Raw genomic sequence first — 127349 nt, forward strand, 5'->3', positions numbered from 1 at the left:
GTGTGTGTGTGTGTGTGTGTGTATGTGTTCACATTGGGAGGTACAAAAAGGTTAAAAAATATTACAAGAGATTAAAACTAAGGCTTCTCTATGCAATTTGAAGGCTTAAATGACAAAATGAAACATTTCATTTCTACCATGATATTTTGTATGTTGTTACATCAATAAATGGTAAGAGCACTTAAAAGATAACTGTTGATGACTTTATGATCAACACATATTTTCTCTCATATACTGCAGATGAAATATCAGACATGAAACAAATAGTTTTAAAAATAGTTTTTGATTCAAGATTCACATTTTTTTTACCTAAATATATCCTAAAATCAGTCCAGGACACTGCCTAGTGTATGGTATAACATTCAATATTTTTATCCACTTTTAGCATCAACCCCTCTGCGTTTTGCAGTATCAGTACTTAAGATTTAATTCATGAACTTACCAGCTGAGAAGTGTAAAAAGCCCCAGAGCTATAGACAAGCTTCACAACACAGTAATTGTACAGACACAGGTACAAGTGTCAGAAAATTATCTGTCAGCACAGTTATTGTGGTTTAGAGCCCTGTTTGTGACATCACAACAACCTGCTTTTTCATGAAGAAAAAAAAAACAGACGTGAGACAGACCACATGGACGTGCCAAGAAACTTACCACAGTAATGCTTTTGGAGAGAGAGTTCTGCAGTCAGCATCTGTTACTGATGCTCAGAAAATCATTAGGTAGCTTCAGGAAAACTTGAAAGATCAAAAGTGTGTGTGTGTTGTGTGTGTGTGTGTGTGTTCAGGCTAGGAGGTACAAAAAGGTTAAAAAATATTATGAGAGATGAAAAATAAGGTTTCAATGCAAGTTGAAAGCTTGAGTGAAAAAATGAAAAATGTCTTTTCTAACATAATATTTTGTATTTTGTTACATCAGTAAATGGTAAGAGCACTCAAAAGATAACTGTTGACTTTAAGATCAACACATATTTTCTTCCATACAGTGCAGACATGAAACAAATAGTTAATTTGATTCACAAATTTTTTCTTTTTCTTTTTTTTACAAAAATATATACCAAGATTAGACAAGTACACTGCCTGGTGAATGGTATTTATAATGGTATTTATATAATATTTGATATTTTTATTCATTTTTAGCATCAACTCCTGTAGGATTCACAGTTAACTGATCTTTCAGACTGAAGTGGTCAAAAACCTCTGAGATATTAATGCTCTCGTAGGGTAGCCTGGCAGCTGTCAGGGCCAAGTGGAATAAATGTCCATTCAGCTATGAGACCAACATAGTAGGAGAACCATAAGAACTCTGGCTTCAACTAAATCTTAAAAAAATAGAGGGAAGAACATTTACAATGTATTTTAAATTAGGAGTACAACCAAAGATTTGACTCCTCAGTACCCAATGAGTAGTGAAGTACACCAACACAGCTGTCTTTCTGACAGCAGTAGCACCAGTGTGAAGCTCTCACAGGAACTTCCTTTGTGCTGCCCCCTTTAATGGCTCTGCTGCCCCAGTTATATCTTCAAAAACATAGAAAGAACCTGTCCCCACCACTTTCCTGCCTCTCCTAAATGCCACAGCCTTTAAAGCCCTCCACTTTACATGAGAAGAACATTTAACAAATTTTACCTTTTTTCTCTCTTCTCTCATTCGTCACGGGCTCTGTCCATGTTGAAAGGCGCAGTTTTAATCTGAGTTCCCGCTTCAATATAAACAGTCAGGGCCACGACACTGGTGTACATCAGCGCACTGTTATTGTTTTTTTCTCATTTGTTCTTTTTTTTTCATCATTAGCCATGCTTCAATGTCAAGTTCAACTGAGCCAGCATTAGAACTTCTGCTAAATTTTGCTTCCCGATTCACCGTGGCATAGCTCAGCTACAAGGAAAATGGAAAATCAAGCCAGCTATACTGGCATGGTTTCAGTTTGGATTGGTTCTTTTACATAATATATACATTTAAGTGCTTGACAAGAGGGAGGATCTAGCTGGGATCCTACTATATCGCTAGCATAAACCAAATCCTGGCTGAGCAGTTCTGGACCACTTTTCTGTGAAATAAGCTTAAAAAGCCTTCAACGATAACAACGCGGACATCTTGAACAACATGAATGTGAACAATGACAGGGGTGGTAGAGGAAAATCTTCAGGTCTCTCCCTAGAGCTGGTGTGTTGACAGGTCCAGAGATACCTGTGAGATCTATAGCCTGCAGTCTGTGTAATGCACACAAACCAAAACACAGATGTACATCCATGTTCTGATGAAGCAAAGCTGATGAAGGAAGCTAGCCGCAACCAGTACCTCAGCATGTGGAAATTCCCCTTTTGCTTCAAGAACAATGCTTTGCTTGGGAGAGCATAACTTGACAAGCTTTCTGTTTAGTTGAAAATTGCTTTTTAAATTTGAGGGTGGTTGCATAAAAAAAAAGTCCTCTAACAGATCTCAGTAATTCACCACCTCTATCATGTAAATGCATCTCCTTAAATGTTCTGCTTTTTGCTCTCTTTCTTTTGTCTTTGAGTGACTTCCAAAACGTGATTTCTGTTTTGTAAATCGCATTCATCTTACATGTATTTAAAACAGACCGAAAGAGAACATACACCAATCATCGCCCAGGGTACACAATGGATGACTCATTTCAAAACATCAGAAAAAAAAAATAAACTGAAGAGTGACAGTGAACCACTAAAGTGGAAAAAAAAAAACCCAGAAAGTTTTATAACTCCTTTTATAACTACTTAAAGCTGAAGTTGTGTCATTTTTCTTCCAATACAAATCAGGCTGAAACCTGAAAGTTACAAGTTGCTGAAAAACTCAGACTTACTCAAGATAGACCTCATGTGATAATTTGACATGATATAACTTAATAGGGCAAAAAGAAGACAAATGGGAAATGTGTCAACAAAGCTTCCTTCTTGATAAGTTGCAAGTGCATTCACAGGAGGTATGTTGTATTTAAAAAAAGGGAGAAAAAAAGCATAAATAAATGCAGCACATCTGTCATGATTTTACAGTACATTTCAACACCCCTCTCTAAACTGGGGAGCATTTGGCAAAGTCAGTTTTTCTAGTTCACAAGACCAAAGACCAAATGAACATCTACAGACAAGTAATAACCTCAACTTCCCTTCACAGCTTCATTGTTTTTTTTTTTTAACATTTTTTGTGTCTTTCATATCTGCGGTTTCCTTCTTCCTGCTGTACCTCTATTCATACATCACAGCTGTCCTCAAGAAAGCAAGAGGGGCTTCAGACTTAAGACAATAAAGACACATCTTCTCTGAAACACGGGTGGAATTGCTTCAGTTTCTTGTAAGAATCAGAATCAGAATTTGCTTTATTGCCAAGTAGGTTGCCCCTACCAGGAATTTTTTTTTGGTATGTTGGTGCTCCATACAATACAACATTAAAGTGCAATGAGTAGTATAAGCAACACGTACTGTAAAACGGACAAGGAACATAAATCAGTGCAAAAGCATTTCAGTGTACAGTAATACTATAAAGGCTATAATGTAACACATTATAAGAGGCAGAAAAAAAGAGGGGCAGAGTCTCTGTCAGTGGAAGTCAGGGGGCTTGTTGGTGAGTTCAACTGCTGAGGGGAAGCTGTTTTTGTAACATGTGGTTCTGGTCTTGATAGACCTCAGTGTGAGCAATCATATAGAATTTAGTCCAGTTCTGTGTTAAAGTCTCTCTCTTCTCTAGAAAAGATTCTGCGTGGAGGGAACTCACACCAACTGCACAACAAAGTCGCCCCCTTGTTGCTGTTTTGCTCATTGTTCAGACGGGTGAGTTGACATTACCAAAACTTTGGTTTTGGTTTTTAAACTGGAAGTTGTGTAATACCTTGCTGCCCAGTCTCCACAAAAAAAGGATTTAGCAGGATTTAGAGGTAAACTGCATTTTGAGATTCTTTGTCTGAAAAACAGTTTTACCCAGGCATATTGGTAATCCTGGTCTGGAAATCTAGCTTTGCATGCAAACACTCTTTAGATAATACCTGTTTTCTTAACCACAAGTAAAGGACTGTTTTGTTGTTGTTGTTGTTGTTGTTGTCGTTGTTGTTGTTTTGTTTTGTTTTAGAAACGTTTTCATCATACTGAATCAAAATCAAAAGAGCAAGGGCCAGATATACTTTAAATATTTTCTTGGTGAAGCTTAAAGCCCTCCTGAACCCTAATTTATGAATTAACATTATTTCTGCTCTTCTTACATGGACAGAACTAAAAACATGAAAATGAATGCAAAAAAAACCCCAAACAAACAAAAATAAAACTTTCTTACAGTGAAGAATGGGACATGGGGTGCCAGAAGTTGTATTAACGGTTGGTGATCAGAAGATGGCGTCATAAGTAAGGCTTGAAAGAATGCACTTTGTTACTGGTACTTCAGAGCATTAAACTGAATGTTTTGCATCTCAGCAGTTCAGTACTGATGTAGTCTTTGTCATAATACGCTTTTTAAGATTAATGTTTTTAATGCATCTTCTACAGAGTTTACATTTAAATTAAGGACACATTTATTAAATAAACCTTCACAGTAACGCTAAAGATGTCTGTCAAATTATGCAATAATTTCCTTTAACACTGTACTGTGATCATTCACTGTTTTTGAGGTCTACACATTCAATCAGAGCTTCTAAGTCTCTCTACTTGACATTTTAGGCAAAACTAACTTACTGGTTTACTGGTTACAACTGCTGATGATTAGACAATCCACTGTCCATTGACCTAAGAAGTATTTTAACTGCAGGTGCTTTAACCATTTTGAGGTCATTTAAGGACAAATGAAGTGTTGAAGCATAGTCAGTACTGGACAGCCAGGCAATTGGCTGTAGACTGCATAATCCCAGCCAGATTAGAGATTTATGTTCTGTGGAAGGAATGGGAAGCGGGATTAACAATTGTGGCTGTAATGAGATCTCTGAAAATACCAGGCTCTGATATCTGTAAGTGAAGAGAATGTTGCTTTAATTTAAGTCCTCTGACTAACCAGTGCAGCAGACTCATTTTTTAAATGCAGCACAGACTGTGCACCAAGAGCTCACGGAAGGACACGGAGGACAGAGAAGCCAACAACATTTTCCTTAATTACTTTAACATCACAGTATAATGATGTCCCTAGACAGATTAATGTCAATATGTGGTGCTGTAAGACATCTACGCTGAAATTTCCTCACCGTTTTTTTTTTAAAGAACAAAATCACTTGAAATCCAGACACAAACAATCATAAATGTCCAGAAGGACCCAGAAATGAGAAATTATAAATATTTATGTAGGAACAGAGGGTGGTTTGTGTGTGGATAATTTGATAGGCAGAATAAATAGGAAATGATCTTTAATGCACAAAGCACTTAAAGTAGTGATGACCTGAACAAAAATAATACTGATTAACGATTACACCCACTAGAACACTAAAATTTACTCAAGTCCGATGGAGACCGATGTGGGACTGTGTTGGTATAAAACCTCATTTAGAGATTTTGAAGAAACAGTATTTCGTTTCTTTTACAGGGGTTGAAAATTTAGGATATTTTTCAGATGTCTGTTTGTCTGAGCGGATTTTCTGTGCAGCTGGGCACTTCAGGGTGAAACTGGGCAACATCAGAGCGGTATCGATCGGTCTGACCTACTCAGTCAACCCATCACTTGCGGTTTCATCCCAATTGACAGCCCTGCACCGCCTCTGGTAAAAACTGTGCGACTTTCCACTCGCATTACCCAATAGAGCTATTGTAAATGCCACACCCTTTTAACATTAGGTGGTCTCTTAATACCACCCTGAAGGTTACAGAAAGAATTTTTGCACCTGACAACAGAAGACAAGTACGATCTTGAAACGTGACACATACACACGAGGAGTTTATGACTTAGCCTCATTAAATCCGCTTTTTTTTATAGCTCTCATGAATGTGAAACTAATATGCCTATTGTTTTATGTGTTCGACCTGAATGTGCCTCTTTGATTAAAAAATATATCAAAACTAAAGTACGCATTTTAACGCAAGATAACATTAAAAGTTAAAACTGAAAATTTGAAACCCACTCAGACAACATCAATGCATCCGAATGGTGGACTAGTTAAGAGTTGTCTTTCTGCGCATATCGTGTCTCAATTTTGCCATCTTTGCTTCAGTGTTTAAGGTTAGGTACTTGTATGTAGCATACTGTTCTTAGATTAGCGTAAAAAGCAACATCCTACAAAAAGAATCTGTCTTCGTTTCTCACTTACTTTCTTCACTATTGCTGACGCTTCGGGACAAATACGGCAACGTGTTTTGGGTACCTGTCATGGTTAAAGTGCTATAGAGGAGTCGGACGGATATGAACCTACCATGTGCCTCGTTGTGGTATTGGTTGCCATGTGAATGAATGAGCGAATTGTCCCTTTAAGAAATGGGGGAAGGGTGGGTTAGTCTCCGGCGCAGCCCAGCCTATTCTCTCTCCTGACGTCCTTCCTTGTTGCGAGTGTCATATGCTTTTGAGTAAGAAGACTCGCTCTCGCCCACCCTGTTTATTTTGTATTAAATTGATTCTGGAGAGGGCATATTTTATTGATTTGCTTTCTTTTTTGTTTGTTTCTTCGTTAGTTTGTTTTCCGTGTCTTTTAGTATAGCAGAGTGGTTGTTTATTCTGTATCCTACATCTGTGTGGGTTCAGTGTTCGGGAGCAGGATGGAAGGGATCCGTCAGTGCTCCACAGTTCACATGTAGCTGCTGTTTCTCGCGTTTATTTATTTGTTAATTTATTTTCCTGGAGATTTATACAGACGACTTTTTAGAGGAGACTCAGTTAACGCAGGACTGGTTTGCTTCATTAGGACTACTTCAGATCCTATTTAGGGACATTAATATTTTAGGCTTCTAAAGTGAAGCAGTCTTTTATCTTTTGTAACCGTTGTTTTCCTGCCAGTCTCACTGCCTTAATTTTTCGCGTCGAAGGAGACGGACTAGAAGGGTGCAAAAGAGAGGAAGGGGGAGATTTGCGAAAACGTAATCATATTGAGTGGAATGACATGATAACAAAGGCGTTTGTTTTTACTTTTGTATTTGAGTTTTTTTTCACCTTTGGAAATGAAGCACTGTTCTACAAACGCAGAATCGAGGCAAACATGAACGCTCTTTAGTCCATTCCCATAGATGCTCACCTCTGTTCCGGTACATGAATCGTAAACTTTCACTGTACCGTACTTCACGAAAATGCGGATTGTTTGAGGATTTCGGTCCTCGCTGGTGCTGGCAGAGGATTTCGACTCTCCAGCCCGGGTTGGCCGAGAGTTGGAGAGCATTGATCGCCTTGGAAAGCTGCCTGTGCTGCGGAGCGGCAAATGTCGACTGTTATTTTGAGTTCAAATCTGTAAATATAGAGGTAGTGTAAAAAAGAAAGAAACAAAGAAAGAAGCCCTAATACGTCCACTATAGCTGTACCGACAGGAAACTCAGGGACAATGTCTTCAAGACCAGCCCTCCAGCCAGGGAACGAACGGAATTCAGACCACGTAAGTACGCTACAAACTTCTGGTTATCCTGTTGTCATAACCATGGAGTCTTTATTGATCTTTTTTCTTACAATAACTTCTCATTAAAATACAGTGATTTTCTATATGGTCTCTTGAACTCATCGCTCCAACCTACAAGATGTATCAAACACAACTCGGTTTTGACAGACCCTGTGGTGTGTCTGTTCGCTATTAGATCCCATGAAGCTAGACTAGTATCGACTTTGTTGTGGTAGAGCTGGAATGTGAGAAAAATGCCACACCATATCGATATAATATGTTGTCTTTAGTGGAGTATTACTGAAGAAAGATTGTTTAGAACCAAATATATGACTGAGGTGTATCCTCTCTTGTGTGTAACCGGAAGAGAATATATGTTGAAGCGAAGTGTCAGTGCCTTAGGGGACCTGTTAATTTTCAGTATTTTTTTAATTACCCAGAATGTTCAGAAATAGTTTTAAACATTACGGCTATCTCGAGGTATTAATCCTTGTAGACGCAAATGTTTAGTTTTGTGTTAATTAAACGCAGGAGGCCTGGACATTAGCCTTGGTTAGATGTTCTTGTACGTATTCACTTAATTAAGAAGCAAACAAACACAAAACCTTTTCAGAGCAAGTAATCCCGCTAAAATGGTCCAGGCCACTACATACAAGTTAGATCTGTAATGCATCTGTTTTTTTGCGAACCACTCCCATTTTCCTCATTATGATGGATCAACGCTAAGAGAAAGTGATTAGCCAGTTGTGGGGCGTCATCGGAAGGCCTATTGCATCCCCTGTCCTTGTTGCTCAGGCCTCGGAGAAAATGGTGTAAAAATACATCTTACTTTTCCCTGTCTTGATTGAAATACGTAATTTAACGAACTGGAATTAGAGGTTGATGGTTATCCCTTGTTCCTCATTAATAGAAAAGTTAGGGGGATTCGTGAGTGGGTGTGGGCTTTGCTTTGAGGAAACCGGACCCAGGAATCTCTAGTGATGAGAACGATGCGCTGCAATACCATGATGTTTTACATTTAATCATTTTGGCACCTGCAGAATTTACGCTTTGCTATATCAACATTTTTGTACATTTTGCCCTTGCAGAAATACGTACTTCCGCCTTATCTACACGATAACCAGAGCATGAATACTAATATAAAACGTACTCCCATATTTCGTATCTGATTTTGTCGTAATTAAGATACTATGTTTACTGAGCTTGTAATGAACAACTCTCTTTTCGTCTGACGTTACCCAAACACATTGCTTTCCCTCACTGCAGTGTCCTGAAACACAATTGGTGCTTCCCTCATCACGTATGAAATACTGAACCTGGTCTAGTCTATCTATACAGGTCAGCCTTTGCTTGAGGGCTGTAGCTTATAGAGTGAAGTCAAGTGCTGGTCTCTACCATAATGCATTTTCTCATCTACAGCCCAAGGGACTTGCTCGACGACATATGTTGGATGCAGTCCAGCACCGAGAACTCTGAGGCAGGAGTGATGCTGTTGGATTAGATTGCTCAATATGTAGTTGGTGTATATCATCTCATAGTCCATGGAAATTGCAGATTGTACTTATGCTGTTGAGTTAACTGCATGATGTGTAAATTTTGTACAGTAAAACTGAATTGTAATTCCTGTAAAATTTTGTCAGTCTAAAGAGCAGTCTAAGAATAGGATGCAATTGATTTGAAGCGTAGTTGGGGGGGGGGGGCTTTTTTCCTGTTTTTCTCATCATCATCATGTTTAGAATTTATTTTTAGGGTTATTCATATTGCATATTACATAGCCAAATCGTCATTATTGTCTCTGGTTCTGTTCTGTTGAATATCATCTATGGTTTATTATTGGAGACTGCTGGTCTTTCTGAAAAGAGCTCTTTTCTAACATGGGAAAACAATTAACAGCCAAGAGCACTTGACCCCATGTACAGTAAATCAACAAAAGACAACCCAGGTACACAGAGCCACAAAACAGCATTCCATTTTCAGTAACTTTTCAAAGGGGAGAAAAGGTTCCACTTGGAGGACTTGTGACGTTTCTTTTGATGGCTGCAAACTTCTCTCTCATCGGACCATAACTCATGACTAACCTGAGCACCTACTCTGTCTGGTTACGAAACTCAACTCACAGGTGTCACTTTACTCATTTCTGCAGTGTATTGTGCATCACAGCTGATGTAGTAGACAGCTGTTTGACCTACTCTTGTGCCCTGTGAAAGGCAATCTACACGAACAGCAAAAGTGCAGGGTTTGGCACCTTCTCTGTATTTAATGCTCTGTATGCTCCCAAATTGAGTGCTACCTCAGACATTATAGCCTGAGACATTGTATTGCCTAAGACACTGTAGACTACTGAAGGCTGTGATTATTAGCAAATAACTGAAAATGTCAAACTGTTAAAAGTAAATAATTGAACTCATCAGTTTTGATGTTTATTGAAATGTTTAAATATCTTGTAGGGCGTTGGAGGGTAACCACACAGTAATCTTGTGTTTTAAGGGATACCAAATTTGGTTTGCAAAGCCTTCACTGCATTGGGGGGGGGGCTTTCCTGCAACTGCCTGTTGTGGAGTCTTTGCTAGTGCTGGAACGACAATATGAAATGTCACGGCCTAGCATGCCCTCAAAGCCAAATAGACAAGGCGAGAGACCAGCTGAGAACGTGAGTGCAGTGCAAACACAAGAAGAATTGTGTCCTCAAGTGAGAGGAACCAATCTGGCAGATTATGCAAACCTGTTGTCTGGTCAGAGAGCAAGAGTAGAGTGTTAATGCCCAAATAAGGAGAGTAAATATCTGCTATCAACTGCATTAAGCTCAAGTTGTCTTTCTTATGCAAGTAATCCAGATACATTTCAGAGAACAGGAATCGGTTGAACAGAATGATCAAAACAAACTCTTTTTTACCCTGTTCAAGCATACATGCATAGCCGTTTTATGAAAATTGGGTCTTTGCGTCAATGCAAATCGGGCAGGTTTGTCGCATTCACCATCGCCGCCTCAGTTGATGGTAGAACAGCTGATGATTTTCTCTGTGTGACCTTCTGTCAGACCATCTCTACTGATCTTGCAGATTTGTGGAGATTTAATGAACGTCTCTCACATCTGTTGTTGTGTTTGTGTTGTTTATCAGCTGTGGACTGGGGCGGCAGGGAGGGTATGAGGAGACGTTGTGGTGTAGTCACTTAGGCCACTTGGTATTTACCGCCCATGCAGCTTGGTGTACACAGTGCCCAGATGGTCGACTTGGGTGGGCAACACATGAGTTTTGCATCTGGCATACTTGTTGTTTTGGTCAAAAAGGTGTGGCTTTTTTCATCATGACTTGATGATTTGCACAAGAAAAGGGTTCTCCAGGGGTTTTTGTTGATGTTGTAAAGAATTCACATCAAATCCTCATTGGACAGCACCGCACAAGTAAAGCTCTCGCAGAAGTTCTACATCAAAAGCCTTCAAGGGAAGAAGCATGTCCTCTTTGTTGGAAAGCAATGCAGAAAGCATTGATTCTCTTTTTCTGCTGTTAGTGGATTGTGTTCATTCTGAGGATCCAAAGACGGAGTTAGGTTCACATGGGTCTCAGACATCTAGGGAACTGTATTATGTGAACTAAAGAAATAAACTTCATAGTCACTGTCTCTTTGAATTAGGTTTTAAAAGAAACTCTTTGAGCATTTTTGCTGATAAGTACTGGTGTCTGTAAACCAAATGAGACTATAAAGTAAGTTAGTGGAACAGACATATTGCCCCTGTCATAAGACGCCCTCAAAGTTCACCTTGCTCAAAGGTCTGTGTTTTGCTGTGTAGTAATCCATATGTGGCTAGCCAAAGTGTGCTCCTTGGGATAAAAGATCGACAGGAAGAAAAAAAAACGGAGCAACCTAAATAAGAAGTTGGGCTTGCTTAGTGCTTATCTGCCTTCAGCTTGTGTGTATGTGTGTTTGAGATTACTTAGACAGAACACACGGTGCAGTCTGAGAAAGTTGTGAATATATAGGTTGTTTATTAGAACCTATCAGAAAACCAATTCTCACATTTTAATATTTTGGGAATGTCATGTTTGGAACAGGCCAGATAAAGGGACTGTTCTTACCTATCCAGCCCTAGCATCATTTCCTTTATTGAAGCCAAAAAAAAAGAAAACAAATTTATGTTCCATCATCTCATTTTGGAGTACATTTAAATATCAATACATAGGAGCCCCTTTAACACCGTTTAAATAAAGGAATCCACAATCAAGCACCAGACATGACACTCATTTCATCAAGACGGGATTACATCACCTCTTTGGTTGCCATGCCAATTGTTGTGATTGACAGATGATGCCATTGGGGTCTCTCTGCGGATTTTGATAGGCTTGGTTGCCCTGGGGGGGATGGGCACTTTTGCTGGTGTCATGCACAGTGCGGGTTAGCAGATGGGGCTCAGCTGGAGGTTTTTGTTCAGTGCTCTCATCTGATGCCAAGGTGAGATGTGTGCTCCAAGGCTCTATGAATTCTCCAGATCCCATACTGTTGATCTGATCACAGCCCCCTTTAGTTTTCTACAGTATTTTCACTTCAGGCTGTAGTGCAAACTAAAGCTCTTTGCATACATTAAATGACTGGGGCCCCTCAGTCATGAGTCAGTACAGAGAGGGTAGCAAAGCCAGCTCCCTAGGTCATGAGAGAGAGCGAGAGAGAGAGAAAGAAAGAGAGAGAAAGAGAAAATATGCAGGTTCATTTAGATGGAGTTGGGTTGCTCAACAAACAGGATGTGAATTAACCAAAAACTCTAAATTATGCTGAAATCCATTTGCCAGAGCGTGCTATTAAATTAAGTGAACAGTTTTCATGAAGGTTGTTTGTGAATTCCGTGAAGCTTAGTAATCTGGTCACCGAAACATATGCTCCCCATTATGTAGAGCAAGGCAGATGCACTGCTCCATAAACTTTGTTGTCAGTTAATTGTGTTTTGGCAAATCTTTACAATCTGCAAGGTTCTCTGACTAAAGACCAGAACAGAGAGTTTGCAGTAATTAGTAGCACACAGAAGAAACTTCACATCAGCAGTATCCTCTAAAGAAATGAAAAGACAGAAGATAGAGAAATTGGTATTACTCTCAAGTAAAGCTATGCGGAGATGAGTCTGTTTGCTATGAGCTGGTATTTCAAAAGCATATGAAACCACCCCCACCCCCCCATAGACAGGATAGCATGTGACTGCGTTTCAAAACACGGAATGATATGGTGTCTTTTCACAGCCCTTCAAACACTTCCTTCTTTTTGACAGCACAACTTAATTTAGCAGGAGACTCTGTCACTACGCTCTGGTGGGCAGTGTCGGAGTATTTCGTATGCTCAAGGAAACGGAAATGGACAGAGCAGCAATGAGCAACCCGCAGCTCATCTGTGTGTAAAAATGTGAAGTAAGCAAAAGAGGGACATTAAACTCTAAATGAATTATGTGGACTTGAGTGTGGACATGTGTATACGTGTGTGTGTGTGTGCTAGGGGGTGACTGTGATGAAGCATTAAATAGACTTGTGGTTATATGACCTAACCCTGACCCATCCTCAACCATGTTATCTCACTTTCATTCCTGCCCTAGCCTGAGTGGGATGCTTCCCAAAGGAAAGGCCTATTGTTTTTGGGTTTGGGGTGGAGCTCCAATGCCTTATGAGTACGCTGAAACACTCTGGCCATACCGTGGTTTACCATACTGCATTGTACTGTTACTGTTCGTTACTGTGCACCATTCGTGTGACTGATGTGGTTGGTGGTTCCATTGGACCTACAAAAGCTACGATTGTTATGCATGACGTACTGAGGAAAGACATATTTTTTGAGGGTATTATTAGTGTGTGACAAAAATGTGTTAAAACCTGAAAGGAAATGGAAAGAGAGAGTGAGAGTGTGTGTGTGAGGGTGTGTCACAAGCTTAAGTTTTCACACTGACTGAGGCATAGCAGCACAAAGACAGCTGACCTGATTCGTTGACTTTAAGTAGGGAAGCAACATTTGTTACACTGACTCAGAAACCTTTTTGCTTTTTAAGCAGTCCAAACCAACCGTTCCCATCAGAAGACAAAGAGTTTTTTTTCTCCTTTGTGGAGGTTTTAAACTAGGGTGAGAGTTGTTGTAGCAACAGAGGAGATAAAACTGGGGGCTATATGCCGCTTGCTCTCAGGTTTACGGTTGGTGCTATTCGACCAAAAACATCGTGTCCTTGGGTTACTCTCTGTGCTGAGTTTTCGATTGACAGTGGTGTGGTATATTTTCAGACAAACACCAGTGAAAAAAGCCTTTTTATTTTTGCTATCTGTCATAGGCACTTTGTAAAGGTGTGGCTTTGGTTATGGTAATATCCTCCCCCATTCCATAATGCATTTCAGAAAGCTTCAGTCTGTCTGCACTAAAACAGACCCACACCCACCCTAACTGAATTAATCAGTGTGGCAATCAGTCAGTGAAAGAGAAACTGAGAGAGAATCGATTTGCTCTTCTTGAAAGAGTAAAATGGAATGGAGCGGAGGGGAGGAGAGGGAGAATGAGGGATAGCTCCCATCAAGTGATGAGGGAAAGTGCAAGAAGTTTGTGTGTGTTGGTGGTAGGGGTGATTTGTGAAAAGCGGCAGAAAAGGGTTGACTAAGGGTTTATTCAGTCTGTTGTGAGAACAGTGGAGAAAAGGAATGACACAGCTATAAACAGTGTTCTATTCTGTTACTTCCATCAGGAGCAGTCAGCCACCATTCAAACAGGAACTAGTGGTAGGGGTTTGGCACAGTCTAGTTGAGACTGGCATAGTTTGTGCCTGTGGCTTTTTCGCCAGTAATACTTGCAGCCCCAGGTCAGGTTTACGTTGGTGCCGTAAAGCATACACAAAACTGGTCAGCACCATGCCGTGGAATGTTTCCTTTCCCATTCCTCTCCATCTTCCTCACTCTCTCCTTTGTGAAGAATGCTATTATTAACAGTAGCAGGAAGGCTTTCCATGACAAAGAATTGTGAAGTCTCCCCCTGAAAAATATCGTCATGGCTATAATTGCTTCTTTTACTAAGTCCTGGAACATACAAGTCATTCGGAGAAGTCAGACATACTCTCAAGAGAAACTAATTGGCTGCTTGTACACATGTTGTGTACTTACACCTGTAATTAGGGCATGAATAAGTCTGCTCTGCCTGCACAGTTTGTGTTTGCTTTGGAGGCTTGGAGCAACGCCAGGTTGGGTAAAAGTCGTGAGATGAAATGCCTGGACGTCACCTCACGTCAGAGTGAGAAAGCCAGTATCGGCCGCACACATTCCGGAATAGATTAGATCTTTGTTGCCTTTCACGACAACACCCATCTTACTATTTTGGAGCATCAGAACAGCCAGCACCACAAGCACGACAGCAGTGTAGGCAATATGAGGAGATTAACCGTCCATCAGAGGCAAACGCTAGCTCCTGCTAAGACTCATGCTAATGTGTTACTCCTCTAGTACAGAACAGGAGCTGTCGCTAATCCTGTGGTCTGTGTTTTCCAACATGACGCTCTGTGCATCTCAAGACAAGACTAATCAATTAATCCATTAACCAAACACCTGTATAAGTATTCTTCTTGACAGTTTTACAAGCACATACGTGTGTGCTGCAATGTGTCAGTTGTGCCAACTAGATCCCATGCATTAATCGGGGCGGGGGGGGACTCTCAGAATCAAGTATGGCATACTTTAAGATATGACCGTGTTATTGTATGCATATTCAAAGCCCTTCACTTTCTGTTTTCAGCATGCCTTACTCTCATTCAGTCGCTCAGAGAAGGGCTCTGGTTGGTCCAGCCGCGCGCTCGGGGCGCGCTGCCGAAACTCCATCGCCTCTTGTTCTGACGAGCAGCCCCACATTGGTAACTACAGGCTCCTGAAGACTATCGGCAAGGGCAACTTCGCCAAAGTAAAGCTGGCGCGCCACATCCTGACTGGCAGGGAGGTAAGACATGCGCTCGGAGCAGTCAAACCTGATTTGAAAGTGAGACGGACTGAAGTTTGGTTTGACAGGAGAGAGGAAAAGATGGCTGTAATGGCTGGGGCTAAGGAGAAAATAGTATGAGGGCTGACCGGAGGGCAGATACATTTTGCTTATGGGTTTAAGTTAAGCAATAACATCAATGTGAGTTAACTAATCAGTGCAAGTCATAGACCATGATGGGTAGACTTTGTTGTTCACAGTATGTGTAAATATTCAGTCAGGTGTAGAATTGGGTCTTGTGGACTCACTCTGCGACTTTGAGTGCTGAGTTGATAGGACGAGGTGATTTTTCCAGAAAATAGCTTTTTTTGTGCCAAAGTCCACTCTTTATTCATCTACCGTCATCTCCACGGGAAAGATAGAACTCTCTTTGAAGAGATAGAGAAGTGATACTGAAGAAACCCATAATTGTGCTAAACCCTTGTCTCTTGACACACACTTTGATTGAGCTTAAGTTAGTCATTAAACCTTTGTAAAGCTTCCTGGATTGGGGTAACTTCTTTACAGCGCCATAGGAGATGATTATAAAGTCAGTAATTAAACGTGTATTATATAGTGTGGGGTAGCTTTTAAAACCATTCTAATCCTATTTTGTGCACTGTCTATTGTTTTACAGGTTGCAATTAAAATAATCGATAAAACCCAGCTGAATCCAACCAGCCTACAAAAGGTAAAGAGCCAATTTTTAACTCAGATCTTGTACAAGAATTGGGTTATAACCTTTAACATTTTGTTTACAGACAGATAAATGAATTAACACTCTTTAACCCGTTTGGTCTAATCAATAGAACATACACATACATTTTGTTTTGTTTTGTTTTGTTTTGTTTTGTTTTGTTTTGTTTTGTTTTGTTTTTTCACTGTTGGGCCGTCTAAGCATTGCTTTAAAGACTTTGAGTCCAATACCACTCAGTCTTATGTCCACAGCTTTGACTTTGTCAATATATGCAATGTATTCTGGGTAAATATCGGAGGGGGAGACGCTGTGTGTAAAGCTAAGTTTTGACAGGGTGAAGTTTGATAGTTGAGTGAGTAACTGAAGCTCTGTGATTTCAATGTGTAGAGTAGTTTTATTTTTTTTAAGTATATACTCACAGAGCTCTGAATTTGAATGCTAATTCAGAGGCTCAGTGCTAATTCTAGCTGTTAAAGTGTTTAAAGAGGGTTAATCTAAACCTTTTGTGTGAAATCCAGAGAACACCAGTTCTCTCTGGATAATACATTTACTGGCAGTAACAGGATTAATGCATTGAGGAATGTTGTTTCAGTTTCACTGAAGATAAGAGTTGCACATTGGTTCAAGGAAAATTAAAGTTAAATAGGAGTGCACAGGTATACAGTCATACCGCAGTGACTGCTGAAATTTGTTTGTAGCAAATCAGTCAATACCATTTTAAATCAGATGTACAGCACATGGGAAAAACTTCATATATTCAGGTTCTTTTTACCCCTTTAGAGTGTCATTGGAATGCTCTGTACCTTACCTCAGGCTCTCTGAGTGTGACGTGAACGCTGGCTGTCTGCTTTGTTTCAGTTTTTAGTGTGAAGGAGTTTTGAGTGTGGTTTAGTTGTGAAACAGAAACAGAAAATTAGGGGGGAAAAAAAAAGAGAACACTTGGTGGATTTTCTTCGTATGTTAACAGGACTCATACATTTATGAAGTGCCAGTTGTTGCACACCACTGACAAAAGACTAAGCTGCGTTCATCACTAATTTATCATGCCCTTTTTTTTGTTTTTTGTTTTTTAAATTAGCATTCCTGCAGCTGCTGTTTTGTTTTGGGTTTCTTTTTTCTTTGTTTGTCTTCCTTTTTCTGTTGTTTTTTTTTTTTTTGAGTAATCAGGCCATCGTTTGACATATTAATTTGGTAAGAGTGACACGATCACATCCGTGAGATTATAATTTTGAAATATTAATTTGGTAAGAGTGACACAATCACATCAGTGAGATTATAGTTTTGAAATGTTCATTTGGTAAGAGTGACAAAATCACATACGTGAGATGATCATTTTCTGTAATTGGGAGCCTGTTGTTTTACTGTAAGGAGGAAGACTTTCGCTCTGGTACAAGCCCAAGGTTTGTGTGACTGTGTTTCAGAGAATGTTGCAAGGTGTTCATTCCTCCGATACGAGAACTGACTTGAATGACGTCTTTCAACTTTCCAGCCTTTTCTAGCTGTTAGGAGTGTTTTAAAAATCAAGATGCTATCAGTCACTCATAAGCTCTTGTTGGCAGTTTATCAACTATGATGCGATCAGGATAAAGAAATTGAGATTTGCTTTTAATTTCCTGTTATTCTCTACCAAGTTCCACCAGGGTTTGGGAGATATTTTTGTACTGTCTCACTGCTGGAAGCGCTTTGGTTTTTTTGCCAGGCAGAATCAGGAAAGCTGTAACAGCTGGCTGATGTGGAGTTGATGTTGCCAGAGGTTGTTAAGAATGTGTTTGAGTGTCGGAGAGAGTGGAAATCCAACTCGTTCGTTAAGGTTAGTTCAATGTGAAGTGGTGGATGTGCAGGGAGGGGTGATCTCTGCAGAGGTGTGTGTGTGTGTATGTGTGTGTGTGTGTGTGTGTTGGCTACTGCAGCAGAAAACAAACCATCACTGTTGTCATGTCAGCAGTATCTCTGCCATTCAGAACAAACCAGAAACACACACACCCCAGGTCCTGTCTCTCTGTGTGTGTGTGTCTCTCTCTCTCTCTCTCTCTCTCAATTCTCTCTCTTCCTCTCTCTTGCTACTCTCTCTCTTTCTCTATACGTCTCTCTAACTGCCTGTCCTTTCTCTCGCAGCCCATCTTTCTCCACTACAGGTACACTCACACACACACAAGCACACAAGCATGCACACTCCCTTTCAGTCACCTGACACTGTTGTGCAATTACAACTGCATGGCAGCTCCTCTTTTCAGCTGCTGTGTTTAGCACTTATATGTTGAACAAACCACAGTTGCAGATTCAGCAGTGAGTCTGGCTTTGTTAAGAGACTTTCTTTCTTTCTCCCACTTGCGCTGTCCGGTTTTCCACACGGCAGCTGTCCACGGCCGGCGGTCTGCCTTGGCAGGCTCATCTTTACTGTAGGCGTGATGGCAAGGTTCAGTTTTAATCTGAGACACACGATCCTAATCTGACAGGCCCTCTGTGCGCTACGGTAGCCTAGGGTTTCACTCTCCAGTATGTCTGTCTTGGCTCTCTCTCTCCCTCTCTCTCTCTCTCCTCTCTCTCCTCTCTCTCTCTCCTCCCTCTCTCTCCTCCCTCTCTGTAATCTCATTATGCTGCAGGGGAGCCTGGTCAGCTGACCAACAGCGCTCTCAGCAGCTCCGTCCCAGCACAACTTAAAGAGGGAGACACATTTACTTCAACTCAGTCAAAGTATTTGCGTGCGTGCGTGCGTGCGTGCGTGTGTCCACACCATTGTCGGGTATGTCTGTGTCATGTGTTTGTGTGTTTATAAAGTAGGGAGGGAGGAAGATGTCTGTATAGAGGAGGGTGTGAGGTGGGGGGGGGGGGGTAATCCTAGTTTTTGCTGGGCCCCATCAGAGGAGTTTGGTTTTACTTTAATAAAAGAAAAAGGCTTTGGGAGGCAGCCAGTGCAGCTCTCAGGGTGAGGAGGGGTAGGGGGATTGGGTATCCCTCATTCACATGCTTGTAGCCAGGAGCAGTGTTCCAGACAGGCAAACAATGGGAGCAGCCCAACCCGGAGGAGGTGGGGGCCTCCAGGGGGCCGTGGTACTGGAGTAGGGATCCTGAGAAAGCAATCACCCATGAGAACTGTCTGTGTGTGTCTGAGTCTATTTTTGTGTCTGTGTTTGTTTCTGTGTGTAAATGTGTAGTATGTTACTTCTAGGTATAAACTTGGCTTTACACATCATTGTATGTGTCTTTGACTATATGAAAGAGTTTTAGTGTATCAGTAGAGAGCTGTGTTTGATTTTTTTTTTCCCATGTCTTTGTAAATTCAGTTGTACTTTGCTCATACAATTATTCTTCTTGTAGATAGCTATAGAAAAGAGGCATAATGCAACACAGAATAGGTGGATAACAGAAGTGGGGGATTCTCTCTCTACCTCCTCCTTTCTTTTATTTATGGGGAAAGAAAAAAAGGAAAAAGTGTGACAGACAGTCTGATTCTGCTCTTAGATAACTGCATTTTGAAGGCCGGATAGCTCTGACGTCAGTACCCCTTCTCTCTGTCACTCAGAGTAGATGAAGTACTTTTTAAGTGTGATCATCCACATCTAAACAGTGTTTTATATGCACGTGTGTTTTGTTTGTTTTTCCAATTAAAAAATGCACATTCGATATTAGACATAGAGACTCAGTCAGGTGTGTCTAGAAACCCTTTCCAATGTAGCCCATATCTAAAAGGAATAAAAGTTGAGTCCCATAATATCCATAATTAGAATTATATCTTGTCGGGCATTGCTGAGAGATGCACCCAGATGACGTGTGAGCCAGTGTCATAATACAAGGGCGGAGCTCCTGACACGTGTGGGGGAGTTCTTGCTGTCTCTACTCCTCCAGGTCTGTGACCTTCCCACCCAACCCCGGCTCCCCAAAGATGCATCTGACCTGGGAGCTTACTGTGTCCTGCTGGTCCCATCTGTCTGTACAGAGATGAGATAGCACCAAATAGCACTCCGAGTTCCCTCTTACACTCATACTGATGTCATCCAGCTACCCCCCCCACTCTTGTGTACCTCTTGCACTTATCTGACCTCTGACCTGATCTGACTCGTATTAATCTCTCTCTCTCTCTCCCCCCTCTGTTACTCCTTTCTCTCCACTCACGCTCTTCTTCATCCGTCACCTTTCCATCACTGGCACACATCCTCTTTCACAGCTTCATTCTGTCTCCCACCGTGCTATCCTTCATTGTCTCTTATTCATCTCTCCTCATTTTTCCTCTTTCTCTCCCTCTCTCTCTCAGTCATCTCCTCTCCACTTCTCTCCCTCTCCTCTTCCTTTCCATTCACTCTCCTCTGTCTCGCTCTTTCCTTTTCCTCTTCCACTCTGAACTCCAAGCATAGACTTTCCTTCCTGTTTCTCCTTTCATACTGCAGACAGTCTTCTATCCACTCATCCCTTCAGAACTGAAATGAACTCTCTGTCAAGATGTATGAAATATGAAATATGAGCGACGCTGATGGAAATGTGGTTTTTTTAACCCCTGTACAGGGTTATTCATATTACATTCCAGTCATTCTAGGGTTTTTCAAATGTGTATGAGCTGCTCTCTCTCTCTCTCTCTCTCTCTCTCTCTTTGCCCCTTCTCTCTCGCTCTCCTCTCCCTCCCTCCCTCTTTCACTCTCTCTGTGTGCATGTCTTTGCACACTCTCATATGTGCTTGAATGCGATTTGAAGTAGAAAGAACATTTTCAAATGAGATTAAGCCATGAATGAGTGCCTGCCACAGTCATACAAGGGCAGCATAAGATCCTGAATTCCCTGTCAAAGAAAGAAAATCCCCTTTGACCAAATTTGGGAATCATACAATAGCGAGGATTACAGCATCTGGTTGTATTAAATGAAATGTGAAGTCACAGAGCTGAAAAGGCTTTGAAACCAAATGCTCTGATGACTGTCTCTCTCTCCTTCGGCAGTTTTTACTTTCTGTAAGCAGATGGGACGATGTAGTCTGTTTCTCTGTTGGAATAGCACCAGCGTTTACTCAGATGCTCATTTCCTGGTCGTCTGTCTCAGCAGAAGCAGGCTTTTTGTCATATTTTCTTCACACAGACAGTTTCCATTGTCTGCTCTCCAGCCTGGTTTTTCCTCTCTAAAAACAGCCTGTGCTTGGACAGAGAATATACTAAACCCTTACTTCAGTAATTCCTAAACATTACTGTTTGAAGCAAACATTCACTAAGTGTTTGATTCTCTTAGTATGTGCTCAGTCTGTCAGCCTATACACAGGGGTGTAGTTATAGAAGCTCCGAAGTCAAAATTACATGTCGAGTTCTTTGCACAGTTTTGGCCTTCAGTGGGGTCAGTGAATGGACATTTAAAAACATGGGTATAATTAACCCACAGTTTAAGGGATGCATGTTAGAAGCAAGGGCATTATTGGTTTTCCTTCCCATTTAAAACATGAGAGGTCACATCATTTGAATAGTCAGGCCTCTTTCCCTGAGGAACTGTAATATCAGTGGACGAGGGTGGAACAGGGGGAAGGGCCTGGAGGGACTGGGCACAGATCACATGACCCACCCATAGATCATGTCTGATTTGATTTTCAATGGCGTGTAGACAGAGTCAGAGCTGGACTGCTGGTTAGCATATGGCACTGGGGAGAGAGTAGATTAAGAGGTAGCCTTATGTTGATTACCAGAGAGAAAGTCTTAGTGTGAAGATACATTATTCTTTGTAAATAGAACATACAACGTATGATATGTGTAGAACAGTGTTCTTTCTATATGTACATAAAATCACCACAGTTCAATCGTTCTATATGTGTTTATGCCTTTGGTTAGCATTTAAGAGTGTTGATGTGTGTGTATTTATAGAACTCTTTGAGGCCAGACATCCAACATAAGATCTCAATTAATATTTTAAAACTCACCAGGGAAGGTCAGGATGAAAAAAAAAAAAGAAAGACCCAGGGTCTTTTTACCGTTCACCACACACTGTTGTCTAATGGTGCCCTCACACAGACCCCTGCCACCCACAACACCGACCAGAGGGAAAATAGAGACAGCTTTATAAGCTGCTTTAAGCAAATCCCCATGCAATAATAAGAATGAATACGAGGGGAAAAAAAGAAAGAAAACAGAAGATGAAGTGCTCGTTCCTTGATTTATAGTGACATGACTCTTAAAGGGGGAGGGGCTAAGAGGATGTTGGGGGGGGGGTGGGGGCACAGGGGTCTGTTCTTTCGCTCTACCAAGAGCAGGAGTTAAATGAGAGACAAGCCAGCAGTAGATTTCCCATCAGACCCTGAAGGGAGAGAAGAGTGCACAGGCCCACGACACGGGGGGAGCTGATGAAAGAGTGCCCAGTCTTAATACCAGGTCGACATGGCAACGGTGACGTGAGCACCATTGCCTGGGAAGTGAACCAGGAAGTCATGAGAGAGAGAGAAAGAGAGGGAGAAAGAGAGAGAGATGTGGGCGGGGGGGCAGGGGCAGGCAGAAGCTTATCTGATTATTATTGTATCTGATCACCATCAGGTGAGCAGTAGATGTACTTTCTTTTGCAGTTAAATTGAATACAGTCTCAAGGGGTGTTTGTGTGCGTTTGTGTGCGTTTGTGTGTGTGTGTGTGTGTGTGCGCGCGCCTTTTTTTTTAATCAGTTACCTGTCACAATCTATGCATGTCATGTGACAGGTTGATGCATGTGCAAAAAACAAAGGAATGTCAAATGTTTGTCAGACAGTGTTTTATTGTCTGTGTTTGTGTGTCTGTGTTTGTGTGTCTGTGTTTGTGTGTCTGTGTTTGTGTGTCTGTGTTTGCATGTATGCTCCTCAGTCTGCAGTGTCTGTGATGTGCTGGCATGCACTAATACAGCCAACATAAGCAAAGTCAATTACGTAACATGTCTGTATGTCTCACCTCACTGATTGTGTGTGTGTGTGTGTGTGTGTGTGTGTTGGCAGGCACATGCAAGGGCATATGACTGTCCCAGAGTTGGTGTATTACCCAAACAGATGGAGAAGTAAAAGCAGAGGCTTTTCGTGCGTGTGTGTGTGTGTGTGTGTGTGTGCGTGTGTGTGTGTGTGTGAATGTGTGTGCCCCAGAACAACCTTCTCCTGAAAAATTAATAACACACTGAAAAGGACTTCTCTGCAATCAATCTTTTTAACTCTTTCTCTTTTTCACTCTCTCTCCTTCCTTTTCTGTCTTGTTCTAGAATAGTGTTTTTCAGCTCCAGCCTGAAGACCCAACAGGCAGTACATTTTAGTAAAAACTAAACACAACTGCAACTATTTCAAGAAGCCAAACACTTAATCAGTAGATAAGCTGGATCAGGTGTTGAGAGTTGAGAACCAGACAGAAGGAGAGTTGCGTTGAGGTATACAGTGGAAAACTATGCCACATACCTGCTGTTTATGTATTTATCTAATAATTTGTTCAGCTTTGTTACATGAGAACATAGTAATGACCTCTGTCTTCCTAACCAGCTGTATGGCTTGAGGTCGAGGCTGTAAGCTGATAGTAATCTTTACCTACATGTAAATATGGAACAAACCTGTTCTGGCACCGGTTTAGTCACAACTATAGCGTCACAACACCTGTTAGAGGACTCTTACATTCTGAGGAGGGGTGGTGGGGGGGGGGGGGGGGGGGGGGGGGGGAGAATGTACTCAAGATGGAACATTTCGCAATTTCAGAGCTTTGGTGACTCTCTTAAAATGTTCTATTAAGTATGGCTATAAAATTTGAATTGAGAAGTTGTCAGACCTACAGTATTGAGAGAATTTCCTAATGTTAAATGAAGTCAGTTAGGCTAATAGAGAATGAACTTTCAAATCTCAGAAGAATCTCTTCCCCATTCTTCCCTCTAGTGCATGTTTGTGGTTGTGTTCTGTGTGCTTTAAAAGTGCCCTGATGGCACACGGCCCTCCTCACCGCAGTCTGTTCCAGAGTATGTTTCAGAAGTGTTAATTATACCAGAGTATGTTTCAGCAACATTAATTATACCAGAGCATGTTTCAGACGTGTTAATCATACCAGAGTATGTTTCAGTAGCGTTTATTATACCAGAGCATGTTTCAGAAGTGTTCATTATACCAGAGTATGGTTCAGTAGTATTAATTATACCAGAGTATGTTTCAATAGCATTAAACTATGTCAGAATATCTTTCAGTAGCATTCATTATTTCCTGGTGATTGCCTCCTGTTTGAGTTTTTTTTTTATTCAATCAGAGTTTTCTGTGAATAGATACATTTGAATCCCAGCTTTATTGTTCATGCGGGCAGTGACAGTAACACTGTTGGCCTTGTTCCTTTTGTTTGTGTGTGCCGGCCAAGGTCTCTCTCCATTAGGCCCATCAGCAGTGTGCTAAATGGTGGCAACCTGTGTTGTGTCAAGTGATTTTAAGCAAATAGAATTCACCTCTGTATCACCACATGATAGCGTGGGACAATGTGCTAGTGAGTTTCACACGGGTCTGGAGAAGCTTTGGGCTAGCTCTGTTCATGCTTACTGAGATGGCGGCCACGCCAGGTGACCCAGAGGAGTACGGATCAGTTGAACTTTCCAAAACAAGCAAAGAAGAAACTGGGAAAAGTTTATCTGTTATGAGACTCACACATGACTTGCAGTTATGTATTACTGTTTAGCTGCATTAATTTTAAGTTAATCAGTAATTCAGGGTATGTCCACATTCAAAGCTCAGTGGTCTGACAAAACTGCGTGACTCTTCAAAATAATTTATCATGATGGTAATATGATAAAGTTGTCCAGTGAAAATCGACAGTGTGGGCACAGAGGGGCTCTGAAGAGGTTTGTGGTAGGGCAGAGAGTGAAAATGGATGGATGGAGTGATCTTGTGGCCTCTCTCTCTCTCTTTCTCTCTCTCTCTCTCCCCTTCTCTCTCTCTCTTTTTTCCTGGGTAACCATCAGTGCTCAGGAAGAATGAACCCCAGTGATGCCACATACCCTCTCTGACATCAGCACATTCCTGTTTTTTTGTGTGTGTGTGTGTGTTTCTCTCTCTTTCTCTTTCTTTCTTTCTTTCTTTCTCTACCTGCACTTTTTCACACTCTCACTTTGACACATTTTCTGTCTCTCTCTCTTTTTCTTTTTTTCCTCTATGTCAGAGGGTCATACCCAGGTCTTGCAACACCAGGTCGGCGCTTGTTTCCTCTTTCCGATGTACAAAACAGCTGTAGCAACATGTCCAAGGCTGTTAGGTTCTCAGAAACTGTGTTTCATAGTCATATGCACTCACACACATACACATACATATATACCTGCACATACACATAAACATAAACATACACGGAGTGTGAGGCTGTGCTGTGGCCACATGTGGCCAGTTTCATTGGTTACGATCAATGCTATAATGCTGTAATCAGGGTAGCTCTTGCCTTTCACTAACTAAGAGAAGTGTGTGTGTCTGTGTGTGTGTCTGTGTGTGTGTGTGTGTCTCTGTGTGCGTGTCTCTGTGTGCGTGTCTCTGTGTGCGTGTCTCTGTGTGCGTGTCTCTGCGTGTGTGACTCTGTGTGTGTGTGTCTCTGTGTGTCTCTGTGTGTGTGTCTCTGTGTGTTTGTCTCTGTGTGTGTCTCTTTGTGTGTGTCTGTGTGCGTGTCTCTGTGTGCGTGTCTCTGCGTGTGTGACTCTGTGTGTGTGTGTCTCTGTGTGTCTCTGTGTGTGTCTCTTTGTGTGTGTGTGTGTGTGTGTGTGTGTGTGTGTCTCTGTGTGTGTGTGTGTGTGTGGTAGCAGCACATGTGTGCATACACATTAGCCACGTCAGTACCTAAACTCACTGAATTGCCTCAGTAGTCATTCCTGTAACAGTAACATTTTTGTGTTTGCTAGAGACTCACTATTTGGAAAACCCATACATGTATTTCTTTAGCCTCAGTGATACACTAGCAGGTCACTCTGAAACAGTATTGGACTTTGTATTTCCAAACACCCTAAGAGAACTGGCAAAGACAAAGCTGTCTTTGACCTGTCTCTCCTACTCCAAACTGGCTCTCAGAGCCATAATGTCTTTTTCTGCTGGGAAGATTCATTTAGTAAAACCCCCCTCTGTACGTCAGACATTACACTCCCATGGAGCCAATAATAACATCATATAAATGAAGAATCCATGAATCCACATAGGAAAACCCTGCACAGGGCCACACAGTTACAGAATTGCCCCGGAGAGCTGGAACACGCAGCAGAGGAAAAGACTGAGCTGCACGCTGGCGACCAGGAAGATGAGCAGGAAGCTGTTAGTAAAATGAATGGCGAGGTTTAGTCTATTGGGACGCGTCCACCGCCAGTGGGTGAGCTTCTGTCAGGCTGCGTCTAGTGCCGGTCTCCCGCGGGACCTTGAGCCTTGTAATTGGAGAGCTGGAGGTTCTGAGGGGTGGTGGGAGGAGGGGGGGAAGGGGCAGGTCTGAGGGCTGACAGCCTATTAGTGTCAGCCATAGCGCGAGGGAGCAGAGCTTAGCCTGATGGACACCACTCACTCTAGTCTTACCACAGGCTTCAATCCCTGGGGTCCTCTGGACCACCTTTCCAAATGAGTTTTATAGACCTGGATCTGTGGTGCTGTCTTTTTTGTTGTTGTTTTGTTTTTGTTTTGCTTTGTTTTTTTGTTTTTGAGTGTTTTTATCAGTTGTGTAGCGGCTTCGATCTGGGTCTGGGGAAGCCGGTACAGTTAGCAGTGTTGTGTGTCTTAATTGACATTTTGTATAAAAACCACCGTTTTTGAAGCTCCTTTTTCCCTGCCCTTTATTTGTCTTTTCAGTCCAAGATTAATTTGCGACAGCAAGCACAAAGTCTTACTGTGTCTTTTGCTTTTTTTCAGTTTCACCTTAAAGCTCAGTTAAAAGCCTGCCTTGATGGAAATTCATTTCTTCAAATGTTATCTTGTAAATGACCGTTAAATGTTTTGAATAGTTTTAAGACTATGTTTTACGTTGGCACGCTATTCAAATACAGTTTGTGTCTGTGTAACGTCTGGTGACATTTGCATGAGTGGCGAAATGGAAAAGATATGAATATCTGGTCGTTTTCTTTCTTACAGCTCTTTCGAGAGGTACGCATCATGAAAGGCCTCAACCATCCAAACATCGGTAAGTCAACAAACATGTGCTTTTTGGAAAGGACATTGGCCACTAAGAACTGCATTTCAGATTCCACACTGCGCTGCTTTGTATCTCTCGCATGTGATTTACTGCCCCTGCAACAGCTGTGGGTGAGAAACGGAGAAACTCGATCTGAACGTGCTTCTGTTTAATGCTCGGCAACCTCTTTTTTTTCCTCCAAAATATATAGCCCATTCCAAGCTATAGAGTGCCAAGATAGAGTTTCACTGCAATTCACACAATTCCTGCCCTTCCATGTTCCTGGAGCACCTGCCATGTTGATCCCACGTAGCTTTCAGCAGATGGATAAACAAACCATTTCCAGTCTATATGCTTTAAATGGCTTTAAAGTGAATAACCATAGTAAAATAACTATGTTAACTAAGTCATATTTTTAGACAAAGAAGCTCAGAGATTAGTCAAATCAGATGCTGAATGGATTCTTTAAAATGTGTGCAAAAATGTATTCAATATATTTATGTATGTAGATTTCTCAGTCTGATGTTATATTGTATTGTATCGACAATACTATATGGCACATTTTCATAATTCGCCATTGTTGTATTTATAACCTTCACTTGATTATTATAAAGATAAAGCGGTGAATAAAATCAAAACCCAATGTCAGATTTGACTGTCAGTCATGCTGTTGTGAATCTGACCTTGAGTTGTCTGTGTCCGTGTCTGTGTCTATGTCTGTGTCTGTGTTTGTTCTCTCAGTTCGGCTCTTCGAGGTAATAGAGACAGAGAAGACAATGTATTTGATAATGGAGTACGCCAGCGGAGGTGAGTTCTCCCTGTTCCATCTCCAACACTTTTTTTTTTGTTTTGGAGAATTGCACCCTTACATTTATGAATTGTGTGTCACTACAACAGTGCAGCAGAACAAACAGGAGAGAGAGAGAGTTTAGTGCAGCTACCTCTTTGTGTTGATCAAATTAAAAAAAAAAAAAAAAAAAAAGAACAGCTTTATATCAAGTGGAGCTGATCATGAGAAACAGTCTTGCTGATGACTGGAGAAAAAATCAGATTTGTCGTCTGCCGTCAATTCTACCTTCTCTGTAAATATTTCAGTCCCGGGAATCCAGTGGACAACAACACGTTGGATCGTTAAACCTCAAGCTACATGAATGGTTCAAACTTAGCTAATTAGGGATGTGATTTTTTATAGATAAGCTGAATATGATATATTGGTGCCAAAAATCTCCCGCCTTTCCTTGGTGGTTCACCGCCTGTATTCTTTTTTTTTTTTTTTTAACTTTCTCTCCTCGTTGTCTTTAACTTACTCACCCTTCTCTTTTCTTCTCTCATCATTCCTTTCTTTCTCGTAGCCCCCCTGGCATCTTGTCACTGTAGAAAAGAAACAGGCTCGTGTGTGCATCCTACAGTTATTTATTTATATGTCTGTGTGCCTCACAGCTGTCTAATGTACATACATGACCAAGTTTGAATGCAGACTAACTGACACACGGACACACACACACACACAAACACTCACAAACACATGCATGCGTCTGTCACGTCAGTTAGGCATCCAGTGTCGAGTGACGTCCTGGTCATGCTCTACTTTTCTTTCCCTCTCTACCTCGATCATCTTTCTTTTCTTCCGTCTGTCCTCCAGTTCAATTCAAATGTGATAGCCCAGTATATATGTTCTCCAGTGCTGACTCTAGCTCTAACATGTTTTGTACCAGCAGCTCCTTCTATCAAAGCACAAATTAAGATTCATTACAGACTGCTCATTACTGTTCCTTACAGCCTCTCATTTTCACCCCAGGCTTTTGGCCCATCCGATCGCTTTGTACACTGCATCATCTCACGCTAATCCTTATCTGCTTTGGTGGCTATAAGAGTGAACACACACTTACAGATGTGCTGGCAGACTGCCCCCCTCTCTCTTATTACTGTAACACTTCCTGCACCCACCTGTGATGTCATTACTGTTCCCTCTCTCTCACTCTACATCTTTCTTTCTCTTTCTTTCTGTTTCCCCAAGTCTCTTTTTCTTTTTGCCTCTAAAGTCTTCTGACAGTGTTTTGTAGGGTATAGTCACAGTTGTATCTCTGTGTCAGTTTTGTGTGCCGTGCTTCTCTTTAACTACTCACATAAACGGCTTATATCAGCTATGGGAATCATGGGTATTTTGTACAAATATCAGTTATATATATGTACAATGTGTATGTAATATATATACATATACATACATACTTATATATATATATATATATATATATATATATATATATATATATGCACATTTGACTGCAGTCAGCTGATCTCCCCAACCCAAGATTATCAGAATCATATGCTGTTCTCTGTGGTTGATTATTCACATGTCTCTCTCTCTCCCTCTCTCTCCCTCTCTCTCTCTCTGTCTGACAGGTGAAGTATTTGACTACCTCGTGTCCCATGGGAGAATGAAGGAAAAGGAGGCACGTGCTAAGTTCCGTCAGGTGAGATGAATCATGATGTAGTTTCCTGGGGTGAGCTCAGGATTCATAAACATTTCTCAAGGAATAGGATGACATAAACAGGGAAGTATAGCAGAGATAGTGGAGATTACGATCTGTGCCGTCTTTGTGTGCTGCTCCCACACTGTGCATTGGGTTTGTTAATGCACTTCATGATGTTGAACTTGCCTTAGGGAAAAGCCATGCTGGTAGAAGAAGGCCTCTGTTTGCTCGTTTGTCTGTGGTTCCTTGACTTGGTCTCTGTGTGGCTTTCTGTTTGTCTCTCAGATTGTGTCTGCTGTTCACTACTGTCATCAAAAGAACATCGTTCACAGGGACCTCAAAGTAAGTATTGCCTGTCTCTGCTAGCCACTCTTCACGTCTTCTCACACTGCAACATTCGAAAAGCGTTTTTCGTAAACCTCAGTGAGACAGCAGTAATTTGAGAATTCAAAGGCCCATGTTGCCTTTAAGAACATTCTGAAGTATTGCTGTTGGCATGGTATACAGGGGAAAGTTCACCTCTAAGTAGCCCGAAATTTGTTTCATTACTAATTGTCAGGTAACCATCTCATCACGGTCGTGTTAAATCCTGTTTTCTGGAAACTTCTCTGTTCTTTCCTTTCTCATCTCTATTTCTCATTGGCTCTTGCTCAGGCTGAAAACCTCCTGCTTGACGCCGACTCCAACATTAAGATCGCCGACTTTGGCTTCAGTAACGAGTTCACGCTGGGAAACAAGCTGGACACGTTCTGTGGGAGCCCCCCGTACGCTGCGCCCGAGCTGTTTCAGGGGAAGAAGTACGATGGGCCAGAGGTAGACATCTGGAGCCTGGGAGTCATCCTCTACACGCTGGTCAGCGGCTCTCTGCCTTTCGATGGACAGAACCTCAAGGTAAACCAGATACCCCTCTGTTGTCCGTCGCCAGTTTGAGCTATCAGAGTCTGACCTGTACAGGTGCCTTGTTTTGTAAAGGTCGTAACATCACTTTCTGAAACTTTCATAAGCTTGACATAAACACATCCACTCTCTGCCTTTAATAAAACCACTCTATCGTCAAGCACTGTGTGTACTTGAAAGGACATCACAGTGTATGATCATATACCATAAGTGTACATCAAAGGCAAATGCCATGTGTAATTTGATCACATTGTAAAGAATTTCTGAAATGCGCTTAGTAGATACTTCCTACGGATCTCTGTTTTTGCAACACCTTACATGTGTCCATGTTAACGCATTGGTTCATATTTTTTCATTTGTGTTCATTGACGTGTTGTGGTTAGTTTTGAAAGGTCAAAGGGTACGTTTTGACCTGTCCTGCTCTTTGACGTTAGGAACTTCGAGAGCGGGTGCTAAGGGGAAAGTATCGTGTGCCCTTCTACATGTCCACAGATTGTGAGGGCATTTTGCGTAGGTTCTTGGTGCTGAACCCCAGCAAACGCTGCACCCTGGAGGTAAGGATGATCAGCTACAGCCCTTTCATCCAAACCCCCAAACCACTCACAGACTGTACGAATAGGCTACAAAGAGACTTACTGAAGTTTTTCTGGGGTTTTTGGTTTGTTTGCTTAATTTTGTGTTTTTTATTCTTTTTTTTATCTCGATTATATAACCACAAATCTCTCTCTTAGCAAATCATGAGGGACAAGTGGCTGAATGTCGGCTATGATGGTGATGAACTTAAGCCCCATGTAGAGCCTGTGGAAGACTTTAATGACGCTAGCCGGATCGGTAGGAGGACATATACCTTTCTGTCCATCTGTTCATCCTCTGTGACACAATGTTTCTTCCCTTTCCCGTGTTTCTTCATCTTTCTTAACCGGATCATCTGGATGTCTGAATGTCTCTCTTTCCTTTCCGCAGACGTGATGGTTAGTATGGGTTACTCCCGTGAAGAGATCAGAGAAGCATTGTCTGGCCATAAGTATAATGAGGTGACTGCTACCTACCTGCTGTTGGGTCGTAAGAACGAGGTGAGCTCGGCCATCATGCAGAGATTCATTGTGAGAGTCATTGTGTAATCTGTGTGCACACATGCACATGTTGTGATGTCTTATGTGTGTACGTTTTTAAATATGAATAGCTATATTTAGTAGTGAAAGGGTTATCTATTAGAGTATGTTATGTAAAAAGAGCTGGTATAATAAGCTAAAGCTTCAGCCTACACCTTTTCGGTCAGTATTTTCTCTGTTCTTTCCTTTTAGTTTAAGGCCTTATTGTTATTTATTTATTTATTTGTTTTGGAAAAATGTTAATAAGGACCGAAATAAATTTCTATTGCTACTGCTATATTTATGGCATAGCATTGGACATTGAAACTGATTTCTCCTGTGGACCAGTGCTGAAGTGGTTAGAGGAGTTCACACTGTTAAAAGTTAGGTTGTTTGATAACTAGTTTAGTTGAATATGAAATACTCTCATTACCAGCTGAAAAATACTGCCACACAGCAACCCAGAGTTCACACCTGTCAAAAGAATGTCTTTAATTTTGCTTCTTTATGTGCCACTGTTAACAAAGAATCATGTCCCTCAAAAATACATATTGTTTATTGAATGAAATGTTGAATGGATAATTAGATTTGGAGTAGTCAGTAGCACAGTGGACTATGTCATTGTGTAATTCATTAACACCGAGTGACAGTCTGTATGTAAATAGTGGTGGACAAAACAGGAACTCTCAGTTTTGGCCAGTGAAGTCTGTCTGAAATAGCCCTATGCTGTTATGTGAAGTGTACGGAAATCATTGATGCTGTAGTGAAATATGGAGATATTGTTGACATTGTACTGAAGCAGGGGTGCATAGGTGACACTGCACTGAAGTGTGGGGATGTATGTAATCATGTAGTGAAAGTTGGTGACATTAATGATGCTCTAATGAATTGTGGTTGCTACATTGCTGTTGCTGTAGTGAAGCATATGAACATTATCTACACTGTTGTGAGTGGGGAAATTGGTGATATTGTGGAGAGCCGTGGGGACATTAGTGATATTGTAGAGAACTGTGGGGACATTCGTGATATTGTAGAGAACTGTAGGGACATTAGTGATATTGTGGAGAACTGTGGGGACATTAGTGATATTGTGGAGAACTGTGAGGACATTAGTGATATTGTGAAGAACTGTGGGGACATTAGTGATATTGTGGAGAACTGTAGGGACATTAGTGACATTGTGGAGAACTGTGGGGACATTAATGATATTGCGGAGAACTGTGGAGAACATTAGTGAGTGATGAGTTTTGGTGAGTGACTTTTGTAGTTGGATCTGAGGACTTTACAGATGCGTTAGTGAAGTGTGTGGACACATACTGACGTGGTAGTTATATGCAGGGTCATTGCTGATGCTGAACTGAGGTGAGGGAGTCAATAACAGAGTTGTTAATGAACTGGAGCGTGAAGAGGAATCGCTACTGGAATCGATAAAATCATAACAGAACCCAGCCCTAATGTTGCAAGAGTTGTCTGTATGAGATATTATACCTGTTTAATGTATGCGTGTCTGTATGTATGTGTATTTGTGCCTTCATGTTTCAATTGATCCTTCCCCCTTCTCTTTCTGACAGTCGGAAGGCACTGAGTCAAGGTCTGGCAGCACCCTCTCTCTGGCACGGGTGCGGCCCGGCTCTGTCAGCAACGGAACCAGCAAACACTCATCCTCCAGCTCAGCCTCATCCTCCACCCAAAGCAAGCCTCAGCGTAGTGCCTCAACTTACCACCGCCAGAGGAGACACAGTGACTTCTGTGAGTCACCGCAGTCTCCTTCAGCTGCTGGCATGAGTCAGCAGATTGAAACTGTTGTAACCCACGTTCCTGTCTGAGTCTGAGTAGAGCACTTTGACTCCAGCACTCACTGACTTTTGACATGAATTACTTTTTATGGTGATGTTTTATAGATCGTGTTCCTTGTGTAGGCTGTCTGCTGGTGCTGGGATGAGTAGATATGGCCGAGTGAATTTGGTGTTCGGTGTGTTTTCTGACATTAAACTGATGAAGAGTGAGGACTCAGGGGGAGGTTTTAGCCACACGCTGAAGCTTTGAGCTCTGTGTGTGTGCGTGCGTGTGCGTGTGTGTGTGTGTGTTAAGCCCGTATCTATTTTGTTGGCAGGTTCACACTCACAATTCACGGTCATATTACATTTTCACTGTATCCTTTTACTCAAAATGAGTTTTGCTTTAGGAGAAAAGCATGGATATTCATAAGACTAATGGGCTGTAGTAATTGGTCATATATTATCAATGATCATCCTTCTCTCTCTCTCTCTCTCCCTCTCTCTCCCTCTCTCCCTCCCTCCCTCAGGCGGTCCGGCAGCACCAGTGACCCACCCTAAGCGTAGCCCAACCACTGCGGGTGAGGGGGACCTCAAGGAAGAGCGTCTACAGTCGCGAAAGGCCAGCTGTAGCGTGGTGGGCAGCCGAAACCTCCCCCCGTCCAGCCCCATGGTCAGCAGCGCCAACAACCCCAACAAGGCGGAGATCCCAGAGCGCCGCAAGGATGTCACATCCACCACGGTGAGTCCACACAACAACAGGGAGCTGATCCGGTGGAGTTCAGGATACAGAAGAGTGGAGGAGAAGTGTTTTTTTTTTTTCTTCTTAAGGAACCGCAGTGTAGACCTCAGAGACCAACATGCCTGTTCTTACAGGGCCAGTTTTCGGGGCCTGTTGGTCTTTGTTTCTTTGCTTTTCTCTTTGAATATAGTACATGTGACCTGTCAAGGCGTGTTACATACAGTGTGGACAAGGAGTAGCTGAGAGTAATGAAAAATCACCCGGACTTGGGTACTCAGCAGACTTGCGCTGATGTTTAGAGGAAACGTGGTATTGATGGTGTGAGATTACCACTATTACAGTAAAGCACTACAAGCATTTCTACCGGATGTATGAGGGAAACTGCTGTGTACTGACCTGGCTACAGAAGAGATATGATACAGAAATGATCTGCTGAGACTATTAGTACATGCAATCACATGTAACAGTACTGTTATATTTAAATATTACGTTAGATAATAAGAGTAGATGCTTCCAAAATGGTACATGATGAGATGACATGTGATATAGTTTGTGGTGTGGTGTATGAAGACTATTATTTAGTGTATGCAGAGAAACACAAGATGCTAGAAAAGTTTACTTCCTGTGCTTTCCAGAATAACATCCCTGGAAGTGCCATTACCAGAAGGAACACCTACGTATGTACAGACCGTTCCAGCACCGACAGACACACATTACTGCAGAACGGAAAGGAAAACAGGTGAGCCGTGTGTGTGAGTGAGCACTCTCGTGTGTGTGTGTGTGTGTGTGTGGGCAGCAGCACCTGTGAAATGTTGAGTCATTCAAGTCGTTTTTCAGCAGAGAGCGAGAGAGAGAGAGAGAGAGAGAGAGAGAGAGAGAGAGAGAGAGGACAAACAGGGAAACATTAACAGCGATAGTTTTAATATAGCTCCGTCTGCAGTCAGATAGCATTAAATCGGTTGCATCAAATAGAAATCGCACACAGTCTATTAGGTAACCAATATGATTATCAAGTAAGCTTCGTTTAGCCTCTGCTATTGTTCTCTGGATCACAGAGAGCTGAAGGGGTGTTCAGGCAGTCACACAGCTTTAAAAGAGGAAGTGGAGAGCTGTGCTTTAGCGTGACAAAGTTAGTCAAAGAGCTATGCTCTAGACCACTGCCAGTGATGACATGTTTACACGGCAGAACCAGGAAGGGAGTGTCTCTTCAGGGTACACGTTTACATATGAAAGCCTCCTAAAAATACATACCAGCAAATTAGCGGACTACATCTCAGATGTACGGTATCTGCAAAGCCGCGGCACGATTGTCAAACATATTTACACTTTGTGCTAATAAGATATTGAGCTTATATGAGCTTATAGTGCGTCTCTCCGGTTTGGCGTGTTTGTGTGGGGAGGGCTTTGCATCCTCTGCTCTGTGTAAGTGCCAGATGGCGTCTGCTCCATCCGTTTAGTGACCTGTACTAGCCTCTCCTCCTCCTCCCTTCCCTTGATTGCCCCCCCCCTCTCTCTGTCTCTGTCTCTTCCTGGGGAGGATCTGAGGGACACGGTCATGTGACCTGAGGGTTGTGGTGGGCGGCACGTGGACTGGCTGTGTTGTGGATGGGAGGGTGGCAAGGCTGGCACTGTGCCAGTGTTACCCACAGTGGCCTCAACACTTTTCCCCGTGGTCTGTGCAGTCTGCAGTGGTTAGGGGCTGATGGACAACACGTGTACACAAACACTTAGACACCGACATTCATTCAGTCACATATCATTTTATAGATGTTTACATGTCTGTGTACACATCAAGTTGCATTTGAAAATCCTGCCAAAGTAAGGAATTAAAATCATAGACCCTCATCCAATACATTATTTATTTGATTAAGGATGCATACACATAGATGCTCAACTGATGAAAAATGGAAACAGATATAGTGTCCTCATATCCTGCCTGGTTTTGAAGTGAGAGAGTGTATTGTCAGCCTCTAACAGAAGGTTGTATGTATGGTCCAGCCGGCTGGAGACGGGCTGTACATGCACGTATGTGTGTGTATGTGTGTGAGAGAGGATCTGTGCGTGTGTGTGTTAGTGTTTGGGTTATTTAGAGCATTAACTGAAGTGGCTGTGGGCCAGGGGAGAGTATGCTCCAGTGTGTGAGATCTGTTAGAGCAACGCAGGCAGGACAGGACAGGACAGGACAGGACAGACACCAAGCACTGCAGCTCAGAGATGGAAATCTCACACAGCCTGCCAGTGTTTCCCTAACTTTAACTAACTCTCTCTGTCTCTCTCTCTCTCTCCCTTTCTCTCTCTCCATCTTTTGCTCTGTTTTTTCTTTATATACTCTGTCGTTATGAGCGATAATCCTGACTTCTCACAGTTGTCCTCTGCTCCCTCTTCATCTCTCCTCACTTCTCCTTTCTCTCTTTCTCTCTTTCCCTTCTCTGTATGTCATGATCAGATGTGTTATTCTGCCCTGTGTTCTGCCCAAGTTATCTTTTGACTTAACAAGCTGTGTGTCTGATTTTTTTGAGTCGGTGAGCTGTATTCATGCATAAGTACAGGCAGTGAACACTAATCCAGTGTCTCGTCTCCTGCATCATATCATTTTGTGACAAAATGAAAGCTGAGATCTCTGAGCTCAGAAGCAACTGGGCTTATGTGTAAGCTGGAAACTTTGAGTGCCCTTTTCACTCAAGCACTTTTGACTTTTTTGATGATTGTTCGTGCTACTCATGAACTAACTTTTGAAGAGTTCAACCAAGACACAATATCCAAACCCAAACATTCTGCCATGGTTTGAAACATGGTCAGTCATCGCCATGGTAATAACTGCCTAGTTCTTTGTTAATAAGGCTGAGCCATTACCATGGTAATAACAGGCTGGTGGCAATAAGCATAGTCAGAACCACAGTAATATCAACACTGACACATTGTTACGCAGCAAGTTTATCGCCATGGTAACAATAGCTTTGAACTGCATTTTCAAACATTTTATTAAACAAATTTAGTGAGTTCAATTTATGTCAAAAATCTTTTTCACCCATTTTTTTTTTCCTCTTACAGTACGTTGTCGCACCGTCTGCCTCCGGTCTCCCCGTCCACCCACAGTATCACGGGGGCGAGTGCGTCCAGCTCCACCTCGTCTGAGCGCACAAGACTGACCCGCGGATCCACCGTACGCAGCACCTTCCACGGTGGCCAGCTCAGAGACCGCCGGACCCCTTCGCACGCCGCGCCCCCCGCCTCGCCCACCCTCTCTCACGACGCCACACCCCTGACGCACTCCCGCAGCCGAGCCACAACCAACCTCCTCAGCAAACTCACCTCCAAACTCACTCGCAGGTAAGAGGAGACAACAGACTGCGGACGCCTCTCGCTCCATCTGCATAACTTAGTCTGACATCGATTCAGTCACTTTCAGACAGTTAATGAAATTTTGAGATGAATAATCTGAAGCGGGGGAAAGGAATTATTCCGGCCAGGTTAGTGAAGTGGGAAAAATAGATTGCACAGATAAAATTACTCACGAGTTAAACAGCGTGGGCTGTTAAATCGTCTGCTTAGCTCTCGTTTGTTATGTTCTTACCACGGGAAATTTAGCAGTTCACAGTCAGCACGTGTTAAATCAGTTGCATCGTGCACGTTCTATTAGGTAACCAAGTGATTATTAAGTAAGCTTCGTTTAGCCTCTGCTATTGTTCTCTGGATCACAGAGAGCTGAAGGGGTGTTCAGGCAGTCACAGTTTTAAAAGAGAAAACGAGAGCTGTGTATTACTGTGGAAAAGTTTGTGAGGGAGCAATTTTCTAGACCAGGGCTTTTCAACCTTTTTTTTTTTACCAGCTGAACCCGTTTGACCCAAAATATTTTCTTCAAAACCCCCCTTGAGATTTTAACTAAACAAATTTAATTTGACATTGACTTTTTCATCACAATATCACAAAGCTCCTGTTTAAAAGCCCCTAATCTACATTATTCCCGGTGAATCCATGCATATTTGCCCATGCAGAAACAGGAAGGGACTGTCGTTTCAGGGCACACACGTACAGATGAAAGTCTCCATGGGAAGGTAGCTAGAGGCATCTGAGATGTCTGGTAAATTGTCACGAGTCCAGTGAAAGGAGACGATGTGGTTAAGCAGTTTGGCTAGTCAGAGAAGAGAGGGCAGACTGTCAGCCACACAAACAAACTCAACTTCAATGCACACGCAAGATTGTAAATGTGACCAGAGATCCATCCCCTGGCAGTGTTTTTTTTTTTTTTTTTTTTTACTAGTGTAGCCCTCAAGGTCAGATCAGAGGAACTCTGAAGGATGGTTTCCCATAATTCCTTAGATCTTGTTCCACCAGGTTGTCACTCTTTAAGTGGAGCTTGCTCAGGGAAGTCCCTGAGACTGCTGTAGTGACTGCTGTAGTGCTCTCGTCCTCTATGCTCCTCTCAGATTGGTGGGACGCCTGTCCAGTCAGTCAGGGGTGGGGAGGAGGGCTTATGAAGAGCGATTTGAATGCCAAATACAGGAAGAAAGAGTGTGTCTGCCAGAGGCAAAGACTGTATAGAGCAAGCCCAAGTGTTTCAGAAGATTCGTCCATCACAAAGACCCTATTCAGTATTCAGCATCTCCTCAGGCTTTGTCCTTTATTAACCAGAAAAGCTTTTTAATCTCCCCACTTCCCTAATTCACACATTCTTCCCCCTGTCCCCTGGCTGTGGTTTGGGTGTGTGCGTGTGATGTTTTGGGTTTGCTTTTGTTTCTCAGGGTTTTTTCTCCTTGCTAGAATCTTCTTTTTCTATCACTTTTCCAGCTCTCTTTTTGTCTTCCTATCTATCTATCTATCTATCTATCTATCGTGCTGTCTTCATTCTTTCTTATTTTCCTCTTCTTCCTCATCTCTGTCTTTATCTTCTAGGGTCAATCTTGACCCCTCTAAGCGTCAGAGCTCAAACAAGTCTATCTCGGGCTGCACTCTACCACAGGGATCAAAAACCGTTAGTAAGTCTTGTTCCTGTGTTTCTGACGTTTTTTTTTTTTATCTGTCGAATTATTTTTCTCTCTGTCTGTCTGGTGATCTGTCTGTGTGTGTGTCTGCTCTCAAGCGCCTCCCATACCTCTTTCCCCATTGGTGACCTTCACTGCTGTCTGTATTGCCCTTTTCCCTCATCAACTTTGGGGCATCAGAGCTCCCTCTAGAGGCTGTAGCTGTTACAGCATCCGCATGCAAACATGCATGAGGTTTTTCTTGAGCTCAGCCATGAAGCATGTAACATCTTGTATCTTTAATAGCATATTGGCTGTTTTTTTTTTTAATGTTGGCACTCAAAGGGCACTTTGTATCTCAATGCTGCCACGTTTTCCCCGACTGCATTCATTCAGTCTCTACTTGTCGCACTCTTTCCACGTGCTCTCTCATTCAGCAGCCATTCACAGAACCAATGCTTAACTAAGCTCAAGACATGTCTATAATCCACTGAGAGAGCCCTTGTGAAAACACTCACAGTGAGTGACAGATTGCGTATTCAGTTTTAATTCCTTCACTGAAGGAACGTGTTGGAACAGTCAGGCTGCAGGCTGAAGCGACTAAACATCGGTACCTGTGAGGTAGTGTCCAGGTTTGGAGTATCACCTCTAAGGTTTTAGACCTGGATTAGTTATGTAACAGGGTTTACATCCACGCATTAGCAATCCTCTTCAATGCCTGAGACTTACAGCAAAGTCTAGGCTTGTTGGTCCCCTCCCTTCCAACCTGATTAGTTTTTTTCCTTACAAAGTCGATAAGAAATGCCATCAGACTTATCGGGAAGACTGTTATGGAAAACTAGAAAGCTCCTCTTTTAGGAAACTGTTAGCATTTGGTGTGCCGTGTCAGTTGTAATTTCTTCATTGTTGGAAGTGAAGCCCCTTGTATTTTTTTTTAGCTGTAGCGCCCTCAGGTGGATCTATATGGAATTGCACTGTGGTATGGTGCTGAGGATGTGAGTGTAGGCCACAGTGCTGATGTTTCAGAGCATGTTAATTAATTAGTCGCACATCAGTCAAGACTTAGCTGACTAAAGGTTAGATTTGCACCGGTAATTAAGAAGCCTGTTAATGAGCCCACTGTAAAAAAAAAAAAAAAAACCCTGCGGAAGAATTTCTGTGCTTGTTTCATTTATCTGTAATTTCTTGTTTGCTTGTTTCTTATTTTTTTTGTTTCATGGTTTATTCTTGTGGACTGCCTTTGTGAGGTTGCTGTCACTGTGGCCCTCGAATGAGTAGATGTTGTGTTTTGGTGTGACCTTTGATATGATTGTTGGCTTGACAAGTTGTGTGGGATTAGCGATGTAGATCAGCATCCTTACTGGTTGACTGATTTCTAACACGCCCCTTTGTCTTCTTCTTGAGGGTCACAGACGAACCTGAGAGAGTCAGGAGATCTCCGGTCACAAGGTGAGTATCGCGGAATAGGAGGCCCTCTCCGGACATTAGAGACTTTTTACTCAAGAAGCTTTTAAAGCAGAATCCTGTCTTGATTCAGAGTTGTAAGAGGAATCATCCTGTTCGTTATAGTGGGTCTCATCATTAGAGAAAGGCATAAAAACCAGAGCAGAAACACAAAACAGCAAAATAACATAAAGCATAAATGCTTTGGGAATTGGTAGTGTATGTTTTAACATGTGCTTAAGTTCTTAGTAAGTGCAAATCGCATAATGTGCCCAGTGACTGGACTGTATTTGTACGATCAAGTCATTGGTCTAGTTCTTCCACCAACGCAAGGTAACAGTTTAAAGTATATGACTGTAAATGCAGTCCACTGTATTTAACTTGGCTCTAGACTCTTAGCTCTGCGACCCTTGTGTGAGAGAGTCATCAGTTAAGTGCATTAGTAGGTTTGGCAGGTCCCCTCTATTCTGTATACAGCTGGAGCTAACTGACATGTAGACAAAACAGTTAAAACAGTTAAGCTACTGTTACATCATAGTCCATGGACATACAGTAGATCTCTCTGTTTTTAACAAAAGCCCGTTTTTCTGGTTCTTTCCCTCCCTCCCCCTCTTAGCCCCAGACGCACAGATTCAGGGTAAAAACACCAGGTAAACTCAGGCATGGGCCGGATGCCGTGTTTGCTGAACGTTGCTGTGGATATGACATGACTCGTATACGTTGTATACAGTATCCAGTTGCTTGTCTATACTGTGTGCATTAACAGTCGTTTTCTGTGATGAAGTACAGTAGCTGTCTAGCCCATAGACTGCTCAGATCCCCAGAATTTGACTCCTTTCCCTAGGCTCCTCCCTCCCCTGCTCTGACAGTTAGCTGTGAACTGTTTCAGCTGCGCAACCACATGCACATGCGAGTCAATTTGGTTTGGCTTGAAATTGAAACCAGTTTGAAACTGGCTTTTTCAGTGCACAGGTTGTCCCATTCGTAGTCTTTGATTCACGTCGGTCTGCTGGTTTTCATTAGTCGAGACCTGCGAATGAAAACTAGCAAACCGGACACCAAGAAAAAAAAAAAGAAAAGTTGGTTTGATATCCACACGCGGAGACCATTTGTATTTGTGGTCACAATTCTCATTAAGTGCAACCACACAGTGTGTATAGTAATAGTGTATGACTGCTGCTTATGCTTTGAATAACACAAGCAGCTATGACAAATTATGACATGGAGGATGAGAAAGACGATTGTTGTTTGTTTTCAAGGTTAGATCAGACTTGAGAATGAAACATGTCATGAGGGCCTCTACACTATGGAGATTGCTTTATATATAGGCCTAAGCTACAACTGAAGATATCTGTAAGTGGTAGCATTTAATGTACAATGTGACGATGCCTGTTTCTCCATTCATGTCCTCCAAGTCAAATTTACTCAGTGACTCCAATATCTCTTGAGAGGATGAATTAGCTTAAGTGAGATAAAAATGTGTAACAAAATTAGAGCGAGTTGTAATATTTGTAATGTAAGAACATTAGAGTGAGATGTAATATTTAGATCAGTGATCATCAGTATGGTGTTGTTGGCCAGAGGAACTCCAAATGGACGGTAAAAAGATAAGTGTGTGTTCCTAACTGTATGTTCTCTGAGTCACTGAATCTGTCCTCTGTAGCTTCTGTCATATCTAACGGAATGTATATAGAACGAGATTTGTTAGTTGCATTTCAGAATCTTGATTTTTGCCTTTTGATCTCATTAAGTAGAATACTTTAAAAAGTACATTTTAATCTGTCTACAATATTTAAATGTGTCTGTTCTGTTGTAAGGGAGATGACAGTTTAGTGTACATTCAGGTTGTGTTATCATATTGTTTGTAAAGTGATCACTAACTAATTTTTCCCCCCTCCCCTCCCCTCCCCCCTCCCACTTCCCATCTGCCCACTCACCACCCTTCCACCCCACTCACAAACACCCATACATGTCCGCCACTTCACACATCTCTCTCCCTCTGTCCTTCATTATGCATATCTTCTTACTTTTGTTCTTCATCACACATCCATCTCGCTCCCTCCACCTCTGCCCATCTCTCCAGTCGCCATTTACCTGGGAATCAAAAAGCCACAGAGCCCCGGACCCCCCGATGCGGCTGGGATGTGAGGGTCCGGAGCCCGCGGGACCCGGTCGAGGTGGTGTCGGCGCTGCGGGAGGCAGCGCAGGGCTGCGGGTGCCAGGTTCACCAGGCCGGGCCTTTCCTCCTGTCCTGCACGCACGGCGCAGCTGGCTCACGCGTGGCCTTCGAAGCCGAGGTGTGCCAGCTGCCGGCCGGCCCCACCGAGACGAGCGGCGTGCGTTTCAAACGCCTGTGGGGGGCGCCGCTAGCCTTCCGCGACATCGCCACCAAAGTGTCCAAGGAGCTGGAACTCTGAGGGCAGATGCGGGGTGGAGGGTGAGAGCAGAGAGGTGGTGCATGGGAGGGAGTCAGGACTGTATTGGTCGACAGCTGTGACCAGAGAGGACACCACCCGCTCCACCTACCACCCCCACCTCCAATTCCAATTGGACAGACAGACATACACACAGACACAGATGGCAGCGATGCCTGCCAGCCCTGCTGAGAGACTTTACCCTTTACCGCTGATACACCAAGCATCTGGCTGAGTTTCCTTTTTTTTTTTCTTTTTCTTTTTTTTTTTCAAATTTCCAAATTTCTGAGCGTTTGTTGTCACAAAAATGTCTTGACATGTCGTCATTCCTTTGTAACAGCTGCTATTTAAAATAATTTTAGATTATTTTCTATTCTGTATCTGCATCTAGCAGGGAAAAAAGTCACTTTTTTATCCTTATTTGAGATTGCAAATGAATAGCATGTGTGAAAAAAAGAGTGTGTGACCTCACAAACCATAATGAACTCTGGACATCCTTGGGAGACGCTCTGAAATGGCAGAGAGATATGGTGAATCTTTTTGTTGTTGTTGTTGTTGTTGATCTCTGTATGTTTTTCTGCACATTTTGTATGGACATAACATTAGCTTTTGTTTGTCCATCTCTTGCAGTGGTCAGTGTAACAAGAAGCCGAGCTGTCAGACCTGCCAGTGTTTCAGAGCTGAGTTTGAGTTGACTGCTTTTTTCTGAGCCACTAACACTTAACCCCTTACTCCTCTGCGTTTTCAGCTGTCCTTCTCTGCGGATGTACTACATGGTCAGAACAGTAGCACTTTAGGTTTGAGTGAACAGCATCACCTCTGAGAAATAAATTTCCACTTTAAATGGTACAGCGTACTTCACGAGCCTCATTAAAACCTCCGAGTTCTGTTTGTTTGCTCTTTTAAGAAAAAAAAAAAAGTGTTTTGCTAGTGAGTGACCTCATGTAGCCAGATTCTGCTCCCCACTGGACTATTGCTACAAAGAGACTGTTTGGACAGTTTGGTTAGAACCACATTTATCTATGACATGACAACTTATTCTCTTCTCATGACTTGGCAGTGTATTTACAGAAAATGTAGCATGATGAAGTATGAGATGTCCTGAAAAATGCTTTTTTTTTTTTTTTTTTTGGAAGTCCACTTCCGTGAATTGCAAAGCCTTCATCCGAACACACACGCTAAAACCTTCCGAAGCTGTCACCCATTAGCCTACTCACTCACTTACTTGATCGTGATTTATGTTTTTTTGTTTGTTTTCCAACAGCTTAAAAGTATTGCTAACAGTAAAAAGTAAGACTTGTGGCATTTGAGTGCACAGTTTTTTCCCCTAAGTGTAAAGGATTGATTGGGAAACAAACAGACAAAGACATCTCAAAATTGGAGACTGATCACAGTTGTGATGAGTGAGTCTCACTGCATGTTCGTTCATCCTGTGAAAGGCCCCGAAAATCCCCATGTTGGTATGAGTACTCAATTGAACATCACAGTCAGGTTATGATCATTTAAAAAGGCAGAGCAAATCAGGTTCAAATAAAAAACAATCATAACATTTTCCTGTAAAAGAAATCGGTGCTCTGAAATTAACGATTGAGGAGAGCTACACAGCCAGTATGCAGTGAACCTTTAAGTCTACATGTGGAAGTCCAGAGACACAGCCTGTTTCCCTTCTCTCTTCAGCTGTGGTAAGGAGAGAGGATTCCGGTAGTCTCACTGTTTTCTTAGTATTCAGTGGAGCCCAAGTAGATATGTATTTATTCAGTCTGAACACAAGCCAAGTCATTCACAATAGTTTTCATTCAGACATGCAGCCAACGAATGTGAATAAATGCTGCCTCCAGCAATGAATTGGTGGAGTGAAATGACTCAAGTTTGTCCTTCTCTTTCGTGTTCATTGTAGCCCTATCTGTGACATTCACTGTATTTCCAGACTGGTCTCAGATCAGTGTTTGTCAGAGATGGCTCAGCATATGACAATTACGGCCGTTGTTTCAGCATATATAACATAATGTCACTTGAAAGCTCATGGTTATCTGATCTATCAGTTGATACATTAATAATAATTGTTAATAATTTTGTTAATAATATGGATATTGTTGTTATTATTAATAATATTATTAATAATTATTATGGTGATTTCACTCACCGTTAAAGTTTAAAGCGTGGTGTACTTCCTTTAAAATGAAATGAAAATCAGTCATGTTTCGGTCATGTACTTCAACTGTCTGATGGCTGTTTGTGTGTTTGAATGAGAGTTGAATTAGAGGCTGTTGTATGTGTGAGCACTTCCCACATTTTGAGGAATGTTTTGATCTACAAGAGGACGAACAAGAATGTCGGCTTCTGTTGATGACGTACAGACTATTTCATTTGTTCAGTGTGCTTGTGTGGTTGTCAGTTACCAATTGGCTTGTTTGTTGCCTTGAATTAGCTTTTCATTGAGGAAAAGAAGTCTGTTTCATTAAAGTGATCTATTACCTAATGCCTGAGTTGGCAGACATGATTTCTGTGATCTTACTGGTTGACTTATCAGCTTCATTTGCATACCAAGATATTCATTGACTCTCACAGTCACTCTGCTTCTCCTTCAAAGACAGCCGATTCCTTATATTTGTACAGTTGTGTAGAAAAGAAGGCAAATTATCGGTCAGTATAGTTTTCTTTATTTGAAAGTTTTAGATTCTTATTTTTGTCTGCCTATTAGATGTAAAGAAAGTTGGGGGGGGGAGGGGGGTTTGGAAATACCAAGAAATAAAAATTCAGTGGTATCAAAGCTTATCTGTGATTTTTACTCTTAGAGGGAGAAGTACTTTTACCTGTTTGAACGTGCTATGTCTTTGTATGAATCTTACACTGTTGTTTTCATTGTTTTTCTTAAAACATTACCGTGAAAAACCCACAGAGAAAATGTGAGAACTGCTTTGGTAGCATATAGTGCTAATATGCACAGAACGCAGGATTTGAACAAATGAATGTTGATTGTCACATGGGGCTTTTTATTAACTCAGTTACTTTGTACAACCAAAAAAAAGTTGTGAGTTAAGGTGAAAACAACATAGTCAGGATCTCCCAACTATGTGGATTTTTGATCCCAGGACGTCACTGACAGAGAAAGAGTAAAGATGGCACAGGTCAGAGTAAAAAGTGGGAAGAAGAAATTGAAGACGACAGGATAGAGAGAAAAGAAATAAAAAGGTAGAAAGGGAGCAGAGTCGAGTGTCTTTTAGAAAAAAAAATAAAAGAAGGTCAAACAAGGGTGTTGCTCCTGTTTGCGTGCTCATCATGTATGGTTTGAGAATAAAAAAGAAGCGTAGGTTCCACTTTACTTCTGGGCAGGGATCATGCCATCGATGGACTCGTTCTTCTCGAGTTTCTTCTCCATCTCGACCATGAGCTTGACGCCATCAACCACCAGCTGCACCTGCTGCACCTCAGAGGAGCCCAGACGGTCAGCGTTGGAGATGTCGAAGACACCACCGACGGAGGCAGTGTCCACTCCACCTGGATACAAGTTGGTTGATCAAGCAGTACCCCAACAAAACCCAAGCTTCAAACCGTCACACCATCAGAAACTGGAGTTTCAGTGGATTTTTAGTGCCATTTCAGTGCATACCTGTGCCACGCTTCTGCAGACGCAGTCTGGTCAGGATCTCCTCGAATTTGGGGTGCGTGCTCAGCTTGGGCAGTTTGACGTGCACACCACCGCGCAGGCCGGTTCCCAGGTTGGAGGGGCAGGTCAGGATGAAGCCAAGATGCTCGTTCCACATGAAGCCGTGGTTGTGCTTCTTGAAAACGTCCTCAATCTATCGGACATAGGAGATAAAATAAGACAGACTTGCATTTCACTCAGTATCCCTACAAAAGCAAGTATGACATGCCATTAAGGATAAAAATCAGGGACATATTTTTGCATTTGTAGCACACATCATCTGTGGTATGTTTTTCCTTTTGCACTCATTATATGCTGTGTTAATCAGGGGAAGAATGTGATAGATAGAATTTACATTGCAGGCGATGCTTTGTGCAGCAGACTGTCAAAGATACAGAACTTATTTATAAACTGGAACTGCTGTTTTACCTTCTGTAGACCAACGCAGAACCTCTTGAAGACCTCCTTCATGTTGCCACCCTTCTGCATGGAGATGACACGCAGGTGATCCTCCTCGTTCACCCAGACCAGGAAGGTCTTGTTGTCGTTGTGCCTTTAATTAGAAAAGGAAGATCAGAAAGAAGATAGAGGCTTGCATGTCTTCGTCACGTGCTTGATCGGTTCCAGCAGATACTGGAATCTGCAGCTCCTGTTACTCACCAGATGCCTCTTGCATCAGGCCAGTCACGGGCCATGCCAGCAGCCAACAGCAGGGGGGAGACGGGCTTGTCAAAGAGGAAGTGGTCAGCAATCAGCTGCTCCTGCTCCTTATCGGTCATGTCCTTCAGGGGGTAGTATTTGCCCTTGAACTCACCATCCAGGCTGCTCAGAGCTATGTGTAAAGGGGCAGGGGGTGGGCAACATAAAAATGACTGTAATGAACTCAGGAGTTTCACTTTTTTCTCTTCTTGTAATGTCTCCCCGCTTTCTCAGTTTTTATAATGAATCTGAGACTCACCCTCAATGGACAGCTTCTCAACTGCTCTGCGCTCACCACGGCTGTTGTGGGGGGGCAGGGTGAATCCCTTAATGCTACGCCCAGTACGTACACGGCTGCTCAGGACATAGTTGGGGTCAAGGTCATCACCACCCTGACAGAAGAGAAATACAATTACTTGGTTAGTGGGTTGGTTGATGTCATTTCAACATGCATCATCATGTTTTCTGATGGAACACACTCAATAGCAAAAGAAGTGTTAGCAAAGAAGAAGGCCATATGGAACTGTTTGCATACCTTCAGGTTCTCCCAGTTCAGGTCAGTCTTGTGCTTGTCGGTTGGTTTGTAGCCACCATGACGGTCTGAGATGACTGGGTCGAACAACTCCTTAAAGACCTCATAGGATTCCTCATCACCAGCAACACAGCCGACAGTCATGATGAAGGGGTGACCTACAGACAGAAACAATGGATGCATAGCCTGTGTGTGAGTCATAGCTCTGATAGAGAACTCATAATGCTTTTGTGGCACCAAAGATGCTATATGAAGGAACCTGTTGGAGAGGTTGGGCCTTATTTTAAACCCCTTGCAACTATCACATGCATGAAGGGATATGTAGAAGAAAACCTTTGAGTCAATACTATTTGTGTAGCACTGAGTGGTTTAGTTGGGGATAATCGATTAAAACCTCATATCATGTGGGATCATTTAAAAGATCTTCAGTGAAGATTTGCAACATAAAAATGCTGTGATTTTGCTCAGGTCAGATGCTAAAGATGGACAGATGCGGACTTCTTGGTTGTACTGACCAGGGTTGTCAACGCCAGTCTGGATGCAGTCATCCAGGGTGAAGCCACTGGGGGTGGACTTGCTCCTCAGCTTGGAATACACGTCCTTGCTCAGCACCTTGGCCATGTGGTTGTTGTGCTGGGAGAGGTCAGGATACTCCTCCTCCAAGGAGAACTTCATTTTGTAATCATTGTGGCAGTTCTTTGCCATTGTTACGTTTCTTACACGGTCTGCATCAAAGACAAAAAAAAAAAGACATTCAATTAAGAACAATAACATAATATATTTTGTTTCTCTCTGTATGAGGTAACTCCAACAATGCAACATCACCTTCTTTGATCTCAGATATTGAGAATAGTAATTAGAGCCCTCTGTTTTGACAGTGTGCCAAGCAGATTTCCTTTAACTGACTCAGCAAAACATTACGTACATAACAGTACATTTATTGTAAGAGGCCGTGGGCAACACATACCAATTTTTGTACTGTGTGTAAACCCCAGTCTCCTGATAACGACTTGTCTTACTATCTTCAACCAACGCCTCATATTTCCACATAGAGTGGCTGGGCGGTACACGTTGCATACTTATATGCACCGAACAGCAGAGGATATATTTAGCATGCAAGCTAACTTTACTCCTGTCACTTGTATCAGACAGCGAGGACACTTCTCTTGTTTCACTGGTGGGTGGTATGCCACTGTTAACGTTTGTCTATGGGTCTGTCGCAAGGATTGTACTATAACTGTTGAATCAAAGGGCATTATTCTAGCTCTGAAGACCTTGAGACCAGGGTATTATGCGGGACTATGTCTTCTGCAGGCAAATGCCTTTGAAAATGTTCTTCAGAAAACCCTAGCTTGCCAAAATGCTTTGCCCAAGGCGCTGTGGAACTGTAAGTTGTTCTCAAAGCAGATCTTTTCTCATCAATCTGCATCCTTCCTACTAACTTCTTCAGACAGCTGAGAATGTGCACAGGGTGTACAAAGCTCAAACAGCACAGCAGTTTTTAATCATCAAACTTGACAAGTGGTCACAAGACATGTGGTGTTCTCTAGCCAAAACAGCTGACCTCCCACAACAGGTGTCACAAACTTAGCTTACTCTCGCGTCACACACTTACCTAACCCAGCGTAACTCACTGCTCAAAGAGGAGCCCTGCTCTCCAATGAATGATTTCATTCACTTACACTAATCCAGCATCAAACGCCAACCTCTGCATATATCATAATTCTTAAACAGCCACTGACGGGCCTTAAGCAATTAGCTTAATCTGTTAAGACAAACCGGGCATTTTCAATGTTCCATTGAAGGACTCCAGCGAAAAAGCACAAAAACAAAATAAAACAGAGGATTCCACAAAATCAGATCTCATAGCTCCAGATCAAGTGGAAATGGATGAGATTTGATGAATCTATCTGGTGGGGGTAGGGAAATGGCTGGGCATTCTCATTGAAGTACATTTGAAAATGATGATGAAATCCTCCTTTTTGCACATTTTCAACACAAAACATCACCCATTTCCCACCCTCTTCCATCTGTAGAGCCAGAAGTGAGTTTTACCTGCACGAGAGAGAGGAAAGAGGTAACAGTCCTTGGGATCAGATCCTGTTCACCAAAGCCAATGTAGGGGTTGCCCAACTTTGTAACATGTTAGACCTCAGTATATATACCCAGACACTTTGCGCCCATTGGCCAGTCAGTGCGTGCATGCTCGCTTCTCACTGGAGGGCTCCCCTCCCTGATAGCCGATTTAGGTTCTAAAAGGAAAGAACCTACATCACAACACCCGAGACTGGGTGACAGCTGTGCCCGCCCCTTAACGTTGGCCTGTCCACTTCTGATCAGTGGGAAAGAGGCTGTAAGAGTCACTCCACAGAGTAGAGGCATAGGAAGCCATGCCTCAAACATGCATGTGCTGAAGATATGGAACTCTATCACTTAACAGTGGAAATACTGAGGAGAAACCATTCAGCATGAGATGGTTGATTGTCTTGGTTCATTTTACCTACAAATCCCCTCTTCTTCTCGAGTGCTCAAAAAATGAGAAATACTGATGTTTTGCACAAATCCTCCAGTGGTACTCAAATAAACATGGGAAGTAGGTTAAAATAATAGATGGACACTCCTTCCTTCTCAGAAAGTTATACCTCTCATTTCTGAGCACAGAAAATGAATTCTTACAGAGTGAAAGTGAACTGACACATATGCTGATATAAACATGCAGCATTTTACTAAGATGCTTTCAGAATGAGGAAGCTAATCCAAAGTTTTACATACTCTTAGAGAAACTGCATTTGTCCCCAGATCTAATCCCAATATGAAGATTGAATGTTGTCTGCAGTGAGGCTAATTGCTAATTTCAGTATTATCATATGGTTCTGTAGCTTAAATGCAGAATCTCTGTGTAAAGGTATGTAGTTGCTTTAGTATGTATGCTACTGCTTCAGTTAACAGTTTTGCAGCTACTGCTATTCCCAGCAGTGGTAGAAAATTCTACTCTTCACCTTTGTGTTAACCTCTGACCCACGTGGCTCAGTGCATCACCTTGGCAAAGGGCAATGCTATTTTTTTGTCTCTCCCTTCCAGAAACCCCAAAATAACATTCTCACAAATGGCTGCTTGCCTGTTCAATGTTTGTCCTTTCCCAACTTCTTTGTGAAATTACATGGAGTATTTTTAATTGAGACAGTTTCCAGTGTGTTTGTGTTAAATGAAGAGAGGAGGTTCTTAGCCGAAGACAGTCCACATAGGTCATTATAGATGAAACCGCAGGTCACATGCTAGCTATGTTTTGAAATGTCTTGCTTGGACTCCCTCACATAATAGTCACAGACAGTGTCAACATAGTGTGATTTTTAAAACTTCTTTGTCTCCTTTGCAGTATTATGACTGAAAGTGATTATAGAACTAAACACTAGAAGATCACAGTAACGTTTCAGCAATGTCCCCATCACTGTTCAAAACTGACAAATGAATCTTTGAGTCTTTACAAAATGTTTGAATAATTATTGCTAGAGGACATACAGAATTATTTTGAAACCTGCCTGAAAAACTGTTAAGCACCATGTGAAATCTAAGGTCTTTGAATGCAAATATGCTCTTTTTTTTATCTAAAAATCTCTATGTAACCCAGAGACCTCTGGGTTACATATAAAACTGAGGGGAATCAAAAACTCTCAAGTTTCAAGTTTATTTAGAGCCCAATATCACTGTTTAGAGTATCAAAGGGCTTTAAATGCCCACAACAAAAAAAAACAGGACGGCATAGAGATACACTCTTATAGCGTATCTTTATTGACCAAAATTAGGATTGATCACTAGGGAAAGAAAAACTGCTTTTGAATTACTAATGCAGTTCATGTCGCATTTGAGCATTTTCAGTTTTGTGCTGCAAATGGGGCAGCAGAGTAAAAGCACACATACACCAACATGACAATAAAGGAAAAATATGAGATGAGTGTGCAGGGGCGTAAGGCTAATGTGTTGATATCTCTCATTCTGAACTTTTGGATTGGTTCAGCCAGGACCTCTGCTTCATTAAAGACAATTTGGTTTAAATGCACTGAAAAAGGAGAGAACAGGTGGTGGCTGGAGGAAGTGGCACTGAGTTTAATGGGAGAGAGAGATGAGAAAGAGAGAACATAATATTGGGTAATGGAAGTGCCTGTGTGTCACAGTTGGGGCTGAGGGTAGGCGAAACTCTCTGTACTCTAAATCAATACCCAGGGTCCAGTTACACAGCTGCACTCTGCCTGACCAGCCCAACATGACTTAACCAAATTTGTCTCTGACAGTTTTCCTTCTCTCTCTCTCTCTCTCTCTCTCTCTCTCTCTCTCTCTCTCTGTCCTTCTCTGCTCCAACAAAAGGCTAACATAAAATTCATTTAATGTCCTTCAGCAAAAGATATGATCTTAGCAATGCTAATATAGTTACCACTAGCAGACTTTAATCAAAAGACAACAAGGTTAGCGTGAAGTCGGAGAGTGTGTCAGTCAGCGATGCATTAATGTCCTGAGGATAACCAGGTACCACTGGCTTCTGTGAAGTGTGGAAGAAGAATGGATCCCTGGGAGAGAAAAGAAAGGATAAGAGAGGGACAGTGGAAATTTTGGAAAGAGGATCACGCATGCAGGCTAGCACCATGGATCCAATTTTAGCCTGTCATGGCATCCCAAGTGCTCCTGCTGCTTGGCATGCAAAGGGGACAGTTATATAAGTGCTGTCCCGTTCAAATGGAAATGGGAGAGGACTGCTAGGTGGGTGTGTGCAGGGGACCCCCCTCAATCCAGTGGGGCTTTCTTGGGGCTCTGGGTGAATCAAACAAGGGGAAGTTGAGGAGGGTGATTGGCTGAAAGACAGTAGCACCTTCAAGGGCTTAGAGTTTGTATGATTTTGTGTGTCATTATATGTGGTTTGTTAGGCCTTGCACCACATGTTCTGTAGTATGCATGGGCCCTGTTTTGTAGGATTTGGCTAAACTGTATACAGTTACGCCTTATAAAGTATTTATGTTTCCAATACTCAATATTCAGTGAGGAAGATCATCTGGCTCTACCTGGTAAAAAAAAAAAAAAAAAGTTATTTCTTTGGCTGACATTTGTCTCTTGGTTCAGCAGTTCTTCAGGTCTCTCTCATTCTACTAAATCAGCAAAGCAGTTAAACATAATGACTTCTAATCCAGGCTGTGTAAGGCACCAAGAGACTGACAGAAAGTGAGAGCTCTCATAGTTTGTTTGGCTGTTTCTAAGAGGCAGTATGCTTTCCTAAACTCTGCAGAAAGAGCCAGTCATTCAAATATGATTCAGTGATTTTCCATAATTTGCAAGTCATAGTCCAGAATTGATATTGCCTGTCTAGAACACCCTCTGTTATGGAGACATTTACCATCATCTTTCTTTCCACCAAGACCTTAAAAAAAAAAGATTGCGAATTTGGAGTCACACTTCAGTGCCTTAGCCACAGAGCACTTCTATGGGGTGGACTTGTCCATTGCCTTGTTAAATAAAGGCTTTCACGGCTGTGAGACTTGAGAGAGGAAATAAGCACACCGCCATGATGGCACCTTCTTCGGAATCCATGCATGGGTCTTGACCCTCGGAAGCTCCTTGTCAAACTCCTCCACCCAAGTAAGAAAAAAAGCCTGTTAGCACTTCACAGTCACCACAAATAGCTACTGACTTTGAAGCACAACAGTCAACAAATGTGTCCTAGCACTGGTCAACAGAATGGTTGTGAGTAAAGTAATATGAAGGAGGTATAGTCTTTTTTTTCTAGAGAGCAATGGCATTATTTAGCAATGACATTAAATGATAAAGTTGTTTTCTTTTTTACATCAATACATAAATTAATGGAGGATATTGGGGATATATTTAGTCTTACGCTGCTGAAGATGAGCCTCACACTAAAAAAAAAAAAGGGAGGAACCATTGGATAACTTTTTTTAACAGGGATCACACTGTACATATGTACACTGTCATCTATACGTGCCATGGGCACATACAGTACATACTAAGCTTGAGCTTCGGAGCCCATTTGACAATGGGACCAGTCAGCCGTAGCCCCATATTAATAACAACTGAGAGGCTAGTGGAACCCAGGCAACTGTAATCAGATCCTTAAATGAGCTTCTTTCTGTTTTAACCTTGCAGCCATCTTTAAAACACTCTGCATTATATGATAGGGGAGATTTCCCTTAGCTACAGATAACACTTCTGGAGATGTAAACGATACAAAAGATACGCTTGCTTACATGTTGTATAACATGCTGAAAAAACTGTTATAACAAACATAACAATTGTGACATTGTAATGACGGAGTCTGACTCTCTATTATGTCCTGTATGTGCACTCATGCGTATGTGTGTGTGTCACTGTGCATGCATGTATGACTGAGCATAGATATTGATATGAGAGTCTTCTTCCATTAAAACAGGAGCTGGACCAGCAGGTTCTGGTATAGGGGCTATGTTTAGTGCTGGGTTGCAAGGTTGTCGCTTTCACCATGCCAGCTCGCTTGATTAAATTGCCTTGACTCAGCTATGTGTCAGTCTGTCCATCTATTCCTCTGTGCGTCCCTTAACCCTTTGCCTCAGGAATTTTAAAACACCATGACTAACATAACTGAATCATACACACAGTGAGGCACTCATGTTAGCCATTGCTGCATACACATATGAACATAGTTCTCTGACACCAGTTTTGCCGTACAGCTGTATGTTTGTCACAACCTGTGCACTGCTGTTAAACTGTATGACTGTAATTTTGAACATGACCAATCTGTGCAGTACATGACTGTGTCATGTGTCCACATGCTAAAGATATGTTCTATCTCACCTGTCTTTGTCATTGGAAAAGTCATCAAACCTCAGCTATAGTATATCAAACACTTTGACATATCACCTAAAGCTGGGCTTTGTATGCCACCCCCCCCCCCCAACACACGCACGCACACACTCACTCACTCACTCACACACACACACACACACACACACACACACACACACACACACACACACTCTATACCAGGATTCCTTCTCACTGGCCTGGCCAATACGAGCAGAAACAGCTGTCCATGTCACAGGAGTCAATATATGTGCAGGGTGGTGAGTGTTCAACAGAATGGCTTTGACACAGATGTATTGATTGCATAGTTTGTGTTTAACGCCACTCACTCTCTAACACCAGCCTTCTCGAGAAGCGTCAAAACGGCTGCAGAATATGCCCCTCTCCCCCAAGTCCTCCCACCTAATTTAATTACATTAGATGATTTAAATCAAACTGACCTGTAATGCAATTTTTAAGACTGCCTTATTCTAATATGTGGGCAGTAAAGGGATATGGAAGATTTCTGTGCAGACTAAGGTCAACAAACACATTCTTATGTTCAGTAGTGATATTTAGGTGATAATGAGTGAAGCTAGAGTGGCTTTAGCCTAAAGGAGTTTGTGTAATTGGTATTTTACCACAGGTGTCCATTTACTGCTTGAACAGCTGAGTGGGACAAGAGTTCTAGAAACATGTTAGGAAATTTCAAAGCCTTATCAGTAAGACTCGATTTTTTTTCCCCAATGAACATTGCACAACACTGGATGCTGTATAGCACAACAAACACACTGGAAAAGGTCTACCTATATCCTTGATGATAACTTTTCTGCAGCTCAAAGAAGATATTTGAAACATTTAATTTTAGTACGATGACCCAGCTTGGTCCTGGTTTTGGTTTGGTTTATTATTTCACAGTCATGCTACCAATTTTAAGGTGTGCAAACTAGTCATCCTGTGCTTTCTCATGTTCATTTCCAATGGTTGTGACCCTTGAGTTGATTCCGACAACGTGAACAATTATGCAGCTATCGTCAAGTGTAACTAACATGCCAACAAACATAACTCAAGCTTGACAGTATGGTTAAGTCTGGATTTTTATGCAGTGTTCCGCTTTACAATGCTCTGAAGGGTGAAACCGTACACTTGAGAATTAAGTGTGATCTACGCAAGAGGGTGACGTTGATTTTGTTTAATTTGATCGGGTCTCCTCCACTGATCAGCTGACCGACACCCGCTGAGGATGTGAAAACGAGGCACAACGCTGGCCATTCTCCCGAACAGACTGCCCTTACATGGCATGAGCTTCCATCTCCATACACCAGGACAGCTGAACCATTAATCACGCGCGGCTCCCGTAACTGCACCGGCGCAGTTGGTCCCCTGCCGTCACGCTCCCACCCTAGTTCATGGTTGTTATGATCACGCGTCTGCGCTATACCCTATTCTCGCCTGTTGTGTTTGAAGGTGTGTGTGTACTTGAAATACTATGACGTCCTGCTCCCAATAGTTTCCCGTTGTTTAAAAAAGGTGCTTTATCTAGACTACTCCTCTATGTCTCCTTCCTGTCTCATATTTATTGTCATTTGTTTCACGGATGCCGCAGTTAAACAGTATGACAATGTAACAGTACAGTATTTAATTTGCTCTTCTTCCTATCGCAAAAGTCAGGCTTTAGTCAGCTAACTGACGTCCCATCGCGTCAAGTTAAGCCAGTTAGACTGCCTTGGTCAGGTTGACAGTCTCCGTCTTATTCTCCCCACATCCAAACATGCCCCTCCCTCCTCGCGTTAAGCCGCTTTGTTGAGTCTTTGCAATCGGAACACCCCGCCATGTCCCGCCCCAACTACCACGTTATCTGTTCAGTCTAAATTTGTGACAAGCACGTGTAAAAGGGAGACAGTCTAAAGTTGGTTGGTTTCTTTCGATTTCATTCTTTTGACCCTGCTTTTAAATAGCATTTCACCTGGTGAGACATATGAATCCTTTCATATAAGCACACGCGTACAAAATATACATACATGCCTTGTGCCAAATTAAGAATCACCGAACTGATTTATTCCCCCCGTCCGTTTGTTTCCTTTTGATGCAATATAAAGCCACTTCTCGCTGTTACACGTTTAATAATATTATGGGATATAACCGGCCTTGAATGTTTTTCTACTTAAGTTAACAGCTAAAAGGCAAGGATTCTGATGGCTGCCAGTGCATAACAGATTTTGACGGTGCTGCTTCTGTTGATGGCGCCGACGTCAGAGCGCCACTAACTAAACCCCCTGCTAATGTACCTAACGTAAAATTCAGAATAGCGTGCAGTCCACAGACGAAAATTTCCTGGAAATATTCAAAAGAGTTTCTCACGTTAAAAATATAAGATAAGTAGGCTAGTTTATTCAGACAAGCGTATGGATTGGTTAAGCGCACCTTGTTAATTAAGCTGAAAAGACGTAGATAATAGCGTTCATAACATGTTGACAGTTTACAGTCTTTGTTGATGTCATTGTTTATTGTGGACTGGCAGTTCATTTGTATCACAGATAGGTGGCCTGTGGATGGCTTCGGTCACAGTCGCTATGCATGGTGGGAAGGACGAGATCAGGTAAACGCTATTCAGACTGTCTGAGCCGCGAGAACAGGTGAATAACTATCAGACCCATTTAAAAGACTTGTCTTAAGAACATTTGCGTCTCCTGGACATCCGTCGAAGATGAGGATATTTCGCCATGGGTAAAACTGTGAACTAAAAATTTCACAAATTAAGTAGTCACTTCAGTTTCCTTAAGCGTTATTGCCTTCTGGTTTGGACGCCTCCATCGTCATTCAGCGATATTTCGGCAGGTAAATAAGTAGAGAATGTTTCACAATCAATGATGAATGTTCTGCGAATGCATTTTGGCGGATTTAGACTTCTGAGCTCGATTCGCAAAACTGGGTTTTGCGAGTCGTCAACGCTTTACCGTAGATGTAGTCAGCATCCTAATGCAGGCTACACAATTTAAGTCGATTAATGACGGCTGTTTATATTACCTTAGTCAGTTTTAATTTCGATTTGATGGTTGAGAGGCCAGTTTGCTAATTTAGATTGGACATTTCAGTTTATGGTGTTACTTATCCTATTTGATAGTCATATAAAAAAATTTCCCCTTATATATAATATTTCTGCGCTGCCAAAGTCGTTACGCTCAATAAGCCTGTGTAGCCTTGTTTGTGAATGAGGTAATAGCCCGACTCGAACCGTCTCGTCTTTGCTCTTCTACCTTGTATGTGTAATAATTTAAGATGTAGAATATTAATATGTAATAAATCAAACCGTCTAATTGAAGGCTAGACTATAGAAACTTGATGTAGATGACCTTTCTTTCACAGTCTTTTAGCAATTGAAATTCATCTTTAGACCTAAATGGTTACGTCGTTTCAGACATAGCCCTAACTTTTTTTTCTGTTTGTAGCGTTTTGTTTGTTTGTTTGTTTGTTTTTGTTTTTCCCCCTAATGACCACTAAGCGCGTGTGTTGACTTGGCGTGGAGGAACATAAACCTGGATACAGACCTCGTAGTTCTTCACTTTACAGTGTTGTTGGAAGCACCACCTGTGTTTGTTTGGGGCCGTTAGCAGCCTGCTGCATCATTACAGTGCCATGTAATGTTCTCTGCAACATCCGTATAGTGATCTAAACTGGGTGACAGACTTTTTAATGTCAGTTACTGCTGATGTTTGTGTGTTTATTTCTGTCGTGTAAAGATTTTTTTTTAATTATAACTTGTGTTACTTAGTGTAAAGGATGCAAAATATTTGAGAACTAAATAAATGGGCATAAAAAAGACTGCTGAAATATTACACACACACAGTTGTACAGATTATAGAACAGAAAAAATGCATGATATTTTGCCGGAATTTCCCTAATTCTGTCCTAGCATATCACAACAAAACATTTTTTTCAATCAAAATTCAAAGCAAATATGCCTCTTCCTTATCAGTAGAGAGGGTTAATGACATTGTAAGTTACAGCTGATAGAGATGTCAGTTTGCACAAACTTTGTATGTGTCAGGCTTGACGCTTAACGCTGTCTGATTGCTCCTCTTTTTTCTTTCTTGTTACTGTGCTCAGCCAGCTCCTCACGTGTGTCTTAACGCAGGTGTATCCCTGTCTCCACCTGTAAACTGATAGCCTGTAACAGATCAGGTACTGCTTACCTTTTCATTGTTATACCTGCCCAATTGCTAGTGTTGTATAGGCCCCATACCTTTAATTCAGAGCCCTGAACCTAGGTATAAACATTATATTTAGACAAGCGCTTGGACAGCTTAAAGAAGATCCTTCCCTTTAGCTGTTATTTTTTCTGTGATGTGATCTGTGATATACTGTATATCTCTGATATTGATCTGTAACATACAATGCAAAAACACTGGTAATGACTTGGTAATTACTGCATTTTGCTCCTTCCATTTAGTCTCATGTCAGGTTTTCAGGCTGTCTGTAAATCTGTGATATTCAGTACAGTTTATTGTAAATGTGTGCAAACTGTTTTCAGCTTAAAGTTTAAAAGAAGGCCTTTGAGTTTTACTGTGTTCTAGTTTAATAAGGTCTTTTACTGAGCCTTTTTATATCTTGTAAATCATAACTTGAATCTTTATACCTAAATCTTTTCTTTTTGCAAAGGCAATGACTCAAGTAATGTGTATCTTAAATATAATGTTCTTAATTTGCGTCTTAATGTGCTGTAGCGTTTGTTTAACAACAATGATTCATCATCTTTTATATACACTTGAATCAAATAGTTCCTCTTTTGAAAAATATGAGTTTTTCTATAGCTGCTGTTGTGAGGGACTACACAGTGAGTAGTTATGAATATAAAGAATTTGTAGAGACTCAGAGAGCAAGTCCTTATCTTTTTGTTAAAGACACCCCCCACTGGTCTTAGCTGAGTCTTAGCTTACTCTGACCTGTTTCTTTTAAAGTGACCATCAGGAGAAAGAATAACAGGTCATTTATGTCCAAATCCAGCTTAGATAGTAGGTTGTCTTACTTTCACTTTTATCATTGCTGGCCCATGTCTTTACATAACCCCAACGAGTAATGCACCCACTCTCTGTCCAGGGTAGAGCTGATTGGACACCATGCTGTCTGGGGAGGAGATCCTGTGCAGCACGCGGCAGGTTATCGCGGGGCTGGAGGCCCTGCGCGGGGAGAACCGCACGCTGCTGGACACCCTGCAAGAGACGCTGCAGGGGCGCCCGACCGGAGAGTGTGGCAGCCTGGAGCAGGAGAAGACCAGCATTATCCTGCACTCTCTGGAGCAGATCGAGCTGGGTCTGAGCGAGGCGCAGGTCAGTTCACACAGCTTTATCAGTTTGTCTCTCTAGAGCTCAGTGGGAAGTTAGATGGTCTGTAATCTTTATCACGGTCAGGTTGGTATGTTGTCCATCTCATGTTTTTTTTGTTTTTTTTGTTTTGTTTTTTTCCAAATGTTTGTACATTGTCATTCAGTTTTCTACTTGGAGATAAACTGGATCCAAATGAAATGTAAAAGCAAATGCAGTCATCTTCAGCGTAAAAACATTAAGAATTGTGTAATTTTTCTTGACTAGTCATTTACCCTTAGTTCATACAAGAATCCCATCTTACCATACTGTTTCTCACCTAAATAGCTGTGCCAAATATGCTCTGGTGATTTTCAAATGTTGTATTAATGTTGTGTAAACGTTGTATAGTGCTGTTGCTGTCAGAAAAGACAAACAAAATAAAATATCTTTTCTTAAGTGAAGTAAATCCTTCTAAAGTGAAAATATCTTTCTCTCTCTTTATCTCTCTCCATCCAGGTGATGATGGCACTGTCAGCTCACCTGGGCTCCCTGGAGGCTGAGAAGCAGAAGTTGCGGGCGCAGGTCAGGCGCCTGTGCCAAGAGAACCAGTGGCTACGGGACGAGTTAGCCCGTGCCCAGCAGAGGCTGCAGGACAGAGAGCAGGAGGTGGTGGCCCTGGAGGAGCAAAACCGACACCTGCAGTTCATGAGCAGCATCCGCAAGTACGACCAGGAGGAGACGCCCGTGGTGGGTCCCTGCACAACCATCTAACACACGCCTCCACAACAAACACATCGACCCAGTCAGAAAATGCCTTGTAACTTTTCTTACATGCTCTGGATGTGTTGGACATGAGTATTAAGGTCATTTTCCTTTGCAAGGGGAAGAAAGAGGTCTCCAAAGGCTTGCCCCTGGAAGTTAGTTTATTATTCATTATATATTTTCATAAACAACAACAAGCATCATTATTACTATTATGTTCATGAAACAAGGACAAGAGCAGTCTCACAAAGTAATGATTTGTGAAAATATATGTTCTGATGTAGTGAGACAGATCATTACTCCTTAAACAGGTGTAACCCCTTTTGTGTCTTGCTCTGTACCTCACAGGAAGACAAAGGCAGTGCCTCAAACAAGGAGTCGTTAGATGATCTCTTTCCAACTGATGAAGAGGAGCAATCACAAAGTATGACATTCTCCAGTTTCCTAACACTCAATAACCTACTGCTCACATCACACCATGTCAATATGTTCATTCACACAGTTTCCACCTGTGAGAGAAGATTCTGATATGCACTAGTTAGGTGGTTATTCCCAATCACTTTAAAGATTTTGCCGTCATTACTGGAAGGCAGTATATTATAAAGCAAGTATAGTATAGGTGCCTAATTTGACACCCACTGAGTAGGTCTAACTTCTCAGACTTAAACACAGTTCTGTGGAACTCTGTTTAACTCTGGTAGTTTTACAGTGTGTGTGTGTGTGTGTGTTGTTCTCTGTCTAGTATCTCAGCCCCACAGCAGTGCAGCAGCGGCTGCTCAACAAGGAGGTTACGAGATCCCGGCCCGCCTGCGCACGCTTCACAACTTGGTGATCCAGTACGCATCTCAAGGCCGCTATGAGGTGGCAGTACCCCTGTGTAAACAGGCCCTGGAGGATCTGGAGAAGTCGTCTGGCCACAGCCACCCAGATGTGGCCACAATGCTCAATATCCTGGCATTAGTCTATCGGTAAGCCACGTGCAACCTAGCTTAGCCACTTAGCATAGCTACCTAGCATAGCGATGACTCACTGAAAAGTTTGACGTGGCTCAGAAGAAGGAAGCTTGTTGTGTAAACATATAGGTAGCTTGTTTTGATGTGTTGTTAGGTCCACCTACGCAGTTAGTTTTTTTTTCTTTAATTATTATTATTTTCTCCTCACAGGGACCAGAACAAGTATAAAGAGGCTGCAAACCTGTTGAATGACGCACTGGCCATTCGTGAGAAGACACTGGGCATGGACCACCCAGCGGTGGGGGACTTTTGAATTCATGTGTTTGAAGTACACATTGCAGATGTTTTGAAATGGGCTTTGTTTTAAGGATTGTCTTGTGGTTAACACATCGTAAGAAAGTTTTACAACAGATCGAGCAAATTTAGGCCTGGAATAATACAAACAAACAACTACCAGCAGTCTGACCAGACTGTGTCTGTATTATTTGGTCCAGCCCAGTTGGTAATAACTCTGTGTGTTTGTGTATGTTTGTGTATTAAGGTGGCAGCCACTCTGAACAACCTGGCTGTGCTCTATGGGAAAAGAGGGAAATATAAGGAGGCTGAGCCCCTGTGTAAGAGAGCCCTGGAGATCAGAGAGAAGGTACAGTATGGACAGGATGGTGATAATTACACCACTAACATATACACAGGTGCAGACAGACAATGTGACAATTATTGTTGGAGATCAGAAGCTAGAGTATGGACAGGATGGTGATAATTCAACCTCTAACACATGCACCAGTGCAGACAGACAGTGTGATGATTATTACTGGAGATCAGAGAGAAGGTACAGTATGGACAGGATGGTGATAATTACACCACTAACATATACACAGGTGCAGACAGACAATGTGACAATTATTGTTGGAGATCAGAAGCTAGAGTATGGACAGGATGGTGATAATTCAACCTCTAACACAGGCACCAGTGCAGACAGACAGTGTGATGATTATTACTGGAGATCAGAGAGAAGGTACAGTATGGACAGGATGGTGATAATTAAATCACTAACACATGCACCAGTGCAGAGACACAGTGTGATGATCATTACATGACAAACCTATTAGGAATGCTACATGTAAAGTGGGTTGTTTATTTGGGGTTACTGGTGTAGAGGATACTGTATTAAGTGGGATTATTCAGTCTGGTTAAGCATCAGATGCTTCCCACCCCCCTTGCTTAGGTACCTCACTTTACTTTGCCTGTCTGTCTGGCTGTGACCAGGTGCTGGGTACGGACCATCCGGATGTGGCCAAGCAGTTGAACAATCTGGCACTGCTTTGCCAGAACCAGGGCAAGTACCAGGAGGTGGAGCAGTACTACGAACGAGCCCTACACATCTACCAGAGTCGACTGGGCCCTGACGATGCCAACGTAGCCAAGACTAAGAACAATCTAGTGAGGGCAGCAAACATGGCGTTTTTCACCTAATCTTTTTACCTGTGTCTGTGCTGCTGATTATATACTAAGTGTCATTCAGGCCACCATGCTTCGAAATAGTACATGGTCCATTTATCTTGGTGTGAGATTGGCTTTTTGCTGTGTTTTTGGGGTAGTGGATAACAAAAGTGATAAAAGTCAGTGACAAGGGGTTTTGTTTGGTTCTGTCTACAACTACTAGGTGGTATAAAATTTGTTGATTTATGTCGGTGTGATTGACAGATTAATTATGTTATTTTCAAGTTTAGAACGGTAACATCTCCTAAATGTGTGTGTGTGTGTGTGTTTGTGTTTGTGTTTGACTATAGGCATCGTGCTACCTAAAGCAAGGCAAATACAGACAGGCTGAAGCACTGTACAAAGAGATCCTAACCCGTGCCCATGAGAAAGAGTTTGGATCAGTGGAAGGTAAAAAAAAAAACTAAAGTAGCCCTTAAGGTCATCTGGGAATTAATGCCAGCTACCATAACATATCCCTTTCCCACTATACTTGTGTTTTCTCACTTTTGTTCCCTCTGTCCCAGGAGATGGAAGACCAGTTTGGATTAACTCAGATGAGGGTGGTTCTAGGCAGGTAAGGCAATGTCCAGTTATTAACTAAATCTCCTACTGAAAGAAAAACAACTGACTTTACCAAAACCATCTCTCCTGTGTGTGTGTGTGTGTGTAGGACGGTTTGGGTAGTCTCAAACGAAGTGGATCCTTCACTAAGCTGCGGGAGTCCATACGGAGGAGCAGTGAGAAACTGGTGAGGAAGCTTAAAGGTGTGGGAGCCCCGGAAACAGCTCCCCGCAATGCAGGGTAAGACGCACACCGTTTATGTCCTCCCTCTGTTACTGACACTAATTCTATGAGCGTAATCCGTTTTTGTTTGTTTCTTTCTTTCTTTCTTTTATAATGAGGGCCCTGTTGCTTCATGTCCTCTCGCTCTCAGTATCTGAATTCTTATGATGTTATTAACTGTGCTTTTTATTTTGATTCTTTCACAGGATGAAAAGGGCCAATTCCCTGAATGTGCTTAATGTTGGAGTAATGGAAAATCAAGAGTCTGCACAGGTATGAGAAGTCTCCATACATCCGCTACTTCTTAAATTCAAACATACGATTCTGTAATTAGGCTCATTCCAGAGTTAAAAATTATGAAACTGCTATTTTTTCCCGTTGCATTTCTTACTTCTAGTGTATTTAGGTAAATTGTTCTGTCAGCTTCTTCAGAACTTCTAAAAATGCCATAGTTTTCACACGCTTCGTTCTTTGTTATACAGTCAACATTGGGAATAAGACTAACATGTGTAAACTGAGTTTTCATGATAGTTTTAGAACATTGTTGGTAAAAGAATAAATTAGATGTAGAATAATTATTGAACACATGTAAAAGTCCTTCGTAAAACATTTTCAAATATGAGTCCTGTTTACCTTGATTTGTAATTATTTTGCTCTCTCCCCTCCTTTCCAGGGCATGAACAGGCTGACAGACACACATCGACTCAGTTCCAGTACCCAGAGCTTGGCTCGACGCAGTTCCCTGAGCGGAGCCACTTAACCCAGTACTGCACCTCCCCAACACCACTCTCTTCACTGCTCAGGGTCTGCTCTGTAGTAAACCCTGAAACACTGCCCAGGGTCTGCTCTGTAGTAAACCCTGAAACACTGCCCAGGGTCTGCTCTGTAGTAAACCCTGAAACACTGCCCCTTCGTCTGTTGGTCGTCCCATCACTCCTTCCTTTCCTCAACTTTTAAAGACCATTTGGGTGAAAGCTACGTAGATGAGAACCTACTATTACAGATGACTGGCTATCTGATGCCCCCTTACCTGTCCATTTTCCCCAGTGCAGGGCAGAAGTGAAGTCTTTCCATTCACTCTGCTCATTTGACCTTAAACCACAATCTTACTACAACACAGTTTTACATAGTTTCTTTATATATATAGGCATGTAAGGAGGTAACACAGCATATGAATGACAGTTTTTGAATCCAGAAAGCCTGTTGCACTACAAAGCCAACTGCCTTTAGTGCAGACAATCTTAACTAATCTTAAGAGACCCATGGACCATTTTATCTTAAGAGCTAACGACAATCTTTGTTGGTCTTACCAAGGTAAGTTCCTCAAATAGTGTACAGAGAGGCACGGAGAGTTTGTCTCCCAAAATAGTTGTAATGTAAAACATTACTTGAATATGACAAAAGCAATATGGCAATACAATGCCTTGGAGTTATAGTTATTCAAAAGAACATTCGATATTACAAATGTGGAACACGTGAAACCAAGATACCTTGCAGGATCTGATTATACTCCATGCACTATGTGACCTTACATTCCAATTTTTTAGTTTTAAAATGAGGCACTAAAATTCCACGTTTGACTTTTACGTTGGAGCACCGAGGTGTCCGTCTTTTGCACTAGTTCACATTTTCCAAAAAGACAATGCACTATTTAACGAAAGAAAGAAAGAATTTTTTTTTTTAGTGCACCAAAAATAAAACACTGATTTGTCAAAGGTGTTCTTAAAGAAGAGGCAGCAAAAAGAAGCATTATACTTGTGCCTGCAAAATGAGGGACTTTTTTTTTTTACCTTTGCAGATTTTAATATAGATGATCACAGATGTTTTGGGAGTATGTTTTCAGCTTAACTTGTCTTAAGTCTCTAAAAATACAGTAGCAAAATGATAGTTCGACATTTAGTGTTGTAAAAACTCTGGAAACATCACCAGCTTAGAATAAACTCGTGAGAAACTGTATTCTAGCTAACGGCTAAAGAGCAAGCATCTGTAATGCTCTGTGATATATGCCGTTAAATCAGGAGAGGTATCTCCTCTATTCCACTGTCTGTATCTCTGAAAAGTCTTATCTGTGTATTGTATTTATATGAGAACTGTAATTTTAAAATATAGTACGTCTGATGAAACAAACTCATGTTTATATTCAAATGACTTCATTTCTTAATGAGTGAGTGAATGAGTGAATGAACTGAACACCACCACAACACACAACAGTGCTGTCCATACAGAAGTCAAGACTGTGGGTTCATAGAAACACTTAAATGTTTATTTCTGCTTGTGTGCTGCTTGCAGAAACCATATCAAAATATCTTTTTTTTTTTTTCCTAAAAAACAAAAACAAGAATGAAGGTTATGTACAGTGGGGTGGTGTCCAGCCCTGAGTGAGTCTTTAATGAGGAGCCAAAGACTGTTCCTGTATCACGCCTGGTGAGCGATCTGAGCGATCTTCTGTAACATCTCCTCTGACTGGAGCTGCTCCAGGGTCAGCAGGGACAGGCCTAACTGATCCTCCTGCAGTAAACCACAGACACACATTAACAGTAGTTAAACAGTAATTACGTATCAGGGATAGACAGTACACACATTCAGTAGTTAAGAGACTTAACAAAAGGGATGCTGACTTGTCTTACAGCTTTATGCTACCCAGTCAGGGACCAGTTAGGTCTAGAAAACTGTGCTTGAAGAGAGCTGTTTTAAAAGTGGAGTGACTGTGAGACAGATCTGAGCCAGTCGGAGGTCTGGGTCTGTCAGGTGAAGCGGGGGTGGGGTGGGGGGGGGGGTGTGGCTCACCCGTTTGAAAGGTTGGGCCATCTGCCTGAGGAAATGCTTAGCCAGCTGTACTGTCTCATCGATGGTCAGGTTAAGGCTGCCATCCGTCAGGTGCTCCTGGATCCACCGCGGCAGCTTCCCTCGCTTGTCTGCCCGGGCATATCTCTGGTTGGAGAGAGACAGAGAGAGAGAGAGAGAGAGAGAGAGAGAGAGAGAGAGAGAGAGAGAGAGAGAGAGGAGGAAGGGGATGAGAACCTCTATCTCAACAGTAAGTGAGCTACAGCTTGTGTTTTAATGCTATTCAAAGTGCAGCCAGGAATCATAAACTACCCCCCCCCCCCTTCACACCCACACCCACACAGACACACACGCAGACACACACACCTTGTCAGCAAAGATCATAAGGCCGTAGTCAGTCTTCCCTCGAATAGCCCTCCCCACACACTGAGCCGCATGGCGCATCGCATCAAAGGTCAGGAAGTCGTTCTCGCGGATTTGGAACTGGTCACGGAGATACTCCAGACGAGCCTGATGGGAACAGATAGTGGGAAGAGAGGGGGTTAGGTTACCATGGCGCTTCCGAAAAGAAAGGCAAGAGAAGAAAGACATACGAACAGGCAGGGAAGAAAAAAAGATGTAGACAGTAAAGTGAAGTGTGTGATTTTACCTTGAGTATTCTGCTCTGGGTATAAACGTATGGGACTCCAAACATGATAACAGCCCGTCCAAAGTGATGCACTGTACACAAATCATATAACAAAGCCCAGTGGAGTCAGATTACCCTCAATTGTTGCCTGCTGCATCAAGTTTATATATGAGACAAAGACATACAGACTGGAAAAAGTTAAAGTCAAACGCAAGGTTTAAGTTTTAACCAGTCCCCAACTTACCAAAGTCGATTCCCTCCGACACTTTTCCTCTAGCCACTGACAACAATATGGCCCCCCTGCCGTTCTCACAGGCCTGGAATACCATCACAAAAAATCTAGTAAGTTAGTAAAACATCTTACATTCCTCCACACCTCCAGCAGCTCTTAAGCCTTCACTCTGAATCCATTAGGGTTTTAGGTGTGCCCAACAGAAAGCAGAAAGACAGAAGCTCAAGAGATACTTTCTCTCTCAAACGAGTGAAATGGTTGAGAGAATGAGAGTGAGTGAGTGAGTGAGAGAATCTAAAGAGAGGGAGAGTAGAGAGTCTTTTACCTCCTGGTACTTCTCCAGAGCCATACTAGTCTCTGCTGCATCTTGTGTTTCGATGAAGATAAGTTTGTTTCTCTGCACGTTCTCCAGGATCCCCTGCCCAAACCGAGTTTTAAATCTTAGGATGTGGCGGCCTGATGAACACACTACTCATAAAAGGCATTTATGCTTTCATAAAAACAGAAAAAAAACCCACCAGCGTGTTTTACCACTGACCTGCTCATACCACGAGGCCACGATGTTCTCCATGTACACATAGCTGGTGAAGAACGCGACAATGCCGTCCGGAACAATGGCAGACATTTCCAGAAGCAGGTTGCCGTAGTTACGGATCACAGCTGTGGATTGGATGAAATAAAGTTCTCTCAGTAGTACCAACATCTCTGTATTGAGAGAGTGACTCAACAAAAAATACATAAATACCTTTCATTCTTACCAAAATCTTCTCTTGTCTCAAATTTGGAGGTCATCGCCACTTGATCATTTCCTCTTCCCACAATCTAAGAGGATATTTTTTTTTGTCAAATTGGAAGCATAAATGAACCAAAGAACCAAAGATTAGGATGTTCTGAACACAAGTTCTGCCTGGCCACCTCAGTACGTTTCTACCTCCACATATGTGACCAGTGTGAACATTGTGTGTGTAGTGGACCATGCTACTGTGGAGACCTACCAGAGGGCATAGGCAGGTGCGTGCCAGGGTCATAGTGAAGGATGCCATAGTGACCGGGCGGAAGTCTAGGATACGGGGGTAAATATCCAGTGGAGAGAGTGTCTGGGGAGCAGAACATAGGACACATGAGGGGTCTCATCAGTAAAACCCATTTAAACTCATTTAAACTTTGAGCCCCTAGTTAACATGTGTTGCGTGTTATTACCACTCTGTAAATATATCACGGAAGACCATCATTTGAAAATGTCATTTATCAAGCGTTAAAACTGGCTCCTTTACAGCACAGGACAGACAGTGACACAAATTAACACTCATGCACCGCCAAGCTGTTCCTCTGATCAGGTATAAAGAGGGGCAGGGAATCTTTCATAAATTCTGACTAACAGTGAGACCCAGCAAGGGTGCTCGGTGTAGAGGGTCTCCATTAAAGACCGTCTTTCATCACAACGTAAGTGTGTCCTGTGTCTTTAATGGTGAAAGCCTCAGAGTGTACCCAACACAGATGGCCTGAGTACTGTGAGCAGGTGGATTATAGTCCCAGATTAGTGAGCTGTACATGGCTAATCTGAGACCTGGAGAAAGGAGGGAAGGGGACAAACGGACAGAGGAAAGGGAGGACAAAAACAGACAGAAAGAGTGAGAGAGAAAGAGAGGCAGGCTCATTACCCCCGATGTGATGACGACTGACTGAAAACGCTCAAACACAGGTTTTATGGCAATGGAAGGGTCCATGCAGCTGCAGGGAGAGACAGGGTGAAGGAGAAACGTATTCAGTACAGAAATAAATGCACAAGTCAGCTAACACCTCACAGATTACTGGGGCTGAGACATATTACTCACACTTTCTACAGATATGCTTTACAAAAAATTAAGTTTAAAAAATGAAATGGACTACTCGTTACTACTGCACACTTGTTACCTCAAAAAAACCCCAAAACAATAAAAGCAAACAAAAGAAACGTAGGGCAAATCACAAAAGAAAATGCAAGAGAAACAATAACTTCTTTCACATGTTTTATCTAGGGACCGGGGCTCCTCTTTTTACAGACATACACACATGAAACGGAAGGGCTAAACCAAAGGTTCCCATCAGAGGGATCAACACACCACAATCCTCTTCACAAATAATTTAAGTCTGGCTGCCAAGATCTATCACACAAACATTAATGGAGGCAATTTACATCAAAACTTAATTTATGTTAATGAGATTCTGATAACAATCATACTTCCAGCAACACTTTGTCTTGCCTTTGGGAATAACCATTTGATGAGCTATTATTCTGAATATGATCTAAAAGGAATTAATCTGGTAGTTATGCAGCCTGTGTCAATGGCTCCTTTGACTGACATTTTTCGGTTGTTACCAAGAGATCCTACAGCTGTGACACATAAAATGTTCCTGGGCTGGCATATAACTGGTAAAACTTTGATAAATATTTATATTTTGACTGTGAATATCAAACAGGAAATTCTGGTTGAAAGCACAGCCTAGAGACTTTCAGCTAAACAGTAAATGACATTTAACACATATGCCCAGGAAGGGAAAAAAAGCTGATTGAAAAAAAGTTGACTGTTGACTAGTTCACCTGAGCGTCACTGATGTTTTATCGATATTAGCAAAGTTCTAATTTTAAGAAAATATTAGGCTGCAGGCATGTATGCATTTTATAACAATATGGGACAGGCAACAAAAATGTTTCAGCCCAGTTTCATTCATCAGCCATATATTACTATAGCTGCAGACATGAAGATCAAAAGAGTCAAAATAAGGGGACTGTAGGTTCAGACAGATAATAACTCACCTGAAGTGCAGAACAGGGTTTGCAATAGTGGGAGTTCTGTCTTCAAAAGGCTCAATTATGATTGTAAAGCCTAGAACAGAGATGAAAACACTCAACATTCTGGACTGAACTGGTTGAATTTTTGCACAGAGAGAGAGAGGGAGGGATACCACTCCACAGGGTCATTACTACAGTACCTTTGCTGTAAGTGCTGACGAGAGTCGCAAAGTGAGAGATGAGAGTGATGGGAGAGAAGTCAGCGATGTCTGCTATCTCCAGTGTCCGCAGGAGTGAACGCAGCCTCTCTGCACAGAACCTGGGGAGAGGTCAAAGAATGAATTACATAATCACATTAATGACCTTACAGAAGGACCAGCACAGCACTAGAGACCGGTTACAATGTATAATGCAATAACGTTCATGCAGATTATTCATGATTATTATCATGTACTTGCATAAACTAACGCCTGTCTCCCTTTTCATTTCAAATATGGTTTCCACTAAACAGGACAATCAGCTTTGAAATCTCGGTCAACGCGTGATTCACCTGAGGGGTTTCCTGTCGATGCACACCTTCTCAAAGATGTCTTTGAGGAACTGAGGAGCACTCTCCTGCACCACGTGGTGAATTCGTAAGCGAGCCTTCAGGTATTCCAAAAACCTCCTCATGAAGCCTACGAAGTGCTCTGCTGTCCGAATGCTGCCAGGAACAGCCTCTGGGAGAAAATACGCAAGAAGGGAAAAACAGAAAATTGGTTTTGAGTTCTTATATTTTTTTTAAAAGTATGCTTCAAAAAATCCATTTTGGCCAGTCCCATGACAGCAAATACATTTCCCTCTTTAATGTTCTGTCCTTTAGAGAGCTGAACAAACATATGGTACAGACCTTGAAGAATTTCATCTGGCAGCACTGGATTGGACAAGTAGATGTCTGTTTCCCTGGCAACATTGGCTTCTTGCAGCCCCTCAACCAGTCTCCTGTATTCTTCCTTAAGTTTAGTAGCGTCTGTCTCCTTTATTCTTTAAAATACAAGAAAACCAAAGGCAACAGATACAGATCACAGAATCCACCACGAGACCTTGTACATTTCACCACAAACAGCCAAGAAAACTAAAGTCAGGCATACTGTCCACTTCTGTTCTCTGAGTGTTTCCACTGCGTTGCACCCCTCACCTCTGAATAGTGTTCTGCAGGGTGTCCACATTGGCTTGGCTGCGGTCTAACGTCCTCCTGGTGATGTTGACACTCATGGAGTCAATGCACACGTTGTCTGATTTGGAGATAGGATACACGGTCAACAATAAAGCCAGGTGAGCTTTGTAGAACCATATAACTCTAACCGAATGTCAGTCCGAGTCATTCATTACCAATGTTGTGAGCCTCATCAAAAACAACGACTGATTTCTTGGCAAGCTCTTTTGAGACCAGGTCTGCGATCTTTGGGTCCAAGAGGTAATGGTAACTGTAGACCACTATATTAGCATGAAGGATCTGCAAAGAGGAAGAGGGGGAAAATGAATACTGAGCACAAGACATACAAAACACACAGATCAAACTGAAGTTTGATATTTCACAAAAAAGTGTGACATTTCATAAACTCTATTCATGCGTGGTTTGCACAGAAAATGGACTTCAGGTGTGTGAAGACATTGTATCGTAGTATAAAATTCTTACTGAATAGCGGGCCAGGTAGTACGGACACCAGCCTTTTCTCCGCCCAAAATCCTTTAGATCGTCCAGGTTGTATATGCCAGAGGGGATGGGCACCTGTCTACCCACAGCATCAAACTCCTGGAATCAAAGACACAGACATGTAAAGAATGATGAAACACAAACCCTGAGATAACAGGTATACCAGAGGACTAACTGGCAGGGAACTGGACTACTGTTCCAAAAAGCAATAAAGAAGTTCAGTAAATAAATAAAGACTAAAGTCAAAGTGTCAACTGCATTAGTACGTCCACAGAATCCTTCAAGATAATCATGGTAAACACGCTTTTGTGCGTCTCTCCTATATTCTCTCCATTTACCTCGTAGAAGCGACACATAGGCTGACTGGGGTTACTGTGGCGTTGGGCTCGGATGTATGATGCTGTGAGGCTGTGGCATTTTCCGTCAACTTCTTTTCCAAAGCGTAAAGAACTGACCTGCAGAAGTGTAACAGCCAGCGTCGTGTTCTATCAGCCATGGCCAACGCATATACATCTAATTTGTTGGTAACACATTCTCTCACACACACATAGCAAACACAGAAACGACAGTCACCTACCTCAGGGTGAATGCACAGATTTTTACGGGAAGAGAGAGCCAGCGCAAGGAAGTCCTTAATTTCTCCCACCTCCTTCGCATAGTACTCCATTAATTTCCTCAATTCCTCTACAACCTTATAATGAAAAAGAGAAAACAAAGTGAAACACGATGAAAGGGAAACATTATTGTAAATTTATAGTGCAACAGTGCAAATGGCCAACTACATCAAAAACCTATACATATATATATATATGAGATTTTAAGAAATAACTTATTAAGTCACCCTTCAGTACCTACCTTCTCTATCTCAGGAACAGTTCTGGAGCAGTAGATCAGTTTGGTGACTTCAAGGGGATAGGCCTGCCAATCACAGGAATGAGAGCAGCAATAAGGCATTTTGAGATGCAACATGATGGGTCAGATCCTACATACAAGAGGAAAGGGTGTGTGAGAGATAACTGCTGCATGTAGAGAAATGGCCCTCACCCTCTGATAGGCAACAATCAGTGAGAGAAGTGATATTGTTTTTCCTGTCCCCGAGGGCATTTCCAGTACACCGTGACCCTACAGAGAAGCGGACCGTTAACAAGAAAACATACACAGAACAGTTCATGGGGAAATTTTACACGACTGGGCGAAGGAGTCATACCTTGGCATCCAGAGTCCTCTTGAGTTCAAGCATGTACGAGTATTGCTCCGGATAAATGTAGTCATAGGGGAAGTAGACCAACAAGCCCTCAATGTTCAACCTACAACCAAAACGAGAGGTGTACATTAGATGCATTGTATAAAAATGTGAGATATAGGTATTTCAGACTTACTAGCAATAGGCTCGATATGAAAATAATAAATAAGATATATTGATTGGGCTCCATTTCTCCTTTGCAAATCCATACTGATTTTGTCAGAACAGTGATTTTACTATCTGCTTTTGAGGGCTCAATTTGGACTTTCCGCTAGCCTGCAGAGCTAGCACTCTCCGGTACGACAAGTCAGCAGCAATATAACGCCACTCACTTCATTGTTGGTAACAGATGCTGTAACGACACGCCGCCTCTATGAATTTCTCCTCTGAAGTGTTTTCAGTTTTTATAACGTCTTCATGGACAACCTGCCGAGAAACCATACACTCTCCTATAAAACTACTACTACTTTCTATCATGAAACATGTTTGTCGCGTTTACAGTGCGTGATTCACGTCTTGGCACAGCGATTGGTTGTCCCCCTACGAGCCTACAGGTCTACAGTATATAATTGGGTGATTTGTGTGTCAGTCATAGCATACAACGGAAGTACAGCCCATATGCGTTTCGCTAGGACCCAGACCAGAGCAATCAAGCCAAGCCGTTAATTTGTGTATAGTCCAAGAGTAAGAGAAGAATATGTATTTCTGTTGATTGCGTGATAGAGAAAACAGCAGTCTTTCAAAACGTCCTAACGTATTTAACAGATATTGATCTGATTACCCTGAATTCTGCTGCATTCTCGATCAGCCGCCTCTCTCTACATCACTATTTTCTGGCCAATATATCTACGGACAAGTATAGAAACAATAAGTATATTATTGTAATATAATTAAGTACATACATGAGCAAGTCAGGTATAAATCGTTTTTTAAAGATTTTATTCTAATTGATGGATACTGAGGATTAGTATGTTACTGAGCTTTTGTTTTGCACTACCAGAAAACTGAAATTAGACAACACTGAGAGGCATATAGAAATCACAAAGGGGTCACACTGTGGCTGCACTGTTGCCAAGTTTCACTTTTCTCCTTACCCTTCCTTCTCATCGACCGTGACATGTGGAGGAGCCAAAGAAGTAGATAGGTGGTGTAAATATATCATAATTAATTGATCCACCTTATCGTTAAGAAACTGTCACTAACCCTTTTAAATCATGTGTTTGGTCTCTTCACTAATGTGGCCATAAGGGGAAAGGGACTCAGGGTCAGTAGTGAACCTGCAGACATTTAGACAACGGAAACATGCTGGTGGAGTTAACGATAGCACTGCACACCATACACAGTGCTGCTTGAAACTTTGTGAACCCTTCAGAATTTTCTGTATTTCTTCATAAATATGACCTAAAACATCATCAGATTTTCACACATGTCCTAAAAGTAGATAAAGAGAACCCACTTAAACAAATGAGACAAAAAATATTATGTTTGGTCACTTATTTATTGAGGAAAATGATCCAATATTACATATTTGTGTGTGGCAAAAGTATGTGAACCTTTGCTTTCAGTATCTGATGTTACCCCCCTCGTGCAACAATAACTGTAACTAAATGTTTCCGGTAACTGTTGATCGGTCCTGCACATTTGCTTGGAGGAATTTCAGTCCATTCCACCATACAAAACAGCTTCAACTCTGGGATGTTGGTGGGTTCTCTCACATGAACTGCTCACTTCAGTTCCTTCCAAAACATTTCAATAGGATTAAGGTCAGGACTTTGACTTGGCCATTCCAAAACATTAACTCTATTCTTCAATAACCATTCTTTGGTAGAATGACTTGTGTGCTTAGGGTTGTTGTCTTGCTGCATGATCCACGTTCTCTTGAGATTCAGTTCATGGACAGATGTCCTGTCATTTTCCTTTAGAATTCACTGGTATAACTCCAAATTCATTGTTACATCAATGATGACAAGCATTCATGGCCCAGATGCAGCCCAAACCATGATACTACCACCACTATGTTTCACAGAGGGGACAAGGTTCTTATGGTGGAATGCAGTGTTTTACTTTCTCCAAACATAACACTTCACTTAAACCAAAAAGTTTTATTTTGGTTTTGTCCATCCACAAAACATTTTTCCAGTAGCCCTCTGGCTTGTCCACATGATCTTTAGGAAGCTGCAACCAGGAAGTGATGTTCTTTTAAGAGAGTAGTGGCTTTCTCCTTGCAACCCTGCCATGCACACTGTTTTTGTTCAGTGTTCTCCTGATGGTGGACTCATGAACATTAGCCAATGTGAGAGAGGCCTTTAATTGCTTAGAAGTTATGCTGGGTTCCTTTGTGACCTCGCGCACTATTACATGCCTTATTCTTGGAGTGATCTTTGTTGGTCGACCACTCCTGGGGAGGGTAACAATGGTCTTTAATTTCCTTCATAATCTGTCTGACTGTGGATTGATGGAGTCCAAACTCTTTAGAGATGGTTTTGTAACCTTTTTCAGCCTGATGAGCATCAACAACTCTTTTTCTGAGGTCCTCAGAAATCTCCTTTGTCCACGCCATGATAGACTTCCACAAACAGGTGTGAAGACCAGACTTTGATAGATCCCTGTTCTTAAATTAAAACAGGGCACCCAATCACTCCTGATTGTCATCTCATTGATTGAAAACCCCTGACTCTAATTTCACCTTCAAATTAATTGCTAATACAAGAAGTTCAAATACTTTTGCCAGTCACAGATATGTGATATTGGATCATTTTCCTCAATAAACAAATGACAAAGTATAATATTTTGTTTTATTTGTTTAATTGGGTTCTCTTTGTGTACTTTAAGGACTTGTGTGAAAATCTGATGATGTTTTAGGTCATATTTATGCAGAAATATAGAAAATTCTAAAGGGTTCACAAGCTTTCAAGCAGCATTGTATTAGTGGTCAGAGAAAACAAGACACTGGCTTTCAAAGTATTTTATTTACATGATACTGTTTTTTCCACATATCGCAATACTTATAAGCAATGAAATATTCCGTTAAATAATTCAGCAATGACTGATTTCATGACAATTAACTCTTTTCTGTATTAATGGCAAAGAGAAACACACAGTTCTTTATTTAGCTCCACTAACCTGATGATGAGGTTTGAATGCTAGAATCAACCATGAACCATGGTGTGATCAAGGCATCACTAATTAGCTACACAAGCCTCTGTAAAAACTGCATTGAAGAGCAGATTTTCAGTTCTACAACAGCTTAAGTTCTAAGTATTCTCCCAGACCATGTAATTTTCACTGACAGAATAAAGTTTGTTACCTTCTGTAAAGCCTCTTGTGGTGGTTTTGTTATCTATCACTAGATGGCGACCTATGCAAGGCATAATTAGGTGATCTAATTAGCATTTTGGTTAAGCTTAAACTCCAAATAAAGGTAATGTACAAAATGTTGTGCCGTTTCACCTAGCATAAGAACCAGTAGCGTTAAGTCAAGCACATCAGAATCTTAAAGCTGTTTACGCTCCAGTAAAACCAGTTAAACAGTGATATCACAGCTGAGTGTTTTTACATTAAAAAGGCTAAGTAATTCCAAGGATTAAGGGATCATAGGCATAGTCTTTCAGGATAGAAAGACAGATTCTTAGTCCCTGATCTGAAACGAAGACATAGTTTCACAGCGGCGTCCACTGTTGAGTGTCTTTGGTTGGGTCAGTCACTGTGTCATAGCTTATTGTGTTGGTGTCCACGCCATGCGCTCTGAAAGATGTCCAACATCCACTGACACAAACATGGCAGCGTCTCAAGGCCTCCCGGTGCCGACTCACAGTTCACATCTCTCGTCCACACTCTTATAACGGTCCATGATCCGCAGGACATCGTCCAGAATAGACGGACCCAGGTCAAGGTCAAGTCCCAGGAGTGATTCGGACCGCGACACACTGGGGGAGATGCCGGGCGATTCGCTGCGCTCGCTCTGCAGATCCTCGTTGCTCAGACCCGCATCTGAGTCCAGACTCAACCCTCGCCGATCTTCCAGCGGAACACCACCGTCTGACATAGAGTCTTCCGAGGACGCCTCAGAGAAGGACCCGGAGTACGGAACCTGGTGCCGCAAGACTGGGATAGAGGCAGAGAGACTGAGGTCTCGGCAAGGTTCCCGACATCTCCCGACCCCTTCCTCACACACAGACATGGACCGCTGCTGCGACTGGTGCTGGACATGGTGGTGGTTGTTATTTTGCTGCTGGTGATTTTGTTGCAAAGAGAAAGAGTTCTCATCTAAGTGCAAGCGAGGTGGTTTGGGTGGAGGCTGTACAGGGGCGATAAAGGCAGGCATGGAGATTGTATTCTTGAGCAACGAGGTGTTGTGAGGGTTTCGGTGGGGGTGGTAGGTGTTGTGCAGGCCTTTGTTGTTTGGCATGTCAAAGCCCTCATCCGGTCGCCTCTCCATGCTGTGGGAACGAGTGCGAGGAGGGTGACCCAAGTTGGGCAGCATGTCCATCTTGCCCTGCAAGAAGCCCACATCCCCAAACATGTCGGACTGCCCTTCCGGCCCCACGTGGGCACTGTGTCGCACGTCTCCCAGTGGAGGACTGATCATGTCACTGGAGAGGACATCCCGCAGTTTCAGTTTCTTACCCCGTTTGGGGGTAGACGTTTTCAGGTAAATGGGGGTCTTAGCTGGCATTCTGTTTCCCAGACTTTAGCGTGTAACCTTGACCTCCAGTAGTGATGACACTTTAGCTGGGAAAAGGAGCTAAGTGCTACTCACTCCCAGCATAGGCATTGGCCTAAGCTGAACAGACCAACATATATCTTACAAAAGCAGGAGAAGATAGAGCTCTACGGATGATGAGTTGCCCTTGATTTTTTGTGGTCTATCAAATGTTGACAGCTATCACAGAATTCTGACGTCTGAGGAATGAAGCCTTGACCTAGATCACTTTATTCTAGTAATGACATCTGGCATCAGTGTATCCTCATAATGAAAGAAGAATGTTTCTCCTTTTCCAAGGATTCCTTGCCCTACAGGCCCTATTATGTCTTTTTGATGTCTGCAGAAGCTGAATGCCGTTGGCTGCCTCCAAGTCTGCGCCACCTTCAAGTTCGGTTACTCCTCAGCAACTCTTGGAATGTGTCATCAGAATGTGATTGCTGGAGTCCTGAGAAATAAAGAGAGACAGGAAGAGAGAGATTCACAACCTGAGAGGAGCAAGATGTTGAATCCTAGCAAATCCTAAAATCCATTTATCCGCTGAAGAAATAGTTTTAAAGTGGATCATCCTTTTATTTTTTTTATTTTCAGTGGGGTTAGGACAAAAGATGTCTCTTTTTTTAACGTCTTTATGGTGACATACCCCACACAACCCCTCCAAACAACCAAATCACACATCTTAAGGAATGTGTCATACATTCCAAAGTGTTGAAACCATTTGTTTGGCTTTTAAAATGTGGAGTGCCAAGGGGGGTGTTTGTGTAAATGCTTTTCTGTATATGCTCTCCCTCTCTCTAATGACCACGGAAGCCAATGATTAGAGGCATTTGAGTACAAACTGTAACGCATTATTTTTCTCTTTGAATTCTAAAATGCCTAACACACCAGACAGACAGTTTGTTAAACTCAAAGGCATGCAAAAAGATGCCTAATATACACTTTATGCTATAATGTGTACATTACACAAGTAAAATTTGATTTAAATAAGCTTACTTACATTGCTTTTAAGTAAGCTGAAGCCTCATTAACTTTGTATTGAAGCCTTGGAACAGTTCTGGTTGACTGTTTAAAAATTTTCACTGAAAGTCCATTTAGAACTGATTTATCAGTTTGTTAGAGCAGAGTTCTGGGAGCATGTGAAATTTAACACTTGCATTCAAAACTGGGAGCAGTCTGTGATTCTTATTTCAAAGGCGTTATTTCTACGTGACTGCTCGCGTTACTTTGCGAGTACTTGTTTCTAAGGAATGGTCAAGCTTTACAATCATTGTTAAAAAATGACAGAATACACGAGATCCCTGGGTACGAAAAGCAGAACATACATAAAGTTTCCTTCACCCCAGTGCTTATTGCCTCCTCAATCCGCTACGAGTATGTAAAAATTAAAGGAGACCTCTTTGGTAACGAAGTCTTCTTCTAAATTATGGTCAACTTTTGGCCAGTTTACAGCTGGTTGCTCGCGAGTATGGTTATTGCCCCCCACCTGTATCGTGTGATAGAAAAGGGGAGCACTCTCAAGAAACTAGGAATTTTTTTGTTCGTTAAGTCTGAAGTTTGGAACAATTCAACGGATGTCAACTCATCTACTGTACGCTCGTAACCTTTTGTTTTTATCTCAGTTGCTTTTGAAGGCCATATGTTTTACCCATTATATAGTTCCTAGTCTGATTCAGAGGTCTACTGTGTGACGTACCCATGGAAAATATTAAAAAGTGAAGGCTAGGAAATTTATAGATCCCAAAAACACCATCCTTGTCTCAGCATCGTGAAAAAAAATCACATAACTGTCTGTATTTGATGATTTTGAAACCTGAGACGACAAAAAACCCTATCTGAGCTCAAAGAAACTTAGTTTGAAAAGAGAGTGATAGAATTCGTACGATCATGAAAATATCTCCTTATGACCTTCAGTTAAAGACTTGGTCAGTTTGTTCCGTGGTTGTACAGTCACATCCCTTATGTAATCGTTAAACGCCGTTAGTCCCTGAGATCATCCAATTCCCGGATTTCCCGCAGTTAACTATTCAGCACAGACAGACCAACCCACACCCAATTAGACCACGCTGTGTTTAATAAATTATAACGTATTAATGTACTTGTTAATATGTGTGAGTATACTCCTAGTAGATAAACAGTCTAATAACAACAATAATTTCGATGTTTATTTAGAGATTAACCACTGTACAATGAGCTCAGAAGTTTGCATTCATGGAACTTTTCATGTACATGTAGGTAGAGCCTGCGTCACTAATTTTTTTCTGATCAATTTTTTTATAAGCGCTTCGTAATGCTACAAATCCTCACCGAGTTCAGCTTAATTAGCCTACCACTGTACCTATGCGTGACCAAGATTATGTTTTGGAAGAATGCCACACACTGTGATTCCGATCATTTATGATAAAAAGAAAAGCACCCTAAAAGAGATTATTGACACTTGCCTGTATTTCAGTCTGTACTTTCACCGCAAGAGAGAAAAGAGTCGCTTCAAGTTGGCTGCTTTAGTCCACAGTACAGTCGTAAAGAGATAACGTGTGTCTGAGTGGCAGGTAAACCTCTTAAATGCGCTGATTCTAAAGACGAAGCAGAACGCAACAGGGTAGGGAGGGGGCGTGGCGGTTGTGAATGAGAAAAACTCGGGGTGGAATGGGAGTGCCTTAAGTGCGTGTACAACCCCTCTGATGCACTTTTTTCCCGAATCTGCGACATGTCGTAAGCAAGATGTCCCTCAAGACATTGTTGGCGCTGACAATGGAGCCTCTAATTCCGTCGAGCAATTAATCTAATTTCAATCCACACGACCGTGGAAAGGCAAAATGCTTAGTCGTTTTTTCCATTGCTGACATAGCATTGTTTGGAACTGATCTGGAAGAATACACTTCTTTATAATTACTCGCGCCAGCGAAGGTGGTAAATAATGTAAAATGTAAAATTACGTTTTGTACCTCTTATGTAGCATGTAGAATGTGCACAATTTGTCTTACTTCTGCTTAAATTCTATAATTTCGTATTTTCATGTAATGGGTTACCTGTAAGAATTGTGAAAACCCTATTATATAATAAAACTATTATTAGTGTTTACCCTACTGAATGATAGAACTGAGTGATTAACAGGGGGCCTAGCAATACTATTTTTAATATAAGCATCTACATAAATACAACTGTAAAACATTTCAGACAAAGCATCGTGCTCGCATGGTTGGGCTTTGTGGTTTGTCTGAGACAGTAAGACAGCTGCTGATGTTCGCTCAACTCAAATGTCCTTGAATTATGAGAAAGCGCAAACGTTGGGTTTTTGGGAGAACGCACACGTTGCGCAAAACAAAAGCATGTGGTTCCAATTAGAAATATTTGTTTAACTTGCGACGCATCGTAGATCAGCAACAAATGGGTCTTTTTTTCAACGAGTTGACTTCAGACAGCAAATATGCGAGCGAAGCACCACAAAAACACAAATCTTGTTTTACAATTCTGTGGTTTAGGGCCTAATTAGAGTCGAAAAATTTGCCACTGGAATAATTTGACAGGCTCCAGTAGCCTTGCCAGTCTACAGACCTCACACTCATAAACAGAGAGCAAAAGGAGGAGACAGTCCTATTTCGCGACAATCAGATAAACAGATGTCTTAGACAGAGCCGCAATGAAAAAGCTCTTTTCTCATCAGTGAGTGATTAATTATTGATTTCGTGGGGGTGGGTGTCTTAGGGCCCATTGTGTCCTGCCTGTGATTGAAATGATCAAAGGTGAGCTCTACAGGTTAGACTGCTAAATGGAGTTCAGCTGCTGGTCAGCCCTGTTTCTACGGACATCCATGTCGTTTCTCTCCACAGATCAGAGGGAGTACGCCTATCCCTCCAAAAGTATTTGCTTTCCCCTTAAATCCATCAGAGATGCCATTGTGGATATGACGTGTGTTGACAGGCACTCTGTTTGGTATACTGAATTGGGGCAAATATGAATTTAGACAATTGGCCATGAAGTAGGAGAGTGACCTCATGTGCCAGAATCCTGGGAATTCAGGACAGTTGAGCATGTGGTTTCCATTACCAGTCTGAGCGCTTTTACAGAGAACTCCACTCACTAAGCTGAAAGACAGCATGCTGGGAAGTTGGCTTGTTGACCAGAGAGGTAAAAAAGAAGACTAGTTCCATTTCAGTGTCCTTGGTGAGACTGTGTGCTTACTCAGTTAGATCTACCTGCTTAAGTTTCTCTCTTTCCAGCTCCACTTGTCAGCTTCCAATTTATTTTATTTAGTTATTTATTTATTTGTGGAGAAGGTGTCCAGTCAGAGAATAGTTCCAACAATGGTTGAGTTGACATAAAGACCCTTGAAAAGTTTCTACCAGAAGGAACCAAAATAGAGATCATAATCCACCGCCTTCACAATTTATAAACACTTAACCAAACTTTAATTCACTGCTTCATAAAGGAATGGTGACACAAGAGACGGGGGGAGGTGAGGTGACAAGGAGGGATGCTTCATAAATATGTCAGCATCAGCCAAGATATACACACACACAAACAACTATCTTTTGTCAGATCCTCCCCACTGCAATCATTCAAGTTGTCCTGTGCACTTCCTGCTTCTCTCTATGTTCTGCTCTTGCTCCTCCTGTGTGTGCTTGCGGAAGACTAGGTGGGTTGCGGATAAGGGTACAATGGAAAAACAAACTCAAAAATAGCACGTAACAAAGAGTGAAAGGAAATCTGATGACATCTTACTATTGAGTAGAAAATACCAAACCCAGTCCCTGGATAGCTTAAAATGTAACGGCAGCAGCAAAACGTGAGGGTCGCACCGTTTAGAAGGAGATGTAGCATGTGTAACGTGATGGAAGTGGACCTGGGAAAAAGTCACGGATCAGCAGGAAGCCACATAAACAGGCCCTTCGCTCCATTTAGCACAGAGAGCTCCCAGAGGGCCGAGTGGGAACTCCAGCGGCCTGATCACGATTAAACAGTCTTTACACAGGCACTGGACTGTATTTCTCAGGTTTTGGTTGACAAACTAAATATTAGAATTCTACTATTCTAGTAAGACTGATCCATAATAATCCAACGAGTGAAAAATGTCTGCATGCCCTGTCTTAACAATAAATGAGAATAGTTTTGAAAAAATTATAAATTTGTGATTATGAAACTTGGAAATATTCCGCTATTAAATAATTCCTGAAAAAAAAATGTTTTGGCAGTCACTGCCAAGTTTGTCTTCTTGCTTTGAGAAGAGAAAATGACATAATGATGTATTTTCCATTTTTTCCCCTCTCGTTAAAATGTGTAAAAAGACACTTACTGAGAGTAAAACAGAAGGCCCCAAATTTGTGCAGTAATAGAAAGTTGTCAGTCTGTGTTGTACCAAAGGAAGTCAGAACTTTGTTTTCGAGTTTCCCAAACAGACACTGTGTCGCTGTTTCACTGACCTGCTTGTGAAACCACAGTCTTCCCAGGAAAAAATCCAGCACCAGGCGGAATGTCTCTAAGAGGGTCAGGAAACAGGGCAGGAGGCAGAGGGGGGTGTTTGCTTGAGATCACATGAGAATTACAATTGTGACAATCCCAGATATCTGACGTGACACTTAAAGATGTGTGTGTGACTCTAACATAGTCGTGGAACCCAAGAGGCCACAACTGTTGCAAGAGTCAAAAATAAGAAAGTTTCATTTGTTGGCTTTACTTCAGTGAACTGCCTGTCAGTGTCAGTGTCAAAATATGAATGTCTAAATCTGAAACAACTTAGAACTTAGAAAGCGAGACACACTAGTACAAAATGCTGCGCATGTTTCTGATGACACCGAATTACATCTGAAACAAACAAAGATTGCACCCTGTAAGAACCACACACAAGAGATTAAACTGCAAAAACAGCTGTGAAAGGCTGAAACACATACACATACACATACACGATCTGAACAACAAGACTCCTACAGACTGAAGACAGCAAATTGTTAACCAGTCACCCCAGGCGAAAAGACATACTGTGTTCAACAAAACCTCAATTATCATCAGATCTGACTGCAGCAAAGCCGATAAAAAAAAAAGTGACACGAACAAACGGAGGCTGATGAACCCTTTCATTCAAACCAACTACATCCACATTCACTCCCTCTCCCTGCACTGTTAAACCAACACTACAAGTACCAGAGGCACCTCTGTGTGACCCATTTCAACCCTAAGAAGATCAAGGGACGCTATATATAAACTCAAAGCCTTCCCTGAATATAATGTTGTCTTAAGAAGATTAGCGGTAAAAATATACTCATTGCAGAATTCTCGTAAAGGTTGTTTAAAATCAGCGGTTGGGAGACAGTTCAGTGATGTTGTGAAGCGAGGCCATTTTGAGACATGGTCTGAACTACACAGATTGTAGCACTGATGCTAATGGGGGGGGGGGGGGGACCTCAGTGAAAAGAAGATAAACAGTGCGTTATAAGAACGTAAACCAAGCCACCAATTTAGCTGCTGCTAATTCATTTCAGGGCAACTCCTTCTGTTAATCCATTCGTCTCCGTTTCGTGCTCAGTCATTAAAATCAGGCAAATCTAAATATAACAAGAGGAGGCTGCTTTTTTGCTCTAGAAATGAACCAGCACTAACAAAGATTCACAAATAAACCCTTAATACAATGGACAATAATCTCTTTTGAGAATTTCCACGAGTTTGGTTGTCAGTGTGACGTAACTGGAGACATATCCTTGAGTTATTTTTTTTGCTGGGTCATATGAAACAGCACAGGTTAAAGTGCTTCAGCCTCTCCTCCTGTGGTGTTACATATGAAAATACACTTAAACTTCACCAACACAAACAGCCTGCCTGTTTTGTAGAGAAATTTGCCTCTGTAAGGAGACAAATGAGGCAAGAATTTTAAGGTATGTTTCACAGATGAGTTTGAATTACGTCATGGAGCTTCACCTCCTTCCTGGGGAAAGTGGTTGATTTGAGTTACTGGACAATGAGCATTATTTTATCTGGCCATACGGTCAGAAATCACATGATAATTCCATGTTGCCTAGCACTGGACCTTGATAGAGAGGCAGAGAGAGAGAGAGAGAGAGAGAAAAAGAGAGAGAGAGAAGCTTAGTGAAGGACGTGGGAGCAGATTTGTTATCTGTGTTCCCAAAAGGGAGTGTACAAGGCCAAGAAAACTGGAGGAAGTGACTCAAATAAGGGTCAGAGAGAAAGAGACAGAGAAAGAGAGCGAGAGAGACAGAGTGAGCAGAAAACCTGTTAAACGATGACTGGATCATGACACACCACTGAATCACTGACTGTCCCAGACTCCACAGACTCAGAGGTCTCATTCAGGGTTTCACTGATTTCAATCTTGTATAGTCTTTATTAAATACTTCACAACCTCTCCTACAGTGACTGGTTACAAAATGCTGCCTCTCATCAAATCGGGACACTTGTAAATATACAAAGCACTCTTGTCGCAATGGGTAACCCCAAACAAACAAACAAACAAAAAAACGAGAAAGATGTTGGCCGTGCTTGATCAGTGCTCTCCGCCGGATTTTTCAGAGCAAGCCGGAAAATGCTAGGTGTTTTTTGTTTGCTCGTGTGAGGGAGCAAAAGGATTTGGAAATAACAGTACCACATATTTTTCCTCTCCTTTTGCAGCTGTACATTTCAAGAAGTACATTTACAATACAGGTAGGGGAAAAAATATTTATATATATTTATATATATACTATACATATGTATATGTAAAATGATTCAACTGTCGCACAACAAAAAAAGAAAAGAGCAAATTCTCATGAGTATAAAAAAATAAATTAAAATGATCACATTTCACATGACAGAAAGACACCAATAACAGCGGTGAGTTTTATCTGTACAGTTTTGTTACTCAGACTGGCATTAAGGAGTTTCAGGAGCTCCAAACCCATAGTGAGGAGAAGGATGTCTGTCTGCCCCCCATAGAAGGAGGAAAAAAAAAAAAAGAGAGAGAGAGAGACAGGGGCTAACCATCAGAGCTCAGACAAAGTTAGAGCTAAAATATTTCAAATAAAATCTCAACCTCACACAGAAGACTGGGGTGCCTGAGCTAACAGTGGGGTTTGAGACAACGGGGAAATTCAAAAGGGGGAAGGGTCATTTTTGTTGTAAATCTTCCAGAAGCACGGGAAGTGGCAGTGCAGTTTGTCAATGGTTTTTCTCCCGCTTGCAGAACTGACTGGACAAAGTGACTGGCGGTGACCTAACCCAGTGCGCTTTCAGTGCTTAGACTGGGGAGGAAGACTCCAGGAATTCCAGGTCACCGGACTGGACAGGGGAAAAGCTCAGAGAACAGACACTGAGCAGAGGGAGTGGGTATGGGTTATCCTTCAACAGAACCAGAGAGTGGATGACAACGAAATAAAATAAAGCCCACAGGCCAAGGGTTTTTCAAGATTACCTCTGAATGTGTACAGTCCGAAAAAGACGCTCTTAAAATGGATACATTTATTTATTTAAATGTTATGTCATTTGGTTTAAAATAGACTTTTTTTGATTCTACACTTGCCATCAAATACGAACATAATCCCTCTCAGTGCCGTGCCAGTCCATACAAAATAATCTGATCAGCCAACACTGTCTGTGGTACAGTCTGGAGAGGCATAGTCCCTCTCCTCCAAACACCAGTCCTCTTCTGGACCGCACACCTGTCCCAATCTCAACACGCACGCGCCACGCAGGAGGCCAGGGTGAGAGTTCACTGGCAAAAGGGCGATGCCGTGGGGTCAAAGCCTTTGAAAACATCTTTGAGAGAGGCATTGTCCTGCTCAGAGTTCTCCGGCTGGGCGGGGCTGTTACCGCCAAACGGGCTGCCGGTCCCGCTGGGTTTGCTGCTCTGCTTGACCATGCTAAAGAGCGTGGACACGGGCAGGTTGTGCACGGCCGCCGGAGGCTGCTCCGCCGCGGCAGAGGGGCCCTGACCGGCCGAGGGTCCCCCGGGAGCAGCCGGTCCCCCGGTGACCCCAGCGGAGGGTGACGGCGCAGGTTTGGGTCGAGGTCGGTTGTAGCTGTTGTAGCGATCTGTCGTCTGCTCCCCGCTGCTCTTCTCCATCTCCGGCTGGTCCAGGGCAGACTTGCGAACAAAGAGGGGCTCTTTCGATTTGGGCTTGGTCGACGTCCCCTCGCTGGGCTTAGGTTCTGGGGCGAGGCTAGTGTTAGCGGCCGCCCCCGAACCTTCCGTCTTTTCTGTGCTTTGAGTCCGAGGGTCATAGAGACTGATTCCACTCAGCACACTACTGGTGTCGCCACCCGTGCCAACGCCCCCCACTCCTCGCCCTGCCCCTCCCGACGACAACAGCCGAGGGTCGTAAGGCGCGATGGTGGGTGTGGTGGTGGGAGGCGTTGAGGTAACGGCCGACGTCGAAGCCGAAAGGGCGGAGGGTTCGGATGGAGGTTTGAGTGCAGATTTCTGGGGCTGCAGCCGGGGGTCTGCTGGGGCTTTGCGGGCCATGCGAGGGTCCACAGGCTTGTCGGAGGGGACGGAGGAGGGCGGAGATACCCCCGACAGGGCCACTGGAGGAGCTGCCTGCTGGGCTCCGGGAGTCGGGCCAGAGGCGTTAACAGTCTTGAGGATGCGGGAGAGCAGCTCAAAGTCTGGGAGAGATGACGAAGGCTGATTGGGTGGTTCGGAGGAAGGGGCGGGGGCAGCGAGAGGAGCGGGAAGGGCAGTGTGCATTTGTTGCTGGGCTCGAGATAACCTTGGGCTTATGGAGGTTACGGGAGGGATTCCAGGGGGCAGCGGAAGGAAGTCCTGTTTTGGGATGGGCACAGGGATGAGGTCCTCGGGGCTCCAGAGAACAGCCTTGGCGAAGTGAGGCATGCTGAGCACAATGTCCTTCTTAATGTGGCTGAACTGCTGTAGCTGGGAGCGGGGGTCTCTCAAGGCCATGCCCATGAGGGGGTCCAGAGGGATGGGCACCGGTTTGTCACGCAGCACCCTCTCTCCTTCCTCCTCCTCTGTGGCGGGGGCTGGGGCGAGGGGTGGTGGTTTGTACACGGGCGGGGTCTCCGGTTTGGGGGTGAAGGTGGTGCCGTGTCGGGCTAGGCGGGGGTCGACGGGGGCAGAAGAGGTGGATGCCGGAGCGGAGTGGGAGCTAGGGCTGGCCTCGGAGGGCTGGGCTGAGTCTGTGGTCCTGGAGAGGCGCGGGTCACGGGCAAGTCTAGGGTCCATGGGCCGGCTGGGGCCCTGAGAGGGCGATGCCTTTTGCAGACGGGGATCGCTAGGAGGCCCTTCTGCTTTAGTGGCACCCTGGGATTGCTGCCGGAGTGTTTTGAGGATGGACGTTACGCTTCCTCCACCGTCCTCGTCTTCGCTGGAATACCAATTTGCTGAATCTCCTGCAAGTTTCAAAAATGAGACAGTGCCTAATTTAGCAATCAAATATCACAACATATCCAATATTGAACACACCCAGCTTTCTCACGCTAAGACATTATAAATTCATCACCGTCAGTCTACGTGACCACAACACAGCCCATTAAAAACAGCCAACACCACCACCTAGTGCGCAAACAAACGAATAGGAGCCTGAGAAGACTCCATTTCACAATAAGGGACCACAGGATGTTTACAGTCTCAGGCGGTTTGGCAGCATACCCTGTCCTTGACATATTTCCCGTCCAGAAAATGCCTCTGGCCACATCTACGTATCTCAACTCAAAGAGAACACATTGCAGTCAAACTGCAAACTTCTAAATGAAACTTTGTTTGATTTAGATAGAAGTTTAGAAATCAGCCAAAAGTCATAAAACATCTTTTAGTTGTGTCAACGTAAAAACGTTGGAATAGCACTGATTGACGCTCTGCCGACGTGGGAACATATCCTAAGGGCAGACTGACATTGTACTTGGTTAAGCCCTTTTCTCGTAATCAAATGGAGTAATTTCATGTTTCACACGCTGAACTGCACACTGCAACCACAGTTATGCAATACAATGAGTTCTGTGAACAATGGGGATGTGTGACACAGCGGTGTGACAAATCAGCTGATTATTTACACAAAAGAAACTATTTCAACATTTCAGAAAAGCTGGGGAAGCACTTCATCAAGGCAGCGTATATATTCAGCAACGTTAGCACAATGCCACATTTGTACAATGTTTGCATTACTATACTCATAAAACCCTGGATACATATCAGGTATTGATTTTAGAGCAGGGGTTTCACAACCAGGGGTTGACCCTTACAAGGTAAATTAGGTACAGTGGGGCGTTTCTGAGATTGTGATGGAAACATCAGTGTCAAATTAAATACACTTGGTTAAAATCTCAAGTAATGTGGCTTGAAGGGGTTAAGCTAGCAAAACAGGGTGTTCGTGTTGGTATCATTGGTTGTGCAGCATGTATGTGTACCTTCATTGTCTCTCTCTGCTCCTCCCTCGGCCAGCCTCTTGGCTCTCTCCTCCTCCTCCTGCTGCTTCTGCTGGATCCTCATGAACAGAACCCGCTGGGCAGGGGGCAGGAAGTCTGGCACTGCCATCCCAGCCTGCTGACTGGCCTGGGCACCTGGACCCTCCGTGTTCTGGTTCCCTGGAGTCTGCTCACCAAAGTTTCCTCCTGTTCCGTCACCCCGGTTACCGTAATCCTGGAAACCATCACCTGAAAAAATCCAAGAGCAAAACAGTTGGCAAAAAGCAGATTTTTTTTTTTTTTATGCCAATAGTATTATGTTCATGGCAATTGTTGGGTTTGTGTCAGAGATAAGACTGTAGACTAGGATCAACTTTGAATCACCAGATTAATTTTTCATCTTAGACAATATATTGTCACTAAATGAAATATGTAAGAATATGTCCAAATGTTGTTGGACTAAAACTGAAAAGAAAGCACACACACTGACCCTTTTCTCCGCCGCCTTCCATCGTCATTCCTTGCTGCTGGTTGTAGAAGTTGTTGAAGAAGTTTCCTGAGGGTGCACCCCCTGGGGGCATCATGCCCGGGTGTTGCCCGTCTCCAGAGCCGAAGTTGGGCATCATGGGAGGCCCCGGGCCCATGGGTGGGGGACCCTGGGCCATGTTCGGCGGGCCCATTGGAGGCATGTCATGGGGCCCAGAAGGCATCATACCTGTAGCATTAGGACCCATGTGTCCAGGTGGAGGTGGCCCCGGGAAACGTGGTGGGGGTCCAGCCGGAGGGCCTCCAGCAGGGCCCTGGGGCCCGGCAGGACCAGCAGCAGTACCAGGTCCTTGACCTCTGAAAAGAGGGATTCCCACTGGTCAGCATTTTATCCACACTAGTTCACATAGCAGAAATGTCCAGACAGAATCGGCGGAGCAGTGTGAGCTTACCTGACTCCCAGTTTCTGAGCTAGCTGCCCAGTGGGCTGAACCACAATCTCAAACAGGGAAGGGATCTTCTTCCCTGCATTTCCAGCACAAGGCGGTGGTGGGCCCACAGGTGGCGGAGGGGGACCGTTGGGGTTTGGCGGTCCCTGGAAGGGGACATTGTCCGGCCCGGGGATCGGCGGTCCAGGGCAAGGTCCAGCTACAGGACCAGGACCTGGACCGGGACCGGGACCAGGGCCAGGACCAGGGCCAGGGCCCGGGGGGCCAGTGGGAGGTATGTTCCCTTGGGGAGGCCCAGACATTCCAAAGTCCATAGGGGCGGAGGAGTCCGATGGGACCGGCCTTGGAGGTGTTGGGAGGAGACCCACTCCTGGCGGGGGCTTAGGCAACGGATTGATGCCTTGTTTTTTCAACTCTTCAACTTCCTTCTCATCCTCAGCTCCAGCTTCTGCATCCTCTGCCAGCATCTGCAATTACAGCACAGGAAGAATTACAACAGTGGAAAAAAACCCCAGAGGTACACACAGACTTCCCCAGGTTTTTTCAGTAAGTAGCAGATGGGGAGGCTCACCTTGTCTAGCAGGTCCTTAGTGTCCTCTGTCAGAGGCTTGTGGGAGAACATGCATTCTTCTCCATTCACACAGTTCCCCGTAGTGTGAAACAGCTTGCACGGGAAGTCCTGTGCTAGAGAGTCAAGGAGCTTTCTGTGCCTGCGTGTTAGTCTTACATAAACTAACAAGAAAGCCGAGAGGTGCCCTGCAATTTCATCCATTATCTCCAATTTTTGACAGTCCTCTGATTTCAACTTCTCACACAACCTCACTAATGCTCTTTAAACTGGTCTAATGTCTGATGGGACTGAACAAACAGGTGAAGTATACAGGTTAGTGTCGTTATTCTGGACAAAAACATGAAGGAGTGCAATCAGAACTGTAAAGCCCTTGAATGGTTGACACCAGAGACTGAGAAAAAGAAAATGAAAAACATGAGCCGGAAAATGAAAGACGAAAGGATATCATGCATGTAGGGGCAGTTGTCAGCTCGGGCACAGAAACCGGTGATGTAGAACTTGCAAAGCTCTTTCTTCTTAGGCAGCTCAATGTCGTGACTGAAGTTACAGTGGTCTCCCTGTTAGTTCAATAGAAACGCAATTATCTCCAACTGTTTCACACAAAAACAGATAAAAAACTCATTATGAAGTACACTCATCCACTGTGTGCTAAACACCATGGTGTTGTACAGCATAAAAGATCCATGAGCAATGCCCAACGTTACCACTACTGCAGTGATTCTCATCTCCAGTCCTGGAGGACCACTGTCCTGCACGTCTTGATTAACTCAATTAACTGTGATAAAGAAGAGTTAAAACAAAGAAGCGCAGGACCGTGGGCCCCCAGGACTGGAGTTGAGAATCACTGCACTACAGCTATGGCAAAAATGTCTGACTTCAAAAAAATGCAAATAACATATACATTCCATTAATAACTAATATATGGGGCCACACAGAGAAACACATCATTGCATTATATTCCATCATTTTATATTAATTACTATATTATAAGGTTTCAGACACATTTTAAACCATTTGTGTTAAAAGATGCAAATAAAAAATCAATGTTGTGACATTCCAGAGTATCTAACAAGGACTAAAAAGGAGAGAGTGGCTTTAAAGAGTCTGTGTATATTCTGCTTATTCTGATTCTATTCTGAGCTCTCTCTACATAGCTGGAGCTTAGCAGAACCTCTAGTCATTTTCATTCACTGAAATAATGCTTGATGGATCACTTTCATTACTCGTATAGCCTGTGGCATGATTTAAGATGTTCTGAGAGACAGCCAATCTCTTCTGTGTTTATTTTTGGGGAAAGCAGAGAAGAGAAAAGACAGAGATTTCTTAAGATCAGGTTACAGAGCTAAGGCAAAGCTTCTGCTGGTGCTTAGACAGGGAATGGTAACCTTAAACTTTCAACATAACATTTCTCAAAAACCACAACATCTATCCCGTTATTGCACACTCTCATCTTCAATCTGTTTCATTTTAATATCACAGTAACAAAAAGACAGAATGGTGTCTGATGAGGTTCTGTGGGTAGCCACAGCTAAAACTCCTCATTTGGTAAAACTCTCTATCATCCGATCAGACTGACTGACTTACCCATGTGCATCGGCCTTCGATGTAATACTTGCAAATGGCCTTGCCCTTCTTATCTTGTCCATGTTTTTCCTGATCATTCCGCCGTGGACCACCACTTCCATCCTATACACAGTCGCATACAAACATACACATACTCAGACCACTGAGTTATGGTGCTCTTACCCAAACTACCCGGTATCTTCTCGCATAATGATTGAGATGAAAAACAAACAGTCTTGTCTAAAACCCCTACAGCTAATCCCATTCATTGTTGTGCATGATATCCATATGAGTGGCTATCATATGAGTCAGTTTTGGATATCTGAATCATGAATGTCCACAGACAAAGAAATGAACTCACCCCCATGTCCATATCTCCGTTGTTGTCTTCGTCGTGACCCTGGTCTCCTCCCCTGCCCCTCCCTCTGTTCCTCCCACGACCGCGGTTCATTCCCCGGCCGCCTTTACCCCTGCCACGGCCACGCCCGCCTTTACCACCTGGGCCAGAAAAAGACAGTGAGCTTGTTCACCATAAGAAGTGATTCCCATGTGACTTGTCACAACCGACTTCACTTCAAAAAGCTTTAAGGGTGAGAAAAGTGGTATATTCATGATGAAACTCACCACGTCCCCGATCTTTTGACTTCCTGTACTGATTGAGTTCTTTTGAATAATCATCATAGTCATCGTCACCCATGTTTTCATAGTCATCATCACCATACTGCAACATTCAACAGAATAAACAGCCTCATGTCAACTGACCACAGCACAGCCCATTAGATACTTAACATATTAAACATCAGTGTCAAAGAACATTAAACATAACACACATGCATGTTAAACTTAATTTGCAAAGTGTTTGAGAATGATAAGAATTAACGGGGGCAAGCGACTGATTAAAAGCTATCACATCAGGGGAGAGAAACTCTTAGTTACTAACCTCCATTTCATCTCCATACATGCCGTCTCCATCATCCGTTTCCCCGCCCATCTTTCCCCGTCCTCGGCCCCTGCTGCCTCCTCTCCCACCGCGGCCTCTCATCCCTCCTCTGCCACGACCCCTCTGGTTCTTCATTCGACCTTTGCCACCTGACAGGTCGGGGTCAAAAAAAGGAAAAGGAAAAAGAAAAAGAAAAAAGATATTCACTCTAACCTGTATGGAATATATGCGTTTCATCCCCACTCACTAGGAGGCTCTGTGGATGTCAAATGTCAGCAAGACACACAGACCAAACAGGTCTACTGCAATCAGCAGCCTTACAAACTGTTCCCTAGCTTAATTAAAATCAACAAGAGAAAACTGGCATTTTTCAAACTGTAGCTATATAGAATAGCTACATAGCTTTACCATTTTAAATAAAAATTGCTAAAAAATTGCTGATCTGAACTGATTTAATCTTTCTGCTAAACTAGTGCTTGCCTAGGTGTGATATTTTGGAGTTTTGGATCCAAAGTTGTGCAGTCACTGAGGACTTCATTATTACCTCTGCCACGGCTGTTTGGCCCTGCTCCTCCTCCACCCTCTTTGGCTTTGCGGTACTGATTCAGCTCCTTGGTGAAGTCGTCATAGTCATCTTCACCCATTTCCTCATCCTCCTCACCCTCATAGTTCTCCTCATCATAGTCGTCATAGCCACCATAGCCCTGCTTGTCCATCTTCATGTAATTGCCTTTTTTGGGCATAGGCCCACCATGGCCAGAGGGTGGGGGAGGGTACCCTCCATGGGACTGGACAACAGCACACATAACTCAATATCACTCTCAGTGATTAGTTATTGAAACAACTATACCAATAACAGGTGGTGTCGTTCGTTTAATGTGTGTTAACAGTTGTTAACCTGTTCATGAATACAGTATATCGGGCTGATTGTAAATCTGAGATGCACATGTGTTGTGACCTGTAAATGATTCACCTAAGCAGACACACTGGAAGACAGTTTGAGGACGGTGAGGAGGTGCTACTCACCGAAGGAGGATACTGTGGGCTGTATTCCCGATATTTCCTCTTCTCACTGGGGCTGTAATCTGACTCATCGCTGAAGTCTGAGTGGTCGTCACTAGAGGAGGCGTGCCGCTGAAATGCACACAAACACAAACAGTTGAAAACAGACCCACTGGAAAGCCGGGGCAGTCCGCCAAAGCCTTCTGACACAGTCCAGAAGCACGCACTTTGTGTTTCGATTTGCGTCTTTTCTTGGACCTCCTCTTCTCCTTCTCCCGCTCCCTCTCCTTCCTCCTCTTGCGTTTCCGTCGGTGGGCTTTCTCCTCGTCTGAGCTGCTGCTGTGGCGTTCTTTGCTGCGGCGCGGCTTTTCCTCAGGCTCTGCCCCGTCACCGCTGGGCACCTCCATCTCTCCTCCATCGTCCTCCAGTTCACCCTCCTCCAACTCTCCATCCTCACGCCTGTGGGTCACAGAGAGCACAACAGCCGTCATCACACATACTTTAGTTGTATCAAGTCCTTTAATGGAGACATGGTTTTACTAGCCTTGCCTGTGAGGGATAATGTCAAGTGCCGACAATGTCAATTTGTAAATTTGGTGTTTCACTTTAACACACCATGAACACTCTGATGTTAACAGTCACTTTCTGGTGGCTTGTGCGTTAGCCACATTGTGACTGTGAGTTTACTGTGAATTCCCAAGAGGTGAAACAGTGCTAACCAATGTTAAGTTGCGCTGTCTTGTGAGAGTCACAAAACAGCCTCTTTAAAAAAGCCTTACATGAAACACTACCCACAAAACGACATCCTGATGGTTTTCAAATAGTGGCCTTTTCTCTTAAAGTTTACAGACTTTAAAACACAGTTATTCCTGGTCATGTTGTCATTGACAAGTCAAGGTACCCATCGTGCCATCAGACAATTAAAACAGTGCCAATAAAAACAACTCTTGAGACTCACATGCCTATGTTTCCAACACAAGAGTTCTTAACAGGAATTCAATGTAACCAAGATTTGTAACAATTGTTACAGACACCTTGTTAGCTGCTTGGCACCCAAAGTCAAAACCACAACTTTCTGTTTTCCATCCTGGTGCTTTGATGTTCAGTTTCACTGGCCTTCTCAGAGCTCAACTCATCTTGTGTTCATCTAAAACTAATTTAAAACAAAAAAAAACAAAAAACAAAAAAGAAAAAACCTCCGTGTTCTTAACTGGTCATTGATGTTTTTATTTATTCCCTTGTAGGTTTTGGAGATGAGAGAAGGATCTGTTAACAATGAGGTTGTGGTTGCTTGGGTGTGTGTGACTGCTTGACCACATTGATACATGAACTACTTTCTCTGTCATATCAGTGATATGCTGTGTTTGACATGATATGTATCACATAGTGTCTAACGAGATATTCATTCAGCCAACATAACCGGACAAATTACTAACGAAAGATCATTTCAATGTGTTTTGTGATGCAAATTTACAAATTTGCAAATTATAGACAGACAGGTGCAAATGTGGTTTCATCAGCTGTGGGCAGTACAGTGTGAGTTTCTTGGCAACTCTTAGTGCAGGGAGGGAAGAAAAAAACCAAACCACAGGTCGGTGCAATGATTACTGTCTGGCATGTGCAAACACTATATTATTAGAAAAACGAAGGGCAACAAGTTTTACTTACATTATTAGAAAAAAATCATAAAAATAAGATATTTTGTTGTCAAATGGCAAACTGGGAGGGGTAAAAAAAAATTCTGTGCTTGGTTGCAACACAGCACTTCAAATAAACAATGTTAAAAAGGGACATGTCCTTGGCTTTTTTGATACAAAACATCTGATCTGGACATTTTATACCTGAAATATATATTTTCTACAACCCAAAAAGACAATCCACGAAATAACAATACAGAAAATATGAATAGAAACAAAAAAGATCCAGGCCTATAATTAGTTTGAGTACAGGCCCTCTGTCACCTTGTAAAGACATCTCAAATGAAAACTTAATAACCCTTCTGCTCCTCTACCAGTGCTAATAATAGAGAAATCATGTAGACCTTTGTAAAATATATCTAGGAGGAAGAAAGCGACTTCTACAAAATCCACATGGGATGAGGCAATCTGTGTTTAAGAGTTATCAGAGGTGTTTTCCATGTACAATAATGGTAATCAATGACGACTACTGTAGTGCAAGGCCACAGAAGCAACCAACAGAGTAAAAATGCTCACTTCACAATCTGCACAACAGAGGCTGAATGCTACATATCCCTATGGATTACACTCTCTTTGGTGAAACTTGAGTGCAAACTGAAATACTGAATCGGCAATCGACAAACAAGCATGATTTATATGTACCTGGTCTCAAGACACACTCTGTGCATTAAATCAACAGTCGTGTTCAAACTGCAGGGCACAGAGGTGGTATGCTTTTCATGGGTGATACATAACAGAGAGAGAGGTCACATGAAGTCAACCTGTTAACAGAATGTTCAGGCTACTGTGAGCAAACAGGCAAGTCTCACTTACACTTATTCTGGGAGGTTACAACAACACCAGTGTTTCAGTGCCTTGGGCTGAGAAAGCTTAAGAAGCTCCAAGTTGTTCAAGGTGTCCTGTCTAAAAAGGGTTTCAGCTCACTGTGGCATCAGCTTAAGGTCCTGCCAAAAAAACCCACACCAAATCAGCCTACACCATACAGTGTGAGACCCAATCTCTCTGCTTGTACATACACCCTTATTGAAAGCTAAAGCCCATTATACATACAGTATATGTCAAACAGGTAACCCCATAAACTGGGCACTGGACAGCAATCCACAAGTACGCCTGGGCTCTTAGGAACAAGGAGTCATTTATATGGATGTAGAAAGAGAGAGTGGCAGTCTTCACACACTGCCATGGTTTCTTTTGACAGTCAGTCACCCAGTCAGACCAAGACAAAGACCCAACTGAGGTTTTCAGGGGTTTGGCTGCTGAACTCGTCCATCAAAGTCTGCCACTGACTTCTTAAATATTAGAATACTCTGCTGAATCCTAAAGCTCGGACAATGAAGGTGGTTTCATCTATCAATGGAGCCACGCAGCTGTCAGACTGTTTGGATAATATATGGAGTATTTCTCATGCTGAAAACTTATTTACATCAGGGTTAATAAAAGACAGCTGATGTGCCCATAATTCTAACCTCACCTGCCAAAGTTATTTATCCTGTAAACTGTGGTGACCTACGCTTGTATCTGTCTTTGAACATGATATTCAGAGCAGTGAACTGACCCTACACGCATGCAAAAAGCCAAGGGTTGTCTCATACAGGACATGCAAACCACCCATGCTTAGGGGGCCCTGTAACAACACAGCAATCTATACAATTAAATGGAGGGCTTTAACGCCTTGTTCAAACACACCAGCCTAAATGTTGTAAAACCTCTGAGGAACTGGGGAGGGAAAAAAAAAAAAACAGTGAAGAGGCTGGGGAGGGCATGAGAGTTGTACTGACACAGGAGTCATGTATTTCTACTGCTGAAACTACAGGTAGTGTGGCCAATACTCAAACAGATACAATTCCTTCATAATGCCTTCCCCAATGGTAAGGCTTAAGGTTTGATTCCAAAAACGTGGTTATGACCTTAGGACATAAAGGTGAATTATAGACATTCAGTGATAACTAAAATAAGCGAAGCCTAAGATCAATCTATGTTTTCAACAATCATGGCACTGTTGCAGCACTGGTAAATGCAGGGGAAAATGCATTTTTGCATCTTTGCTAACATCACGGTATGAAGTTTAAAAACATAGATGAATGATGGGTACATGAATGAAATTTGTGAGGACAATATAACATGAGGGAGATTATCTTTTTAAAATACTTTCAGTGAAATTATGTGAATAGCCAACAATGCCTTTGAGGGTACTGGGAGCAATATTTATCAAAGACATTCTCATGCAGGACAGAATTAAAGATACACTGCCAATGTTCCAATAGAGAAATAAAAACTTTCAGATTTTAATATTAAAACTATGGCCTCTACAGTGCAGGGAACTGTTAAGTACTTACTGTGACTGGCTATCTTCATATTTCCATTGAAAAGCACTGGTACTGACCCTGTATCCATAGACTGGGAACTTTATAGTGGTTCTCCCACTTTATTTATCCCTGAGGTTAGTGGGAAGGTGAGAAATGCACTCTAGGAGGGGCAAATATTTGGCAAATCTGAAGACAGATTCTGTAATTGTGAAGAACGTTCAGTTTGAGTGACTTTGTGGGTTTTTACGTCACTTTTTGAATGCTTCTGAGACGTAGTACACGGAGCTTGGTCTTGATGAGTGTTTGGGAGTATCTAGGAAACCCTTACCTGAGAGGAAACAACATTTAACTGGCCCATGTTAGTTAAACTAAAAAAGAAAAGAAAAAAAAAAGAAAAGAAAAAAAAGTAAAACAGAAAAGTCATCCGTGATCAGAGTACGATTTCATGTGCTATTATTAAAAAGATTGTTGCTGAAAATCGTAGTACTGGGGTCTGGGCATTTTCAGTTCAATGCCTGAAACTTCTCTCTCGAATTATATATAGTGGGGCTAGGTCTCTAGTATAATAGTGTAACGTACATAGCATTATCTAGTTTAATTACTCATTGTAACTACAATGGTTTCACGAGTCAGTGACATAAAATGTAAACAACAATAAGTTGCGTTGTATTAAACAAGTTTTCAAAACTGTGCTGAAATAACTGCCTTTGCATCGGTTAGAATAGCTAGCTAGCTTAAGGCTAGTGGCTAGTCACAAAAGGGAGATATTCAATCTTTCAGTGTATGTTGAAATCTTAGCGGTGGGGAGGGGCAAAATACACTAAGTTGGAGGGTATAAAATGTATATATCAAGTATTTAACGAGTATTACATGATATAATCAGGTCCGCGTTCAGAAATAAAAAGTGCGTAGCTACTGATCTCCCCAGCAAAATATAGGGTAGCTAACCTAGCTTATTGGTCTCAACTTGTTAGCTCGCTTTTCTACTGGTAACAAAATTGGTTTGGGTGTCCAGTTCTTCAAAATAACCTGGTTACATCTATCAATTTGATCATTAACTTAAACAAATAGGCTGTGACGAATTAAGCTCCCAAAAGGCACACTTGGCATGCCACATCTAATTTGTTATCAAGATGGCGAGCTCGTGGTTTCAAACCTATGCAATGCCTTCCAAGCTAGCAAGCGGACAGGGCAAGATCTGACTAGCTTATCTGTGCTAGCAGTCTGGCTAGTTATAGCTTAGCTATCGTCGTCTACATAACTTAGCATTTTAATCAAAACGGCTAGCTAAAGATTTAACAATAATGTATCCATATAATGTAACAAATTAACTTCCCGATACTCTCATAAAGCTACAGTTGTTAATCACCATTAAATTGCACTGGATTCTTCTTTTAAATTTCGAATTCTATCCAAAGTGTCAATTTCTTTTCTTTTTCGAAGAAAAGTAACTGGATTTCAGAATTTAGAGTTGTTGGCCTCTTCGCCTCTCGAAGATTAAAAGATTTTGCAAAGTATCTTAATTGATTGCTACATTATGTTAAAATTCGGAACATATTCCGATTAGGGAATGACCTTCCAGATTGCGCTGTGCAACGTTTCAAGATGGCGTTCGTTACCTCTGTACTTGTTTCCCAGAAAAAAAGGCGACTTTAATCCCTTTGAAAGAAAAATGCAAAAGAATACCCATGCTTTTTATGTCTAAAAAAGCAGAGGACAAATAAATAGTTGGATAGAAATATGATTGTAGAATTACTCGACCTTTCGTCAGTGAGAAGACTGTTGTGTTCGTGGTTGGCTGTTGTTGGGGAGTTTGGATGGACAGTCATGCTTTCCACAGCCATTTCCTCTAACGTACAACATTCAGTGCAAAAACGACTCTGGACTCTACTGGCTTATGCGTCACTTTGATCTACTTGATGATTGATTTTAGAAAGAGTTTCAGTTCATTGTAGTTAATTCCCCACTAACAATGTAAAAGACAATAAGTTGATTTCGTTCCTGAGGTTCTCCGTCCACAGTTGCGCTGTGAAATGAAACTCACTGTTAGAAAATGGCGGCGGTTCTTCTCCGAAGAGAAAGGGTGGAGTTTTGCCGAGTGACGAACCACATGATGTTACGCAAATTCACGGAAATGGCCGATTATTTCCGACAGTTTATGTTTACCCCTTTCAAAAAGTGTGCAACACATTAGGCCATAAAGTATTTTCTTATTTTGTAGTCAAGCATAAATCCAGTACCACACAACATTCAACCAGTACATCGCACGAGGGAGATAGTGGACCACAGTAGATAAAATGTTAAAAGAGTGACTTCTGACAACAAATGTTGATGATCAATTTGATGCTCAATCTGTTTTTTCTTTTGAGAAGCAGATCTAAACGTTCGTTTTCTAATGTGAGACGTCTTAGCGCATGTAATGCGTCTCTTGCAGAATATCATTCCTGGTTAGGCTAATTTTGTAGAGTCGAATGGTTATATTAGGCAGGTTTCAAAGCTTAGGAAATGTTGAGGAGTGGCAATTTTCTTATGTGAATGCGTTGAAAGACTAAATGTTTTAATTAAAGGTTGGTCGCACGGATTTCATTTACTCTTAAGGTCTATCTGTAATAACTGATCACACTGAATTTAGATTTTGATTTTGTACATGGCCAACACTTAAGTAAACAAACTATTATTCCGTGTCATATGGCACACAGGGTACGACGCTGTTCATGATCTCCTTGCTGAGGACGACGGACAACAGTAATTGAGTTAACTGACAGGGCTAACATAATGCACTGATTTTCACTCTAACTGTAAACTGAGCTCACATTTTCGTAAACAGTCCTGCATGTTCTGTTCAATTCACGTTCATGCTTAAGGCAATGCTTACATTGCATGCATGCTGTTGCACTGCAAGAATGAAATTTTCAAGTAATGGTGTGGCATCATTATACTGTGAGTTTGAAAAGAAAACATATAATATGGAATTCATGAGTTTGCATTAAGGTGAATACCTTTTGCTTTGATAAAAGTAACAGACGAGAAATCTGTCATTTCACACTCTTTGAGCAAGTCCGAATAGACCGAAGACAGTCGTCGGCTGAAAATCAACAACGTCATCATCCAGCGCCTTTCGAAATACACCAGGCAGGAGCCGCTTTTTGGACTTTCATTGAATGGTGTGTTAGCGTCCGTTTTTTTAAACGCGCTCTTGTCCATAATTTAAAGACTAAAACCACCAGGATGATTGATATGGTTGAAAAAGAGGATAACATTATCAGCGAGGAAGAGGCTGCCCAGTATGACCGCCAGATTCGCTTATGGGGTCTGGATGCACAAAAGAGGTGTGTGGCTAACGTTATCAGAATCACCATAAACATCAAACTTGTTAGCACGCAGAATCTCTAAATTGGATGTGATCATATTGGAGGTGTATTCTTCCCACTGTTTTACACTTATTGTTTAACACTACCAATAACGTATTTATGTGCCGGTTTCACGCACACGTTAGCCAGCTAGCTACATATACAGTTTTACTGTAAAGTTTTCGCTTTCGAGAACTCCATCGCAAATGTATAAATTCTGTGATTATGTTGCCGCCAGACTACTCTTATTGGCAGTCGCTACCACACATCAAAGCGTTCTTTGAAGCTGTTTACGTAAAGGGTTAATACGTAGTTGGTACCCTCTCAATGGATCTCTTCTACTCATGTAAAATGAGTTCCTGTAAATACATGCTAACTAGGGGCTGATGCACCGAAGTCAGTAGTCGTTCCCCAGCAGACCATAGCGTTATTTCACGAAACAGAATTTCTTAGTTAAACTGCCAACCACAAGTCAAAACTGGGCAGTAGAAGAACATAAGTAACACTTCTGGTGGTCAGCATTGATCTGGGTATTTTAGAAATCTCTTCTTCATGCGGAATACCACAGCTTGTGTCTAACATGAATCATGCTTTATGGCAATGTTCGTTCTTCTACTGGTATATTGTCTTGGTTTCTATTTAAATTCATTCTTGTTTCCAAGTCTGAGGACTGTAAATATGTATTTATACTCTATGACAAACGGACCAGTAACGCATTGAGATAGGCAGTGACTTTCGCAATCGCGTCTCTACTTGAAACATTGTACGTAGTATTCACGTACCAGCCAACTGTGCTTTTCTTTTCTAGACTGCGTGGATCTCGTGTGCTTCTTGTTGGCCTTGGGGGTCTGGGGGCAGAGGTGGCCAAAAACCTAATCCTGGCAGGCGTGAAAGGGTTGACTTTGCTGGACCACGAACAGGTATTGAGCCCTCATTTGGGTTTCACATTGGACTGCTTGGACTTCACTCCCAGACCTCCCATACAGTCATAGCATCTCTGATGGACAATTTTTAAGTACAGGGCTGTCAGGACATTAGGAGATCAGCTTTCTTAGCCCAAGAGAGATGGATGTTGGCAGAAGGCTGTAAGATTCCCATCTTTTGCTTAGGACTCACTGTAGCTGTTTTGATTTTGAGAGCTGTCTGTATGACCAAATAGAGCCTGTCTGTGTTAAACGCAGTCCTATTTCCCTGAGTGTCATCTGCCCTGTCTTCTTCTGTGGCCCACCCGAGGCCCTGTTAAAATGTTCATTCAGGCAAATGTCGAACTTTCTACCACTTAGTGTCTTTTATCGCAGTCTTGGAAGCTCACTGGACAGCACAAATAACTCTTTTCAAGATCTTGATGAGTGCCAGACACCTAGAATCAGTGAATTTTATGTCTTTTGAATTACCAGCACAAGAGGATAAGATTTTTCAATCATAGCAGAGTTTTGTTTTGTTTAACTTCTTTTTTTTTTTGTAAGTTCCTATGTGTTTTGCCCTCTCAAGGGTTAGGTTGTATTATATCTGTTGATAATTTAAAATGCTCAACGTTTTTTTTCCGTCTTTGTGGACTCTGACTCACACAGGTGACTGAGGAGTCACGGAGAGCCCAGTTCCTGATCCCTGTGGATTCTCTGGGCCAGAACCGGGCTCAGGCGTCACTGGAGCGGGCCCAGTTCCTGAACCCCATGGTGGAGGTGAAAGCAGACACGGACCGTGTGGAGAGTAAGCCTGATGAATTCTTCCTCCAGTTTGATGCGGTGAGTTACAGGAATTACAGCTGCATACAATTGTGTTCTGTTTAGTAAAACCATTCGTAAGCACAGGCTCTGTGGATAAATATATGCAATTCTGTTTTAACTCCACCACTGCAGTACGCAAATTTCTCCTCCAAATGGTTGTTTAATCGTAATTATCACTTTATCATTTCCAAATGAACTGGAGTTATTGCTCATCAGCTCTCTGGTTTTATATCTTCAGTTGGAGACATTATGACTGGTGCACAGTTGAAATTTTAAATAGTGCATAAACATGCTTAAGCATACTGATTTATTATACTTTTCTGGGCAAATTTATGGCCTAATATCTGCAATGCTGTGCAATATTAAATTGCTTTGTTTCAGTGTCATTTGCTAGTGGTATTTCTGTTGCATTTTGTGTTCTTTTTTGGACTGTTAGACAAAGTACAGTGATGTATACGTTTTCTTCAGTGTTGAATACTTGATACTAATTGACTAGTATGTACTGAGCCAGTTAAAGAGGTGTATGTTAAAAAAAAAAAAAAAAAGAAACAGTGGCTGTATTGTAGTGTGTCAGTACTTTGGTATTGTTCCCTTTATAACCACTAGGTGGTGCACTCTCATCACACAATCAAACAAGTGAGAGTGCCTGACTCAGTCTCTCTTGCCAGCTTATTTCCCAACACTCTCTTGAATTCTGTTGTTTGGGTTCACAAGTGCATCTGCGTAGACTGTTTAAACAAAAGCTCTCCCTTGGAGGGGGATGGGGTGGAGGTGTAACTTTTTTTTGTTACATTGAACCATAGGGTAAATGTCATGAATTTTTAAAAAACCTTTGTTATTTATTTAGCACTGCAAAGCCAATTAGCTTCAGTGTCAGAGACAGAGACGCCAATTACGGGAGGGTTAGATATTGTTAGATGTTGTTAGATATTGTTAGATCTTGCTTTACTGGAGAACGAAGAGCTTAGTTGTGAAAGAATGGGCAGATGCATGAGGAATCATCAAAGCACAGATGAATTTGTGCACATAGCCTGTCTGCTCCAGCAACGCGACTGAACGTTCCCTGTGGGAGTGCTAGTGGAAGTGCAGGAGGAGGAGTGAGAGAAGAGGAGTGTGTGTGTGTCTTTCTGGAGGGGGGGGGGTTCTGTGCAGACAGCATGAGTCGTTCTTTGATCTAGTCCTGCTGTTGTTGCTATTTCTCAGTGATGTGACAAAGGAACTGTGTGTGTGTGTGTGTGTGTGTGTGTGTGTGTGTATTTACATGGCACTAACATGCCTGTTGGAAACGAATGATCTTGTTACAAGATGATTTACTCAAACATTTGACGTGTGGCACACTGAAGCAGACACTCAGGCAGCTGTCAGCACACACACACACACACACACACACACACACACGCACGCCTCACACACACACGCCTCTCACACACACACACACACACACACACACACACAATTGTGCTTTTCATTTCTCTCACCCCCTGTTGTTCTGCCTTGCTTGTTTTACCCACTGTTTAGAATGATAAAGTCTGAAGTTCCCACCCTCATTATCTTTGCGTTTTTCCATCATTATCTTCATAGAGACGTTTGTGGCATTTGAGTGACCATGTCTCCCATTAAAAGACAGGAGACCATCTAAGGTCCTGACCGGTCACACTTTGCCCGAAAAGATCTCCCCAGCTCCTTCTCTCACCCTCTTGAAGGCCAAAGTCTTTGTTCCAGTTAAGCATGGGCACACCTCACCTCACCAGAATTCAAAGCAGTGGAATCTCATGTCTTATACCAAGAATAAGACACAAGCACGTGGACCTGTACACCAGGGTTGGAAAGTACATCATGCTCATCTGTGCACTTAAGACTCCTTTTGTTTTCCTCTTCCTTTCTTCCTCTAGGTGTCACTGCTTGATAAGGGTGTTGTTTTTTTTGAATGGCCAAGCCTCTGTGGGTTATAGAGAAAGAACGATAGAGGACAGAGAGCATCTGTTGGATGAAGAATAGAAAACTAATGATTTTCTGACAACCCCCCAGTCCTTTGGAATACCTTTCTGTAAGAGCAGTTGTGGAGAACTGAGATGAAGCTATAGGGTTTCTAAGCAACTATTAACTATTAGTCTATCCCCGAATTGTAAGCTGGGGACTGTTCTATCCTGAGCATTCTGGAATTGTTAAAGAATCTGATTCTATCGCTTATGTGGTGCAGCTTCTCAATGTATAAACAACGAGATCACGTCTTATAAACAAGCCTGCTGAGAAGAGCAGCAATGATATGCTGTACTTTATTTATTTATTTATTTTTTAACACTTCTTCATGCTCTGACCCTTTCTGGTGCCATGGCAGTTTGTGTTCCAGACACCAGTATCTGAGGACTAAGGGTAATCAATACCAGCCCACACTTATCTCCTCTCTGGAGTGGGAGTGGCCAAGGTTTGGGACCTTGGATAACATGGACCAAGCCCTTTGGTCAGTTGTTTGTTTGTGCTGTTCGTTTGTTTACGTAGAACCTGCAAGCCAGGAATGCCACTGATTTTGGCAGCTAGTTGGTGTTCAGTCATCAGATTGGGGGGGTGGGGATGTCCAAAATGTGACTACCAAAGCCCTTAAGGGTGCCAATGGTTTCCATACTGTTTATCATGAATTTTTCATATATGCCTGCTCTAACGTAATCAACTTCACACACACACCCCCACACCCAGAGCAAATGTTCTTATTTACCTCAGATCGCTGTGAAACCGAACACATTACACCACAAACGGCAATCTGTCACACGTCTGTGCATAGATACGCTGAGAGGTTGTAGAAGATACCCAGAAAAATGGGACATTTAGAGAGAGACAACTTGTGTTTATCTTTTATTAAAATCCCATAGGACCATTGTCTGTTCAATATATCTTTCCACCATTTTCCTCTGCCCAACTAATCTCTCTCTCTCTCTCTCTCTCTCTCTCTCTCTCTCTCTCTCTGATTTAGGTTTGTCTCACTGGTTGCTCCAGAGATCTCATGGTGCGTGTGGACCAGCTGTGTGCCAATAAAAAAATCAAAGTGTTCTGTGGGGACGTCTTTGGTTACCATGGCTACATGTTCTCGGACCTGGGCAAGGAATATCACTATGTGGAGTAAGAGCCTTTCTCTCTGTGGTTTGTGTGTGTGTGTGTTATTTAGACAGCCAGAGTGAAACTAAGCCTTCTTTTCTGGACTGTAGAGAGAAACCCAAAATAGTGAAAGCTACTGAGGAAACCAATGATGGTCCTGAGGCAAAGAAAGCAAAAGTTGACCCTAATGAGACGACCATGGTGAAAAAGGTGAGCAGGTGGTCACTGACTCTGAAAAGTGCATCATTATACATTAGTCTTTATGTCATCGCCTCTTATTATTCTTCCAAGAGTGCAGTTGCTCATGTTTCTATCTCATTTATCCTGAAGACGGCCAGTTTTTGTTCCCTCAAAGAGGCCCTGGAAGTGGACTGGACCAGTGAGAAGGCCAAGGCCAGCCTTAAGAGAACCCCTGCAGACTACTTTTTGTTGCAAGGTTTGCAAATCTTTTCCGTGGTCTTTTAAAATACCTGTTGTGCACGGGCTGTGTTTGCATGCAGATACTAATTATAATTTAAAGCTGTTTCATCAGCATTCTGTCAAACCCTTGAGGCTGCCAAATACAAGGGTCAAAGGGGTGGGGGTTGTGGACATGTACTGTTAACTTCTAATTTAAAGAGGAAGGTACAGCAACTTGCACTTAGGTCTAGAACCTTCTAGAGGGTTATGGGGGAGATGCATTTTCAGGGAGCACATACTTTTCAAATGCTAAGACACTGGCTCTCTCCGTATATGTTTAAATATGCATGTCAAACCTTATAAATCTCCTTTCACTGCACTGACCAATCAAAAATGTTTACGAAATGTTGTGTCCTCAGCCGTACAGCTGGCTTGTGAATTAAAGCTAAATGATCTGAAGTTTTATTTTATTTTACTTGAACAGCCAGCGTTAAATAAAAACTGAAACAGAGGAGAGAGGGGGTCTTTGATGTCGAAGGGAACATTGATGTTGACATTCTCTCCGTTCCTCTTTTACACCTGAAAACACAGATAATGGGTTTGAAGAGTGGTTTAAACATTACTGTGGAGATAATAGGTCTTTTAGTGATTTTACCATTATTGCACCAACTGCTAAAACATACGCTGTTCATCGCGATTAGCCACCATTAAAAATTTGCCGGATTTAGTTCTAATTAAAGATGTTTTTCACTGAATGCCGTGATAGGGTTTGGTTATCATTTGTTTCACTTCAAAGTGAAGAGAAAAGAGAAGTAACCTGACCCAGATAACGCTGGATCGTCCATTGACCACTGAGCCCCACACTTATAGTTATGGTTGTATTTCAAACTAAATCGGACCAAATCCGACGAAACATGGACGCATGGTGTGTTGTTGTCTTAGTTTTATCCAAAGTCTCTCTTGGCTATTTTTACACGGAAACTTTCCATTTTGCAGTAGGCCTTCCTTCATTGTTTATACTGAGCAGAAGCAGGCGGGGGTGGGTCACGTTACCAACTAGTTATCTAACTGGAGTGCGCGACAACATTGTTACGTGATGCTGAACGCGCAGTGTTACAAACTGAGGATTTCTATATTAAGAGGTTGTCTTACAGTTGTACCGTTGCAACGGTTCTCATGTATTGAGATAGTCTGTTGTGTTGTGGCTTTATCTCTGTAGAGATACTGACAGGAATAGCCACCTGTATATTTCCCAAACATGTAAATGGTGTAAAAAAACATTGATCAAAACCATTTTAAATATTTTGGCACATGTATTTTTGATTACATGTGTACTCATGGACCTGTTTTCTTGTTTTTGCTTTGTTTATTGTTTTTGTTGTTGTTGTTGTTGTTGTTGTCATTAGCAGTATGATGAAGACATGAACAAATTGATCTGTGGATGACTGGGGCAAAACTGATAACGCATTTATGTTGCATGTAGTATAACAGTAATTATAAAATACCACACTCAGTTCTATTTAATTTTATGCTCATCGAGACAGTGGAATATGAATACTGTTTATCATGACTGACAGCAATTACCATGTCTATTGCAATCATCTCAATTATTTTTGTTGTAGTTGTGGAATCCTGTTGCTTATTAGCAGAAACTTGTAACTTTCCCTGCAGTGTGTTGTCACTTACCTGCCTCCCAAAGAGGCAGTGTTGGAAACCTCTCAACAGTTTTAAGCTGTTAATATCAGTAATGTTACATTTAATGTATGATTAATTCAAGTCTCCTGAGTTTACATGAAACTGTTGAGCCTGTAGAAATTAGCCATGACTTAAGTTTTGATTTTCATAATCCATGCTTGGGAATAAAGAGCCAGTAATTTTCATATTTAGTAGTATGCAGTGTGGGGATTGCTTTGGGCAACAACAGTGACATACTTCAAAAGGAAAAGTTAAAAAAAAAGGGGGGAGGGGGGGTTTGACTTAACCCATCACAGACTTTGGGACCAAATCAGACAATAATTTGACAAATTCACGGACTATATTTCAATTTATTATAAAGAAAAGAAAAGAAAAATTTCTGAGCAATCTAGGAAAATCACATAATTTCAGTGCTAAAACCTCTGTGTCTTTTGGGCAACATTTCACTGTTTTCAAACAGCAGTTATTATTTGTCTGATGAAGCCTTTGGGCCTCAGAGGAGGAACGGCTGTAATTTAGACGTCGTAAACAACTCTGCAGCTGTTTTTATTGTGTTCTCGGCGAGTTTGTAGCGTGCTCTATCCACGACATGTCTGAGTTTTTATTAGAGCTCACCTGGCATCTTCATGAAACACAGTTTGTTCCATCACGGTCTCTTCATGACCAGTCATGTGCATCAACTTTTACACTGAACACAAAACACCCCCGCACCAAAAAGGACATTTCAACTTTTTAATACGCACCCCTTCCCCCTCTTCCCCTTGGTCCACACATTGGTGGAAAATTGACTATTTATGTATGTGTATGTATGTGTGTGTGTGTGTGTGTGTGTGTGTGTGTGTGTGTGTGTGTGTGTACTGAAGTATGTATGTCTGTATTGACATAGCGTTGATAAATGCCATTTGCTGCTTGAATTGCTTTTGAGGAAGAGGAGTTTCCTCTGTTTTAGCCCACTGCTTTCTCTGTGGTTATGTCATCAGCTCATTGGCAGAAATAGAGACGTATTACGTCACACAATACTTTTTTTTCTTTTTTCTTTCTTTTTTAAGACCCACCCTAAACTCCACACTTTGAAGGTTGTAAAGTGTTGTTTTATGTGGTATCACAATCTTATCAAATTCTGTGTGGTATTTGTACAGTATGTTTTTAATGTGTGTGTGTATGCTGGTGAATAAAGGGTTGACTTTTTTGTGTGTGCGTGGGTGAGTATATTTGTGTGTGTGTGTGTGTGTGTGTGTATGTGTGCTGGTGAATAAAGGGTTGATTTTATGTGTGCATGTGTGCATATATTTGTGTGTGTGCGCGTGCGTGTGCTGGTGAATAAAGGGTTGACTTTGTGTGTGTGTGGGTGAGTATATGTTTAGCATGGAAAATACAGTTGGCTTGGCTCCGTGATGCATTTCATGGACTCTCAAAGTGATGATGAAGTGGAAATTTCATCATGTCTCCTCTCCAGTGATTTTTCTCTTAAGCAATTCCATCTCTCCCTCTTTATCTCTGTCTTTCTCCCTCCCTCTCTCTCTCTCTCTCTCTCTACCAGTGCTATTGAAGTTCCGTACTGATAAAGGTCGTGACCCTCACCCTGCCAGCTTTGCGGAGGACTCTCGGCTCCTGCGGCAGATCCGTGATGACGTTCTGGACGGACTGGGAGTGAGCACTGACCTGTTGGCCGATGACTTTGTCAGGTGATTTTGGGCACACTTTTATTGCATAGAGCTTAGCGTTTCAACGCTTCTGGCTCATGCTTGTGTTTGCTGACTGATTATGTGTTTGTCTGTTTGTTTCTCGGTACAGTTACTGTTTCTCGGAGATGGCCCCGGTATGTGCGGTGGTCGGAGGAGTACTTGGGCAGGAGATTGTAAAGGTGAGTTACTTCATCATCTTTAATCATCTGTCTAGACCTTGACCCTTAGTTACACCATTCATATGGACACCCCCCCCCCCCCCCCCCCCCCCCCAAAAAAAAGAGGTCAATTACAATTTTATAGTTTTTTTCTTAAGAAGCAGAACAACTGAACTTCATCTTACTTCTGTTTTTAAGATACAGGAAAGAGTGGGGGGTTTTTTTGTTATTTGTTTTTGTTATTTTTTTTGTTTTTTTTTAAACAAGGGAAGGTTGCTATCACTCCCTTTTGGGTTGTGGGTCAAATCCCAAAACCACTAGGCGCTGGAGAGAGATTTTAGAATACAAAAATGAAGAGGTTAATTTCTGATTCAGGAAATGTATGGCAATATCTTTAGGTTTAGGAAAAAAGTTTAGGAATGTAAAACAGAATCTGAAAAAGGCATTAAAAAAACAAGATCACCAGAGACAACAATCTGGTTTTCATCCACTCTCACCAAAAAGAGGTAGATCTCGTTTTTATCAAAACCGTTAACATATACATTTGTGACCCTTATGTTAACCTGTGTGCGGGCCCATAGCAGTTTGTATTCTGGTGTGTAAAGCTTGTGAGACAGCATGGGTGCACAGGGCAGGTGAGGGTCTAATAGAGACATTGTATAGGCTTGGGGGGTGTTTGTTTCGGATGAGTGGATGGTAAAGGTGCGGCAGTAACTGTGTTGGAGACACAGACTGTCGAGCGAGGCCAGGCTGTCTCGCCGTCTCCCCTGCCGCAATCGCTGCATGATGAAACCGGACTGCAACTGGTACTCGCACACACACACACAGCCTGCCATCCACTGTCCCTCTCCTGTCTGTCCACAACAACAGTTAACCCCCCCCAAAAAACATGCTCTCTCTCAATCCACATGATATTTAATGTCCCCTGTTTACAGTAACACAGAGAATTCCAGCAGGTTTGACTATAAGTGTAACCTGTGTGTTTCTCTGTTTATGCTCTAAGTGGTTGGCCTCTAATTTTGTACGTTCACTTCCATTTGCTCAACCATCTGTTTGTCTCGGTAGGCGCTGTCACAGAGAGACGCCCCTCACAGAAACTTTTTCTTCTTTGACGGCCTGAAGGGTAGCGGCGTGGTGGACTACTTTGGCTGCAAATGAAGAAGAGAAGAGACAGAAGAGAAGAGAGTGTGTGTGACATGTGCGGGCATGCACCCAGACTATCAAAGCACCATGGGAATTTGAGTATTTTACCTTGGTACCTCAGGCTATAAAAATCTGTGCATCAGATTATCAGCTTTGCTTTCTGACAACAAGCCATACTTCAAGACTGGCCACAGTGTTTTTGGTCTTTTTGTGTTCATATTCCCGCACGTGTGTATGCACACGCACGCTCTCCACACACCCGCTCCTGTTATTGTTAGACATGTCTAGTATGTCTATTGATTTTTACATGTTTTGTAATAAAAAAAATGTATTAAAAATAAATTCTGTGTGGACTTATTTGTTCAGCAGCATTTTAGTAGTGTAATGGTTCTCTGTAACTGCTTCTGTGTGTTGGTGGGGGGGGAGGGTGGTAAATGACTAAAGAGAAAATCGTTTGTTTGAATATAACACTAGTTTCTCTCTCTTAACTGACAGCTGAGCCCTAACCTTGTGCGTCATTCCTCAAGAAAATACATTTGGGCTGAGTGAGACTGATGATACTCAGATTGTCCTCCCTTTATAGCCCGCCCGAAATAAAACGGGTTGGAACTGAGCCAGCGTGAGAGTTGCGATGACGCATTTGTTGTTAAATCCAACCCAAGTTTGCACAAGAGCCAGATGAGAGCGAGCCTAACTGGTGTATAGCAGGTGTCAGTTGAAAAAAAAGGGGGTTGTGTGGCTTTGTTTCAGACTGGATGTTGGCTCCTATCCAGTACCATTTATTTGGAGAAGGCAGCTAGACGAGAAAATTTTTAACCCTTCCATTCTGAAATCCACAAAATTCTGGCTTGTTATGCGATGTGAGTTAAATTCCACACCAGCCAAAACCAAGCTCCATTGGTATTCTCAGCAAACCAACCATTTGTGCTTGCGTTAGGCGTTTTACAGAAAGCTCGTCTCTGGTGACCACCGCCTACACCCTGAGAGTAAAGGTTTAAAGTGAAACCCATCCCCTCAACCCCTTAAACAAATGCATTTAATAAGCTGTAGAAGTTTAGCTGTTGTGTGGGAGGGCAGTTTTCGTGGTCTGATGACTTCCCTATTGTTAATCATTTCTGAGAAGAAGTTCCGTGCAAGTATGGGGTGCAAACTGATGGTGCTGGCTTTTTTGTTGTTGTTGTTGTTGTTGCTGCTGCTGTTGTTTTAACACTCCTTCGAGTGAGTTAAAAAAAAAAACAATAGTTTTGACTCCAATCAGAAATTTCACAGTCAGGTTCAGTTAAGGATCATGTAACATAAGACATTTATCAATTAATCCATGTTATATCAACTCAGGTGATGCATCCAAAAGTGACAATAGACAGAGAAAAAACAAGGGCTTAAGACAGAGACGTATTATAAACACATCTCTTCCTTGAACCCAAACAGCAGCCACACGCCACTAAATCCGGTTATCCACACAGCGGACCAAACCAACCGGTCCTGCCAGTTAGACGGCTGAGGGTGGAGTGACACCAGCACATATGACTCTTTTCTTTTCAGCTCTATGGAGATACAGTTACCTGAGTGGAAAAAGGTTACTAGATTTCATAAACCAGGAAACTACATGTCTCGCAAATATTACTGTCGTATCTCATAGCTTGAGTCACTACAAAGCAATTTAAATGCTGTGTTTTTCCACCCAGTGGAAAGGTTTCCATTTCTTATTTGGCATATGCATCATTTCTGTTTGGTATAATGTTTCGAAATCACCAATGTTGTGTTGTTGTCCAAAGTCATTTTGGAATCAGATTTATTGGTTTAAAATTATCTGTGCCTTACACCAGTCCCAGGAGTGTGATATGCGTTTATTTGCTGCACTCAGTCATCTGGGGTGTGTGTGTGTGATCGTTTTTTTATTTTTTACGTACAACATACAGTGCACTCTTTTGTGAAAAGACGCGAGAAAAGAAAAACAACAGCCGAGGGTTTTAAAAGAGAACACGGCTGATTAAGATCCAGGAGATCACTGCTCTTTTGCCCAGATTAGGAAAAGGCAGGATTAATTATGCATGTTGCTGTAAAGCCCTGATTTTAATTTAAGGATAGGCATCTCACTACGCTAGGAGACCCCCTATGGCAAAGTACTTCTGTGCCCCCAACCCCAACCATGCCTGTAACCTATAAATGCCTACCCTCATAAATATGCAACCATACCCCAAATGACCACTGAATACTTAACCCAGAAATCTTCTTGGGTAGTTTTTACAGTGGCCCAGTGGGAATAATGCAACTTGTTTGCAATGCTCTGACTTTTCAGACTTAATGCTCTTTCCTCCACCCAAATGTACACGTATACATCACAGCCAAAAAAGGGAGGTAAATAAAGATAGCTGTGGTGTTTTGTATGTTAGACCAGAACCCCATGACTGGCAATTTCACCACACAGATGTGTTTTCTTTATCTGTAAACAAACCCTGATTAGACAGAGATTAGCCTTCAGACAAACTTGCCATTTATTTTTATCACACTGTGTCTGACCAAGATTGCGTGAAAAGAAATGTCTTTTCCTTTTTTTCTGTACATATGCAAAGTCTTGGCTGACAAGGACATATGTGGTCACCTGATCTTGATCTGCTAATCCACATGATGTTCTCCAGATGAGGTTAATCATTCTGTGACGCAACAAGAATCTACCACATACGTACAATTACGCTCCTCACAAGACACGGCTTAACAGCTGAAAAGACTTTCTGAATGGGACAGGGCTTTCTTTGTGGTCACTTCCTTACTACTGCAACTCTTAGAGGTTCTTATCCGTTAGGTCTTAGGCCAATGTATCTATCTATCTATCTATCTATCTATCTATCTATCTGTCTATCTGTCTATCTATCTATCTATCTATCTATCTATCTATCTATCTATCTATCTATCTATATAAAATCATAGATCGATCAATAAACACAACAGACAGCCTCTTTCACACATGAAAGGCAGAACGTGGATTCATTTTTACAACAATGCTGGTGGAAACCCCTTTCAAACTTGCTTCCCTTTCCCAGAAAATTGCCAGGACAAGCATGTTCACACATGGTATAAAAATCCCAGGGAGGCAGAATGTAACATTAGAATGTGAACAGATCCAATCGAGTGTCCAATGACTGACAATATTATTAATTTAGAACACGTTTTGTAGACAACCACTGTTCTTACACATGATACTGCGTTTGTGTAGACACGATCACGCTATTAGATAAACGCTGGGCAATAAACTAAGGAGAAGGAAAAGAGAGGGCAAAGCTGGTAATCATACAGCACAAAGATGCGTCATCAAAATGTGATCTTCTTATCTGGCAATGTTACGGCGTAGTTCACGTTCACACTTTAGTCTATATCTGAAACTTTCCCAGAAAAGTTACTAGGTGTTCCCTGGTGAACTGTGCTGGATGAGCTTTTCTGGAATTTCAACTCAGGCTCACATTCACACGTGACCCCATTCCAGAAGACTGCCAGATTTACAGATGGTACTTCATCTGTGAAAGGGTTAAATAGATTGACAGATACACAGCGAAGTTAATAAAGAGATAGATTGGTAGCCAAAAATATCTATCTATCTATCTATCTATCTATCTATCTATCTATCTATCTATCTATCTATCTATCTATCTATCTATCTATCATTTTTTAAAAGACTATCTATATGTGCTCAGATATCCAAAGGGAGAGTATAGAATCACACATCCATCCAAAGTTCACTTAACTCTCATATTTATTGTAAAAAAAAAAAAACAACAACAAAAAAAGCATTACAAAATGTAAATAGAAAGATCACATATAAAAAATAAAAACAGTCCAAACAGCGAAACTGTACAAGGCTTGAAAAAACAAAACAAAAAAAACAAAAACCAAAAGAAAAAAACTCGAGCCATGAGAGTGTAGTGCGAGTTCACAGTAGTTCTGTAGAGTTTAAGGCGAATTCCCACAGAGGGAGGGAGTGCACAGGGCAACTGGAAGTGACCAAGCACAGGAAGTCACAGGGTGACTACTGCACGTGGGCCATACCGCCAAGTAACAACACAGGAAGTCATGAGGCAGAAAAAAAAATCAAAAGGAAGAAGAATTCCGATTCTCAGAGTGCTGCAGAGAAACCCATGTGAAACCCCCCCCCCCCCCGCCCCCCCCAAAACAAAACAAAGGAGTGGTTACTCACGCACAGCTTGCCACCAGGACTCACAACGCACTACAGATGTGATTCTTTTTTTTTGTTTGTTTGTTTTTTTGTTTTCTTTCAATGTTTGCCAATTTCCAGTCAAGGGGAACTCAAAGCAGTGAACCACTCCCTCCATAGCACTAGTATACCTGAAAAAAAAAACGATCAGGGGCTTACTGAATGGCTTTTTTATTTAAACGCATATGGGAGTATGAACGTCAAGATTGGGAGTTAGGATTAGACAATACACAGCTGTGAGTCCCCAGGATAGGATTTGGAAAACACTACTTTTAAACCACCAACAAAAGCAGAGAAGGTTGGAAGAAAGATTCTGTAAGGCCATGAAAGAGGATATGGCAATTCGACAATGATCCATCTGAAGGCCCCTGACCAAAAAAAAAAAAAAAAGAAAAAAAGAAAAAAAAAAGAAAGAAAGAAAAAAGGCTTAGCTTTGCTTTGACTTCAGTGGACAGTCCCTGTGCTGTAGCAGAACAGTTTGAAATGTTTCTTCAAGTATGGTTGATAATAACTGGCTCAGTTTCTTTTCCCCATTGGTTATGAAGAGAGCTTCCCAGGGTCTTCATCCCTAATCTTATTGGCTGTCCAACTCAGGAACCAGTGAATAAATTTGCGTGGTTTGTTTTTGTCAGGGTTAGAGGTTAAAAGACTTCTGTTAAGTATATCAGTTATACATTAGTTCACAAAGAAAAGTACGTTTTGGTCCATACTTGCTGTTTTGTTTTGTTTTGTTTTGTTTTGCGAACGACTGACAAGCTATCTTTAAATGCTCCTTCAACCAATGTGATCTTTGACCTTTGACCTTGATCTTTTCAAGCCTTGTTTTTGAGACCCTCTGAAATCAGTTTGCTTGTGAACAATTTGTGAAAATAACTTAAATATAATACATCTGTCTTTGTTTTTTGTTTTTGTTTTTTTTTTTCTTAAAAAAAAAAAATCAAATGTCAATTTCATACCATTTGTCATACATAACAGACGACCAGTTCTTTAAACGGACACACAAAATAAATTATTTTACTTTTTTTGCCTAAATTTCAGAGGCAACTATGTGGATCATACAAAAGTTGCGTTTTTTTCCCCCAAAATGTTTTCAATACTCATGAAAGGCAGGACAATATCAAAAATCCATGAAACTGTTTTCTATCAAAAAGATCAGTTTAAATCCAGCAGATTTTAACAACAATAAACGGCTTCCCAACATTGGTCCAAAAAAAAGGGCAAATAGAACTGAAAAGATGATTCCTACTTTCAAACAAAAACTAAGGAACTTATTTTTAAGTACTTAAAGATCATTACTTTTTTTTTTAAATCAAAATATACAACAAGCAAGCAAGAGAAAGAGAAGAAGGCTTCTTTTTGCCAATCTTTGCCTTTTTCTCTCAACCTCCCCTTCAAAAAAAAAAATCCATATTTACACACATATTTCTCACTAATATTAACACTGCTAACCAGCCATTTGCGTACTGTGTGGTCTGGCTTTCCCACATGGCTTTTTTAAGCGCCAATCCTAGATCCTCCATTGGAGGTGACCTGTCTTTCATCTAAGCAGAAACTCTTTTTTTTCCTTAGTGTCCCAAAGTGTGGGTATAGGCGAAAAACACAATGGCAGTTTGGAGCCCCAGAACGCAACTTCACTGATTGTCCTGGACCAACAGTTACATTTTTACTTGTACTCTTATCTTTAAAGGGTGACAGCAAGGCACGGCACTCCCCAATTGTGTTAAGCGTAAAGCGTGTATATTTACACCGTTTGATATTTACAATGCAGACTCCTTCCGCCAGAATAAACGTTTTTTAATTCTAGATAGTCTTGATCATCAACACCAACGCTAGTTCCTGAACACTGTGCCGGGACTCGAAAGACTGCCACTGTGGTCTGATTGTGTAGCACACGTATTGCTCTGTAAGGCATACCTCAGCTGACTCTCTCTCTTAAAGAAGGCTGCGAAGGGAAAGGATTTCACTCTTAAATCTGGAAGCTATTATAACCGGGAATTTGGTGAATTTCCAATCACATATAAACACTTTTTTTTATTATCGGATTAATATGATGTGGGGCTATATGAACAATATCTTTATGTGGCTATAATCCACCAAGTCTATTGCTTTTTTTTTAATTATTATTTTTAACGAGGGGATTGTGTTAGTGCTTAGCTATACAGATTGTATGGGAGGGGTTTAACCAATTAAGGAAGCTTCCCCAAAATTCTCACAGACGTCCCTTTCCAGAGATTTCTGCAACCCTCAGTTTAAGATACAGCGATTTAGGAGCCAAAAGCAGGACTCTACAGGACCAGACCAAGCAACCCCCCCCCCCCCCCCCCCCCCCCCACCTAAAATGATGTAGCTAGACGCTACTTATGGGAGGCCAGTCCTGTTTAGCACTGACTAACAGTTAACATTAGTCTGTGTTTCCAAACGGAGCCAAGAGGCCATTGGCTGTGCTTCACAGTTATACAGCTACAGAGATAAGCACACACACACACACACACATTTGTACGCGTGCCACCATCGGGACACAAACTTCAGTCGCAATGCTACATCCAAATTCCCCTCCCTCCGGACAAAAAAAAAAAAAACAGATTAGAAAAGAGCCAATATACAAAATGTACAAAATAAAAAGAAACAAACCAAGAAACAAATTGCGCAAACCATATGGAATCTGATCCTGCAGATTTATCCCCCGAGGCCCAAAAACAAAACAAAAACCAAAACAAAACAAAACAAAAAAACAAAGAACAGTTCATTACAGGTCCATTACGTAGCGCCGGCGCTGACGTGGTGGCCAAACCCGTTTGTCTTATCTGAGTCGATGCTGGTACAGAGTGCTGAGAGTATCTGTAATGAAGGTAAAGAGACCTCGCCACAGGCCTCTCCAACCCTGCCACTGGAGGGCGCCATTCTAAAACAGAGACAAAGAGACAGAGACAGAGAGAGAGAGAGAGCGCAAACATGAGTCTCCATCTAAAATGTACCCTTTTTTTAAAAGATCATCATTACTAAGTCTTTAGTGACATTCTTTAGATGTATAAAATGAGGCAGCTGAAAGTGAGAAGAGCAAATAAAACAATCCATGATGCCTATCAAACAGACATTAGACTATGTGCAGTCATGGTTAGATGCAATTGGTAGTTCTTAGTTTAGGCAAATTTGTAATACACTTTTATAGTTTGCTCACTTGCTCCAGGCAAAGTGTTCTACGTGGCAAAAACAACTTTTTAAACATCATCCTTTTAACCTGTCTCACAACATAACAGTGGCTTAGACAGGTTATTAAAAAAATAACTAAATAAAGAGAAAAAACGTTTACTATCTCGGATGGAAAGAAATAGAATAGCAAAAACCTGGCTGACCAATATGCTGCTACTGAAACAAAGCTAAGGCGTGAGTGGTTATGTGTGCGTGTGTATCTGTGTGTGTGTGTGTGTGTGTGTGTGTGAAAGTGCGTGCGTGCGTGTCTGGGTGGAGTGCTGCTGTCCCAGACAGACAATGTCTAGAAAAAGGAGTCAGTAGAGGCTGCACATTGCTAGTCAACAGCTGCTATGAGTCATCCTCTAAAAATATCTATCCTCAGACGCAGTAAGGAGGAGGGGTGAGAGACAGAGAGAGAGAGAGAGAGAGAGAGAGAGAGAGAGAGAGAGAGAGAGAGAAGGAGAGGAGGAGACAGATAGCAATCAGCAGAGAGAGAGGGCTTAGTCAAACTGAGAGACAAGAACTGAGGCGCTGAGAGAACTGTGATAGTATAAGCGAAAGTAGAATAGAGTGAAAAAAAGGAGAGCGAGAGAGAGAAAGAGAGAGAGGGAAAGAGGGAGAAACTGTAGCGAGGAGTGAAAGAGAAAAGAAACAGAGGATACACTCACACACAGAGAGCCATTGACCTGAGCAAGGGCTCACATGACTCCTGTGAGGGTCAGAGGTCAGGAGCGATAGGAGGGAATGAAAAAAGAGAGAAGTTATTCAGTAGTCAGGAGGGTGATGGTGAGGGGTGGAGCAGCCTTAAGTCTGTGTGTGTGTATGTGTGTGCTTTTCACGTGCCTGCAGCCCCCTCTCCACACACTCATACACACACACACACAGGACCAGATCTTGATGAGCTTTTGTTGGCAGTACACTGTTGAAGGAAGACCTGGTACTTTTTTTTTACTGCCCTCTCCAAGTAAACAACGCCCTCATGCAGTAAAATGCCTGGTATCAGAGTTCACTGAGGCCAAACAACAGGTCACAAACTCACTACACGTGACTTCACAAACGGCTGACTCCTATCCCACAAGCCGTGTGTGTGTGTGTGTGTGTGTGTGTGTGTGTTTGTGTGTAGAAGCTGGACTGTCTGTGTGAATGGACCACTTTTGTTGTTTCATGCAACCACTTTGTGACAAAGACCAGGCCTTTAAGAGAGCTGGAGGCGTGTGTGTGTGTGTGTGTGTGTGTGCGCGTGCATGTGTGTTCAGCATTAGCCATAGCGTTAAGCGAGTGCCAGAACAGAGAGAAAGGTGACGTCATCTCTGTTTGTCTGAGGAGCAGAGGAGGTGGGTATGGTGGGAGGAGGGGCAGATTAGCCTCTGTTTACTCCTGCGCTTGCCTTTCTGCCCGAATCCTCACGCAATAGAGCCAAGAGAGAGAGAGAGAGAGAGAGAGAGAGAGAGCGAGCGAGTGAGAGAGAGAGAAAGAGAGAGAGAGAGAAAGAGGGAGGGAGGGACAGAGGGGGGAGGGGAAGGGCATTAGGTTCAACCACAACTGGAAACTCGACTCCCGTCACAACACTAGCTGCAGAGCTTGTGGATGCCATATTGATCTCAAGCTAGAGTTATGGAGGTAGAAGGCCCGGCACGCGCGGGCTATAACACACACCCTCTGCACAAACACAAAGCCAACGCATGCATAAATTTATCTGCTGACCCTTTCAGCTGAAAGCATCCACTCCAAAAAAAAAAAAGACTTCTCTCGTCCTCTGTGACTGCTTACCCTTCTCTGGAGGAAAACAGCGTTGATCTCATCCCCGATAGTCCTTAACTGTAAGGCCACCGCTCTCTCTGTGACCTCCTCCTCCTCCTCCTCCGCCTCCTCCTGCTTTTCAGGCTGTGCTGCATTCTCCTGTGCAGGGGCCCTGTGCTCACTGGATTCCCCTGAGGAACTGGATCTCTGGGCCAGTGGATCAGACTGTGACTGACTCTCTCTGGGGCCTGAGTGCTCTCCAGCAGTGCCTAAATGAATAGGGGGGGGGGTAGTTGTTAGACAGTGATTGGGGGGGGGGGGGCAGTCTACTTCTCACGCAATGCATGTCAGTGTAACAAACAGACACCTTCATACTGGTATCTCAACTTGAATAGAGTTGAGCTACTGAATACCTAGATATGACTGGATTAGATTTTCTATCAAGCAGCAGAGCAAGCAGTCAGCGTTGTCTCTCGGTGGTGTTTTTTTTTCTTCTTCTTTTGTTTGCTTTTTGGACTGTGTGGGCATGACTTCCTGTGTGGGGTCAGGTGTTGTACCACAAAAAACAGACCAAGAAACGGTCCATCTTACACCATCTCTTCAAAACAATCCAGCACACCCACAAACTTCCACCCACCCTTCCTCTTGCACCTTCCTTCCCCAACTCAAAGCCCCACAGGTCTTTTATAAGTCCACAGAATCAAACACGCATGCCAGGCTGCCCAATGACCCCTCATACACTCATATTTTTGACATTTAAAGGGCGTGACTTATCTTTTGTTGAAGCTAACCAATTAACAGAACTAAACCCTGCATAAACCCACAAACTAACACCACTCATCCCCAACCGAAACCCCCCCTCCTCAGCCTGTCCGTCACATGCATTTCCCCCCTACCGATCCCCCCTAACGACTGCTGGTGGAGCTCTCTGTCGAGAAGTCGAGAATTAAAAAAAAAAAAAAGACCTTTTCAAATCTCGAGTGGAGACCGTCAACCTTGTATTTTCCCCTTACAAAGTTTGTACGTAATCCTTTAATCTGCTTAATGAGTCTAGAATATGTGTGTTTGTGTATCAGTGCTTTGCATTGAGGATGCACCCCTGTCTGCGCTGTTCTGAAGAGCATGCAAATTTGTTTGGGCTCTGGTTTTGGGGCGACTTTGCCTTGGGTGTGAGCGGGTGCATCCACAAAAACCCAGTTTTGCATAGCAACCAAACAATAAACTCCAGTTCCACAGACTATACCCCATCTGTTAGATTTTAATTGCTATATCTATCAAATACGTAATATCTGACCATTACATATGTTTCTAATTTATGGTACAGTGTGTTAGTTCTCAGTCTTATATAACACTCAGTCCATCAGTGCGAATCACAGTGCACAAGAACAAAACATCATTGCAAACACGCATTTCTCCTTTGTGTAAACCACCACGACTTGACACTTGATAAGGACAAGACTACTGTGTTCTCCAGGGACAGAGATAATACAGTCGGCTGCTGCTAAAAGACCACCTATCAATGCTGTTCTTTTTTTCCCCCCTCCATCTGCGGTGTCCTCACATAATTCAACACAAGGACAGAAAAACGCAGTATTGTTGGATTAGTGTGTGCCAACCCTGAGAATCTGCCGATCCTTAGAGTGCAGGTGACTGAGAGAGAGAGAGAGGGAGAGAGAGACATGGATGAGAAGTGGAGTACTGGCTTGTTGCCAGGGTAACTGTAAGCCAGTGCAGTCAGAGATGGAATCCAGCTATTGGAGGACAAGAATCAGAGGAGGGCTGGGATAGGGTGGACAGGCAGAGGGCAGGGAGGGACCAGAAACGGGCTATCAGCAGGCAGGGGGAGACAGAGAGAGAGGAGTGTCAGCAGAAAGGTGGGAACATGCAGGAGAAGGGGTTGAAACAGCATGAATGTGAGGCTTGAAACACAGAGAATAGTAAGAACATGCGAAGGAAAAAGCCATACTGTCAAACCAAAACACTGAGAACACACTGACACACTGCACGACACGTTCCCACTGGCTGCCCCTCTGTAGCAGGCTGTGTCTAACAGGAAGCCACTTGCAGAGGGCAAGCCCCAACATGCCCAAACAATCAGAGCAGCCAACAGCCAATGAGAGAAGGAAGAAAAGAGAGAAAGAGAGAGAGAGAGAGAGAGAGAGAGAGAGAGAGAAAGAAAGAGAGGCTGTGGCTACTTTTCAATAACACAAGCTCGCTTAGTCCAGAGTCAAACAATTCCCATCCTACATGTATATCCAAAAAATTGTAAAAATCCCCACTACCGGATTCCAGAACTACAAACACAAATCCAAGCCCAATCTCTGAGTTGCAGAATGCTTTGTTCAAGTGTCAGCGCAGAGTATTATCACCATTAGTATGATGAGTCGTCAGCCCTGTGCTATGGTGTCATACCTGTGCTATTTCTGGTGAGATTATCCTGATTGTTCTCACTGGGAGGGGTGAAGGCATCTCTCTGAGGGTGGGGCAGGGGAACTGAGATGGAGCCAGCGCCCCTGTGCCGTACGTATGGCTGCTGCGGAGAGGGGATCCCGCCACTAGGCCAGGCATCTGGGCGCAGAACCTCCATCCTGCAGCTTTGGTGTTGCCCAGGACTGTGACTGTCCACTCCTCCATCAGTCTGTGGACGGGCCATTCCAGATGTAACCTGCACTAGAGTTCACAAGAGTTCACCTGTCACTTCTGCATTAAAAGTCTGGATTCTGTAACATAACAAACACAATGCAATGGCATACTGTTATATGGGGGTTTTTTTCTTTCAGAATATCAGAAGACTACCGAAAGGGGTAGCACACAAGAAAAAATGAACCAATGTATATCTTAGTGTAATTATGAGATGCTTGACACAACATCTCAAATTATTATAAATTAAGACTTTACTGTAAAATTGAACAAAACGGAATGGAATACAAAAAGGAATTCAATGAGAAATAATTTCGACATGTGCAAAATGAAGACTTTTTTATGAGCGGATATATATTCGTAGGTATTTATTTGCGAAGATCGACAATACCTACAAGACCACAGACAATTAATCTCAAAACAACGTTTTTCCTTTTTCTCCTAAACAAGCAACGCGTATCTTACACAACCGCTAGGTGGCAGCTCCGCCAGTCCGCGTGCGAGAAGAGTTGTTTGTAAACAAATCGAAGCTGGAGGAGGACCGCTATACGCGCACATTCATACCACGGAACGGGTTGAACACAGTTAGACAATAACCAGATTGACAATGGAATCGTATGTGTCAAACATGCATTACAGTGGATCTAAATTAGTTCTACTAGGCGCCTGCAGTAGCTTAGATCAATATAAGCACACTCAAATTTCCATTTTGCAACACACCAAGCAGATTATATCGTGATTTCATTGGGCAATTATGAAATTGCATGTAAGATGGAAATTATGAATTACTGGAAATGTACTCCTTACTCAAAGGCTGCCAGTTGTGCCGCAAATAACGTAGAAAGGTTGCATTTACCTTGATATTTAGAAACGGAGTCTAATGTACATGATGTAGTAAAAAAAAGCGGGGGGAAAGCACTCGTAAATATGAAACCAGACAAGGTAACTCTCTCAAAGGAAAATAACTTTGCCGCGAGAACAGCATGTTCCTGCAAAATTGCGCTTTTAATGAGCGCCTTCATGAACAAAACTTGTTACATAGTCTACTTTTCTACTACAGTTCCACTGAAATGTCTGGATATCACTTAATATAAACCAGTCATGAAAATGACTCGCTTTAGGCAAAAGGTAATGACCATCATCTAAACGTCAAGCGTATCGCGGGCTTTAAGTTACACGGCTGCAGCTAACAGCCGACACTTTTACCTGAACCTGCTAATTTAAACGTTTAAACGACATAGATTTTCTTTTTCATCGATTCTGTGCAAGCCTTACGCCAAAATGGCAAAACTTGGAGGTCGAAATGAGAGAGCGCTTGAGTATGGTCAATCTACGAACAGAGTGCCTGCCCAACGATAAACCCAACTTTATCTTAAACCGGATGACAAAAATATTCCAAGAAACAGAGTAACACTCGGCTCCTGATCCACACAAATCACAGTTCATATGGCTATTGTTGGCAAGGCGAGCCATGTCAAACAATCACTTCGTGCCGACAAGCCTAAGTTGTGACAAACTTGGGAACATCCTACGACGGGAAAATGGAAATGGAGCAACGATGACACGAAAAAACTGAAATGGTGCTGACCTTTTCAAATTATTGTCCAGTAATTGCCAACTACTACTCCAGGGCTAAACTTGTTTTCGTTGCTAGCAACTTGACATCGGTGTCGTGTTCAACAAGCTGGTTAATGAAATTGCTGTCCTGACATTATAATCCACATATGAAATGTCATTCCACTTTTTTCCGCACGATTGTCCAGAGTCCTTACAGTTAGCCCATTAAACAAAACTCGTCGCTGTCAAATCTGCGGAAATCGCTGTTGTGCTTAAGAGTTGAGACATTCACACCTTCTCATGTGCTGATTATACGATGAATGCGAGTAACTGAGTCATAACAGCACTTTGCTTTCACTCCCGCGAACCGCCTGTTTTGCCACGCCCTCTCAGCCGTGTCTCACAACAAGTCCTGACATGCTCATCATTCGGCGATCGGATGATTCTGCTGCCGAAGTGGACATTTCCCTACTGACAAGACTGTGCAAACGCCATGGACCAGCCCCTTCCCGCCCCTTTCACCAGAGTTGTAGGAGAAATATATGTAAACAGCTTAGTTGGCGGAAACTTAGCTCCGCGATTCTGTTTCACTGCATATTTCTGAAGTCTTTAGGGTGATACCGGGGAACCCTGTCAGTTGTCAGGCACAGGGTACTGGTCTTTTCGGAGTCCTGGGATTTACATTTAACATTTTAATAAACGAATAGCCTATCTGACTATGTGATATTGTTAAAGGTGAAAAAAGAGAAAAAACAAAACTCCAGTGCAAATGATAACAATGTGGTTTAAAATTTGAGCTTACTCTGTATGTCTCAGAAGGCTGTTTTACCTGTATATGTCATTTGTTATTTTGGTCATTTCTTTAACTTTTAAACTGTTTCTCTATGACATTTCAACTAACAGTGAACTAACAGGGACAGCGACTAACCGTATAATGATAGCTGACACTTAACAGTGACAAGTCTGTACTTTGGCCGATTAGCGCATCATAAAGTGGCCAGCGAGATAGGCGGCAACATGAGTATTTATCAGTGTGTAGGTTAGGCAAACAGATTTCATCACTGGTCTTCTTTTACCAGTTAAAAATGATGGGGGAGGTGTCAAAGTCTTCTGTTTGTACTTCACAGTGGGTACACCTGCTTTAGTCCTCGGCTTGGACTTTTTAAGATCAGAGTGTTAGTGTCCTTCATAACCTTGCTCCTTGACGTTATTATTTGTTTTATTCTGACCACACGAAGCTAGCTAACACCTGAGTGAACAAAGTTGTTTAGGGTCATGTTTGAAATGCCTTATCACTCAGCACATCAGCTTTCACTGTGACAGTACACATATCCACACTTAGCACTGCAAACTTACAACGGGCGTCCAGTTAATTCATTTTCTCACTTACGTTTTATCCTGGTGTCTAGTTAAGATTCTTTCATTTGCATTACAATGTACCCTAGTTACAATAATTAGCTATGACCATCCCATGGAGCAGTGAGGCTATATGGCTCTTGGGAAATCCCCTCTGAGTCTCCTTTTGACCCAGGCCCATACAGTGTGTGACTGTGGCCATTGTAGTCTTATGCAGATGCATCTCTGTAGTGCAAGGCTGAGTTTGCACCCAATGGTTTGGAAGTGACAGCTTGGCTCTAGACCCCCCCCCCCCCCCCCCCCTTCCCGGTAGATTAGGGACACCATCTCTGTGAGGGGAAATCCCCATACAGGTACATGTCTGGGCAAAGAGCCACACTCAGACTAAACAGGATGACTTGTGGGCAAGACACTGACGTCTCTTCTGATATTTCCTATGCAAGTAATACCCCATCAAGTAGTCTGTAATGACACAGTAATAACAGTGTAAGTAGTATAGGTGTAAGTAGCATATAAAGAAAAAATGTAAAATCAATTTATATTCTATATGTTCTGTATATCCTGTATTCATGCTCTGTTCTTATATTCAGTGTGTTTCTCAAAATTACACATGTGCAGAACATATCTTTTAGTATTCAATTAGTGTAGGGACACCAGTGTGACAACATGTTTATGGGGGAGTCAGCTCAAAATATAAATCATAAATTTACAGTCACATGATATCAGCAGAGTGCAGCATACTGTACAGACATGTCACATATTCATGCAACCATGAGGCGTGTAAACATGATAGCATAAGTCAATGAGGCTTAAGGAACTGTGATTGTCATTCACATCCACAATGAGCTCTCTTTTGTATGAACTAATTACTATGTAAACTTAGCTATGTTATGGCATGTGATGTAATGCTGGTATGTAATACCCCAAACATGATCTCACACATGTGTACAAAAACAAACACACACTCTCACACTCACAAACACACACACAGGATGACCTGCTAGTGGTTTCCCCACTAGTATGTCATCTGTTGG

General features: G+C 42.3%; 7 protein-coding genes across 8 annotated transcripts; 3 read left to right on the plus strand and 4 right to left on the minus strand.

Moving 5' to 3' along the window:
* The first annotated feature begins 6539 nt into the window (after window positions 1–6539).
* mark4b (MAP/microtubule affinity-regulating kinase 4b) lies at window positions 6540–43215 on the plus strand. 2 transcript variants are annotated; one of them, XM_030778513.1, is made up of 18 exons: window positions 6540–7495; window positions 15230–15427; window positions 16083–16136; window positions 27152–27200; window positions 27933–27998; window positions 29595–29665; window positions 29951–30007; window positions 30320–30556; window positions 30997–31116; window positions 31294–31393; window positions 31526–31635; window positions 33225–33402; window positions 33959–34170; window positions 34806–34909; window positions 37222–37500; window positions 39064–39146; window positions 40536–40580; window positions 42658–42802. In XM_030778513.1, the coding sequence occupies exons 1-18, from the start codon at window positions 7445–7447 to the stop codon at window positions 42720–42722; spliced, it is 2079 nt and encodes a 692-aa protein (XP_030634373.1). In that variant the 5' UTR covers window positions 6540–7444; the 3' UTR covers window positions 42723–42802. The 2 variants fall into 2 exon arrangements, with proteins under 2 accessions (XP_030634373.1, XP_030634372.1); XM_030778512.1 differs by lacking the exon at window positions 39064–39146 and having other exon boundaries at window positions 42658–43215.
* Window positions 43216–46307: 3092 nt separating this feature from the next.
* Window positions 46308–48570, minus strand: ckmb (creatine kinase, muscle b). The gene is made up of 7 exons (XM_030778525.1): window positions 48381–48570; window positions 47869–48023; window positions 47593–47725; window positions 47295–47466; window positions 47064–47187; window positions 46599–46788; window positions 46308–46486 (listed from the first exon to the last, which is right to left on the minus strand). Exons 1-7 carry the CDS (start codon window positions 48568–48570, stop codon window positions 46308–46310), a joined length of 1143 nt encoding a protein of 380 aa, XP_030634385.1.
* An 11228-nt stretch (window positions 48571–59798) lies between these two features.
* klc3 (kinesin light chain 3) lies at window positions 59799–64724 on the plus strand. The gene is made up of 12 exons (XM_030778519.1): window positions 59799–60008; window positions 60501–60731; window positions 61095–61170; window positions 61489–61714; window positions 61910–61997; window positions 62241–62342; window positions 62966–63139; window positions 63490–63589; window positions 63706–63755; window positions 63852–63982; window positions 64171–64237; window positions 64638–64724. The coding sequence occupies exons 1-12, from the start codon at window positions 59799–59801 to the stop codon at window positions 64722–64724; spliced, it is 1542 nt and encodes a 513-aa protein (XP_030634379.1).
* A 1614-nt stretch (window positions 64725–66338) lies between these two features.
* ercc2 (excision repair cross-complementation group 2) lies at window positions 66339–73738 on the minus strand. The gene is made up of 23 exons (XM_030778514.1): window positions 73653–73738; window positions 73285–73384; window positions 73122–73199; window positions 72933–72995; window positions 72655–72768; window positions 72416–72532; window positions 72060–72176; window positions 71753–71876; window positions 71559–71655; window positions 71271–71404; window positions 70932–71100; window positions 70582–70700; window positions 70406–70475; window positions 69270–69339; window positions 68604–68705; window positions 68367–68430; window positions 68147–68268; window positions 67934–68026; window positions 67621–67693; window positions 67398–67468; window positions 67115–67258; window positions 66752–66895; window positions 66339–66472 (listed from the first exon to the last, which is right to left on the minus strand). The coding sequence occupies exons 1-23, from the start codon at window positions 73655–73657 to the stop codon at window positions 66380–66382; spliced, it is 2283 nt and encodes a 760-aa protein (XP_030634374.1). The 5' UTR covers window positions 73658–73738; the 3' UTR covers window positions 66339–66379.
* Window positions 73739–76379: 2641 nt separating this feature from the next.
* On the minus strand, window positions 76380–78467 carry LOC115815563 (cdc42 effector protein 2). Its single transcript, XM_030778526.1, has one exon. It carries the CDS (start codon window positions 77993–77995, stop codon window positions 77129–77131), a length of 867 nt encoding a protein of 288 aa, XP_030634386.1. The 5' UTR covers window positions 77996–78467; the 3' UTR covers window positions 76380–77128.
* A 7337-nt stretch (window positions 78468–85804) lies between these two features.
* Window positions 85805–100385, minus strand: zc3h4 (zinc finger CCCH-type containing 4). The gene is made up of 14 exons (XM_030778511.1): window positions 100138–100385; window positions 94601–94832; window positions 94398–94505; window positions 93916–94159; window positions 93372–93520; window positions 93056–93152; window positions 92793–92929; window positions 92453–92554; window positions 91314–91425; window positions 90869–90978; window positions 90301–90764; window positions 89853–90205; window positions 89366–89611; window positions 85805–88351 (listed from the first exon to the last, which is right to left on the minus strand). Exons 1-14 carry the CDS (start codon window positions 100218–100220, stop codon window positions 86712–86714), a joined length of 4077 nt encoding a protein of 1358 aa, XP_030634371.1. The 5' UTR covers window positions 100221–100385; the 3' UTR covers window positions 85805–86711.
* A 1172-nt stretch (window positions 100386–101557) lies between these two features.
* Window positions 101558–111893, plus strand: sae1 (SUMO1 activating enzyme subunit 1). Its single transcript, XM_030778524.1, has 9 exons — window positions 101558–101705; window positions 102535–102646; window positions 103298–103471; window positions 106422–106567; window positions 106654–106753; window positions 106874–106979; window positions 110178–110322; window positions 110432–110501; window positions 111546–111893. Exons 1-9 carry the CDS (start codon window positions 101605–101607, stop codon window positions 111636–111638), a joined length of 1047 nt encoding a protein of 348 aa, XP_030634384.1. The 5' UTR covers window positions 101558–101604; the 3' UTR covers window positions 111639–111893.
* The last annotated feature ends 15456 nt before the right edge of the window (window positions 111894–127349 follow it).

This window comes from Chanos chanos, chromosome 6 (assembly GCF_902362185.1).
Source record: "Chanos chanos chromosome 6, fChaCha1.1, whole genome shotgun sequence".
Lineage (NCBI taxonomy): Eukaryota > Metazoa > Chordata > Actinopteri > Gonorynchiformes > Chanidae > Chanos > Chanos chanos.

What these genes read in the sequence shown, in the direction of transcription:
- mark4b (XM_030778512.1), top strand. Translation starts at nt 7,445, where the DNA reads ATGTCTTCAAGACCAGCCCTCCAGCCAGGGAACGAACGGAATTCAGAC. An exon ending in ACATCCTGACTGGCAGGGAG is followed by an intron (nt 15,428 to 16,082) that starts GTAAGACATGCG and finishes ATTGTTTTACAG; the next exon opens with GTTGCAATTAAAATAATCGA. An exon ending in CACGTGCTAAGTTCCGTCAG is followed by an intron (nt 29,666 to 29,950) that starts GTGAGATGAATC and finishes TTTGTCTCTCAG; the next exon opens with ATTGTGTCTGCTGTTCACTA.
- ckmb (XM_030778525.1), bottom strand. Translation starts at nt 48,570, where the DNA reads ATGGCAAAGAACTGCCACAATGATTACAAAATGAAGTTCTCCTTGGAG. An exon ending in TGAGAAGCTGTCCATTGAGG is followed by an intron (nt 47,467 to 47,592) that starts GTGAGTCTCAGA and finishes CTTTACACATAG; the next exon opens with CTCTGAGCAGCCTGGATGGT. An exon ending in TCTGCGTTGGTCTACAGAAG is followed by an intron (nt 46,789 to 47,063) that starts GTAAAACAGCAG and finishes TATGTCCGATAG; the next exon opens with ATTGAGGACGTTTTCAAGAA.
- klc3 (XM_030778519.1), top strand. Translation starts at nt 59,799, where the DNA reads ATGCTGTCTGGGGAGGAGATCCTGTGCAGCACGCGGCAGGTTATCGCG. An exon ending in ATCCTGGCATTAGTCTATCG is followed by an intron (nt 61,715 to 61,909) that starts GTAAGCCACGTG and finishes TTCTCCTCACAG; the next exon opens with GGACCAGAACAAGTATAAAG. An exon ending in AGAGTTTGGATCAGTGGAAG is followed by an intron (nt 63,590 to 63,705) that starts GTAAAAAAAAAA and finishes CCTCTGTCCCAG; the next exon opens with GAGATGGAAGACCAGTTTGG.
- ercc2 (XM_030778514.1), bottom strand. An exon ending in AACCCTGTTCTGCACTTCAG is followed by an intron (nt 69,340 to 70,405) that starts GTGAGTTATTAT and finishes CTCTCCCTGCAG; the next exon opens with CTGCATGGACCCTTCCATTG. An exon ending in GTCGGAGGGAATCGACTTTG is followed by an intron (nt 67,469 to 67,620) that starts GTAAGTTGGGGA and finishes ATTTGTGTACAG; the next exon opens with TGCATCACTTTGGACGGGCT.
- LOC115815563 (XM_030778526.1), bottom strand. Translation starts at nt 77,995, where the DNA reads ATGCCAGCTAAGACCCCCATTTACCTGAAAACGTCTACCCCCAAACGG.
- zc3h4 (XM_030778511.1), bottom strand. Translation starts at nt 100,220, where the DNA reads ATGGCTGTGGAAAGCATGACTGTCCATCCAAACTCCCCAACAACAGCC. An exon ending in CTAAGGACCTGCTAGACAAG is followed by an intron (nt 90,765 to 90,868) that starts GTGAGCCTCCCC and finishes CTGTAATTGCAG; the next exon opens with ATGCTGGCAGAGGATGCAGA. An exon ending in AGCAGAGAGAGACAATGAAG is followed by an intron (nt 88,352 to 89,365) that starts GTACACATACAT and finishes TGAAACTTGCAG; the next exon opens with GAGATTCAGCAAATTGGTAT.
- sae1 (XM_030778524.1), top strand. Translation starts at nt 101,605, where the DNA reads ATGATTGATATGGTTGAAAAAGAGGATAACATTATCAGCGAGGAAGAG. An exon ending in CTTTGCTGGACCACGAACAG is followed by an intron (nt 102,647 to 103,297) that starts GTATTGAGCCCT and finishes TGACTCACACAG; the next exon opens with GTGACTGAGGAGTCACGGAG. An exon ending in TTGGCCGATGACTTTGTCAG is followed by an intron (nt 110,323 to 110,431) that starts GTGATTTTGGGC and finishes TTCTCGGTACAG; the next exon opens with TTACTGTTTCTCGGAGATGG.